The sequence below is a fragment of the Setaria viridis genome, chromosome 4 (assembly GCF_005286985.2).
Source record: "Setaria viridis chromosome 4, Setaria_viridis_v4.0, whole genome shotgun sequence".
Classification (NCBI taxonomy): domain Eukaryota; kingdom Viridiplantae; phylum Streptophyta; class Magnoliopsida; order Poales; family Poaceae; genus Setaria; species Setaria viridis.
In genome coordinates, this window is record NC_048266.2 from 2,785,109 (window position 1) to 2,926,661 (window position 141,553).

The 141,553-nt window shown below is 49.3% G+C and overlaps 9 protein-coding genes, 1 non-coding gene and 1 pseudogene across 11 annotated transcripts; 4 read left to right on the plus strand and 7 right to left on the minus strand.

Annotated features, from left to right (window-relative positions):
- Window positions 1–8,686: 8,686 nt before the first annotated feature.
- On the plus strand, window positions 8,687–10,161 carry LOC117851308 (aspartic proteinase nepenthesin-2). Its single transcript, XM_034733102.2, has one exon. It carries the CDS (start codon window positions 8,744–8,746, stop codon window positions 10,091–10,093), a length of 1,350 nt encoding a protein of 449 aa, XP_034588993.1. The 5' UTR covers window positions 8,687–8,743; the 3' UTR covers window positions 10,094–10,161.
- Window positions 10,162–27,370: 17,209 nt separating this feature from the next.
- Window positions 27,371–65,295, minus strand: LOC140222483 (uncharacterized; annotated as a pseudogene).
- Window positions 65,296–67,900: 2,605 nt separating this feature from the next.
- Window positions 67,901–71,406, plus strand: LOC117851850 (uncharacterized). Its single transcript, XM_034733752.2, has 4 exons — window positions 67,901–68,374; window positions 69,073–70,522; window positions 70,874–70,957; window positions 71,069–71,406. Exons 1-4 carry the CDS (start codon window positions 67,970–67,972, stop codon window positions 71,116–71,118), a joined length of 1,989 nt encoding a protein of 662 aa, XP_034589643.1. The 5' UTR covers window positions 67,901–67,969; the 3' UTR covers window positions 71,119–71,406.
- A 1,376-nt stretch (window positions 71,407–72,782) lies between these two features.
- Window positions 72,783–77,431, minus strand: LOC117851881 (uncharacterized). The gene is made up of 3 exons (XM_034733790.2): window positions 76,277–77,431; window positions 75,449–75,823; window positions 72,783–75,322 (listed from the first exon to the last, which is right to left on the minus strand). Exons 1-3 carry the CDS (start codon window positions 77,021–77,023, stop codon window positions 74,060–74,062), a joined length of 2,385 nt encoding a protein of 794 aa, XP_034589681.1. The 5' UTR covers window positions 77,024–77,431; the 3' UTR covers window positions 72,783–74,059.
- Window positions 77,432–85,423: 7,992 nt separating this feature from the next.
- On the minus strand, window positions 85,424–85,562 carry LOC117854375 (small nucleolar RNA Z247). The gene has a single exon (XR_004640299.1). It is a non-coding gene; the product is annotated as a small nucleolar RNA Z247 (small nucleolar RNA).
- A 6,109-nt stretch (window positions 85,563–91,671) lies between these two features.
- LOC117852151 (nucleolar GTP-binding protein 1) lies at window positions 91,672–95,115 on the minus strand. The gene is made up of 3 exons (XM_034734125.2): window positions 94,964–95,115; window positions 92,096–94,151; window positions 91,672–92,011 (listed from the first exon to the last, which is right to left on the minus strand). Exon 2 carries the CDS (start codon window positions 94,119–94,121, stop codon window positions 92,118–92,120), a length of 2,004 nt encoding a protein of 667 aa, XP_034590016.1. The 5' UTR covers window positions 94,122–94,151; window positions 94,964–95,115; the 3' UTR covers window positions 91,672–92,011; window positions 92,096–92,117.
- A 125-nt stretch (window positions 95,116–95,240) lies between these two features.
- LOC117852153 (uncharacterized) lies at window positions 95,241–98,130 on the plus strand. Of its 2 annotated transcripts, none has more exons than XM_034734128.2 (8): window positions 95,241–95,401; window positions 95,502–95,598; window positions 95,857–95,945; window positions 96,297–96,361; window positions 96,608–96,714; window positions 97,002–97,051; window positions 97,139–97,221; window positions 97,761–98,130. In XM_034734128.2, exons 2-8 carry the CDS (start codon window positions 95,532–95,534, stop codon window positions 97,873–97,875), a joined length of 576 nt encoding a protein of 191 aa, XP_034590019.1. In that variant the 5' UTR covers window positions 95,241–95,401; window positions 95,502–95,531; the 3' UTR covers window positions 97,876–98,130. The 2 variants fall into 2 exon arrangements, with proteins under 2 accessions (XP_034590019.1, XP_034590020.1); XM_034734129.1 differs by having other exon boundaries at window positions 95,242–95,401; window positions 96,297–96,355.
- An 11,632-nt stretch (window positions 98,131–109,762) lies between these two features.
- Window positions 109,763–110,759, minus strand: LOC117851967 (uncharacterized). The gene has a single exon (XM_034733888.2). It carries the CDS (start codon window positions 110,620–110,622, stop codon window positions 109,978–109,980), a length of 645 nt encoding a protein of 214 aa, XP_034589779.1. The 5' UTR covers window positions 110,623–110,759; the 3' UTR covers window positions 109,763–109,977.
- Window positions 110,760–111,867: 1,108 nt separating this feature from the next.
- On the minus strand, window positions 111,868–113,341 carry LOC117851422 (peroxiredoxin Q, chloroplastic). The gene is made up of 3 exons (XM_034733241.2): window positions 113,000–113,341; window positions 112,742–112,879; window positions 111,868–112,420 (listed from the first exon to the last, which is right to left on the minus strand). The coding sequence occupies exons 1-3, from the start codon at window positions 113,210–113,212 to the stop codon at window positions 112,112–112,114; spliced, it is 660 nt and encodes a 219-aa protein (XP_034589132.1). The 5' UTR covers window positions 113,213–113,341; the 3' UTR covers window positions 111,868–112,111.
- A 4,178-nt stretch (window positions 113,342–117,519) lies between these two features.
- LOC117851390 (uncharacterized) lies at window positions 117,520–120,072 on the minus strand. Its single transcript, XM_034733198.2, has 6 exons — window positions 119,709–120,072; window positions 119,475–119,568; window positions 119,287–119,357; window positions 119,112–119,174; window positions 118,697–118,993; window positions 117,520–117,940 (listed from the first exon to the last, which is right to left on the minus strand). The coding sequence occupies exons 1-6, from the start codon at window positions 119,841–119,843 to the stop codon at window positions 117,770–117,772; spliced, it is 831 nt and encodes a 276-aa protein (XP_034589089.1). The 5' UTR covers window positions 119,844–120,072; the 3' UTR covers window positions 117,520–117,769.
- A 1,375-nt stretch (window positions 120,073–121,447) lies between these two features.
- LOC117854210 (auxin-responsive protein SAUR21) lies at window positions 121,448–123,518 on the plus strand. The gene is made up of 2 exons (XM_034736513.2): window positions 121,448–123,051; window positions 123,185–123,518. The coding sequence occupies exons 1-2, from the start codon at window positions 122,799–122,801 to the stop codon at window positions 123,310–123,312; spliced, it is 381 nt and encodes a 126-aa protein (XP_034592404.1). The 5' UTR covers window positions 121,448–122,798; the 3' UTR covers window positions 123,313–123,518.
- The last annotated feature ends 18,035 nt before the right edge of the window (window positions 123,519–141,553 follow it).

Genomic DNA, 141,553 nt, shown 5'->3' on the forward strand with positions numbered 1-141,553 from the left:
TTGGAGGGAGACTTTGTAAAGTTATAAGTTCTTGATGCAGCCTAATGAACCAGCTGCCACCAGGTTAAAAAACTATCTTGGACTGAGGGTGGAGATACGAGGCTGGAGGGTTGATCTAGCGCGAAGGTGAAGTCTCAAGGTTGGAAGGATGGAGGCGTGAGAAATGTGACCATGTGGAGGAATTCAATTTGTACATGTTACCTCCAATGACCTTTATGTACGGCATATCCTAGGAATGTAGTGGTTGAGGAAGGACATTTCAGAATATAAAGCAGCTCATGGGTCACTATAAAAAGGGAGCCCTACCCTGTTATAAAGAGAGACCCATCATTTTTCTATTTTTCAAGTGTTATTCTCTTTTATTCACAAAACTGTTCAGTATCAAATTCCTTTGTGACCAACAATATTTCCCCTCCTCATGCCAGCACCGCTTGTCTTGTCGACGGCCGTCCGGCTGCCGGTCAAGATTGGCGTTACTCCATATGATCAGCGACTTCTTGAAGAAGCACATCTTCGACATCATCAAGAACGTCCTGTCAGCTCCAGGAGGCCAAAAGCAGGGCGACAACAAGCTGGACACAAAAGTGGCCGACACCACTGGCCTCTACATCTTTAACCTCTCCGTCGGCACGTCGGTCCTGCAGAACATTACCAGCATCCTGGTCATCACCAATGAGCTCGTGTGAGCGTAGTGCGCGTGTAGCGCTGACGCCTGCTTGCCACCTCCGGGGACCACATTCGACCCAAGTACGTCGGACACATTCACCGGAGTTTCCTGCACCAGCCAGATGTGCTAGAGCATGATCAAGAAGCAATGTGGCCCTGACCCCACGGCGAACTGCACGTACGTTATGCAATACAAAGACTACACCAACACAACCGGCTACCTCAGCAACGACACATTCATGTTTGGTCAGACTTAGGTCCCCAACGTGGTGTTTGGCTGTAGCGAGGCAAGCTACGATGATTTCTTTGGTGCCTCCAGCGTCCTGGGCTTCAGCAGGGGGAACCTATCCATGGTGTCCTAACTCTATCTCTCCTGGTTCTCCTACCTCTTGGTTTCGGACGGATCCAAGAGTGACAACCTCTTGCAGTTCAACGATGATGCCATTCCGTAGACGGAGAATAGCCACTCAACTCCCCTTCTCATCAACGACGCATACCCTGACATTTACTTTGTCAAGCTCACAGGCATAATGATCGATGGCCGGCGGCCCAACGCCATCCCTGCTGGAACCTTCGATATCACAATTCAAATAAAAGTTTTAATTTTTTTGAAATTTCTCTCAATTTAATATTTCACATTTTTTGAATATTACAGCCTAGGATACTGTCTGGAGAGTGTCCTGAAGACCTCTTTAGTACTGCTTGGGGGCAACAACCGGTACTAAAGGGTGAGCATTAGTACCGGTTGCTACCTCAAACCGGTACTAATGCTCCACGCACCCTTTAGTACGGGTTGGTGGCATAAACCGGCACTAAAGGGGGTACCATCTAATATTAGTTGCTGCCACAACCCGGTACTAGTGCGGCGCCATGCAGAATAGGAGGGAAATGGATTATGGAGGGGGAAAAGAAGAAGGGAGAAAGGCAAATCATCAGCTTATTATCACATGGTAGATTAGTCTTTGAAACATGTTTAGGGCAGAGTACATTACCTTTATCATGTTTTGCACATCAACAAATGTGACCTTTGGAAAATAGCCCTCCAACTTTGCTTTGGTCAAACTAGTGCACTACTACAAGACGGTATAGCACGCTTCCTTTTTCCCCATGAAAATGAAGTTTTTAATGATCCGATAGCAACTAGCAAACCAAATGATTGCAAAGATGTTTGCATATGATAATGATACTTATGAGCACTCTAATGATGAAGATATAGAGGAACATTTGGCCCGTCAACGTATTTCAAATTAATACGTCAAATCGCACTCAAGACCTCTCACCAACTCCTCCACCACTTTCCAAAGGCAAATCAACTTATTATCACATGGTAGTGTCTTTGAAACATGTTTAGGGCACAACACATTACGTTTATCATCTTTTGCACAACAACAAATGTGACCTTTGGAAGATAGCCCTCCTCTAAAATTGTGATGCATTGTAATGATATGACATGTATGTCTCACTTGTATCATAGCTGTTAAAGTACCACGTCAAATCACACTCAAGATCTCCGACCAACTCCTCCACCACTTTCCAAGGCAAATCAGCCAAACTCCATGTTATATTCCACCTCTTGGTTGCATCCTTATATAGATGTCCATGTATACTCCTTTGTTTGTCTACTCAGCTTATCACATGGTCGTAGTGTCTTTGAAACATGTTTAGGGAAAGTCCATAGTGGAGGGAAGTAAATGTCAAAGGAAGTTTGTAAGGATAAGACACCACAAATTTTGTAAGGATATTCTAAAGCATCTGCTTCTAAACCATCCGCCCTTCACGGTGCTGGTCGAGATGAGCTCCGATTCTACGAGCACCTTGGAAAGTGAAATTAAGTGGAACCTGGACTCACTTGCTATTCTAGGTACAATTGCTGTCCTGGTAGCTCATGGAACAGATCATTTGAAGTCCTCATGGCAGTACTACTTGGGAAATTGGTTATCCATTTTGATTACGTAAGCCCAATAAAAGTTGATTACCAAAAATGTCCACAATGATGCTTTCTAGCTACAACTACCAACATCAGGGTTTGCCATGGATTTTTGCTAACTTCAAAGCTAGAAGGAATGTTATTCTTGCTGGTACAAGTACAATATATTGATAAGACGTGTATCAGTCATCTTTCCTTGGCCGAACTGCTAGTGGTTCAATGATGTCTTCTTATAGATCACTTTATAGATCTTATGTATTTGGCTGTGATGACAGTTATGGAGCCCTCCCAGCCCCTTCGAGCCGATGCCAAGCCCAATCTGAACTGCATATGGAACGTGAAAACTCTTTCTGCAATGAGCCAAGCTATCAATCCATTCCTATGAGGCAACATCTCAATTCTGTGGCTACTAATGAGGCATTTGTCGTAGAGTAGACCAATGGTGCAGCGGGGTTAATTAAGCTTCTTTGAATGTGAATAAGTCAGAATTCTTGTTCTTTCCCTTTTTCTTCGCTCTATTCTTTTATGTACATGGGACTCGGTTGATCCGCGAGACCTCTCACCAACTCCTCCACCACTTTCCAAGATAATATACCATCGGATTCCTTGTAGGAGTTTGTATGTTGGACCAACGGGAAGTTGACGAATGAGTGGGACAAAAATATGACTCGATCATGTCATTGTGGCCAAAGGTCCTAGTAGCTCATGGAACAGATCATTTGAAGTACACAGGATAGGGAGGCAATAGTCAGCACAAGGAGAAGCATGACCAGAATCTTGAAAGAGGTATAACCTTCAAAGCTAGGAATGTTATTCATACTGGTTCAATGGTGTCTTCTTATAGATCAGTTCATAAATCTTATGTATTTGTCCGTGATGACAGGTATGGAGCCCTCCCAGCCCCTTTGAGCTGATGCCATGCCCTTTCGGAATTGCACCTTGGAAAGTGGAATTAAATGGAGCCTAGTCTGACTTGATGTTCTAGGTACAATTAAGTAATGTCAGCCCAGTCTCCACTTAATCCCACTTTCCAATGTGCATGCACTGCAACCCTAGTTCATGTACATGTATGTAGTACAACGAGTCAAACACCTTACCGGGGGATCAAGCTCCACGAGGAGGAGAGCTACTTTCAGTTTTAGGGTATTAATCAAGAGCATGATTAAGTCATGGTACAATAAATTAATGTACAATTAAATAAGAACATGATTAAGTCATGGTAAACTTGTTAATAACACTAGAGGCACATTTATTCTAAATTTTTGCATGGTGAAAAAATCAATTTTTTTGAATTTTAAAGTTAATATAAGTATTATGAGCATCATAACCTATTACTAATTTAAAATTAATAACTTTACCATGTTAAATATTTGACCGCATCTGATATTTTTATAGTGTATCTCTAATAAACATGAAGCTACAAAATTGTTTTAATAATTTTTATGACTGTTATTGAACGTACTATGCAATAAATTAATATAATAGCAATTGTAAAAGAAAGAAAAAATAAAAAGATGGGCAGGAAATTGAAACAGGGGGACTAGAGGGAGCATTTCTCTCGCGCGGCGAGACCCTCTAGTACCGGTTTTAGTTTAAAACTAGTACTAGAGGGGCATTTTCATTTCCCGCGCGAGGAGACCCTCTAGTACCAGTTGTAAACTACAACTGGTACTAGAGGGTGGGTGGAGGATTAAGAAGCGCTCGTTGCTTGGCTCTAGTAAACACTTAGCCATTTCTAACCTCTGTTTCGTCTTGCTCCCGCGCGTCGGCCCCATCCGCCAAGGACCATCGCCTCTGCCCCCGTCAAGGACCGCCGCCACCGCCCCTGTCTGCCGCCTCCATCGCCGCCCCTCGACGTCGCGCCCCTGCTAACGCCATCCCGGCTAGCCTCGGCGCCGCCCCGCCCTGGCCAACCCTGCCCTGCCTCAGCTCCGACAGCATTGCCACCCTGACGCCACCGCCCCACCCCTGGTGCGCCCCAACCTCCCCGTTCGTGCCCCGGGACCGATGTCGCCGACCCCAACACCGCTCCGGCCGTGCCGGCCCCGACGCCTCCCCAACGACGCCGTTGCCGCCTCGCCGACCAGCCGCACCCCCGACACCGCCTGGCCCCGCGCCCCCAATGCAGGCCGCCCCGCCCCATACCTGCAGACTCGCGGCGACCGCGGGTCGCGCTGACGTAAGCCCGTGGCTGCCGTGACGTCATCATGCTATTTATTTTTTAATTTATGCATTAGTAGAGAATAGCTAGAAATTATAGAAAATTGTTGGAGTAGCTACAAATTATAGAAAATTGAAATACTTAGAAATCATGCCATTTATTTTTTTAGAATTAATTTTTGCCTTGAATTGAAATACTTAGGAAATAGCTAGAAAATTATAGAAAATCTGTACTTGTTGAACTTGCATACTGTGTTCATCTCGGCGAGCCTGTTCGCCGCCGAGCGGCAACAGACGTCAAGGAGGAGCTCTGATTCTACGAGGGAGAGCGGCAACGGTCATGGAAGACGGTGTCCCCTTCCTCGTAGAATTAGAGCTCTTCCATGGCGAAGTACGGTGCCGCCCGGTGGAGAAATGCTCGCCAAGATGATCATGGTCTACAAGTTCAACTAGTACGGATGGTTATTTATTTAAACATGTTTTTGAGCTAGTATTTGATGGATATTTGATAACTTCAAACCTAGGAATGTCATCTACAAATGTTACTACCCTCGAGGTGGCACGTCCTGCAGGAGTTCACTTCCCTACTCCCAGTATTGTCATGCCAGAAGGCGATCGAAGCAATGGAACAGTTCCGAACATAGTAATGTTATTTCCTTCTTCTAATTGGTTTTGTACTAAATATGAATAATCCCTAATTCTACTTACATACAATGCAGTTTATCAACAGTATTAGATGGCTTAAACGAGTTGTTGCTGAGCTAGGTGGTACCACTCCTAGAGTGCAAGCCGATGTAGTTGGTCCACTTAAAAGACTACACATCTCTTTTCAAATACCCATTCGAGGAGCACCACCAGGGCAGCCCAAGCCCATGGTTGCAATTGACGCACGGGGTCAAGCATCACCAATAAAGACAACTTTTGAAAGGACCACTGTGGACGCATGCCTACAACAGCTAAAGGATCATGGGTACTTTGCGCTAGACTACTCGTATTTTAAAATAAAGGCGCTTGAGGAGGGAAGCAGTAGTGTGATTATGACTGCTGAGAGGCTATGTCATCTGAATCGACATGACATGGTATGGATCTAATCATCCTTTTATCTTTAATTACGTTACATCTGTTAAATTTCATAATAATGTTATTCTCTTCTTTTAGGATACCTATAATCAAACCTGGGCGGCAATAAGCTTTGTAGCAATTCTGGAGCAAGCCGTGGAAATGTTGGGATATAGTTACAGCGTTGGATACCCGACACGCACTAGAGATTTCTTGCTCCAGACTAAGGTCTCTTTCTACAAGGAAACTCAAGCGAACACACCATTATTTGAGATTTATGGTTATCCAAATTATTATCATTCTGAAGCGCTAGAGAGTGTACTAGTCCATGCTCTAACTTATATTGATGACGTTCTAGACTTTAAGATTGGAGATATGAATTATGCTTCATATCTTTATAAGCTATCCAGACTAAGCCCGTAGTATGCATGGATGTAACATTTGTCTTATGTATTTCAACTTCTCTCTAAGACAAGTAGTGTTGTATCAAGTTAAATACTTACTTTTCTTATGTATTTGAATTATTATCAGAAGTGGTTCTCTCTAAGATCTCAAATGTAATATTATAGATATATAGAACTTTACATATATTAGCATATTAGAACTAGTATATATAAAGGAAACAAATACGAAATACGAATATAGAATAAAAAAATAGAAAATAAGAAAAGAAATGAAAAATAATTAGTACCGGTTGGGGATACCAACCGGTACTAATGAGGCAACCCCCGCGCAGGGCGTGGCAGGCCCTTTAGTACCGGTTGGTATCCCTATAGTACCGGTTGTTTCAACCGGTACTAAAGGACCCCCTCTAGTACCGGATTGCCAGTACCGGTTGCACAACCGGTACTAGAGGGGGTTACTAACCGGTACTAGAGGTACTAGAGGTGATTTCTCCAGTAGTGTAGCCATTTATTTTGAGAAGTTGTGCATCAAAATACACCTTAGTTCTTGTTTGGCCCGGTGTTCTTGATTCCACTTTTAAACAGGATGAGCAAAGATCTGAATGTCGGGGTGTGTTGAAGGCCATTATACACCATTCTGACTGCCAACCATTGCAAATAATGATGGAACTTAATGTAGTTAGGATATAAATATTTATTTAAACACGAGTTCCACGAGTTTTGGTGGTTTGGTATGTTTTGCAGGATTATGCTCGGAAAATGCAAGAAACAATATTAGATGGAGTATATGCAAGGATGGACCATTTGTAACATTGTCAAATTCTCAATTGGACATCACCATGTTAAAGTGCTCGTCAAGATGATCAAAATGGATACTTTGATCACCCAATTTGGAGTCCTAGTGATTTATGTTTCTGCTGCCTGGTTCTTTGTTGACTATCATTTTTCCAGCCATTAGGCTCCAGAACCAGTGGTGTTAGGCTTCACGGCGGTTCCTTTTAAACTGGCAGTGATAGCCCTGTATGTAGTGGTGGTTTAAGTGAGGGTTGCCTATGCAAAGAATTAGTCGAGAGCAGACCTCGCTTTTAAACCTTAGGCCAGTTTTACGAAGGTTTCATAGGAGTTTTATGAGTATTATATTCTATACCATATCTACAATTTTGATGACTTTCCAGGTCATTACGTGGAGAGAGGAGAGGGAGTTTCATCAGATCAGAAAGGAGTTTCATCCCCATAACATCCATAAAGCTTATTGGTTACCAAGTTCTGAGCCTAATGCTGTAATAAAATTACTCCCTCCGTCCAGAAATGATAGGCGTATTTGAACTAGGAAAAAGTCTTTTAAAGTAAATTTTGACTCTTAATTTCTCTTATAATATAATGTCAATTGCTAAAAACTCAATATCATCTCAAAATAAATTTAAGTACAAATATATGCAAAATTTATATACTAAATATGCTTATAATTTAACTAATTGTTAGTCAAAGTTTGACTTTTGATTGATCAAAATACGCCTATCATTTCTAGATGGAGGGAGTATGCACTAAGACTAGTATTAGGAATGCCCATCTGGTAGATACTATCAAGTCTGTGGAAATCCAACACAGATACCTCGTGGGAGGCGACAAGTAAACGTAAATGGGCGGAGAGAAGATACTCCCATGTCATAGGTTGAAAATGCGACTCAAATTTTCTAGGCCTTGTTTTCCTGTATCCTGTACACCGAGTGTAACCAACTCATATCCAACCATCGAAGTATCTTTCGTGAACTTTGTACTCTTGCCACCCTCTTGCTTCGTGTATGTCTCTTGACTGACTCCATTGTTACTGGCTTTCTTGTCCCACAAAGCATCTCCATCTGTAAGTTGCTTGTATGGAGACGTTCTTCTAATCTTCTCACACGGTAGCAGTGTCTACTCCTATGCTTACAACCACAAAAATGACGAAAAATATCATGATCTTCTTACGCCCGGCCTGTTGTGATGGGCGTTGGCTAGCAAACAAATACTGAGATGTCCAGAGTAAACGGCCGGTCTACGGACATGAATTTGTTTGGCTCCAGGGGGACTAGAGTTTAGCTATATCACATCGGATATTTAGACACTAATTAGAAGTATTAAACATAGTATAATTACAAAACTAATTACATAGATGGAGTCTAATTCGTGAGACGAATCTATTAAACCTAATTAGTTCATGATTTGACAATGTGGTGCTACAGTAACCATTTGCTAATGATGGATTAATTAAGCTTAATAGATTCGTCTCGCGAATTAGCTTAGGGTTTCTGTATTTAGTTTTATGATTAGCTCATGTTTAGTCTTTCTAATTAGCATCCGAACATCCGATGTGACAGGGCTAAACTTTAGTCCTGATATCCAAATACCGTAAAGTGGAAATCATGTCGTGTACATGATGCTTCCAGGAAGAGCACGAACAGGTTATAAAAGCGTAGCATATGCTGCGATGGATGCACCACACCACTGCAATAGCTGGAAGCCAGTAGGTTGTGCAAGCTGCAACACGATGGGTCGGTTCCTCCCACTTGTACTGGTAGCTGTAGTTATTTTCCCCCTCCTCATGCCAGCGCCGCTTGTCTTGTCGGCGGCCGTCCGGCCGCCGGTCAAGATAAATTCAGCACAGGCGAAGAAGATCAGCGACTACTTCAAGAAGCAAGCCTTCGACTTCTTGAAGGATCACGCCTTGGACGTCATCCCGAACGTCCTGTCAACTCCGGAAGGCCAGAAGCAGGGCACAAAAGCGGCCGACACCGCCGGCCTCTACGTCTTTAACCTCTCCGTCGGCACGTCGATCCTGCAGAACATTACCGGCATCCTGGACATCACCACTGAGCTCGTGTGGGCGCAGTGCGCGTGTAGCGCTGACGCCTGCTTGCCACCTCCGGGGACCACATTCGACCCAAGTACGTCGGACACCTTCGCCGGGGTTCCCTGCATCAGCCAGAGGTGCCAGAGCGTGATCAAGCAGCAATGTGACCCTGACCCCGCGGCGAACTGCACGTACCTTATGCAATACGACGACTACACCAACACGACCGGCTACCTCGGCAACGACACGTTCACGTTTGGTCAGACTCAGTTCCCCGACGTGGTGTTCGGCTGCAGCAAGGCGAGCTACGGTGATTTCTTTGGCGCCTCCGGCGTCCTGGGCTTCAGCAGGGGGAGCCTATCCCTGGTGTCCCAGCTCCAACTCTCCTGGTTCTCCTACCTCTTGGTTTCGGACGGACCCAGCCCCTTGCAGTTCGGCTATGACGCCGTTCCGCAGACGGAGAACAGCCACTCAACTCCCCTTCTCAACAACGACGCAAACCCTGGCCTTTACTATGTCAAGCTCACCGGCATAATGATCGACGGCCGGCAGCTCAACGGCATCCCAGCTGGAACCTTCGACATCCAGTCGAACGGTTCCGGCGGGGTGTTCCTGAGCACGACCGTCCCGGTCACGTACCTCGACGAGGCCGCGTACAACGTTGTCAGGAAGGCATTCGTCAGCCGGATCACGGCGGAAGCTGTGGACGGCTCGGCGCTTGGTCTTGACCTGTGCTACACGTTGCAACCCAAAGACGAAATGGTGGTTCCCAAGCTGACACTGGTGTTCGACGGCACGAACGCGGCGATGGAGCTCAAGAAGTACAACTACTTCTTCGCGGACAACAACACCAACCTGGAGTGCCTGACCATTCTGCCGTCCCGGGGCGGGTCGCTACTGGGCAGCTTGCTGCAGACGGACACGAATATGGCGTATGACATCGAAGGCAGCCGGCTCATATTCGAGACGGCATCTGCGCCGACGCCAGATTTGAAGGTGTCTCTGATGGTAGTAGTCCAATTTCTAGCATTGGCGCTGCTGTTTTAGGCCCGTGCTAGATCTGGAGATATAAGTTGCTGCATATATGCATCAAAGATTAATTGTCTGTTTACTTATGCCGGAAAGTTGCCCATGTTGGCATGCATGCATTTACATATTCTCTAGATTTCTTCCGCAAACCTATTGGCACCGGTTTTTCACCACAGTCAACCGAAGAACATAAGATTCTGACAGCATATTAGAACCAGCCTGTTGATGAATCTGCATTGACCAAAGCCCACCACAGGCAACCGGGTTCTAGAAGCCGATAGGAGACCGGGAGGGTCCAATTCGAAGCGAAACTGACTCCACCAAACATAGGCTATGCAATCAATCATCATTCAAACATCATAAATAAAGCACTAGCAACTAAGCATGCATAGGATCTATATGATTGGAAGTCACTTGACACCTTATCCGTAGTCGTTGGGATCCTCCTCGGTGTAGTCAGGGCCTTTGTACCTGAAAGCTCATGTTAACGGTCGGCCGATGGCAAAGATGCTGGTTGATGGTGGTGCTGCTATGAATATAATGCCATATTCTACCTAACGCAATCTTTGGAAGACTCCAGAGGATTTGATCAAGACCAACATGATCCTGAAAGACTTCGAGGGGAAGAGGTCAAAAGCTAAAGGGATCCTGAATGTCGAATTGACGATCGGTAGCAAAACATTGATTTCTACCTTTTTCGTCATCGATGGCAAAGGTTCATACAATATCAGTGCTATGCCTGGCTACAGCTCTATGGCAAACTCAATGTCCTTGTCTGGTGGCATTCATGGCAAGTCATCCAAAAATACATCTGCATTCTCGCACACTACTGGAATATCCTCTATCCGGGACTCAATTGTTGGAAAGGCACAAGAATTTACGCACTCTCGAGGAGGTAGGTGTAGGGTTAAGGGTCCTTGTGTGGGGGAATTTATGTGGATAGCCCGTGCTGCAATGTCTAGGGTGACCTTGTGCCGAGTCATCCAATCCATTCCCAAGATTATGTCTATCCCTTCCAAATCCAAGATAATCAGATCAGTTTTGAAAACCTTATTACCCATCCTGAGTGGTACAAAGCGATTAATCTGGTTGGACCCAACTTTACCACCAGGTGTTGAGATCATATACGATCCCTTAGTGTGACAGAAGTTCAACCCACATCTACTACCGACTTTATTCCCGATGAAACTATGAGATGCTCCCTAGTCAAATAAAATAAGGACGGGTTGATTGTGGATAGAAAATGTACCCATCAACACTGGTGCGGCCTCTGGGAGATCTGCAAGGTTGGTGAAGTTCAATCTTCCTTGCCTGACTTGCACTTTCGGCCTCTTGCCCTTATTATTCCCATTCGAACTCTGCCCCTGACCTTAATTCCTGCTCTATGGATAGTCCATTGCAAAATGGGCCGGACTCCCACAAGTGAAACAACAGTTCATGTTGTTCGGGCGAAGCAGGGGTGGAGCATTAGGCCTTGGGCCCTGCTGCGGAAATCCCGGAAAGCGAGGCGCTCCCTGCTGCTGCGGTGGCCGGATTACCCACCGTCCCTGCTGCGGAGTCCTCTGGGGAACTCACGGTGGAACCAGCCTGAACTTCTGCGCGAGGGCACTGGGAGATGGTATCGGTGCTTTCATCTTCTTGTTGGCCTTGAGGGTCATGATGCAGTCCTCATTGAAGGTGTTCACCTTCACAGAGTTCGGTCTCTCCCTAAGCTTGAGACTCAAGCCTCTGCGAAAATGATCCTGCTTCTTCTCATATGTGTCAGCATGATAACCGGCATACTGGCATAGGTCGTTGAAGGCCTGGGCATACTACAACACATTGTGAGTGCCCTGGGTGAGCGCGAGGAACTCGTTTAGCTTTCACTCCAGCAGACCGTCAGGGATGTGATGCGCCCTGAAGGCGATCTTGAACTCCGCCCACATTACCACGTGGTCGGCAGGTAGCATGGCATGGTAGTGGTCCCACCATAGCCGTGCAGATCCACGCAGCCGCTGGGCTATGAAGTTCGCCTTGTTCTCATCGGGGCGAGGTGAGGTGAGGAGTGTGAACTTGGACTCGATCGGGCAAATCTAGGAGTCAGCATCTAGCGGCTCCTCTGTCTTATGAAATAGAGGGGGCTGGGTGCCAAAGAAGTCCTCTTAGCTTGCCACACGAGGTTGGTGAGCATTTTTCCCACCGTGTGGCTATTGCTGCTACTACTGGCCTTGGACGATGTGCCGCAGCAGCTCCGTCTGAGCAGCGAGGATGGCCTCCATTGTAGGCGGGGGAGGTGGTGGTGGTGGTGTCTGCCACTGTTCGCCGCTACCAGAAGAGAAACCAGTGGGGTTTTGGCATGTACCGTGCACCATCTGCAAGAGTGAACTTCTTCCATTAGTCACACAATCTTAAAGCTTGCTCATAAGCAGATGAAACAAGATAAATCATGTGTGGAATGTAAAAGTTCATCGTGCAGTCAACTATTTTAGGCAGGAAATAGCCACCTAAAAGAGAATTTATTCCTCCTGATTCAAATGTTCACAATTCTTCATCTTTGGTCAGCGAGTAGAAGGTTTTGTATACTACGACTTTGATATTCGACTTGGAGACCAAAACGAATGTTAACAATGTCAAACAGCTTCACTTAACCGGGTCTACCGTGGCTGTTTTTCAGCAAGCTGAACCATGGAGTTTTGCTCATAACTCGAGTTAGATAAGCCAAAAAGGACTGAAATTTTACAAGCAGTTAGAGTAAGAAACTTTGCACGACTTTGGTATTCAAGTTACAACTCAGAAGTGAACAGAAAAGGGGGTAAAAACTCGAATACTAACAGCTGCTGGAAATTGCCAAGTTCATGGGAATTACAACATTGGTAATGTTTGTAAACACACCCATACCCAAGTCAATTTTGTAGCACATGCTACACAAAATAATACTCAACTCTAGGCTAGCCTATTACAACACCAACCAAAATTAGGCTACGCCAAGGAGTATGAAAAACCAACTCTAAACACATCTAGAAATCATCAAGGTCATTTACGGAGGTGATACTAATCATGGGAGAGTGGGCTGCCCACAAAGGTGGTTGTGGGGCTGCACTCTCAAAGTCCATACTGGAGAAACCCATCTCCTCGGGGTGCTCCTCCTCCATAGCCTCGGGAGGTGCCTGCATGGCTGCCTGGTCCAAGTGATGCATCTCAAGGTGCTCGTTGGTGTCGGCCAACTCCATGTCAAGGTCGTCAATCTGCTCGGCCAACAACTCCATATCGGCCTCCTGGTCCTCCAACTCCTGCTGCAACTCACTGCACTGGGTCTCCAACTCTGTGACCCAAACGCCCTTGCTGATTAACTCCACTGACAGAGCGGTCATCTCTCTGGTGGTCTCAGTGAGTGCTATCTGGATGGTCTGGGCCAGGTCTATCAACCTAGCCGTAGCCCTGCCTCGAAGCTCATTCAGCCGGTACAAAGCGTCCATGCACCTGGCTGAAGTAAAGATGGTCTAATGTGGACAAAGGAAACCCAATAGCTCCATGTTCTCCATACGATCTATCCACATAGCATCACCCCTATCTCATGCCGGAAATAACCCAATAGGGTCCAAAGCTATCTCCGATCCGTAGGGTGCTGTCGGCAAAACAAAGTCAGACCCTCCAAAGTTGTTGTCTCCCATGTGTCATCCAAGTGGTACCCAACTGTCACCACCTCAAGGTGTGGCCAGTCAGGGTGCTCGGGGTGGGGGCGCACACTCATGTGCACACTGCAGCGTGGCACTCCGTATTCCTTGTACTCTCTGCCCGTGTAGCGAGGTGGGGAAGTGTACCCGAATGCGCGTAGAGTGTCCCACAAGATGGAAGGGAAACCCTCCCAGTGGAGGCACTCAGAGTGCACACTCCCATCCATGTTCACAACAACATAGATCGGATCAGCCATCTGGAGAACAAAAGGAAAGCGATAAAGTGTGAGAACTAGATAATCACTTAGCAAAACCAAACAGATTTCTGGAAGGTTAGAGAAATATCCATAACTCAAAAAGTAACCATCTAAAAACTCTAAAACTTTACCAGAAGATTCTTTAGATAGTTGGTTACAAGTTTGGTATTCAAGGTTCTCGCTGAAACAGATCCTAAGAAGGTGATAAACTCAGATTCTCACAGTGTGGTGCATTCTGGAATTTCAGGAACAGTGCAACACTAAACAGATCATAACTCCCAAACCACTTACCCAACATTTTCTAAATTTTACTAGACGATCGTCTACTAAGTTCTTAACAACTTTTATTTTAAGATGCTAGACATAAACGAAACTTAAGGGGGTCGAAAAATTAAAATCCTAACAGGTGTGCAATTTGGATTTTTCAGCAAGCAGTAGGTTACCAAGTTAAGCATATCTCAAGATCCACTTGGTCAAGTTTTATGAAATTTTACCAGCATGTTACTTAGGAAGTTTTACAGAACTTTCTTATAGGAGGCTTTTGGAGCAAACCAAAGTTACTAGCTCGAAAGGTTTTAACAAGACAAGCATCGCTGAAACTTAGGCAGCAAGATAATCCTTAGTAAACCGTGAGAGATTTTGTGAGAACAAGATACACATGCAAGGTTGATTTACACTTTTTATGTTGCAAGTTTTAATATGATGCATGCATGACCTACTCGTCCTCGCAAATCAAATAATTGCCAAAATTTTGGACTTACGTGGTTAGTGCCGGTGGCAAGGCAACATTTACGGCTCTCTCTATAATAACTAGTCGATTTTTCTATCCGTCGTTAACTTATGTAATCGCGGTTAGCGTACCTGTAGAAAATTTCACCCGGAACCTTTCATGCCAGCACTCACAAAAGCATCCACATTCATTACCGTCCACTATAGGAACAACACCCACACGATTTTTGTTGTACGGGCAACGCTCATACGCTGGGAAGCGTATTCACTTTTTATGTGCCGCCATCATATTTGCACATGATGCCGGGGGCATATTATGGAATCACCATACCCCTAAATCAACCTTGTTGTGCAAGAAAGTAAGTTTTCCAACCGGTTATATATGTGCTGGGAGTCAGTATAAGATAACCAATAGTTAATTAGCCACCTAAAAACAATCCCAAAAATTCCCCTAGGGCTTTTTGTACTAAGTTCATCCTTAACGAACTTACAAATTTTTCAAATAAGTTTCTTGTAAGTTTTATTCGAAAAAGGTGTTTAGAGCTTGTTGCTTTCTCTAGGTATGCTTTTCCAGCTCTGATGCCAGCTGTGGCAGAACCACCCAAATTAACCTGGCTAAAGTGTACTCAACTTCGCCTCACATGCGAACTGACACTTTAGTCAAGCCAATCTAGTAGTCTGTTGGGTTATACCTGATAAACCACTTGTCTCTGATCAAAACAAAGCATACTCACATGAAGGTGAGTCCAGAGATTACAACAATCCAATAGATTAAAACATAGGTCCCACATTAATTATTACACCACAATAGTTCAAAAGTGCATAAAGTAAATTGTTCAGAGTTTAAGTAGCGGAAATAAAATGGTAAGTAAATGTCGGAGCAGCGATGTCATGGTGAAGCCTGCCATGTCATCAGTTACCACGATCCTCGCCGACCAAGGATAGGTCCCACTCGACCGTCCGACCCGGAGGGAGCTGGGTTGGCCAAGTCAAACTAGCAGCACATTCATTGACGTCTACCACATTACCTAAAAACAAAGCTACAAGTAAGGCTGAGTATACTAATACTCAGCAAGGCTTAACCATCGGGTGGTAACTACTCCACCAACTTCTAGACATGCAAGGTTTTTTGGCTGAGGGGTTTGTTTTTGCCAAAAGCGACTAAAATAGGTCCTTACTTTCAAGTTTTAGCATCAGGTTCTAGTTAATTAACTATTCTAAGCAAGCATGTTGTTCAAACATTTTATTCCAAGCATCATTAAGATAATCATTCTCTATTCCACTTGTTACTCAGTGCAGCGCAGAGATCAAGCAGTCTCAAACTGTGAGAGGCAGACGATTCAAATCGAGTTTTTAAACCTTGCAAGGTGAACCTAACCCCATGACATTACGTACCACGACGGGTCCACACATGTCAGCTGTCCCCATCAATCCCCAGGCATGTGGTAGGGCCCACTTCCTTTGGATATAATGCCCCACAGTTCTAGAACGTTGTCGTACCATGACTGCACTTGTACCCACATGTTGTACTAGAGGAACCAAGTTCCAGAGACAGCGGAGAGGTACGCCCACATCCCGGTTCAATCAGGTACTAGGCTTCCCTATCCCATACTAGGTATGAGATTAGTACTTTCAAACACTTGACCACGAACACCGACACATTTCGGCCTTAGCATTTTCATCACTAGATAGACGGGGCAAAACCACCGAGTCAGAACCAATCTCGGCCCCGCCCGTCATCCTTATGGTTGTAGGATAAGTAAGCAAGCAACTCCTATAACTTGTGAGTGACAGGAAATCACTCGACTTTTATCGAGTCCCTATTTAGCATTGCAACTACTTGGCCTATCATGCTAGTGTTCAAACATAGGTACCTGAGATCATGCAACTAAGTTTTCAATCAACTCCTATGAACTTAAATGCACAAACATAAGTAACAAAGATATTGTATGAACTTTAAATTAGGGTTATGCTCCGAGGCTTGCCTTCCTATTCTATGTTAGTGGGGAGCTTGTTGGAAGCTTGACTGGGCTCTTGCTCAGCCTCGATGTGGTGTAGCTTTGCAGGTGTCTCCTTGGTCGTCTGGAGCAGTTCGTAAGTTCCGTCTACGAGATTCGCTTCTACACGAGATGCATATGCAATAATTCAAGTTTCATGATTTTATATGCAGGATGCAATTCAGATATTCATGCAGAAGGATAAAGCTTACAACGAACACATGCACCTAGACAAGATTTAAACTTAAATTCTTCATGAGGTAAAGTGATTTCATGTTTTACACCCTGGGTTTGACTTGATGGTGATTATGTACACATATATTATTATTTCGTTTACTTAAACTCTAAAAAGGAAGGTGGGTTCATCACACGCGAAGTAAAGTACTTTCGTGATCCTAAACCTCAGGCTAGATTGATGGTGGTGGTGTACATATATAAAGTTTATTTCTCTTAAACTTCTAAAAAGGAAGCTGAGGTTACTCTAAGGTTGATCAAAGTTCATTTGGAAAGTTATCCAGTTTCTGAATTTCTTAACAACCTAGATGTACATTTCCCATTCTACCCTTTTTATTCAACATTTATTTTTATTCCAATTATCTAGCCATAACTTCAAAAATTTATTCCGGTTGCATCTGTTAAGATATGGATATGAAATTTTACAGAGCCTACTTGATATTATCAATGAGCTACTTTAAAATTTTGGGACTCATTTGACTTCTACAAAAATAATTAAACTTAAAAACAACACCCTATGGCAGACTTCACATAACTATTTTTAACTCAAGTTCCATTGATAGTTTGCCTCTAAGATTTTCACAGTGGGTTCTCTAGATTCAACAGAGGTCACTGTAATGTTTCCATGATTTAATAAGAAGGACATCTATTTTCCATATTTTACTTGTATTAAACATTGTGCACAAGTTTAAGAAAGATCAATCATGTCTCCAACAGAAACTAATATTTTTCCTAGGGAATCATTTGTAACAGCGACTCAACAAAAGTGGTTTTGCATTTTTACCTATTTTCTTATATTTCTAAAGCAAATAACAAGATGTAGCCTTGCATTTCAATATTTGATCCAAACCAGCATGCTCATCATCTACACTAGTGTCACAAAATTCATATCTAGAACAAGCATGACACAAGCATTCTAACAAAGGTAGATTTCCATGTTTACCATTTTTGTGTGATTTATAGGGCATTTAAAGGCTTAAACACAAAATAAATCCTAGAGAAAAACCTACAACAGTAACATGACCAAAACTATTTTTCAATGAAAGTAATCAACATCCAGAGTCTAACAAAGTTGGATTTGTATTTTTAGCATTTTTCTACCATTTACTATGGATTTCCAAAGTTCAGCCTATTTTAATCCAAAATGAAACAGAAAAGCTTAAAACGTATTACAGAGGGCTCCCTAGAACTTTTAAACATTCGCAGATAGGTCCTACCTTTTTACACGCTGGCCCTTAGAAAGAAAGAGTGCCTTGCAATCTGGTTCTCAGGACCTGGCTGGCGACTAGCCGGCAAAATTCCGGCGAACTCCGACGACCAGGGCGTCAGGAAAGGGCACAGGCGCGGCGAGCAGCTCACCATGAGGGGATGCGCCGAAGGAATCGCCGGCAGAGAGCGACCGGAGGCGACGGTCCATGGTGAGGGGGAAAGCGGCAGTGGTGAGGCTCTGCTCCGGCGCTGGTGGTGGCGCTGGTGGCCGACAGGTGGCTCGGGGAGCTTGAATGGGGTGTGTGTGACGCACCTGAGGGCTCAACAGGCGGCGGTGAGCAACGAAGGGCAGGGCTCCATGAAGAGGTGTGGTGGCGGGGCTTTGGTGCTCTGTATGTCGTGCGTGCGCCGGCGAGCTCAGGGTGTAAAGGCTTTTATAGTCAGGCGAGGGTGTGGAGGAGAAGATAAGGATGCCTCGGTGCTCGATGACGATTGGGGGAGAGCTTTAGGGTGGCGGTGACTGGCACAGAGCTAGCGAGCATGGCAGTTGGCAACGACGGCACGGACGCGCGTGGGCGAGCTCCGACGATTGGCGGGGCAGGATTAGGGCGGGATTCCCTCCCTTTGTCTCGCACGCGGAGTGGCCAGGCAAGGGAGCCCGAGTTGTCGCCTCACCAGCGGCATTGGCCAAGCAGCGTTGGCAGATGGCATGGCTCGACATGGTGGCGGTGCGCACGGTGGGTGGCAGGGGCGCGCGTGGGCATGTTGTGGTGGTTGGCCGAGAGAGATGCGCGGCCAGGGGATAAGATGGCACCGGCACAGGGTTGGGCAGTGTGGGGAGCCATCTGGTCTTGTTGCTGACGAACATTGCCAACGACACTGCACTGGTCAGGTTGTGCCACGTGGCACGGCGCGACGGGGACGCGCGGTGACTACGCGCTGGCTCGAGCGTTGGAACGCGATGGCGTGCGAAGCTGGGAGTTTTGAACCGCGTTTTGGTGAGATCTTGAAACCAAACTTGAAAATTTTCAAAACTAAAAGTTGTTGTCCTATGTCCACACTACAACTCCTACAAAGGTCTTCTATTCAAAACTCTGCTAGATTGGGAGATAAAAGGTTGAAAACTTTGGAGGAAAGCTAGTTCAAGGAGTTAGCTAGAAATTGAATTAAGTTTGAAATTTACTGAATTTCAACCCAACATTTGAACATGTTCAACTTCAAACCAGTGAAAGTTCAAATAAGAAAAATTGTTTGTTTTGAAAAGTTCTACAACTTTCATATTGGCAAAAAGTTAAGTTATTATATGAAAATTTGAATTTACCAACTGCCCCCAATTAGTGCTTTTTAAGGCATTTTTAGCCATTTAAAGGGTTTGCAAGGTCAATTCAAATTTGGCTTTTGAATTTTTGGGATGCTTTCTACATTTCCAACCTAGTTTGATTGTTTTTCACACTTAGCTTCTTGTTTGACCTAGTTTGACTTTAATTTCCCTCTTTTTGTGATATTTCATGTTTTTGGGTGCATTTTGAATTTCACAATTGGCAAATTTAGAATCTAGTGTGATTTGTATTCTTAATTACTCTAATTAACCCTTTGAAAAGCATACTAAAACTAGGGATGTTACACCTACACTACTTCACTAAGCATGAGGTCACGGTCGTCACCTTGTACCCACTGGACGAAATCGTCCGTAACAGCGATGCTGCGGGTCGGATCTTCAAGTGGGCATTCGAGCTCATGGGGCACAACATTAAGTACACCCCCCCAAACCGCGATCAAGTCTTAGGCCCTAGCCGACTTCGTTGCCGAGTGGACGGAGGTCCAGACCCTGACCCCTGAGGTTACCCACGAGTACTGGACGATGTACTTCGATGGGTCGGCCATAGGAACTGGCGCGGGGGCTGGAGTACGAAGCCCTCATCAAAAGGCTACGCATCATCGTCGAGCTCAGCGCAACACGACTCTATGTCCGAGGCGACTTGGGATTGGTGGTCGACCAAGTCATGAAGGAGTCCTCCTGCAAAAGTCTGCTCATGGCAGCATACTACCAAGAGGTGCGCAAGCTTGAGGATAAATTCAGAGGGATTGAGCTGCATCACGTCCCGCGAAAGGACAACGACGCTGCCGACACCCTAGTGAAGATGGTGGCCAAACAGGAGCCGGTCCCAAATGGAGTCTTCATGAACGACCTCCATGAGCCATCGGCCCGCGTCTGAGAGGTTCCGTCCCAAGCACAGGCTGGCCCCAGCCAGCTACTCGGGGGCTCTGACGCTTCATCACGGCCCAGCCCTGACCAAGGGCTCGGGGGCTCCGATCTCGTCATGGCGGTAATGGCGCTCGACACGACTGACTGGAGGGCACCACTACTCACCTACATCCTCGACGAAGTCCTTCCACCAAAGAAGACTGAGGCATGATGAATTGCCCGACGCACCAAGACGTTCGTTGCCATCGGCGACGAACTCTATAAGCGAAGTCCATCAGGAGTGCTCATGAAGTGCATCCTGACCGACCAGGGGAATCAGCTTCTCCTCAAGGTCCACGCCGAAATCTGCAGACACCACGCAGCCCCACATTCGCTGGTCGGGAAGGCCTTCCGTTAAGGCTTCTATTAGCCCACGGTGTTACGCGACGCAGAGGAAGTGGTCCGTAGGTGCGAGGGGTGTTAGTTTTACGCTTGGCAGATCCATCTGCGAGCACAGGAACTCCAGAGCATCCCCATCACCTGGCCGTTTGTGCTCTGGGGTCTCGACATGGTCGGACCCCTCAAAAAGGCCCCAGGCGGACACACCCACCTGCTCGTGGCGGTAGACAAGCTTACAAAGTGGATCAAGGTGAAGCCCATCACCAACATCCACTCGGAGGCGGTCGAGTTCTTCCTCGACATCATCTACCGTTTTGGCATCCCTAAGTGTACCGGCAAGAAGTTCCTAGATTTCTATGACGGGTACGACATCAGGGTCGACTAGGTCTTGGTTAGACACCCACGGACCAACGGTCAGGTCGAGCGGGCCAACAGCATGGTCCTCCAGGGACTCAAGCCGCGCATTTTCAACTAGCTTAGGAAATACGCCAGATGAAGGGGTCGCAGAGCTTCCAGCGGTCCTCTAGAGCCTGAGGACGACCCCGAACCAGTCAACGGGGTCCACCCCCTTCTTTCTGGTATACGGCTTCGAAGCAGTACTGCTGTCCGACCTCGACTACGGTGCCCTGAGGGTAAAAGCGTTCGGCCCTAACCAAGCTGCAGAGGCTCAGCAGGATACGATCAACTTACTCGAGGAGGCACGTGAAACGGCGCTCATTCGCTCCGCCCGCTATCAGCAAACCCTTCACAAGTACCACGAAAGGTAGGATTTGGGGGAGAACCCTCAAGGTTGGAGACCTCGTACTTGGAAGGACCCAGATGACCAAGGACAAGCACAAGCTTTCTCCGCCATGGGAAGGACCGTACACGGTGGTCGAGGTGATCCGGCCGGGAGCCTACCAACTGAAGGACGAAGACGGCAACATCCTCACCAACACTTGGAATATTGAGCAGTTACGTCGCTTCTTTCCCTAACTCATTTCCTTTCCAGTCATTTTTCTTTCCCACATTTGCTCTAACAGCACTCCAGCCCGAGCATACTAAGCCCGGGTCACTCAGGGGCTCCACGGGGGTGGACCACCCCCTCTTTACTTTTTGCATCATCATGCATCTCGCTCGAACGAAAGGGCGCGCCCGAACAAAAGGGCATCCCGTCCTCTAACTCACCCCGAAAGCAACTAACACTCTAACTTACGAACTGATCGGACCCTGCAACGACTATGGTTATGAGCAGCTGAACCTCGAGGCCACGCCCGAGTTCTTAAGGTTGCAGCCTACGTCAACAGGCAGGTCTGAGAAGAAAGGAGCGAAAAGGCAGAAGTTACCTAAGGCTGAAAACAAGAATGGGTGGGACCAGCTTCCCATTTTTCAATGTTATCACAAACAAACAAATTTTTGTTCACTTAGGGGTTCACAATCCCCCGCAAAAATTTTTTGCACATGAAAGAAAACTAACTACCCCTATCTCTACTGCTCCCTCTCAGTTGGGTCAGCTAGCACCGCAGCCGGCAAGGCCGAGGGCTCCCCAATCGCAGGTCGATCAACGCTCAAGTCTGTCGTAGTCTGCACCATTGCACTAAGATCAGCACCGTCCTCCTGACTCACTTGGCGAGACTCGACGACCCACTTCGCAGTGACGTGCACAATGATTGCTGGCGCATGTGGACCAAGCCCTGACCCAGTGCTCAGATCTCCTCGAAGCTCATCCCATCGGCATACCCCCTGCAGACCATCTTGAAGTCCAGGTCAGGGTAATGCATCACCACTGACATTAGCACCCCTGACGCTGCATGGAAGACACCATCCGAGATGAGCGTTCGGACCATGTCCAGCACCGCCGCAAGCTGGATCGCGGGCGTGCTGGTGCTCGATCCCGACCCCAGTACTTCGGTGACCACCACCCGTGCCACATCCTTGAGTGCGTTAAGTTCACCAGTAAGGGTGGACTGCTCCACTAGGGACTTGGTCAACGCTTCCCTGCTCCGATTGGCCATCTCCTGGGATGCCCTCAGCCCCCTCTTCAGATCTCCACGAGAAACCAAGTCAGCGGGAGCTAGAAATGAGTACAACCTTGACTCAAACTCCTAGGATGGCGGGACTTACTATCTATCGTAGCGAGGTCCACGGCATGGCCATCCTCCGATCGTTGCAGCTCTTGATGCAGAAGGGTATTACTATCACCCAGCTCCTGGCTAGCGTCCACAAGGATGGTTCGCTCCCCTTCCAATTGAGTCACCCTTCCCTGCAGACGAGTAGCCTCCTGCTCGGCATGCGCACGAGCCTCCTGCTCCACCCACACGGCCTCCTGCGCCATGGCAAGCGCCTGCTCAGTAGAAGTCACCCGCTCGGCCAACTGGCGTTCAACTTCCCATGCCGCGACAAGCGCTTGCTCGGCAGTGGCAGCCCACTCGGCCTCCAAGCACTCCGCTTCCCTGCGCTCCCTAGCCGTCACCACTGTTGGAGGTATGCCCTAGAGGCAATCATAGAGATGATGATATTCCATTTGTATCCATGATTTGTATATTGTGTTCATTGAATATCCATTAAAGGCTACTTGAATTGATTTGCAATTATGTGAATTGTATGTGAAACTCTTTACTTGTATGGTTATTCTAAAGTTGTCCCTAGTTGGAGTTCATGTGAGGACACACATGAATATTAGACTAGCACATGTATTAGTTGATGACTATGTTTCACAAGTCATAGACATGGAGATGTTGAACTAATAATGTGGACACATGTGGAGACATGTGCTAGGACTGACCCAACACGAGAAGTAGTTCTCTCTTTAAACAACATATACGTTTTGTCCTTAGACCTGAGATTGTCGCATGTATTCTAGATGTGGATCGTCCTACTTAGGGGCTATCAAACGCTACGCTGTAACAGGGTAGCTATAAAGGTAGCTTTCGGGTTTGTCAAGAAGCATGCTATGAGACATGGTCAATCAAGATGGGATTTGCCCCTCTCTGATTGAGAGTGATATCTCTGGGCCCCTCGAGTGATCGGATCCGAAAATGCATGGCCATGCTACGTACGGTTAAGAGTTAACCTACAAAGGGATTCCGAATCACAGGATCGAGAAAGAGCGGTCGGCTTGAAGCTAGACCAAATATCGTGAGGCGAAGGGAATAGCATGTATATTATGTTGTGATGGTTCGTCTGATATGATCTTCGTGTGCGTATAGGAGTTGGCACGTCTTGCTAGAGGCCGCTACCGACTATTGGACCGAGTAGGAGTACTCGGGCCATGTCTATACGTATCCGAACCCATAGGGTCACACACTTAAGGGGCTGGAAGCCCAATTCGAATCTGATCCGAGTTGGATTAGGTTTAGAAGTACTAATGGGCCTCGGACCCAGAGGCCCGTCAGGAACCTCTATAAATAGAGGGGTGGGGGCGCCCTAGGGTTTACACCTTTTGGCGAAACACACCTGCCGCGCCTCCCACGCCCTCGCCTGTTGCAACTCGTGGATCTAGTAGTCCAGCTTGCGACGCTTCCTCCCTGCACATGTGGATACCTTGGAGGTGTTGCGCCTACAGCACTTGGACGAGCCATCGACGAGCCGCCGACGAGCCACGACGAGCCGACGACGAGCCGCGGCACCGGAGGCGATCTTGCTGCACGTGGACGATCTGCTGAGGAGCTGCTGGACGTGACGTGATCAACTACGTACGACTACGTTGATCGACTATGTACGACTACGTGATCGTCTTCACTGCATCGACGCATATCTACATCTTCCGCACCAGTAGTGCGTCGAGTGGTAATCCCATGATCCTTATACGGCAGTTCTTCCTGGTTATACGCGGTAGAAATTTTGATTTGCGCTAGTGTAGCCTACCTCGTATCCCAACAGTGGTATCAGAGCCGTAGCTGCTTAGTTTTGGATTCGGGATGTGTGCATATGGAGATATGCGAGTTTTCGTTTGATCTATGTCCTGGTTTCGTACCCTTGCTGCAATGGTAGTGTAACGACATACTCCTACCGGTCGGTTTCCGCCATCGGAGTTAAGTGATACACGTAATTCCAGTTGCAGTGAGCAAAGATCAATGTGATTGGTCGAATCGAAATCCAGGTTCATACGCCAGGCGCATGAGATGTGAAATAGTAGATGGGATCTACTACCGGGGTCGGAATTTTGCCGTGTGCATGTGCTTCGGTAAAACAGCCGTAACTTTTCGGTACGATCTCGGATCGAGGCGAATTGTATATGAAAATTGATCTACAGAAAAAGTTACACGTGATTACGACTGACTTTGTCGGTTCGGCGAAATTAGATTTCCCAAATTCGGCTTGGAAGATGGAGTTTCGGGCATCCGAAGTTTGGATCGTTAGGGCGCCTAACTCTGTTTTGCATCTCATGTGCCTCTAGGCGGGACTCTGTTGTGATCAGCTCCCTCTTGGCAGCGGTCGCACGCTCCTCTGCAGCGGCCGCACGCTCCTCGGCAGCGGTCACACATTTTCGAGCCCCAGCCACCTCCGTCGCCCAGTCTTGGGACTCACGATGGGCGGGCTCTAGCTCGCAAGCAAGACCTTCAGCCTGACACAGCCCCGTCGCATCCCGTCCTTGACGACCATGCTCCTCCCGGAGGAACCAGGTTTTGTCAGCCGCTATCATTTCCAGCTCCTGCAGGATCAATGCAGATGCATCAGGTGATCGGACGAACATCAAAAACCAAGACTCAAACCAGGATCGTCGAGACCTACCTCTCCGACGCGGGGCAGATCGATAGACATAGCCCGGTTGACGAACTCGGCTTCAACCAGAACCTCCCTCATCTTCACCATGACAGAGGTGAGGCTGGAACGCACCAACGTCCCACCATTTCTGAGCAAGGCCCAAAGCTCCTTCTCCCGGCCAGCGTGGAGCATGAACTGAGCCTTCCTCGGCATGTCCGGATGAGGCCACACCAGGTCGTCGGCCACCTCTGACCCGCCTGAGGGTCCGGCCACTGCGGCGCTAGACGCAGGACCATCGCCGCTCCTGAGATAGCGGCACACCTTGTTCAGCCACCCTGGTCTTGTCCTCTCCGGAAGGAGCGAGATCCATCACTGGGACATCGCGACCCACCAGTAGCGGCTCTTCCTCTCTCCTAGTCGCCTCCAGCACACCGCCCCTAGGCGGGCTCAAGAGAGCACTCACTAAAGCATGGGCCTGGGCTAGCTCGGGGGACATGCGAGTCTCCGTTGCCTCGCCAGTGGTCTGGTCCTGGGCTCCTCGACTCCTCTCCAAATCTGACCAAGTGGGCGAGCTGAGGGTGTGCACTCCTCCACCGGGCAAAATCGGGAGCACAGGTTCCTCCCTCACCACGTCCGCGGCCGGCGCTAACGAAAGGGCCACGGTTACCTCTGCCGAATGGTCCGTAGCCACTTCAAGGGTCGCCATCGTCGGTGCAGCCGCCGCCGTACCTACGGCCGGCGGGGGAGGAACGGGTCCCAACATATGGGGATGGACCAACTCCAGCCTACTCCCTCCATTGCTCGTCGCGACTGGCTGTATAATGGCTGTCCACTCCGTGTACACGAGAGGCGGCGTGATGACCAATGAAGTTGACGGTGCACTGCGGAAAGACAATACATGGGATTAGGCTACCCCCACCAAGAAAACTTGTCCACACAGGCGAGGAAAGTTATGATTACTTACAGAATCGAGTGAACCCAAAAGATCTTTGAATCGGAACCGCTCGGGGGCTGCCACACGTGCCCCTCCGGGGTGACTAAGGTCGGAGACACCTAGGCCAAATCACGGACGGCCTGATGACAGCTGCGACCGCTAGTCCATGGCGGATTGCCCGAAGTGGCAGGCGAAGCGTCCCTCTGCCAAGAACCAGGCGTGTTTGCCAATTCCTGGACCATGGGAGCGCGACCACACTCTTCCGGCCGACCATCGCGCACCCTCACACCTGATGCTGGGGGCCGCGGCACTGGCGATGCCTCCGAATAGCGTGATGGTGAACGCGCCCGCTTTGACTCCCGCGCATGAGCAAAGTCCCTATTGGTGGAACGCTTCCTCAACTTGGGGGCCCTGGAAGGCTCCCCTGCACCATGCGCTCCTCTGAGAGACGCGGTGGCGGGCCCGCGGCACTCAGAAGAAATCTCAACGACGCCCCACTCGACTCGTCCCCTAAGGAGTCTGAGTCCGACAGGTCGGGGGACATGAGGTCCGCCTCCATGTCCAACGGGTTCTTGCTAACACGAACGTGCCGACTGGTTTCTTGCAACCTCCACTAATGCCTCTCTACCTTCGCGGCCTTCTTTTTCTTTCACTCGTTTGCCGCCCTCTTCTCGGCGGCCTACTTGGCCACGCCTTCTGACCCCTGCGGGAGGCTCAGTTGAGACCTATAGTGCTTGAGCCCCTGCAAGGCAAATGGCTCGAGGTTGAACGGAAGATTTGGATGAATGAGGAATAAGAACGCGAGGGAGAAACTTACCAAGTTGGGGCACTTCCCGGCATGGAAAGGCTCGGGTGTTCCCTCAAGGGTCATGCCGCTCTCCGAATGCAGAAGTTGGCCAAGAAGCTCCCAAACGTCGCTCTCCAGCAACTCCATCAATGACGCGCAATCAGGGTCTGCCGGACCGGAGTACTTCCACGTTGACCACGACCTTCGCCTTAGCGGGGTGATCCGCTAGCAGAGGAAGGTGTGGAAGATCCGCAGCCCGTTAAGGCTCTCGTCGATGCGGCCCCGCAGTGCCAGCTCAAGCACCTCCATGTGATTCTCATGCCTCCTGGTGGGCCCCCACAACCAGCTCTTCTCCTTTGCCGGCCTCCTCCCGGTGAACGACGGGAACGGCTCATCGATTGGATTCCAGATGTAGAACCAGTCACCGTGCCATTCCTGATTGGAGTACGTTAGGGGTGTACAACGGGTAGGTCACCTTGGGGTTCCTCTGCAACGAAAACCCTCTGACCGGGGCAGGTGGCCCCGACCTCCCCTTTTCCTCGGATCTGGGCTGCCCGGAGAAGAACTTTGCAAAGAAGTCCACATGCAGCTCCATCCCGAGGAAAGCCTCGTAGAGGGTGACGAAGCTGGTGATGTGCAGCACCCCGATGGGATTGAGGTGCTGCAACTCCAACTGCCAGCGGTTGAGGAGCCCGTGCAAGAACCAGTGCGCGGGATACCCAAGACCCCGCTCATGGAAGGCGAGGAAGGAGACAACTTCATCACGCCGAGGCTCCGGGAAGACGGTCTCGGGCTCCGGCGCCCTCCAACCGGCAACCGATTTTGGCGGCAGCAGTCCTCTTCACGCAAAGTCCTGCAACAAATCTTCACTCACGGTGGACTCCCTCCAAAGCGACATCGTGGACACGGGAGGCGGCGAACGGATCTGTAAGTTTTTTCCCTTTCCTCTACTCCTTTCTCTCCTAGAGCTAACTGCAGCGAGCGAGGAAGTTTTTGACGAAAGGTCCCTTCGCCTTTCAAGGCAGGGGAGCGGGGGGTCCCACCGATGGAGCCTCCACCGATCCAACGTCAACTGGTGCTCAAGCCGATCGGATGGAGTGGGGGACCCTACGCCAGAGCCTCCCCCGAACCAAGGCCGGCAGGCCACATGGATCGGTCAGGACGGATCGGGCACCCGGCGGGAGACCGGTTAAAATATGTGGAAACCTAACATGCAGATCACACGTCCCCATCACGAACGACAAACACGGATTCCACTCGGGTGTACCTCCCAAAGGTACCCCGAGCTGGTCGATCGAACCGCTGAGGTAAGCAACGATAGCTTGACCCCTACGATCGTGAAAATCACAAGAGGAGCGATGCTCGAAACGTCCGACCAAGGTAACATTACCAACCTCCCATCTACTTTCTTTGTGAACGAGCACTCATTCACCAATCCGCATCATGCATGCATGCATTCATTCAAGCATCATACATTCATTTCATACTTGCAACCGTTGCATCTCAATTGCATTGCGTCGCGTCACAAAGCAATAGCGGCTCATTCAATATGAGCTGCGACCGACCGAGGTTCGAAGGCCGGCCCACGGAGGGCTCGAGGCTGCCTTGCATCAAATAGAGCTAGGGGAGAAAACGCAAATGGAGCCCCAACGGCCTTCACCCGACCTGCTCAAAAGTAGTCAGGGACCATCTCGACCTTCTCGTTCGATCCCGACCTCGAGCTATTCCCATAGAATCCCCATCAAGGGGAGGCCAGCGGGCCACCTGAGTTGGTCTCCGAAACGACTTGGGCATCTGTCGGGATGCGGGCTGAGGAGGAACGGAATGCCCCATGCCGGCTATGCTGACCCCGTTATGAACGACGGACCCAGATTTCGTTTGAACAGGCCCATTAGCGAGCTCACCGAGCGCGTCACTCGAGCCATCAAGGCAAGCGGCGTTAGCTCAACCCCTCCGGTCACAGAGACCGAGGATAGGATGACGCATGAAACTTGACCAATGCCGACTGAGTCCAACAGGGTTCGGCGACTCAGGCCGCCAGATCCCATCCAAGGGATACAACCGACGACACAAGTCACGGTCAAAACGAACACGGGCAAGCATCCTAACTCAAACTTACATCCTCCCGACTGAGGGGGACACTTAGGTTCGTGGCCCCTGAAAAGGATGCCTAAGCGTTCAACCTCTGATCGACTCTCCAGTCGGCCGCAGGCTCGGGGGCTACACCCACCGGGTGCGCTCGCGCGCACCCGGCGGAAACCAGACTAATTGTCGATCCCCTCTTCAGGAGGCAAGCACGAGCATCCGTTCGACTCACCCATGGTCAAAGAAACACCCAAACATTCAGCCTCCGACCGACTCCTCAGTTGGCCGCAGGCTCGCGGGCTAGACCTAGTGGGTCCGCTCGCACGAACCCAGCTTAATACAGACTAAGGGCGAGTCCTCAGGAACTGGACATCCTACACGAATTTGGCGCGCCCCTGCATGCCAATCGTCGCCTAGGAAGTAGGGCGTCAATTCTCATCTAAGGCGCCTCTGTGACCTCTGCCAAACGTCCCGTCAAGAACTGGGCACCAGTACTTGCTCGGGGGCTAGAACGCTAGAACCAACTTGACTACCCTACGCAACGTGGCAAAAAAAAGGGAAAAATGTCACAAGTCCAAACAACAACCCGCCCCGAGGGCGCGATGCGCACACAAATCTCATACCAAAGACAAGTTTTTCATTAAGATGAAAACATAAGCCAGAGGCTTTACAATATCACACAAAGCATGCAAACACAAGAGCCCAAAGGCTTCACAATATCACGCAAAGAGTGCAAACACAAGAGCCCAAAGGCTTTACAATATCACGCAAAGCGCGTAAGCACAACCTAGGGACTACCCTACAACTCGGGACCAAAAGAAACAAAACGAGCGTGCACGATCAAAGAAGGCTGCGCTCAAAGCCTCGCTCGCTAACCCGTCCTCGTCACTTCTTCTCCCATCTCCCCCTTCCGAGCGGGAGACGCCAAGGGCCAAGGAAGATAAAAGAACTCAGTGAGCACAAGAGTGCCACCACCAAAGTTCTCTCCTCCCTTTGTTGCAGCCTGGTATAGGAGAAAAAGGCATGGAGGGAGTACGAGAACTGCACCCTAAACACCTAGGTAAATTGGCTTGGAGCCGCACGCGGCTACCGATGCCTACTTATCTTCACCTCCACCGTGGCCGTACACGTGGCAGATCAGGATGATGATCTTCGGTGGACGGCGACCCAGGGTCCGAGCGCGGCATGGAGGACAAGGAGGCCATGCCTCCCCTTCCTCCCAAGGTGGCGTGTAATCACCTTTCTATCCTTCTAATCGAACTTGAAATTGCAGTCAAAAGAAAACTATTGTGAAAATAAAAGAAATACCTCTTTCAGAATACCCTCAAGGAAGAAGGTTTTGTCTTATCCCAATGGTTCAGGACATCTCTCTTTCAAGGAGGCATTCTTGCTTCCGCTTCGTCGACCCCCACTTTCGTGTAACTAACAAATCAATAGGGGTTCTATTCTTGCTGCTCGCCCTAGCCAGATGTGGCTTACTTCACCTTCTCATCGAGCCCTCGAATGCACGACGGAGCCACGTTATGAGAGTTCTTCCCGGAGTATGGCTCCAAGACGTGCCGTGAGGGACTACGGTAGGAAGGTCGAACACCTATTATGAGAGTTCTTCTAGCAATCATGAGGAGTGGCCAAAGCCGCCTAGGGCAAAGAGCAGAAGTCTCAAACCTACCGGATCTACAACTTGAGCCATGGGATCTACAACTCGAGCCATGGGGGCGCTGGACATGGAAGCCCCCCTATTTATAGCCGGGCGAATGGCCATGATCCGAGAGCAGTTACGATCCGCGTCCACGGACGCACGATGATGGCGCTGACATCGAGGTGACGTTTCAGCGGCCCATGTTAAAGGCACCGCGCCTTGAAATGACGGTTCAATTACCGCACATCAAAAATCGAGGGGAAAGTACCAGGCCATGAGGTGTCGGTACAACTTCACGCGGGTTTCATCCTTATCGTCTTGGATACGGGGCCAGACCCCTCAATGCGGCCCGACCGCTTCCCAAACAAGACAAAAATGAATGACACCCCTGTGTATGTTTCTCCGCAACGGGACTTTCTGATCGACAGTCCCTTTACGACTTCAACAAATCCCCAAAGGGGCTCGGGGGCTCTTGACGGGTCCATAGACCCGAGGTCCCCAACCAGACTGCTTTCCCACATGTTCAGCCCAACAAAGGGCACAGCAACAACTAGTACTTGGGCCAGCCCAGCTGCGCACAGCCAGGCCAAGACCACGATCCGATCACTAACAAGCTCCTCTGACCAGAAGACCTGGACAGCGCCCCGACCAGAAAGGGCCTGCTAGAGGTGGGACCATGGTTCGACCCCAACTAGAGTACTCCCGACCAAGTGCTCCTGACTAGAGTACTCCCGATTAGGTACTCCTGGATGAGCGCTCCTGACCTGGTTCCCCGACTAGGGATCCGCCATACCCCTGCATCGAACTCCCGACTAGGGACGCCCACCCGGTGTGGGCCTAGGGAGCAGGTGGGGCGGATAACGAGGCAACTCCCGGGTCAGCCAGTCGTTCGCAGAGCCATACCGCGCCACGCCCTGCGCACGTTGCACAGTGGCGTTGTAAACCTACCCGTTACGACGTAATGGCCTGACGAGGAGAACAGGCACCGAGGACGGAGGCCATACTGTATCCACCAGTGTGGGATTCGACAAGACTAGGCAACGCCCGTACACTCACTCTGTTATCTTCTCCCGACTTGTAAGGCCGCCCCCTTGAACTATAAAAGGGGGCGGAGCCCCCTCCGCTTCAAGATCTACATGACCTTATGCTCTCGCACCTCACGTTATTCCGCATACACACACACCTTTAGGTTACTCATACTCCCAACACTTAGCGCATGCTTGGGTTCCTGCCATTCTCCTCCACCGTGATGAGAATAGGGCTAGGACTCAGGCACCCCGTCTCTTCCTCCTCTCGTTTGTACCCCCACTACAAACTTTGAGCACCTGGGCTCAGAAATAAAGTCGTCGACCGACCCCCGACTAGACATAGGGCGCATTGCCCGAACTAGTATAGATCCTATTTCATTGCGTGCTAGGCCATATCTGATTAATGCATGACAAACCTACAAATAATCACTTATCGGCCAGATTTTGCACCGACACTTACTTTATTCAAACTAAAAAAAATTTGGTTTTTTTATTTTATTTTCACCGTGAGACTTACTCAAGCAAGGCTGAATTAAAATTGCATCAACATAAACAAAAGAGGATATACTTATATGTACCTCCTTTGTATGTTGTGCAACATGAATCCAATGCCTTGGCTTACCTTCCCATTTGAATCAAGCTCAACGACTTACCCATTTGGATTTGAAAATTTTTGCAGGGGTTAGTCCACATATACAACAAAGATTTATGAAAGCATTAACTCTAAGGTTCATCAACCAAACTCAACACCATGTCTAGTTTGATTGAATAAGACTTTTTAACCTAACCACCATGCTTAATTTAAAAGGCCTATGAATGTACGTCTCGAGGCATATATTCAACGCAGAGCATATGATTATAGAAAAAGGAAGCATGAAAGTATGTTCAAGCTATTACTCAAAGGGTGATAAACATGTGTATATGATAGTGAACCTCGGGCAACCTGCCTTAAGGGCTTTGTTTAAAGTCAAAAGCAGGACATACCTGAAGGTACTTACCATGACGTTTTGGGTGACGAAGATTTCTAAATCGCCGCCGTGGTAACTCCTCCTTTCTTATTTTATTTTCTCTTTTTTTAGTGGGGGAAAACTGCAAGAACCAACACCATCTCCAAACCAAGATAAGAGTTGGCATGAGAGGAACTTTACTCAGGATACTCACATACAACCCCCACACTTGGAGTATAGGTTGCTAAGCAACACAACTCGAGTGTAGTTGGTTTCGCTCCCATGTTCTTAGGTGTCACCTGTCTGTCATTCTTTTTAAATTAAATGAAACTAAATTCAACAAAAGAAATAATTCTAGGCATCATGTAAGTAAGTTTCCATACCATTTTCTAATAATTTCAATGATTTCTACCAATTCATTATTTATTTTCTAATTTCTAGTCGCTGACATCATCATGGGGCTTGCTGACATCAACGATCGAGGTGGGGGGTTGGAGGCCTACGTACGCAGACGAAGGACCGAGGGTACGGCGGCGGAGGCCGGAGCACGCACTACTGGTGACGGCTAGTGGTGGCGGAGGCCGGAGCATGGAGTCCGTGACGAGGACAGAGGCGGTCAGGCTGGGGACGGCCGGTGCACGGCGAACGGACATTGAAGAGGAGCGTGGAGTGCGGCCTAGGAGCGTCGGGTGCGGCTGGATGTTGAGGAAGTCGAGGAGGAGCCGGGGCGGCGGCCGGCGGCAAAGGAGGGCAATTGGCTGGGGTGGCGGACAGCATGGACGTCGAGAATGAGCGCTCCGTGCAGCGGGACAGAGTGCGCCATGATGCTGTGGAGCGTCGGGCATGGCCGGACGTCGAGGAGGAGCTAGGGCGGCGGGCAACGGTGGACGATGACAGTGGGGGTGGCGGAGTGGCGGCGGGATCAGGAGAGGAACAAGTGCGCGGCTAAGTGTTGGAGAAGAAGAGGGGTGGGGTTTTTAGGTTAGGCCAGATTAGTACCGGACATAGGCCTTGCCCGATACAAAATGGCTTTTAGTACCATGCAACACTGCTATCTGGTACTAAAATGTTTCATTTAGTACCGGGCAAGGCCACTGCCCAGTACTAATTTGACCAAAAAAAGGTGAGACGCGAAACTAGGGGAATTTAATACCGGGCAAGGCCTCCGCCCAGTACTAATCTTCCCCAGCATTTCCGTTCTCGCCAGCACTCTATTTTCTTTTCTTATTTCTAAAATTATTGTTATATTAGTTTTATGCTTAATAAATGGAGTAAACTTAGGAAAATAATTGAAAAACATTTCATACCTTACTGTTGATTATCTCTACACCATACAACAATTTATTTATATAGTAAAATTAGATGTTTTTAATTACCAATAGGATATGAAATATTTCCATACTGCTGGTAATCCATAAAAAGGAAAAAACCACTATTTTGAACATGCAAAAATATTAAGAAATATTAGTATAATAAATTTGACAATTAAGCCATCAGTATACAATGTACTTGTATAATTGCCTCTAATTTAATGTTTCTAGACTTTTGATGAGCCAAAATAGTATCGTTAATCAGAGAAATACCACATAATTGTTCGAATTGTACAGAATACATTACATAGTTCATCACATGACCACATAATACCACATAATATTAAAGTTCTAAAGCTACTCATTATTATTCAATGGAACATTGATAATCTTCTTCTTGACGAACGTCCCTTGGTCATGATCGCGACGTAAGTACGGAGCATCTTCTTTGGATAATAAGATGCTTGGGTCAATCTGAACTGAGAATGGAGGAAGGTCATCAAACTGATCAAAATCTTCTAACTTTTTTGAAATGTCCTTAACTCCAACGATTTTTCTTTTCCCTAGTAGAACTATACGGTGTTTTGGCTCATCTTCTGACTTTTTACCGACCTTTGTCTTGGGTTTGCTTGACATGTCCTTCACATAGAAAACCTGACTCATATCCTTGGCTAGGATGAATGGTTCGTCTCTATATCCAATCTTCTTGAGATCCACTATTGTCATCCCAAAACAGTCTTTTGTTACGCCTCCTCCAGCAACCATTGGCAGCGAAATAAAGGGACCTTCAAAGGTCCATAATCAAGCTCCCAAATCTCCTCTATGACACCATAGTAATTGTACTTATTCATATTATTATCTATTGCAACTATACAGACACCACTATTTACTTTGGTACTCTTTTGATCTTGGGCTCTTGTATAAAATGTATACCCATTTATCTCGTACCCTTTGTATTGCAATATCGAGATAGATGGTCCCCTAGCCAACCATTGAAGTTGTTCATCAATCATCTCGTTACCCATGACGTGTCATCGGATCCATGTTACAAAAGCATCTATGTGATGCCATGTAATCCAAGCCTTAGACTTCCCCGGATTTTTGGACCGTACAATGTCCTTGTGCTCCTCTATATATGGAGCCACCAAGGATGAATTTTGTAGCACTGTGAAGTTTGCTTTGTGGATTTCATTCTCATGTATGTTCATATTATCTTTCTTTCTGAGTGTGCCCTTTCCCTTCACGTGGCCCTCATGTCGTGACACGGGGACCCCTACCGAACTAAGTCCATCAATAAAGTCAACACAAAACTCAATGACCTCCTCTGTTCCATATCCCTTGGTGATGCTTCCTTCTGGGCGGGCACAATTGCGAACTGTTGGGGGGAAATATTAACGATCTCCCCTAGCCCACGGAATCAACAAAACATGAAGGCCCAGGCCCAATTAAGGTGGCAAGATTGTTGTCAGCCCAATATGGGGGGGAGAGGTCACGTTCCGCCCTGCCCGACCCGGAGTCCTGGGGTCGGACGTTCCCGACTCCTTGAAGACTAATCTCCACCTCGCCCGACCCAGGGGACCGAGGTCGGGAGCGCCCGACCCCCGCCGCAAAACTCCGCCTCGCCCGACCCTGGGTGCGGGGGTCGGACTCGTTCGGGTCCACAAGACAAATATCTGCCTCAGGCGCAGATTGGAGGATCAGGGTGCTGATCCCGTGGGTCCCCCTATCGACCTCACAATAAATGCGCCGCGACCCTGGCATGCAGAAAAGGGGTGGCGCCCCCAACATAACCTATAACGAATACCTATGCGCGATCATGCGACGCGAGCTGCAGTGGCCGCGGCTCCCTCTGATTTGCCACAGGGTACTCATGGCCCGCGCCGAACGGCACAGGAGGGCGTTCCGCTCGTTCTCGCGCCCCGCGCTCCCAATGATAGGGATGCGACGTCCGCGTCTCATGGGTGATCAGCAGGGTAACAGAATCGGCCATCCTCCCCGGTGGGCATGGATGCCGAGGCTGAACATCATCATCGTGCTCGGCAGCAACGGCGACCGGGGAGATCATCGACAGGATCTGGAAGGAACCGCCCTCCCTCGACGGACGCGCTGACAGGGGCCGGAGGCCGGAGCGAGAGGCGGCGGCCCTGGGTCCCTCTCCTTATGTTATATTTTACTTAGCTTGTTTCTTTGACTTCGCCTCAGGCCTGGCTCAACTGTAACCCCGTGCTCCCCCTTGCGCTATAAAAGGAGGACCGGGGGTCCTGAGACAGGGGACTCTCTCAAGCGAACAGAGCACACTCACACCCACTTAGAGCCTCAGTGCATATCCAAAAGACCTGGGATCAGCTCCCTCTCTCGCACTCCTGTAACCCCTACTACAGAACCCCGCGTGGGCAACACGAGCAGCTCCCGATACTAGACGTAGGGCATTCCTTTGCCTGAACCAGTCTAATCCCGTGTCTCCCACACCACCATCCGAAGCCTTACGCGCATAAAAGAAATTTACTAGTCTAAGTCTTGATCTGCAAATCTTGACAACGATAGTTGGCATGCCAGGTAGGGGACCTTTGCGCGTACATCTCCAGCTTCAGATGGCCAGCCACGACACCAGCTTCGCTCCGGGCTCCCTGATCCGCTTCGGGAGTCTGAACTTCCTCGCCACCGGGGAAGGGATTGAGCTGATCCCTCCCCTCGTCTCGCCCACTCGCCCCACCATCCCCGGCTCCGCCGCCGGGACAGCGGCAAGCGACCAGGCGCGCGATGGAGGGCCTTTCCTAGGGGGTCGGCTCTTCAGGCTGCGCAATGCCGCGGTGACCTATGGTCGCCTCCTGACGCGGTCCATGACTATGTCACCCGCGAGAAACGAGCTCGCAGGCGTGGCGAGGACAATCTCCGACGCCGGCTCCGACAACGGGAGCCACCACCCCTCGCGTGAGTGCTTCATGGCCGACGTGCACTCCGAGGGGTCCAACGACGACGGCGCCGAAGGGAAGGCAGAGGACTCCCCCACCACGCGTCGCGGCTACGACTGGGGCCCTTGGCAAGGCCCCGGTGCGACCTCGGCAGCCGGAGGCGCGCGTGGCGTCCCGCCAGGAAGTCGAGCGCCCCCGCAATGAAGGCGGATCACGACAACGGGCGCGCGACGTCCAGCAGCGCATCTGCGTGGACGAAGAACGCCCTCAGCTCTTCGCTCGCACCAGTCAGAACATCGCTGCCGCGGCAGCCCTACTCCGGCGACTCCCCAAGCCAGCGACGCCCGAGGAGCGACAGGCGTGCCAAGAGGTGCACGACCTGCTCGAGTGCGCCGCCGTCCAGCAGGCGGAAAGCTCCGTGTCTCGGCGAAGTGGGCAAAACGCCAGCAGGGCAGCACCCGATGCGCCCCCGGAGAGGCGGGGGGAGTCTGTCCACCAACCTCCTCCTAGGGCAAACCAGGCCGTGTCTGCTCGACGGACACCACCGCCCGCAGGAGGCGGGGCTCGATCCGTTCACCGACGTGTCGGCCCTGTTCGCGACGCCCGCGACACCTTGGACGCACAGAGGTGCTCCCGCGCGGACAGGGAGGATGGGGTAGATCGCGGCTACCACGTCCACCGCGGCGGGCGCTATGACAGCGAAGAAGACCGTAGCTCAAGCCCTGACCCGGCGGGGCCCCGGGCCTTCTCCGCGCGCATCCTAAATGCGCCGTTTCCACCGCGCTTCAGGCAACCAACGAATGTGGCCAAATACTCGGGGGAGACGAACCCCGGGGTATGGCTCAGCGACTACCGGCTTGCATGTCAGGCCGGTGGGGCGGACGATGACTTGTTCATCATCCGCAACCTTCCACTCTTTCTGGCCGACTCGGCGCGAGCCTAGCTAGAACATATCCCTTCGGGTCGGATCCGCTGCTGGAACGACCTGAAGGAGATATTCATAGGAAACTTCCAGGGCACGTACACGCGCCCCGGGAACTCCTAGGATCTTCGGAGCTGCCGCCAGGGATCAGACGAGTCCCTCCGGGACTACATCCGACGCTTCTCCAGGAAGCGCACTGAGCTCTCCAACGTTGCGGACGCTGACGTCATAGGGGCCTTCCTGGCAGGAACCTCCTGCCGGCCCCTCATCCACGAGCTAGGGCGCCGAGGCCCGCGAACCACGAAGGAGCTCCTCAACATTGCCACCAGCTACGCCTCGGGCGAAGAGGCCGTTGGAGCAATCTTCGACCGCTCCAAGGGCAAGGCAAAGCGGGACGAGGATGCTGACGAGGGCACCTCCAACCGCCTGCAGAAGAAGAAAGGCAAGCAGTGGCGCGAGGCTCCCCTCGTGGCTGCTGTTGAGCGCAAGCGAGGACTGCCGCCCCCAGAGGGCACTCCCAGCTTCTTCGACAAGCTGCTCGAGGGACCGTGCCCGAACCACGAGTTCCCCACAAAACACGCCTACAAGGACTGCAACCTCATGAAGAGGTACTTCGTACGCAACCCGGTGAAAGGCGACCGGAAACGGAGGCCCGACGAGGAGAAGAAGGGCGACGAGGAGAAGGAAGACGGCTTCCCCAAGGTGGACGGCTGCTTCATGATCTTCGGCGGCCCGGCAGCATACGACTCCAAGCGCCATTAGAAGCTAGAGCGCCGCGAAGTCTACGCGGCCGAGCCTGCGACACCGGTCTTCCTCGACTGGTCGGGGTCCTCCATCACCTTCGACCGGTCCGACCACCCGGGACGCGTCCGGCATCCGGGACGCTACCCTCTTGTCGTCGACCCCATCGTCGGCACGACGCGCCTCACCAACGTGCTCATGGATAAAGGCAGCGGCCTCAACATCCTCTACGCCGAGACCCTCGACGCCATGGGGATTGATCGCTCTCGCCTCCGCCCCAGCAAGGCGCCGTTCCTCGGCATCGTACTAGGGAAACAGGCAATGCCTCTCGGGCAAATCGACTTGCCCGTCACTTTCGGGACCCCTTCCAACTACAGGACGGAGGTCCTTACCTTCGAGGTGGTAGGATTCCGTGGAACCTACCACGCCACCTTGGGACGGCCGTGCTACGCCAAGTTCATGGCCATCCCCAACTACACCTACCTCAAGCTCAAGCTGCCGGGGCCCAACGAGGTCATCACCATCAGCACGTCCTTCCAAAAGGCGTACAAGTGCAACGTAGAATGCTGCGAATACGCTGCAGCCATTACCTCCACAGGAGATTTGGCGGTCCAGCTCGCGGAGGGCGCCGAAGACCAGCCCGACTCCAAGCAGTCGGCCACCTCCTTCGAGGCAACCGAAGGCGTCAAGGAGGTCCTCCTCGACCCCAGCAGCTCCGACAGCCGGACCGTGCGGATTGGCGCCACCCTATCTCCCAAATAGGAAAGCGCGCTCGTCGACTTCCTCCACACGAACAGCGATGTTTTCGCGTGGAAGCCCTCGGACATGCCCAGCATCCCGAGAGAAGTCGCCGAGCACTCCTTGAACATCAAGGTCGGCTCCAAGCCGGTAAAGCAAGGTCTGCGCCGCTTCGACGAGGAGAGGCGCAAGGCCATCGGCGAGGAGCTCCAGAAGCTTTTGGCGGCCGGATTCATCAAGGAAGTGCACCACCCTAAGTGGCTAGCTAATCCTGTTCTTGTACGAAAAAAGAATGGGAAATGGAGGATGTGTGTCAATTATACCGGTCTCAACAAGGCGTGCCCAAAGGATCCGTTTCCTTTGCCACGCATAGATCAGATAGTCGACTCAACCGCCGGGTGCGAAACCCTCAGCTTCCTTGATGTGTATTCTGGCTACCATCAGATCACGATGAAAGAGTCTGACCAGCTCGCTACCTCTTTCATCACCCCCTTCGGCCCCTACTGCTACGTTAAGATGCCATTTGGCCTCAAAAACGCGGGGGCTACGTTCCAGCGATGCATGCTGAAGTGTTTCGGGGACCTCGTCGGGCGGACCGTAGAGGCTTACGTCGACGACATCGTAGTCAAATCCAAAAAGGGCGACCAGCTCGTTCCCGACCTCAAACTAGCCTTCGAAAGGCTGAGGGACAAGCGTATTAAGCTCAATCCCGAAAAATGCATTTTCGGCGTGCCGAGGGGCATGCTGCTAGGTTTCATCGTCTCCGTGCGCGGCATCGAAGCCAATCCGGAGAATATAGCAGCCATCAGCGACATGGGGCCAATCCGAAATATAAAAGGAGTCCAGCGCGTCACGGGATGCTTGGCGGCTCTGAGCCGCTTCATCTCGCGCCTTGGCGAACGGGGGCTCCCTCTCTATCGACTCCTAAAGAAGACTGACCGCTTCGAGTGGACCGTCGAGGCCCAGGAGGCGCTTGACCAACTCAAGGACCTCCTGACGAAGGCGCCAATCCTAGTCCCGCCGACCGACGGCGAGCCCCTCCTGCTCTACATCGCAGCGACCACCCAGGTGGTTAGCGCGACCCTAGTGGTGGAGCGAGAAGAGGAGGGACACGCCCTCAAGGTGCAACGCCTGGTGTATTTCATCAGCGAAGTCTTGTCCGAGTCCAAGGCGCGCTACCCGCAGATCCAGAAGCTCATCTACGCCGTCCTCATCACGAAGAGGAAGCTGCGCCACTACTTCACCTCCCACCCGATAACGGTTGTTTCGTCGTTCCCACTCGGCGAAGTGATCCGGAACCAGGATGCCACGGGACGGATCGCGAAGTGGGCGCTCGAGCTCATGGACCAGGGCATCACCTACGCCCCCTGCACCGCCATCAAGTCCCAGGTACTCGCCAATTTTGTAGCAGAGTGGACGGAGATCCAAACACCATCGGCGCCGGAGAAGCAGGAGTACTGGACAATGTACTTCGACGGATCGTTGATGAGGGCCCGTGCCGGAGCGGGCCTCGTCTTCGTCTCTCCTCTAGGCGTGCGCATCAGGTACATGATCCGCCTCCACTTTCCTATGTCCAATAATGTCGCCGAGTACGAGGCCCTCCTCAATGGGCTTCGCATCGCCATCGAGCTGGGCATCCGTCGGCTAGACATCCGGGGTGACTCTCAGTTAGTCGTCGAACAAGTCATGAAGGAGTGGAGCTGCCACGACCCCAAGATGGCAGCCTACTGCAACGAACTTCGCAAGCTTGAAGATAAATTCGACGGGCTGGAGCTCAACCACGTCGCAAGGCACTTCAACGAGGTAGCTGATGAGCTGGTGTTGACGCCAGATTTTGACACGTGTAAAATCGGCGTTAGGAGAAGAAAAGATCGGAAGATGAGGCGAGATACGAGGGCGACGATTGGAAATCAGCCGATTGCTGCTACAGTCAAGGATCGGCCATTTGATGCTTCAGTCGAGGATCGGCCGATTGGTCCTTGGAGTTCCGCCTCGCCCGACCCCTGAGGCTTGGGGTCGGACACGCCCGACCCCTCCAAAGGAGGATCTCCGCCTTGCCCGACCCCTGAGGCTTGGGGTCGGACGCGTCCGACGCCTCCAAAGGAGGATCTCCACCTCGCCCGACCCCTGAGGCTTAGGGTCGGACGCGCCCGACCCCTCCAAAGGAGGATCTCCGCCTCGTCCGACCCTGGTGACCAGGGTCAGGTTGGGTTTGAGCCCTTGACGTGTGAGTCCTGATCGGTTACCTCTTTGCTAAAGAGGTGATTGGGCCGATGTGGGCTAAAAAAGGATTATGAAGATGAAAGAGGAGGTCAGCCTATGAAGCGCATAAAGATAGTACGAATCGTACTTGTAAATATTCATTTTCTGTTTAGATTTGAGGATAGAGTTCTAGTCAGATAAGAAGTTTTTCTGTTTAAAGTTAGAGATAGAGTTCTAGTTGGATTAGAAGTCGTTTGTACTGGGCTATAAATAGCCACCCTTATGGGTCTGTAAAGAACAATCAACTCAACACAACATACTACTTTTTCTTCGTACTTACTTTCAAGCAGGCGACTTCGCCAAATACTTTTCTTCTTTTCACGAGTTCGTACGGGTTGGCGGGGCTGCATCAACTTGACCTCCGGCTGATCTTGTAAGTTCCGTTTATCGAGTAATTTCTAAGCTTTAACTTCAGGTGCATCGCTGTCGTTTCGTTTAGATTTATTCACCAGTTATCGATATTCACTAGAATTCTAGGTTTTACCTGTTGTTCTAGTTTTATCACCAGTTATCCAGCTCGGAATTAGAACTTTCGGCTTTCTTATATTTTGTTACTTAATTTATCGCTTTCCGTATAGCTGATTCAGATCTATTCCAAGTGTTGCACTGTAGCGTTATTTAGATTACTCTAGCAGTTTTCTTTACAAACGTTGCTTGGTAATCGGTTGCATTATAGCCAATTTCCTTGTTACTGCAAATCGGCCGATTCGCTGATGAGCTTTCTCAAGATCGGAACCTTAGCCGATCGCAACCCCTAGGAATTGACATATTTATGTCCTTGCCAATCAACAGGTCAGATTGGCTGGCACGCCACGCGAACCGCACCAGAGCAATCACCCGAACAGGAGTTAAGCAGATTCTCCCGGGTCGTGTGTCTGACGCTGGGAATTCGATCAGTTGGTTTCTAGCGCCAACACACTTTTGGCACGCCCGGTGGGACCAATACAACCGCCACCATGTCGAAAGCTACTGAAGTCTCCGAAGATAACGTCATCGAAGTGACAGAAGCAGATCTCAGGGACGACCAGAAGGAAGAACTAGAGAGGCAGACAGCATACTACCGGAAGGCATGCCTGCAATCCTTCAGTCGCACCAGGAGCGGGGAGACTATCAAAAAGTCTCCGTTTCCAACTCCCCGCCAGATCACAATCACCGAGGACTCGGACAAGATGTCCGAGATGGTTCAGTACTCCGTTTATCAAGCTTTCATCGATCAATCCCCGGTGCTTGCGAATATGGTGTATAATGCCGTCATCAGCTCCTTAGCTAGCGGAGTATCTCAAGGGTACAAGGGACCGGCATATGCTCCGCCGATTTCACCAAACAAGAGTTATCCGAATTCGGCTTCTCAGCCAATTCAATTTCCAGTTGGGGGTTCAGGCGCTTCCTCATCATCGATCCCTATGGGGTTTACTGGCACACAACACCTCCAGCCACATCCCGTTCAGTTGTCCTCTGCGCAGTTTCCTCCGGTTAATCCAGCGCCTTGGGGGGCACCATCAGCTACGGCCGTTCAGGATCAATCGGCCAATCAGGGAAGTCCCCAATTCCAGGCGTCTTTCTAGACAGCCACTCGACCAACTATGCCGCCGTACCAACCTGTCGCACCAGAGATGAGCAAAGCAGCAGAGCTCGTACTGTATGATGAAATGAGTGGCTCATTCAAACAGCCGACCCTGAATACGCAGCCGGCTATAACACATCAAATGCCACATACTTTCACTCAGCATCAAGTCATCTCGCCGCCGATATGCCAGCACGTACCAGTCCCTCAGCCAACAGTTTACCAGCAACAGCCGGATTGGTCGGCACGTATAGCAGAGGTGATTCTGGAACAATTCGGCTTGAAGCCGAAGGTGCAGACTTACGCCTACAGGACACCGTACCCGTCTACGTACGACTTACTGCCGTTTCCCCATCGGTATAAAGTTCCTGACTTCACCAAGTTTTCGGCGATGGACGACACCTCAACCGTAGAACACGTGAACAGATTCATCATCCAATGCGGAGAGGCAGCGGCGCAAGATGCTCTACGGGTGCGGCTCTTCTCGTCGTCTTTGTCTGGGTCGGCCTTCCAGTGGTTCACAACCTTACCGCCCAACTCGATTATTACATGGGCCGATCTGGAGAGGCAGTTTCATAAATACTTCTACGCCGGGTACATGAGATGAAGCTATCCGATTTGACCAGCCTCAGGCAGAGAAGCAACGAGCCGATATCCTCATATGTGCAGAGGTTTCGGGAAATCAGGAACAAATGCTATTCTCTGGCTCTAACTGATGCACAGCTGGCTGATATAGCCTTTCAAGGTCTCCTGCCTCACATCAAGGAAAAATACGCCTCACAGGAGTTTGAGAGCTTGAGCCAAATCGTCCACCGATTGTCTGGTCAAGAGGTACGTTCTTTTGATCCACGAAGGAATTTCCAGAAGAAGGTGGCATACTTGGAAGAGGTTGAAGCCGAAGAAGATGCAGAAGTCGGTCTTGCAGAATAGGTTAAAGGGGAAAAGCCGATATCATGTCCGTTCGGCAAAAAGGAGCCAGAAACGTTCGGCTTTGATACTTCAAAGGCCGATAAAATCTTCGACCTCCTTCTCCAGGAAGGACAGATCAAGCTCTCGCCATACCATACCATTCCTTCTGCCGAACAGCTGAAGAAGATGAAATATTGCAAGTGGCACAACGCTACATCCCATGACACTAATGAGTGCAAAATCTTCCGGCAGCAGATACAGACAGCCATTGAACAGGGCAGACTTAAATTTGAAGTGCCAACAAAACCTGCCAAGCCGATGAAGATCGATCAGCACCCCTTCCCCACCAACATGGTTGACATGGGGAAGAACTCGCTCCAAACCAAGGTACTGACATCCGAATCGGCTAAAAAGAGCGGTGCCGTAGACCCTAGAAATCAAGCGGCGCCTGAAGACATCAAGGGGAAGCGGCGGATGGAAGACGACGATGGCGGATCAGGAGAACCACGCATTACTTCCCAATTTCTGCTCAACAAATATCAGCGGCAACATGAACGCTCAAGATCTCGGGAAGAAGCAATGCGGCGACATGAAGATCACTGGAGATGCCCGTTCTTTACCCATTGTTGGGAAAGCAACCTCAGGTTACCTTCGGCCGATAACTGCCCAGAGTGCAACGGCTCGTATCGTAACAATCGGCCGTTCAACAGGTCTCGCTCTAGAGACGGGAGACCAGAGCCGATCAGCAGGAACTGGCACGACCTAGACAACCGGCGCACTCCCGTGCATGATTGGCTGGGGGGCAGAAGTGACCGGTATGACCGGTCGGAAGGTAGGCGCTATGATGGGCCGGGGAGCAGATTTGATCGATATAACCGGCCAGAAAATAGGGCCAGCGTCCACAGTCGGCTCGAAGAGATGGCCGATACTCGAGGGTCAGATGAGAACCCTTTAGGACGCGAACCAGAATGGGAACGCGCCAGGCCACGAACCAAACCAGTGAACCCCAGGTGGTGTCCCGATGGATTGACCAAATCTCAAAAACGAAGAATCCAGCGTCTCCGCCAGTGGGAACAACAGGAGGAAGAACAACAGTACACGACGGACAAGAGGGAAGGCAGGCCTCAGGTATGGCACCCCAAAAGAAACGATAAAGGAGGCGACGAATCGGCAGCCGACATCGGCATGGTTTTCATACTGCCGATGGAATTTATGACTCCTGCCGACCGACAGAACATATCGGCAATAGAAGAATGGATGGCGCAATTGGCTTTGGAGCCAATGACAGCCACATTCGAGAAGCCCGAAGACAACAAACGGCAACACCTGAAAGCGTTGTTTCTTAAAGGGCATGTCAACGGCCGACCCCTCACCAGATTACTGGTAGACGGAGGGGCCGCAGTCAACATCATGTCGTACGCCGTGCTCCGGAAGTTGGGGAAGAGCAATGCTAACCTGACCAAGACAAATATGATGCTCAAGGACTTCGAGGGCAACATATCTCCCGCTCGCGGCGCTCTCAGCGTCGACCTCACCATCGGCAGTAAGACCCTCCCTACTACTTTCTTTATTATTAATGGCAAGGGGTCCTACAACATGCTTCTCGGTTGAGACTGGATACATGCAAATTGCTGTGTTCCATCTACAATGCATCAATGTCTCGTATAATGGGTCGGCAACAACATCAAGGTGGTCAGCGCCGATTCCGCATACAGCATCGCGGCAGCCGACACGCAGCAGTGGAGCTGCGAAACCGTCAAGTGCATATCCGGGAGAATATGGGATACTAACTTCTTGAAGGTGTCCGACTTTGGCCTACAGCCGATCCGAGCAGTCGGCTCCGAAGACTCCGATTAAATGGATCAGTTCGCCCGAGAAGATGGGAAGCTAGGACACGGGTTCACGTCGGCCGACTCGTTAGAGATGATAGACGTAGGCGATGGCACCAAACCAAGGCCGACATATATTAGTGCAAATTTAGATCCAAAATTCAAATGTAAACTGACAAGTTTGTTAAGAGAATTTAAGGATTGCTTTGCTTGGGAGTATCATGAGATGCCCGGATTAGACCGATCTATTGTTGAACATTGGCTACCCATAAAACCAGGGTATCGGCCGTATCAACAGCCTGCACGGCGGTGCAATCCTAAAATCCTACCAGATAAAAAAGCCAAAATAACGCAGCTAATCGAAGCAAAATTTATTTGGCAGTGCCGTTATGCCGAATGGATCTCCAACATTGTACCAGTATACAAGAAGAACAGAAAGCTACGCGTATGCGTCGATTTCAGGAACCTTAATCAGGCCACACCAATGGACGGATACCCCATGCCGACGGCCGATGTGTTGATAGATGCCGCCGCGGGACACAAGGTTATTAGTTTCATGGATGGAAACGCTGGGTACAATCAGATACTTATGGCCGAAGAAGACATACCCAAAACGGCCTTCAGATGCCCAGGTCACCTTGGTCTATTCGAGTGGGTGGTAATGACTTTCGGCTTAAAAAACGTCGGCGCTACGTATCAGAGAGCCATGAACTACATATTTCACAAACTCATCGGCATACTGGTAGAAATCTACATTGACGACGTCGTAGTTAAATCAAAAGGACACGAGGAGCATCTGGCCGATTTACGAAAAGTGTTGGAATGCACTAAGAAACATGGGCTGAAGATGAACCCGAATAAGTGTGCCTTCGGCGTATCCACCGGACAATTCTTAGGATTCATGGTGCACGAGCGAGGAATAGAAATCAATCAGAAGACTATAGCGGCCATCAACAAAGTCATGGCCCCACGAAATAAAACCGAGCTGCAATCTCTAATCAACAAGGTGAATTTCATCAGAAGATTCATATCTAATCTATTTGGGCGAATCCAAGCTTTCACACCACTATTAAAGTTGAAGCCCGACCAGGAGTTCATATGGGGAGAAGAGCAACGCAAGGCACTGGAAGATATCAAGCAGTACTTGGTCTCACCACTGGTATTGGTCCCTCCTCAAACTGGTAAGCCGTTTAAACTATATCTATCAGCCGATGAAAAAGCTATTGGGTCGGCTCTGGTCCAGGAGTTTGAAGGAAAGGAACGAGTAATTTATTATGTCAGCAGAAGACTTCTGGACGCTGAAACAAGGTATCCTCCAGTAGAGCGGTTGTGCCTATGCCTTTACTTCTCATGCACCAAACTCAGGCACTATTTGCTGTCGACGGAATGTGTGGTCGTATGCAAAGACGACGTGGTAAAATACATGCTGTCACTGCCGATTTTGAAAGGACGAATCGGCAAATGGATCTTAGCTTTGTCAGAGTTTGACCTTCGGTATGAATCGACGAAGGCCGTCAAGGGTCAGGTCATGGCCGATTTCATCGCCCAACACTGCGGACCAGAGGCTACCTTCGTAGAACCGGTACCTTGGACTTTATACTTTGATGGATCGTCATGTGGGGTCGGATCAGGAATCAGTATCGTCCTCATATCGCCTCGGAGGGCAAGCTATGATTTTTCTCTGCCGATAGAAGCGACCGCCACTAACAATCAAGCAGAGTACCGAGCTGTATTGAAGGGATTACAATTACTAAGAGAAGTCAAGGCCGATTCTGTTGAAGTTTTTGGAGATTCCATGCTTATTGTGGATCAATTAACAGGGAAGTCCGAATGCAAGGATGATGTGTTGAGGATTTATTACGAAGATTGCCTGCAACTTCTAAAAGAATTCAAATCGGCAGTTATTGAACACATCCCAAGGAATCACAACGAGGATGCCAACAAGCTCGCCCAACACAAATCTGGGTATCGGCCGATTCAAGGCGCTATGGCTCTAGAGCTCGCGGCCGATGACTGGCGAAAAGAAATTGCCGATTACCTGAAAGATCCATCCAAGAAAGTGGATCGGCGGGTGCGTTTCCATGCTACCAACGTATTACTGGAGGATGACTTGTTCTATCGAACAATCGATGGCGTCCTACTCAAGTGTCTGGGAATGGAGGAGGCTAAGACTCTGATGGGAGAAATCCTTGAAGGAGTGTGTGGAGCTCATCAGTCGGCACATAAGATGAAATGGATGATCAGGAATAATGGGTATTACTGGCCAACGATCCTCGAAGATTGCTTTAGATATTATAAGGGATGCCAGGATTGTCAGAAGTTCGGGAATGTCCAACGTGCGCCCGCATCGGCCATGAATCCCATTATCAAACCATGGTCGTTCAGAGGATGGGGAATAGACCTCATCGGCCAAATCTATCCTCCATCAAGCAAGGGGCACAAGTTCATTCTGGTGTCCACTGATTATTTCACCAAATGGGTGGAGGCGATCCCGTTAAGGGCCGTAACATCGGCTGCCATGGTTGACTTCATAAGGGATCATATCGTCTACCGCTTCAGCATCCCCCAGACTATCACAACCGATCAAGGGACAATGTTCACATCAGGAGAATTCGAGGAGTTCACGACCGATATGGGAATCAAATTGTTAAACTCCTCTCCATATTATGCCCAAGCTAACGGCCAGGCTAAATCCTCCAACAAAGGAATAATAAAGTTAATCAAGAGGAAGATAGAGGAGCAGCCGAAAAAGTGGCATCTATGTTTGACTGAAGCCCTATGGGCATACAGGATGGCTTGCCATGGGTCCACCAAGTCGTCCCCTTATCAGTTGGTGTACGGTCACGATGCAGTACTACCATGGGAAGTGAGGGCGGGGTCGAGACGCACTTCGCTCCAGGACCAGTTGACGGCCGACGACTACTCGTCACTCATGAAAAGAGAGCTTGATGACTTGGCTGACCAACGATTGAGAGCTTTGATAAGCATCGAGGAAAACAAAAAGAAAGTGGCCAGGTGGTATGATAAGAAGGTCAAAGTCAAACAATTCTCTCCAGGGGACCTAGTTTGGAAGTTAGTGTTGCCGATTGGGTCGAAAGATCCTAAATTCGGAAAGTGGTCCCCTACGTGGGAAGGGCCGTATAAAATCGGCAGATGTGCTCCAGGAAACGCTTATATTTTGGAAACAATCGAAGGAGAAGAGTTTACTAGGGCTCTGAACGGAAGGTACTTGAAAAGGTACTATCCTAGTATATGGGTCGAAGCATAAAGGGTCGACCACGTTTAACAGCACACAACCGATACAAAAAGGTTCGTCTAGAGAAAACATGTAATCGTCCAAATCGGCCGATGTATTCATTCGGTACGGACGGTGGGTTACATGGCCGACAAGGTACAAGTCGCCCTTAGAACGAAAAATAATTAACCACACTCTTTCTTACGCTCTCTCTCAGCCCGACCTAGTTCTATTAGAAGACGGATATACTCTTCTTCTATCTCTTTCTTCGCAGCCTCCGCTTCAACTCGACGGGGGAGAGGGTGGCTCCGGTCCATTGCCGGGCGTGATGTTCCTGCTGCTGCATCTTCAAGAACGACTTGTTGAGGAAGCGGATGACTTCTGTCGGCTTGAGGTCGCCAGCGGGCATTGCCGTCCAGAAAATCCCAGATCCGTCGGATATCAGCAGAGACATGCTCTTGGAGTTCGTCACGATGAGACCTGATTAAATCCTTATCCTCTTGCGACAACGGTTCATCGGAGTGCATGAGTTCGATGGCTCGTTCGAGTTCAGGGCTAAGGCACCGTGGCTGTGGAGAGTAATGATCAAAAAGGTGATTCCCTTCAGAAGATCTAAACTAAGAAAAAGGATGAAGGCAAAACTTTCACCTGGTTAACAGAGGAAGAGGAGGAGGATGAAAAAGACATGACTAAAAGGCGCACCGACGAAAGCAGGTTGGGAAGGTGAAGCCGAGCTAAACTGGTACTCGAACGGGGAGCCTAGGCTGGCATTTATAAGAAAGGGAGGCGTAGATGTTTGGTAAGATGCGTCCCATCAGAAGTGAAAAAGGTAATAAATAAAGGGTGCACCGCAAAGGACGGTCAAAAGGGGCATTAAATGTCTATACAAGAGCTGCCAGTACTTTTACAGGTCACCCAGAAGGGCATCGATAGCTGCGACCGCTCGGCACTGGATTTGATCGGCAGAGTCAAGAACCCGTTGGTCATCCTCTGCCGATCCGGGGACTTCTGACATGGTGCGGTGGATCTTGAGAGCTTCGTGAGCCAGATGTTGCCTCTCCCGTTTCAGATCGGCGATGACGAAAGGGAGTTCTTGAAGCCTCTTCTCTTCGGCATCTATCACTTTGGTCACCTGCTCCATCTCCTTGGCCAGCTCTGCCCTTCGGCGTTTAAGGCAATCTATCGTGCCGACGATCCTCGGGCGAGAGTCCTCCAGAAAGTGAATCCGTTGATGCACTTCTTGAGCTTGGCGTTTGTACGTGTCCTCTTCCCCACGGGTCTTGGTCAACTTGGCACGGTCGGCCATTCGGCGCAGGGCCCTAAAAACCGGAATCCTCATTGACTCGATATATGCGGCCGGCGCCAAGGCTTCTTCTGCTTCTTCTGGTACTCGCCCGCTGACGTCGCCAAAAAGTTGCCGAATCGGCGAGGCATCTTCTACCAATCGGCCGATGTCCTCTTGCAGAAGGGATCGGATGCTTGCGAGTTCGGCGCGGACGTCATCAGGGACAGAGCCCAAGGTGACCTGGCGAGAAGCGACTTCCTCGTCATCGGAGAGTGCGACCACAAAGGAGAAAAGGCTGTTGTCGGGAGTGTCCTGTTCCTGAAAAAATAAAATGCCGAGAAGAAGGACAAGTCAGCCGATGATGAAAGCAAATCGGTCGAGTAAGGAGAAGAAGTCTCTTACCTCCTTAAAACGAATTTCTTCAAGTTGCGGTTGGGAGGCTGTTATCCTCGATTCAAGGGCTGGTTCCATTGATTCGTCATGAATAGAAGACTCCACCGTGATCGGTGTTGTGCTCGGGCCGGTTTCCTGAAAGATGACCGATTGGGTTGCTGCCGATTGTTGCAAGTCCACGGAGGAATTTGTGCAGTCTAAAATAAGATGAGTCAGTATGAGGATGGCAATCGGCAGGATGAGTCAACAAGTTTACCTGCATAGCTTCCACCAGTAATGATGCAGCGGCCGCTCCAGCTTGCGTGATGACTTGAGTATCCACTTCTCCAGCAGCTGGAAGGGGCAATGCGGCCAAAGTTTCTGCCAATGTGATCGTAGGAGGGTTGGCCGATTCTATACGAGTTCGTACTCGGCGACTGGTCTTCTTGGTAACCTTCTTCCGCGCCTGCTTCGATCGGCCGGCGATCACATCCACGGAAGGGGCATCATAGCCGATAAGAGGGAAAATGGTGTAGGGGTGATGATCCTCTATCGGCCGACCACTCCGACTGTGTGTTGGGGGAACACGATTTCCAGACTGGAATAACAGCAAGATGTTAGTATACGTATTTAAATACATTAATAAAGGAATGAAGATCGGTTAAGGGAAAATACCTCGGCGTTCGGATCGATGTTGGCTGGATCCAGGAGGTTGCAGTACATTGATGCGGAGGCGCAGAACAGGTACTGTTTCCATTCGGCCCACCATAACTTGAATTGTTGGACAGCAAAGGGAGCTACTATCCAGTCGTTCAGATCTATGGTGCTAGAGTCTGGTATCCGATCTCACAGCCGACTGTAATCAAGGCCCTTGGTGAGCTCATCTCTGAATTTTGCTCGACCAATGAAGTATGCCTGAATCGGCAGTTGTCCCATGCCGAATTGTCGCGCTGCAACAGAAGGGTTGTAGAATTCATACGTGGGGGCATCTTTTCCTGAGAAGAAGTTGGCCGGTAAGATCCCTGGTTTAATTAACTCATCTGTGAGATCTTCGTCGAATCGGCCGGTGGTTGAGTCGAAACAAGGAGGGAGCTCGAATATTGGGTCATCTCTCCGATAAAGGAACCAGATGGTTACATCTTCATTAAAGCCATTATAAAAACACCGGAAGTATTCGGCCACCTTGGTAGTAGAATACGAACAACCAGAAAAGGTTGATGCCGCTTCGCCGAAAGACATACACCGGCATTGGACAATAAGATTCTCTGCCGATTCGACGCTGGGGAATGTCATGTGTTCCACTTGCTGCTGGGAGATCTCACTCATGTACAAGTTCAGCCATAGGTTAATGAACCACCAGGGTCCACCTGGGTTTCCAATCGGCTCCCCTTTGGATAGCATATGGTACGTTGCTCCCAGTAAGTGCTTTCCAAGAGGAACAGAAGTCCCTATCGATAATGCTTCGGCCAGAGCTTGGGTATTGGTAGATGGACCAGCTGCTCTCCCACAGAAGAAGTGCTTCTCTAGCCACATCATTAGGAAGGCCGTATACCCTCTGTTCTTGACAGACCCGGCCCTTTTGTTGCATCTAATGAAGCCCTTCCACCCGCCGATTCCCCTTGTGTCCAACCGATGTGATGTTGCGGTTATAAGGCGGAAAGGAGTGTCCGGGAAAGTGATGTCCAGGCCAGTCAGCAGGACAACATCGGCCAATGTGGGGGTCATGGGTCCGTGTCCGAACAAGAATGCGTTAAGAGCATCAGACCAAAAGTAAGAAGCTGCCATCACTAACGGTTTGTTCCGTTCCATTTGGGACAAGGATAGGTCGATGCATTGGCCAATTTTGAGCTCGTCCCATTGGAGCCTTTTGGAGGCGGCTATCCGCTGGTACCATTCCCTCCAACCAGGGGTTTCGTTCGGCTAAGACCTAAAGGTACCCGACCATTGATCTAGGTCCATGGTTGATTGTTTGAAGGGGATCCTATGGGTTTCCAAGTTGATCAGGTCGGTAGGATCTGGCTTCCCCATGGGTCCAAGGTAGATAAGGCCGAGGCTTTCTGTGAGGCGAATGGTGATGCGATGCCTAACTGCCTAAAAAGGAAAAGGGGGTGCGAGGGTAAGAAATAGATCTAAGATAAATGCACTACCGATAAGGGAAGATTTCGGTAATAACCTCCGGAATGAAGCTCCTCGTAATCGGCGAAGTCGCCGGTGCAGCTGCAAAGGATGAAGCCGCCAATGGGATCTCAAAAGAGGCTTCAGCTTTCGCCGATGAAGCTCCTTCTTCCGCCAATGGAGTCGCCGCTGTTGCTACTGGAATTTCCGCCAAAGACGCCATTTCTGGAGCTTCGCGCGTTTGTGAGGTGCCCGAAGGTGCCGCCATTGGAAAAGTAGGAAAGAATGCGAAGAGAAGGAGGAGCTGGGGAATTGAAGGATTGAGGAAATTATTGGAGGAAGAAGAAAGCCTGTGTGCTGGAGAAGAAGGACGTGAGCTCGTAAGGAGTACGGGATGTGTTGATATTTAAAGAAGGTTGAGAAGGGGTAAAAATGGAATTTTTACCGCGCCGGTGTTTCGAGTTTTTCGGGAGTAGTGGTTGTCGTGGGCGCCCGTTTCGAAAAGATTGCAATCATCGGGTTGGAGACCGCAAAACGGAAGGATGATTTCGTGGCGTCCGTTTCGGATGTGAAGTTAAAAAGAATTTCGAAGTAAAGACTATGTTTTACTCCGAAACTGGGGGGCATGTGTTGACGCCAGATTTTGACACGTGTAAAATCGGCGTTAGGAGAAGAAAAGATCGGAAGATGCGGCGAGATATGAGGGCGACGATTGGAAATCGGCCGATTGCTGCTACAGTCAAGGATCGGCCATTTGATGCTTCAGTCGAGGATCGGCCGATTGGTCCTTGGAGTTCCGCCTCGCCCGACTCCTGAGGCTTGGGGTCGGACGCGCCCGACCCCTCCAAAGGAGGATCTCCGCCTCGCTCGACCCCTGAGGCTTGGGGTCGGACGCGTCCGACCCCTCCAAAGGAGGATCTCCGCCTCGTCCGACCCCTGAGGCTTGGGGTCGGACGCGCCCAACCCCTCCAAAGGAGGATCTCCGCCTCGTCCGACCCTGGTGACCAGGGTCGGGTTGGGTTTGAGCCCTTGACGTGTGAGTCCTGATCAGTTACCTCTTTGCTAAAGAGGTGATTGGGCCGATGTGGGCTAAAAAAGGATTATGAAGATGAAAGAGGAGGTCAGCCTATGAAGCGCATAAAGATAGTACGAATCGTACTTGTAAATATTCGTTTTCTGTTTAGATTTGAGGATAGAGTTCTAGTCAGATAAGAAGTTTTTCTGTTTAAAGTTAGAGATAGAGTTCTAGTTGGATTAGAAGTCGTTTGTACTGGGCTATAAATAGCCACCCTTATGGGTCTGTAAAGAACAATCAACTCAACACAACATACTACTTTTTCTTCGTACTTACTTTCAAGCAGGCGACTTCACCAAATACTTTTCTTCTTTTCACGAGTTCGTACGGGTTGGCGGGGCTGCATCAACTTGACCTCCTGCTGATCTTGTAAGTTCCGTTCATCGTGTAATTTCTAAGCTTTAACTTCGGGTGCATCGCTGTCGTTTCGTTTAGATTTATTCACCAGTTATCGATATTCACTAGAATTCTAGGTTTTACCTGTTGTTCTAGTTTTATCACCAGTTATCCAGCTCAGAATTAGAACTTTCGGCTTTCTTATATTTTGTTACTTAATTTATCGCTTTCCGTATAGCCGATTCAGATCTATTCCTAGTGTTGCACTGTAGCGTTATTTAGAATACTCTAGCAGTTTTCTTTACATACGTTGCCTGGTAATCGGTTGCATTATAGCCGATTTCCTTGTTACTGCAAATCGGCCGATTTGCTGATGAGCTTTCTCAAGATCGGAACCTTAGCTGATCGCAACCCCTAGGAATTGACATATTTATGTCCTTGCCAATCAACAGGTCAGATTGGCTGGCACGCCACGCGAACTGCACCAGGGCAATCACCCGAACAGGAGTTAAGCAGATTCTCCCGGGTCGTGTGTCTGACGCTGGGAATTCGATCAAGCGGATATCCTCCTTTGGAGGGGTCGGGCGCGTCCGACCCCAAGCCTCAGGGGTCGGGCGAGGCGGAACTCCAAGGACCAATCGGCCGATCCTCGACTGAAGCATCAAATGGCCGATCCTTGACTGTAGCAGCAATCAGCCGATTTCCAATCGTCGCCCTCGTATCTCGCCGCATCTTCCGATCTTTTCTTCTCCTAACGCCGATTTTACACGTGTCAAAATCTGGTGTCAACAGCTGGCAAAAGCAGCGTCCGGCCGAAAGCCCGTACTCGACGGCGTCTTCGTCAGCGACCAGTTCAAGCCCTCAATCCGTTACCAAGAGCCGGAAAGGGTCGGCGATGCACCCCCGGCTCCGGCCTCGGGCCCCGACCCAGGAGAGGTCGGCAGCGCGCCACCTGTCCCGGGCTTGGGCGCTGGCCCCGACAGGGTCGGCACCGCTTCGACTGTCTCAGTCTCAAAAGCCGACCCCTCTGACCACATGGTCATGAAAATCACTGCAGACCCCGCGGCAGGGGCCGACCCCCCGCCCAATTGGAGAGCCCCGTATCTCGACTACCTCGTCCGCGACGCGCTCCCAGCGAACAAAACGGAGGCACGTAGGGTTGCGCGTCGTGCCAAATCCTTCGTCATTATCGACCAAGAGCTCTACAAGAGAAGCCACACCGGCATCCTCCAGCGCTGCATCCCGATTGGGCAGGGAAAGGCACTAATTCAAGACATCCACGCCGGAGCCTGCGGCCATCACGTCGCGCCAAGAACCCTCGTTGGCAACGCCTTCTGGTAAGGTTTCTACTGGCCAACAGCGGTCGCCGACGCCATCCACGTGGTCCGTACCTGCGAGGGGTGCCAGTTCTTCGCGCGCCAAACCCATCTGCCCACGTAGGCACTCCAGACCATCCCCATCATGTGGCCCTTCGCGGTCTAGGGGCTGGATCTCGTCGGGCCCTTCAAGAAAGCGCCCGGGGGCTTCACCCACCTGCTTGTCGCCGTCGACAAGTTCTCCAAGTGGATCGAAGCCCGACCGGTCGCGCAGATCAAGTCCCAGCAGGTGGTACAATTCTTCACCGACATCATCCATCGCTTCGGAATCCCCAACTCCATCATCAAGGAAAATGGCACGCAGTTCACCAGGAAGAAATTTCTCCAGTTCTGCGACGACCACCACATCCAAGTGGACTGGTCGGCCGTGGCGCATCCCCGCATGAACGGGCAGGTCGAACGAGCCAACGGCATGATACTCCAGGGTCTCAAGCCACGGATCTTCGACTGCCTCAAAAAGTTTGCGGGACGGTGGGTCGCGGAGCTTCCCGCAATCCTTTGGGTCTGAGGACAACCCCCAGTCGGGCGACTGGCTTCACCCCGTTCTTCATGGTCTACGGGTCCGAGGCCATCCTGCCCACCGATCTGGAGTACGGATCGCCGAGGGTCAAGGCATACGACGAACAAGGGAACCAGGCATCGCTCGAAGACGCACAAGATCAGCTCGATCAGGCACGCGATGTGGCCCTGCTGCACTCGGCCAAGTACCAGCAGGCTTTGCGACGCTACCACAGACGCAAGGTGCAAGGCCGAGCCTTCAACGTCGGCGACCTGGTGCTCCGTCTCGTCCAGGATAACAGGGGTCGGCACAAGCTAACCCCTCCGTGGGAAGGTCCCTTCATCATCGCGCAGGTACTGCGGCCAGGCACCTACAAGCTGGCGATCCCCGACAGGCAAATCTTCAGCAATGCTTGGAACATAGAACAGCTAAGACGCTTCTACCCTTAGTTTTTGTCTCCAAGTTTTGTACATACATACTTCTATAACCTGTTAGTCCACAGAAAAAGGCAATTTTGAGTCGATCTCGTTCAAGTCTCGTCCCGAGCTCAGGGATATCCGACCCTGGCTCTGCCTCAGGGTCGCACATCCCTCGGGGGCTATCAGGGGCTCCGGCCCAAGTCACTTGACATCTTCTCAAAACGCCATTCTCTTTCTGAGCCAACCCTCTCTCTGGACTTTCGGGCATGAAAAGGAGAGAGCGCATGAACGATGTTCAAGCAAGACTAATCGGACTGCGAAAAACCTACGCCCCAGCAGCTACAGTGACTTCGCTCATCAACGCTTACTGACACGCCCGACAACGCGCTGTAAACTTTCCAAGTCCGAAAAACAAGAAAGAGGATCGGAAACTTTTTTACGACAAGTTATGAAAAAGGCCTCTATGGCCATCACACAAAGCAAGTCTTTCACTAACATATTTACACCTTGGGCGCCAGCCCGATACAGTTAACTCGTTGGGGGATCTTCGGGAGGGACGGCTTCATCCTCCAGGAGATTCGCCAAGGCCTCCGCCGAGTTGAACAATGACGCATCGATCTTGTCCAGCTCAGCCTCGGAGTAGCCGGCGGCGTATCCCCCGCTCATCCCGGCAAAGTTGATGCCAGAGTAGTGGGAGCCGAAGACCCCGAAGGCTCGCCGCACGCCGGTGTGGAGCGCTTCCACGGCGATTTCGCAGGCCCGGCGGTACGTCCCGAGGACACGAGCCATCAACGAGCTCATCCCCTCCCCCTGGACCACGTCGAGGCCGTCGCAGACGACGCGGACCGCATCCCGCAGGTTGCCATGCTCAGTGCGCTCCGCGTCAAGCACCTTCCTCAGTCGAGCGATTTCATCTGCAAGGACCACCCAGAAGGGCCCACCAAAATCAGAAACCACCGCAACACCACAGAGATAAAGAAACGAATGGAAATCTTACCCTCGGACCAGGCCTTCAGCTCACGCTCCCGGTCGACCCCCTGGGCAACAGCGGTCTGGAGCCCCTGCACTTGCGATTGGAGCTGGCCAACCTCCGCGCCAAGCTCGGCCGCCATCTTCTCAACCTTGCCCTTCCGGGCCACCTCGAAGTCCCGCTCTTGCCAGGCCTTTTGCCGCTCGCGCCGGATACGCTCGACAGTTTTCTGAAGGGCATCGAAATCTCCCCTCAGCTGCGTGAGCTCCTCGGCATCAAGGCGGGCCCTCTTGGCAGCAGCGGCCTGGAGCTCCTCACGGTCGAGGCGAGCCTGATCGACGACGGCTTGGAACTTGGCCACCGCCCGCCGCGCATCCTCCTGCGCCGCTCGCTCGCGCCTCTGCAGATCGTCGATGACCTGCTGGGCGGCGGCAACCTGCATGGTCAGCTCCCTGGTCCGCTGCCTCTCCAAGTTGAAGCGCTCCCAGAGCCCCCGCTCCAGCTGGAGGAAATCGGATTTCCTCCAACTGCATTCTTGGAGAGCCTGCAAAGCAATACGCCATCAGGGGTAAAGCAACGGAAAAGAGACAACCACCAACGGAAAAGGTATCGTACCTGGCTACTAGGGGGGACGACGCTGTCCAGCTCCCCCAATGCCGAGAACAGAGCCGCGCGGGCGTTAGCGAGGCCGCCCTGCATCGCCTGCCACCTGCGCCATTCCGTGGCGTCATCCAAAGTGAAGAGGTGTCTCGACGGGTCATCACGAGATGACCAATGCAGGATGGACCCTCTCCACGCCTTGGGAACGGGAGTGGCCGAGGCAGAGGCGGGAGCCAACCCCGACGCCGCCGTCAAAACGGGCTCCACCATCCCGAAAGTCGCCGGGCTCACCGACAGTCCCGGCGCCCGCGTACGTGCCCCCGTCGAGGCCGCCGCGGGCCCACCAGTCGGTGCCACTGCCTCCGACGCAGCCGCCGGAGCGAGCGTCCCCGTGGCCGCCTCGCCCTCCGTCGCGACCACCGAGGCAGGCGTCTCCGCCCCCATTGGGGCCTCTGGAGCAGGCACCTCCGCCACCTCCGCTAGGACTCCCCGGGTGGAAGTCCCAGCCTCCCTCGCGGCCGCCGTCCTCGCCGTGGCCGCGGGGGCAGGCTCTCCTTCTTCCGTCGCTGCCGCCGTCCCCGTCGTGACTGCTGGGACATCCGTCCCCATCTCCACCACCGCCGTTCCCTCCGCCTCGTCAGCGTCGAGGTCAATCACCTCCCCGGCCTGAGGGCCTCGGGGAACGACGCTCTGCACCACGGGGTCGGCCAAGGAAGCGGAAGGTGGAGTGGGGTTCGCGCCCTCTCCCACGTCCGGCGGCGGCACCACTCCACCGGTCGCCACCACGGGGGCCACTTCCACGGTGGGACCCGCGACCTCACCAGGAACCCCGCCGCTCGCGGCGGGCGGGCCACGGTCCGCTCCGCAGGGGCGGACAACACCCGCAACACCTTCTTGGGCGCCAGCTGCAAAACGAGGCCTCGAGGGGCAGCGCTGCGAAACAATCAACCAACGTCAGCGGAAACAAACGCAATATATGGGAAGGAGCGAGGTTCGCGAGGAAATCCAACTCACGTTCCTCTAGCGCAAGGACGGCGTGCGCGCTTCACCTCCGAACCGGACGCCAACCCCGGGGCATCCGGCAACGGCCGCTTGCCACCGCTCCTCTGCTCCTGGGCCACAGGCGCGGGGGCGGGGGCGGGCTCCGTATACCCCTAGGGAGCGTTCCGTGCCGACTCCTGGGGGGCGCTCTGCGCCAACCCCTGGGGCATGGCCCCAAAGCTTTGCGGGACCAAGCCCCGGGCGGACGGTCCGCCCGCTTCATCCCTCGCGGCCATCTGGGAGCGCGTCTCCCGAATAACGAGCGCGCCCGACCGGGGGGATAGGACAAGCTCCTCCTTCTCATCGTCATCCTCCTCCTCTTCCTCCTCATCGTCATCATCGTCATCATCGTCATTGTCCGACACAACCTGTCCTCATCGCCGCCGCTGGAACTCCGTGGCAGCCTTCTTCTTCTTCGTCGTCTCCTTGTCCTTGCGGCGCTTTTGCTTCTCAGCAAGGAGGAGGTTCTGCAGCCGCCGCTCGGCATCCTCCGGCACCGGCGGGCGCGAGTCCACGACCCGGGTCATGCTGCCCTGCAAACACAAAAAGGCCCCGCGTTAGAGCAGCGAACCAAGGAACACGAAAAAAGAAGGTCGGCACACAAAATCCTTACCAGGTCAATGAAGTTCTCGTCCGGGCGCATCGGAGGGTGCCCGGGCACCGGGTAGTCGGCGTCCCTGTCCTCCAGCGCCTCCCGGATCCGCTGCCGGATCTCGGAGGCGGTGAGCGCACCCGTCGCAAGGACGGTGCCCTCAATCGGCGTACCCGGAGTCATGTCGGTGAGCGAGCGGACCCGGAGCATCAGCAGCGCCACCCGCCAGGCGTGGTATGCCCCGATGACCCCAGCTCTGGTTAACCCCCTCCCCTTCAAGTGCTCGATGGCCTGCAGCAGGCCATGGATCCGCTTTTTCTCCTTATCGACCGGGCCGTACGCCCACACCTCCGGTGCTGCCTCGATAGTGCGGCCGGTGAACTTCGGCAGAGGGGAGTTCGAGTAGTTCTTCACATAGAACCACTGCTGGTGCCACCCCTTGTGAGGTGCCGCGGTCTTCATCGCCATGTACTCCTTGGAGCGGGTATGGTGGAGGTGGATTCTGGTGCACCCTATCAGCACCAGGGGCGACCGCTGCTGGCTCCCCTTCTTCTTCGCCTTCTGGTACAGGCTGACCACAAAGAAATACTTCCACAGCGAGAAGTTGGGCTCGATGCCCAGGAACCCCTCGCACAGTGCGACGAACACCGCGATGTGCTGGACCCCGTTGGGGTTGAGGTGCTGCAGCTCAAGCCCGTAATAATGCAGGAGCCCATGGAAGAAGAGGCTCAGCGGAGTCGCGAACCCCCTCTCGTGGAAGTGGGCGAAGGAGATGATGTAGCCGGCGGGCGGCGCCGGCTCTTGCTCCGACCCCGGAAGCTCCCACTCGCCCGCCTCCGTCCTCTCGCAGAGGAGGCCCTTCCTCACTAGGCCTTCGGCGTGCAAGGGGTTGAAGTGGGAAATCGCCCAGGACCCCATCACCGGAGGAGAAGGAACTCAACGGGGGATGGGGAGAAAGGGCGTGGCGCTGAGCGGAGGAAGATGAAGCGGGCGCAGATAAGCCGAGGGTGTGCGAGGAGACGAAAAGGCTTGAAAGCAGATGGTGGGCGGAACCAGCGAGGTGAAGTCCTCGTTTTATAGGGAAGGCGCGAGGGAAGCAGAACTGACACCCCTATCGCAATAAATGCGGCGCCAGGTACGCCCCTGTCACACCCGCTCTCTTTTCGGAAACCGTACGCACGATCTGCAGCAGAAACATCTCCTCCTCCCTCGATTCGCGGGTCGGCGCCCTCCACAACTTCGTCTCCCGGAAGACACGCACACGACGTCTCCCACGTTCGGCCCAAGACGCAACATCTGCTACGATTCAGCCCAAGGCCCATCACAAGGTAAAAAGGGATACAGGGCTGGAAACACCCCTACGGCCCATTACGATCCAGAGGTTCGAAGGCTGGCCCGCCGCGGGTTTGACAGCCGCCTCAGAATCACCCCGAGCGAGGGGTGAGAAGGGACAGGTCCGCTAGCGACCACACCCGGGTGCGCGACAGCCCCGAGCATCTCAATCTCACATTCGAGTCCGGACCAGCATCAAAGTTCATGGTTTTTCCCTGAAGAAAGGCAACAAGCCCCCGGATCCGACCGAACGGACTCGGGAACTATATGAACTAGCCGGCTGGAGCCTGGGGTACGCCACCAGCTTGGCCTAAGCCGGACCCCCCCCCCCGAACGGGGACGGGATCCCACTCGAATCAACCTATTAGTAGCTCAAAGAGCACCACAGTTCGTCCGACGAGGATAGCGTGGCACGGCTCACCCCCTCCATCCCAGCGAACGGACGCTTGAGGGGGAACGAACAAAAGTCGACCCAACCTCCGACCGGTCCCCCGCAACGCGCGGAGGCTCGGGGGCTGGCCTCGCAACCTAAGGCCACGCGGGTGGTCTCGACTTAAGGCTCGCAGACAGAAGGGGATGACAAGAAGTTCCCCCGCGCCGAGTAGCGCACAGGATGAGTCGCCCAATTAATCCCCTCGGTCAAACCATCCGAACAACTCCCCCTGTCCCGGGTCAACCGCGAGGATCCCATACTGGCGATCACAGCAGCCTCTGGAGGAGCATTCCCGCTCCCCCACAGGCTCGGGGGCTACTGTTGGGGGGAAATATTAACGATCTCCCCTAACCCACGGAATCAACAAAACATGAAGGCCCAGGCCCACCTAAGGTGGCAAGATTGTCGTCGGCCCAATATGGGGGGAGAGGCCGCGTTCCGCCCCGCCCGACCCGGAGTCTCGGGGTCGGACGTTCCCGACTCCTTGAAGACTAATCTCCGCCTCGCCCGACCCAGGGGACCGAGGTCGGGAGCGCCCGACCCCCGCCGCAAAACTCCACCTCGCCCGACCCTGGGTGCGGGGGTCGGACTCGTTCGGGTCCACAAGACAAATATCCGCCTCGGGCGCAGATTGAAGGATCAGGGTGCTGATCCCGTGGGTCCCCCTATCGACCTCACCATAAATGCGCCGCGGCCCTGGCATGCAGAAAAGGGGTGGCGCCCCCAACGTAACCTGTCACAAATACCTATGCGCGACCATGCGGCGCGAGCTGCAGTGGCCACGGCTCCCTCTGATTTGCCACAGGGTACTCATGGCCCGCGCCGAACGGCACAGGAGGGTGTTCCGCTCGTTCTCGCACCCCGCGCTCCCAATGACAGGGATGCGACGTCCGCGTCTCACGGGTGATCAGCAGGGTAACAGAATCGGCCATCCTCCCCGGTGGGCACGAATGCTGACGCTGAACATCATCATCGTGCTCGGCAGCAATGGCGACCGGGGAGATCATCGACAGGATCTGGAAGGAACCGCCCTCCCTCGACGGACGCGCTGACAGAGGCCGGAGGCCGGAGCGAGAGGCGGCGGCCCTGGGTCCATCTCCTTATGTTATATTTTACTTAGCTTGTTTCTTTGACTTCGCCTCAGGCCTGGCTCAACTGTAACCCCGTGCTCCCCCTTGCGCTATAAAAGGAGGACCGGGGGTCCTGAGACAGGGGACTCTCTCAAGCGAACAGAGCACACTCACACCCACTTAGAGCCTCAGTGCATATCCAAGAGACCTGGGATTAGCTCCCTCTCTCGCACTCCTGTAACCCCTACTACAGAAACCCGCGTGGGCAACACGAGCAGCTCCCGATACTGGACATAGGGCGTTCCTTTGCCCGAACCAGTCTAATCCCGTGTCTCCCACGCCACCATCCGAAGCCTTACGCGCATAAAAGAAATTTACTAGTCTAAGTCTTGATCCGCAAATCTTGACAACGACACGAACGTACTTTTTTAGGACCGACATGAACCTCTCGAAAGACCACATATTGTGCAGGTATACTGGACCCAGAATGGTTATCTCTTTAACAAGATGAACCAAGAGATGAGTCATAATATTAAAGAAGGAAGGTGAAAATACCATCTCAAAGCTGACAAGATATTGGACCACATCATTCTCTAGCGTTATTAGATTGTTTGGATCGATTGCCTTCTGCGAAATTTCATTGAGGAACGCACATAGCTTTACGATTACCAATCTCACATTCTCTGATAGAAAACACCTCAATGCAACCAGAAGTAGCTGTGTCATCAGGACGTGGCAATCATGTGACTCTAGATTTATGAATTTCTTCTCTTTCACATTTATTATTCCCTGTATATTAGAGGAGTACGCGGACGCGAACGGGACCTTCATACTATTCAAGTAAACAAACATGCTTTCTTTCTCCTCTTTAGTGAGAGTGTAGCTAGCAGAACATAAGTAGTGTTGTCAGTTCTATCTCTTTTCCAGATGTAGGTCCTCTCGTTGTTCCATAAGTTTTAGGTCCTTCCTTACTTCCAATGTATCCTTTGGCGCCTCATAAACATCGAGGAAGCCTAGCAAGTTCACGCAAAGATTCTTCATCAAGTGCATCATGTCAATTGCGTTGCAGACCTCTAGAACTTCCCAATAAGGTAGCTCCTAGAATGTAGACTTATTCTTCCACATGGTTGCACGTCCGTGTTGTCGTTCAGAATAGGTTGGCTACCAGAAGCCTTACCAAAGACTACATTCACATCCGTTATCATAGAAAATGCATGCTTTCTGTTATGATGCAAAGGCTTAGCACGAGTGTCGAGATCCCGTTTAAAATGCTTTCCTTTCTTTCTTAAAGGATGATTCGCAGGAAGAAATCAACAATGGCCCATATACACCACCTTCCAATAGTGTTTCAAATACATGCTATCGGTTTCATCTAGATAGTGGGTGCATGCCAGATATCCCTTGTTCATCTGTCCCGTTAGGTTACTAAGTGCAGGCCAATCATTGATGGTTACAAAAAGCAATGCTCTGAGAATGAAAGTCTCCTGTTTGTCCTCATCCCACACAAGTACACCTTCTTCCTTCCAGAGCAGGAAAACTTCATCAAACAACGGTCTTAAGTACACGTCAATGTCGTTGTCAGGTTGTTTTGGGCCTTGGATAAGGACTAGCATCATGATGAACTTCCGCTTCATGCACAACCAAAAACAAAGGTTGAAGATACATAGGGTCACAGGTCATGTACTATGAGCACTACCAAACTCACTAAATAGATTCATTCCATTAGTGCTTAAACCAAACCTTATGTTCCTTGCGTCCTTCTCAAAGTCTGGAAATTCCCTGTCAATGTTTCTCCATTAGGAACCATTTACGGGGTGTCTCGGCTTCTCATCTTGCTTTCATTCTTCTTTGTGCCATCATATCAACTTAGCGTGCACCTTGTTTCTAAACAAGTGCTTCAAAACGTGGTATTACAGGGAAATACAACATCATCTTTGCTGGAACTCTCTTCTTGACAGGCTGCCTCTCAACATCACCAGGGTCATCTCGCCTGATCTTATACTGCAATACCTCGCAAACAGAACAAGCATCCAATTTCTCATATTTCTCGCCGCGATAAAGGTTACAATCATTAGGACATGCATGTATCTTCTGTACATCCAATCCTAGAGGGCAAACAACATTTTTTGCTTCATATGTGGTTGAGGGCAGTTTGTTACCCTTGAGAAGCATGTTCTTTAGGATTCTCAATATCTCCCCAAATCCCTTATCGGTCACACCATTTGTTGCCTTCCACTGCATCAATTCCAGTGTGTTACCCAACTTTTTGTAGCCCTGTTTGCAATCGGGGTACAATTTTTTGTGATCCTCCAACATCTTCTCAAACTTCTTTGTCTCCTTCGCATTTTCGGAGTCTTTCTTTGCATCTAGCAACACCTGACCTAGTTCGTCAGCTGGTTCATCTTCTGCAAAATCTTCTTCAGCCTTGCCCATTTCAAAATCTGCAAAGGCACCGCCTTCAACCCAGTCAGCTGGAATGTTGTTATCCTTATCATTTTCTTCACCGTCTTCCATTACAACTTCTCTTTCACCGTGCTTGGTCCAAAGAATATAGTTATCCATGAAACCCAATGAAATATGTGGCCGTGTAGAGTTTTTCTATTAGAGTAATCCTTGTTATTTTTGCACATTTTGCATGGACAGCACATGAAACCCTTCGGCGACTTGTTGGCCTCAACCGCTTCGAGAAAAGTATTTAGGCCATTAATGAACAGCATGGAGCACCAATCGCCGTACATCCATTCCCGATCCATCTGCAAAAAAAAAATTAATTTACTTCTCCATTTGTAAAGCAACAAATGTTAAAAAAACTTTCTAAAAAATATTGTTGACCTTTTATATATGGACCACTTTCGATGAGCAAATTAAATCCCTACAAATTTTGTGGGGAATTTCGGCAGCAACTCCCTTTGTCCCGAATCGTCGTTAGCTTGAGCTCAACTATGTTATTTATGTAAAGCAACAAAATTAGTTGATTATTTTTGTTTCAATATTGTACTTATGTTATTTATGTAAAGCAACAAATGTAATTAACACAACACATATTTGTCAAGATCCAATATGAATTTCACAATATCGACAGACTTTCATAAGTAAAAATTCTACATTCTACATGCATGTATAAATTGAAAAACTCTCCATTCATCCTCACTCTAAAAAAGCAAAAATTTCTCCAGCTACAAAGTATAAAACATAGAATACTAATTATGAGAGGAGGGAGGATGAAGTTCCTAACCTTTAGAACAGTTGGAAGTGTGAAATCCCTCCAGATCGTGGGAAAAATGGGTAGCACCTCCCCTAGGTTGCCATGGGAGTGAAGAAGCCCGAGCTCTCAGTCAAATGGTTGAGCTCGAGCTTGGGGAGGAAGAAGGAGCTTATTTTATAGTTTGTACATTAGTACCGGTTGGTGGCTCTAACCGGTACTAAATTGTGACATTTAGTATCGGCTGAAGCTAACAGCCGGTACACACGTGCATGAATACCATTTAGTACCGGTTGAACCTACCAGCCGATACTAAATGGCTTCCAGGGTATCTAGCCGTTGGCCACCCGATCCCCATGCAGCCATTTAGTGCTGGCTGAGGCTCCAAACCACAACATGGGCTCCGGTGGCACTGTGCGTACGTTAGTACCGGACGAAAAGGTGTCTGGTACTAACACGTTGGACGAATGCTCAATTTTCCAGTAGTGTGTATTACTCCCTCTGTCACTTAATATTTGATGTCAGTTAGCTCAAAATTGAGCTAACCAACGTTAAATATTAGAGAACGGAGGTAGTACAATTCTATGTTTCACCATGTATGATCTTTGAGTCTCGATCATGATCTTTTTAGAAAACAAAATTTTTTCGTATCTAGTTTTTTAGACATTGAGGGTAGTATGATGAAGCATATATATATATACTACTCTTGTGGCAAGTTAACTCCCCCTTCTAAGATAGTGTCCTTAATCATCATGACTTATTCCATTACACAACTCTTTCATAACCTAACCAAACTTTTAGGTCTAAAAATGTTGAATGGAAAATGCCAATTTGCTATTGATGTGCATATTGGCGCATTAACAAACATAAAAAAGTATATTTTTAAACAAATTATAGAAGAATGACTCATAGTAGCAGCAATCTTTTATTCTACTAGAGATCAATTGAACACCACATAAAACTACAAATATGGCCATCACCAATACACCACCGGTTGACCATCACCTCAGCTTGCCACTAAGAGCATCTCTAAACTCTCCGTATCTCCATTTAGAGAGTCATCTCAGTGACATTCACTCTCTATATCTCTTACATCTCTAACAGAATCTCTAAATCTTAATTCTCTATATCAACCCTTTGGAGAGTCAGGGAGTTTCTCCAATATTGGAGAGTGAGGCCAACGATTTTGGAGAGCGAAAATTTTAAAAACCCATTTATGGAGAAGCTGTTGGAAGGGGATTTTTCCTCAGATTCCGTGAAGATGGAGATGGAGAGCTAAATAGAGATACTCTAAACCCGGCTTCGGTGAACCCTCTTGAACCCTAACCCCTTCTTCTCCTAATCTCGCCGCCACTATCATCTGAATACCATAGCCTAAAGGGGCACATTACAAATTAGGAAATACATAGAACACATATAACCTATGGTTAATTGATCGGCGACTACTGTCCCTGGTGATTCACTGGTACAAGTGTACAACACCTTCCCTGTTGGCCTGTTGGATCCCAAGCAGTGGAAGGTGTTTAAACTAACTTCCTTCTTGTGTGGAAGATGGATAGAAAATCCGTGCAAGTTCCCACTCTAAATCTACAGCTTCGATCAAGTTGGGCCTCTGAAAAATTGACCCAAAAAAAAGCTACCATAGTTTGGTGGCTGGAGACCTAGTTAATGCCGACCATTTCCAAAGAAGCCCATATGTAGCCGACGAGCAAACGGCCCACTAATATAAGCGGCTGACCCACACCACACCAGTCCACCAACACTAGCGAGCCAGACACGCCACGCGGTGACCCAACGCGCTCGCTTCCGCCCGGCCCCGGCCGGCTCGAGGCCTCGAGCAGGCGCCGCGCCGCGCCGTGCGGCCACGACCGCGTCCAACTTCCATGTAGAAAACTAACTCCAAATGCCCCCGTCACGTCGCGCGTATAGCCCCACGCGCTGCCTCGCGTCACCCGCCTCGTCGACGCCAAGGCAACGACGACGACCATGTCGTCGCGGGCGGCAGCAACCGCCGCCGCTCCGCGCGGAGCCGAGGGCGCGGCGGGGATGACGGACCACCTGTGGGCGAAGGCGGCCGAGCTGGAGCGGGATTTCGCCGGGTACAAGCGCCGGCTCGCCGAGAGGAGGGCGCAGACCGCCGCCGAGGTCGCCGGTGGCCGCGCCGAGGACGCCGAGGAGGAGCGCCGCGGCGGGGACGATGCGGCGGCCGGGAGGGGCCGGAGGTACGAGGAGTACGTGAGGAGGAGGGATGAGCGGCTGCGCCAGGAGTGGCGCGCGCGCATGGAGCGCAAGGAGGCCGAGATGCAGGCGCTCTGGGCGCGCCTCGACCGCGCCGGCTCGCGCGGCCGGCGCGGCGGCGAGCTCGCGGCCGCCAGTAGCAACGCTGGAGAGGTAACCCCTCGCATGCTCCCTCGAACCCCGACGCTTTCGCTTCCTTGCTTACAGTTGCAGCTGACATTGATCAATTATTTTCCCTCATAAAGGTACCATTTTCTTTGCATTTCTTGTGCCGATTTTTTTGCCCGAATGATCGATTTTCTCTTTCGCTTTTCCATGTTCTGGTGCAAAAAGGTTAGAAATCTTACGCTCTAGACAAATTTTTTCTCGACATTATTTGTTTTCTAAACCTTTTGGACGATGCAATTAACAACTGTCACGTTTCCTGCTGCTTCTTAATCCTTGCGCTGTAGGCATCCTTTTGTGCCTTTCTTGTGATCCGTTCTATATTTAGTTGAGCTATCGTATTACACAAGGCTTTTAGGTGAGAGGCATAACATGTTACACGCCATATACTTCTTTTTAGTTGATCTATGGCTATCCACTGAAAACTTAGCGAACGTTAATTTGCACTAGTTGCTTAGTTAGTCTTATTATATTACTATTTTAATATTAAAATTTGTGATTGTTAAGGAAAACTTTTGCTAAATTTTACTTGAATTTTGTCCAAATATTTCCAACAGATCGTATTTACGAGTGACCTCCGATTTTTTAACTGGTGAAATAAACCTCGTATTACATACAGATGTCGCACGAGTTCTTGAAAAATATTATATACTATTAATTGAAGAGTTGTGTATTCACTTGTTCAGGATCATGGTAATCTGCGGCAAAAGCCCGGGAACCTTGAGGTGAAAGTGAGACCAACCGCCCCTGTCACGCCAAGGTGCAGCGTGCCATCGTCACCTGCAACGAAGCTCTCGCGTCCGCGGACCAGCGTGCCATCGTCACCGGCGGCGGCGGCCAGCCCGAGGCTGTCCACCCCTGACCCCAGGCGGCGTCCGTCGCACCTGCACCGGGAGCAGCCGCAGGCGGCGGAGCCACCCGCCACGCCAAGGAAGGAGAACAGGTTGCCGCCGTCCACCGCGACGGCGGCATCGCCCGCGACGCCGAGGCCGAGGACGATGCTGTCACGGAGCAGGAGCTTGTTCAAGGACCGCGGGTCCTCGGCCGCCACCGCCAGGGAGAGCCTCAGGCCGCCGCAGCTCCAGCCCCCTCGGTTGAGCTATGACAGTGCCAGCAACGCCAGAGAACCGGCGCCGTTGCCACCGCACGCCGACGCCATTGCCGTGACGCGGAGCAATTCCTGTTCTAATTCCAATGGACAAGCTGTTCTCGCCGATCTCAAGAAGGCTTCTGCCGTTGCTCCCGAGCCGTTTCGTCTTGGGAGATCAGGCAATGGCAGCGTCGAGACAGTGTCGCCGCCTCAGGTGATTCCGAGGGACGAACCTGACAGCAGCGAGGCTGCTCCGGCTCGTGATGGAAATGCTGACAACGAAAGCAACCACGAACACGTCGATCAACCGTCAAACAAGGTCGGGAGTGTAGAGATCACTGGCGACTCTGACACCGAGCCGAGCTACGTGTACATCAAGAAGGACACTGGTGAGCAAACTCCGAGGCCCTGTCAGGCATCAGCTGGTCTGGGGACATGTCCAGGGGCCGAAGAACCACGGTCTGACAGCAAGGACAGCGACGACAATGCCGACGACACCATGGAATCAACTGGCAGCAACGACGTCGCCGGAGAAACCCCGGTGACTGACGCAGAAGACGCCTCCCGGAGGGAGAGCTCGGAATCTCTGTACTCAAACGTTCAGTCTTCGTTCTCCCCAAGATCAGAGCTAGACACATCGGCCGCCGATTCCCCGCTCCCCAGCGCCACCGAGCAATCGCCGGAGTCCTACGCTTCACCGCGGCCAAGGATGAAACCTGAAGTGGAGGGTGCCGAGAAGAGCATGCCGATCCCGACCACCCCGAGGAGCAGCGTTACGGTTTCCATCACCGTGCAGTCACCGATGGACGCGGTGACCGGGCTCAAGCGGTTCCTGAGCTTCGGCAAGAAGAACGGCAAGGGGAATGAGGCTCCTACCGCCGCTGTTGTTGAGCGCACTCCGCGTTCCATGGCCCCTTCCACTCCGCCTGGTGATGGCTGCATGAGTGGAGAGTGGTCGGCAGGTGATTCCGTCAAGGGGCGATTGGACTCCTCCGATGTTGCTTCGGCAGATGATCTGGACAACAGTTATCTCATCTCTCCACACGGTAATTATGATTCTTCTGGATTCTCACCTAGTCATAGAAGCATTCTGCAGATCAGATTCAGATGCTGTTTGTCTGAACAAGTGAACATCTTTTGGATAGTAACTGAATAATTTCCATGGTTAAACAAAAGAGAGTAACTGAATAATTTCAGTTAATAGGCATGCTCATCACCAATTCACCATTGCACATAGCACCAGGCTATCTGTTTTTCAATACCATTCGGTGATCTATGGTTATAAGAAACAAGAATGCTGTGTATCTGTTCGAAATTAGAAACATAGGAGATTGTGATGCTCCCGTTTGTCATTTTTTTAATTACCAACAAGCTTATTGATGTGATGATGTGTGCAGTTCGGTCTTTGCAAAGCTATGTGCCATCTTATCCTGCAAATCCTGGGCTGAAGGAACCGGCTCTGCACGCCCAATCACCAAGAGGTTTAGCACGAATTTGGCTTGCATCCATTTTCTTATGCTGGTGAAAGAGTATACACCTTGGTTCATTTCACCGGCCCTCTAATTATGTACTCTTTATTTTTGTTATTGCAGCACATCGATCGTTTTTCTCATTTTCATCGTTCAAGTCCAGAGCAATTTGATTCAGATTCGAGGATTTGCTGCTGTGCAATTCACATTACAAAACTTCTTGGATCACCTGATAGGGAAATCAGTGATGTTCAGAATTTATTGGTTCACACATAGCGTTGGGGACAACACAACAATTGGCGCTATATATGAAGCCTGAATACTGAGCCATGTCTAAGTTTACTTGCATGATACTACTTCTAGTGAAACAAGCTAAGTATAACAAGAACATGACCATCTGTACTAGAAAATACTCATATTAAAAGTATGGAAACCGTATGCATAGTTTTTTTTTCTTTTAACGTAAGTTTATAATATCACAAATGTGTGGTGCTTTCCATGTATGTATATTTGAATAGAAATAGGTGATCCAAGATGCACCTGTATCATCTCAAAAAAAAAAAAAAAGTTGACCAAAGATGCACCTTGAAGACTATGTCATTCTCCAAAGCATTATGCAATAGCAACCCAAGGATTTACCATTTTGGATGGAGAAAACATTATACGGAAATTGTTGAACTTGACAAGATGTACAACTTAGTAGTTCACTGACTTTTCGTTTGAAGCCACCATAATACCAAAATGAACATTATATCAATAATTTTGGCATCAAGATGGCTTCAAGCAAAAATATTGCAAACTACAAAGTTGTAGATCTCATCAAGCTCTACAATTTTCATATGTGTGTTTTCTTTATCTGAATTTGGATGAAAAAGATTATGATTTTATAAGACGCACGACATATTGTCAATTCAATTTGCAGCAAGGTACATTCCGCCGATTGAAGGGGCTATAGCGGTCTTGAATGGTTACATGGATTTGCAATTTCTTGTGAAGGCAAAAGAAAACACTAAAATAAAAAATACTATTGCAGGCGCAATCCAAGCCAACGATATTATAAAAAGAGGATTCCTTTGATGCATATTTGAACAATTAGTTTCGGGTTGGGTTACAAATTGGGCCAACCTAAATTAGTTAGGGAAAAATCCTATTTAGCTTCCTGAAATATGGGCCGAGTCCATGTTTTCACCCGCGACTTGAAAATCGTCTGTTTCGACCCCTCGTGCTAACAAAACCGGCCACGTGATCTCCCCAACCTGATTTCATCCGAGTTGGCCACACGTCATCGCCACAGCGCCAATCTGACGTGCAACTGGACATCTAGGAGTGCCACGCGCGTCGCCGCCGCGATGGCTATCAGGCCAGCTCCGCGACACCCGCTCCAGCTCGCGGGCGCCATAGTCGGCGACGCCGGATGGGACCTGGGGGCCGCCGGCCGCGGCAGCGGACGCGCTCGCCTCCGACATCTCCGCGGCCATGGTCTCCGAGGCGCTGGCGCTCCAACCGGCGGGCACGCCCATCCAGCCCGCCCTCAGTCCTCGCACTCGCGGAGGCCGGAGGCCCAACTCAGCGCCTTCCTGCCCATCTCCCGCCTCCTCGTCTGGAACCGCACCAGGTCCAAGTCCGCTTTCTTGGGGCTCGCCGTTGCCGCCTCTGCTCCTGCCGTAACCGGGGGCTGCACGACCCAAGCAAGAAAGACGTTTTAGCAGCTAGCTAGATCCGCCGCCAAGCAGCCGAGCTACGCACGAAATTGAGCAGATGCCGCTCTGCATCCGGTGCAAGTCTATCAAATCAAGGCAAAATTGATTTGTTTTCTTATGGATCATGGCAGCAACGAGCATTCATTCATAGGAATATCGATTTGTTATTTTTGAGCTTCTTGCATTTTCTTTCGTGGATCGATGTGTCACTTCTAATCGCAACGGACGAGCGACAGGAGGATAGGGAGAGAGGGAGGTTGGAGTTTGGAAGCGAGAGGGGGTTGGGGAGGGACGGAGCTCGGGGAGGAAGAGATGTCCGGGCAGATAAATGAATGTCCCGTTTGTTGAATTCACTTTTGAACAAGTCTGTTGCTGCTTGGCTGCTGGTGATCATTGGAGAATGTCTCTGGGGCACAGATGTGCTCAAATGGAAGTGACAGGGCCAGGAACCACTTCGCAGGACCATTGCAGCTTGCATCCTCTGCTATAATGCATGTTTCAGTAAAACTTCGGTAGCAGTGGTCTTCAACCTTAAACCATTGGTCGGCGAATAGGTGGAATCTTGCTGCACAAGAGGAAGCATGTCCCCTAGGCCTGCACTCTGCAGGGAAGGCAGCCTACACATACACGCAGAGTATCAACAATGGTGCCTGTCGAGAGAGAGAGGCACACACGAGAGGATGATGTGACCGCTGCACTGGATAGATTTCCCTTGTGGCTTCAGTTATCAACCGTAATAGTCTTTCCTGCTGGATTTCCTGAAGCTACACCTGTCGAGTGTGGTTTTTGTACCTCTGTGAATGCACCGCACCCTGTAATTTGTTTACAACTTCCGTTCGGGTCTTTCTGACTGATTTCCTTTGTGATTTCAGCTACAACTGTAAAACTCTTTCCTGTCGGTGTTCCTGAAGCACACCTATGGAGAATCTTTGTACTCTGTAAATACACCCTGTGTTTACTACTTTGGATCAATGGAATGGATTCAGGTCTTTCTGCCTGATTGAAAACTACCAGTTCCATTTCAATTTCTGCAGCTTATATGTCCTGTTTCCCTCGTCTACTGCATGCATTGTTTCATTACACTGTTTACTTTGTCTGCCTTTGTGTAATGGGCATTTCCATTGTTTCATGAGAAGATGAAATTCATCAAATTTGTTGTCAACTGGCAAGTATTATATCAATGACCTTATATGACCGCATCAGTAAGTAAACCAAAATGCAATTCCACACCAAGCTGTTTCCAACAAAAGAATCACTGCTATATTCCATTCCAGTTAGTGCTGACAGCAGTTACATACCAACTTGCAACAGCAGTTTCTAACACCATGATCATGTAGAGACATCCTGAAAGAATTTACAACCAATTGTTTCACAAGGGCTTGCACCAATCAATTCAGAAGGGCGGGCACTTCCATCAATCTCCCGAGGATGTCCCTGCAGAAGCTGAACGAGAGTCCACGTAACTCACCACCCTACCGTAGGTCTCTCCGAAGCTGCGTACCATCTCAGATGTGCCGCTGACAAGGGCCGCCACGTCCAACTCTCCTGGGATAGGCTCGCAGCGATCGACGCCAAAACGCCTCAAGGTCTCAGCAGGCTGCTGATGTAGCTTGGCAGCTGCAGTCTGTGACTTGAACACAGCCAGCGCTACTCCCTGCTCGTTGTGCAAACGCAGCAAGTCGACCTCACCAAATGCATTCACCAGCTCTGAGCGCAGGTCTGGCTTAATGGTACCAGCATCTATCCCCATCAGAAGCACCACTGTGTCTGCGAAATCCTTGCGCAGAAGAACATCAGGTTTGGACACGGCAGCAAGCCTGATCAACCCTTCAGCAATCCCCTTGGTATCACCAGAGCTGCAGTGTGAGATGCTTAGCCTCGTCAACCTCTTCGCTAACTTGATTGCTTCTTTAGGCACTCCAGGGTAAGGCTTCTGCTCTGGTGGTGCTGGAGCCGGCACTGTCGGCTGGAAACACGCCTCGTCCAGATCCTCGAACCTGAGACGCCACCCGCAGAGTTTACCCCATGCTCTTGGCTTGTGCAGCCGCGCCAGATGAACATCGCTCTGACTCCCAAACACGGCGAACACTTTACGCTCGGCTCGGTGAATATAGAGAGCTTCCAATTTGCAACCAGTAAGGTAGTAGACGAGCTCCCGGGCGTCCCATTTATTAGCATCAATCCCTCTCAGCGACACTACCCGCCCCAAGTACTCTGGCTTGGTGAATAGCTCCGGAAGCATACCTCGCTCGGGCACCTGATCGGACACTCTGGTGACAACCTTGCCGGCGGGCATCGGGAAGAGGGATGAATCATACAGTCTCAGGGATCCCGCGGGCAAGCGCGACGCGCTGCGGTAAGCCTTGTCCGTGCTCTGTGAATCATCGTACACCAGAATCGCAGCATCCAGCGCCTCGCTCACCACGGCAGCACAGAGCCTCCCGGAGACCTGCAACTTCTCTTCAGCGACGCAGCAAAGGTGGTGCAGTCCTTGAGACAGGTCGACCAGACTCGAGCTCTTGAGGAGTAAGCACCGAAGGTGAAAATCCGTAGAATCACCACTCTGAAGATACTGTGGAGGAATCAGTGACCGCATGGTGGCAGAAGTCTCCTTCCTTCTCTCACGATCCTCTGATCCCTCCAGCACAGCCTGGTGCACATGATTGACAGAGTTTGCCTAAAAAACACATAATTCAAGTACGGGATCAACGCTGGCAGAAAGATCGCAATCAACCATGAAACTGTGACCAAACTGATCAGACAACGAGCGAAATGTCTCATCGTAAAGAGCAGAAACACTCACAAGAATGCATGTCCTGTATAACCTGGGCATAGGTTGCCTGTTCTTGACAACGGTAGCATCTCCGGCCTCGGCAAACACCACCATGCCCACACGCTCGGAGGTCTCGGGGTCCCGAATCATCACGGCCGCCTCCACATCTCTACCGCCAAAGCATCTCGTCGTCAGGTCACGGGGTGTGGTCTCTGAACTTACTCCAATCAGCAGAACTGATCTCTCGAGAAAGTTGAACTGGAGATCATCAGCTACTTCAGGGTTGACCGCGAAAAGAACTCCCATGAGGTTCCGCACATTGCTGAATCGGATGACATCCTGCATCCTCTTCGGCAGGCGGACAGCCTTGATCAGAAATTCTCGATTAATACCAATGGAATCGACCTGTTTATCCCATCAGGAAGACTAAGATTAGAACAACCTCCCAAAACGAGTTAAAGAATATTTGCTAACACAGTACAACATGCGACGCCGAATTGCCGAGAGAAATACTTCCAAGAAAACGAACGGACCGCAAGAAGAGATGGCTAGTTGAAAGAACTCACGGAACGGCCAAGAACTTGAACAACTCCCAAAAAACTAACCAAAGAAGCTTGCTGTCAAGCACGCAAGGCAAGAAAGGGGACCTCGAACCCGAAAAGAAAGGGAAGGACAAGAATTGAAAGAAAGAATTAAGAGGACGGAAATCACCCAGAACTCCAAGAAAGATAGCGAGGGCACTTGGCGTCCAAGAACTGTTGAGAAACGCATGGGTCGCCCAATGCAGCGGAAAACTTTGCAAGAAACCAAATCAAGGGCCCAAGAATTAGAAGAAGGAGAGCGAATCATGGTACTAACTTTGACGATGCTGTCGTAGTTGTCTGAGGTCTGGTTGGTCGCGGCAGAGCAGTTGCCGGCGTCGGGGAAGACGACCAGACCAAGACGCTCGCCGCGGTATCCCTCGTCTGCGACCACCGCGCGGACATCGCCGAAGGCTTCAAAGAATCTCCCCAGTTCCTCGTTCGTCGTCCTATCTCGGAGCCCGTCGACGATCGCGGCCGCCCGCAAGAAACCGTGGCCTAGGACGACGCCCGGGTGCTCGGAGTTGAAGGTTCTTAGAAGAACCTCGAGCTCGCTTGCAGAAACCCTCGCCATTGCGAGAGTGAGCGAGAGAGGAATGGGGTTGGTTCGGTGGATTGGTGGGGGAGAGGTGGAGGGCTCTCTCAGGTTGTTGAATGATTTCGGTCGGAATCGGAGAGGAAGGCGAAGGCGAGGAGCGGAGCAGGGGGATTTATGACAAGTGGGGTCAGCAACGGGGAGGCGGAGGCTGCCAGGTGAGGTCGGTGTGGCCCGGCCGTCAGAATTATTCCTGGGCAGCGCGCGGGCCAATTTTGGATAAAGTGGGCCGCATTCGGCCTTGTTACAAAGATCGGCCCACTTGTCCGGAGCCCGCCGCCGCACCCGGCCGGCGCCGCTGAGGCAGCCGCCGTTGTTGCCCGCCGTGGAGGCAAGGACACGCACAACCCACGGAGGAGCTTGAACCAGCAGGGGAGTGTGACCGGCCGCCGGCGGCGAGCGCGCGGCGGATCTCTGACCTGGCGGCATGGCGGACCCCGGCTCGGCGACAGCCTCCCAGGCGCGCGCGCTCGTCGACGGCCTCAGCCGCGGACTACCTCGCGTCCTCTGGTTGCGGGGCGAGGGAGGGCAGATCCGCAGGGGCGGCGAAGGAAGGAGGCGATGAGGGCGGCTGCCGGCTGGAGCAGGTTGAGTGGCGTGGGGTCCGCATCTGCCGCGGCGACGTCCATCGCCGGAGAGATCCTCCGATTCGATGCGGAGCGGTGGTGGTGGCCATGGCTGCAGCGCTCGCCGGCGTCCTCATTTCCCTACTTGCCGCAGCGTGGCGGAGCCTGCTCGGCGGAAGCAGGCGCGCGGGCGAGCGGAAGCAAAACGGCGGCGGAGGAAACGGAGCGGAGGCAGTGAATGAGGGAAGAGTCCGTGGGTGATTTTTTTTTACGTCGGGCCCACATTTGCTTTTCACGCAAGCTAAAAATCAATTTTCTACAGATAAGTTACAAATTAGTGTACCTGACACGACTGGAGTTAAGAGTGTTCCCTACACAGGGAGCTTAGGTAGGCAAGGCAATTTTACATGCGGATTTTGTACTTGATCGGCGAAAGTACGAATTCTTGCAAGTCGGCGAAGGGTATATATACATGAATTCTCGTCATGGCCTGTGGGTAGGTGTGGGTACACAACCTTATCCGTACCGATACCTATTAGGTACCAACCTTATCCGTACCGATACCTATTGGGTACCTAAAATACAAGTATTATGATCTGGTGAACTCATATATATGTAATATATATATGTAATGTTTATATCTCATTTTCATGTGACAGTGAAATATAAGAATTGATATATGAGTTTGCATGAACTTGAAATATGAGAGTGAAATCTTACTTTATAATACCATTACTTGTTGCACTTGCTCAAGAGGAAATGTGAACACTTAACAGGAAATTGAATGCAATTGCTTTCATCCAAGTATAAAGTAGATCATGAAGTGAAGATAACAAAATAAAAAATAAACTGTTTATTTCTCCTATTTTTACTATTTTATGTTAACTTTGTGTGGGTGGTATAATCTAATTATACATGTTTTTATACATAGGATAATATATATTTTGTGCTACCATGATTAGACCCGATAGGTACCAGAAACCCGTCAGATAGCTGGTGGGTATAGGTATGGGTATGAAATCTTACCCGTTAGACTTCGAGGGTACAAGTAAACCTTAGAGTTTGGTTATTCTTGCATGCAGCCATTTGCTCCACATCTTACTCGACCTATTGCCATCCCTAAGCTTAGGTCAAAATAAAATGCTTAGTTGTTCCTCCTATTGTTCAGCTCTAATTTATATCCAAAGTATATTTCACATTTAAATATAAAATTTAAAGGAAAAATCTCTCTCACACACATTGTACGAGTCACATTTTTTTTTCCAATTCTGAATAGTTATAGTTGCATGCGGAGGTGGGGGGCGAAGGGAGGTCGTCGGTGATGACGAGGCCCTGCGCGAGGGTGCGGATGGATTTGAAGAGCCAGGGGAGCTCGAGGTCCCCGTAGGGGCTCGGACTGGGGTCGACGGGGTGGGGTTAGGCCCCGACGGCCACTTGAAGCAGACGAGCGGGGGCGGCCTCGGGAACAGAGCAAAGTGGGGTGGGGAACGGGGTGGCCACCAGCAAGGGGTCTGGAGGACGGGGCGGCGCCGGTGCAGGTTGGTGATGAAGAAGCTAGAGAAAATACTTGCATTTTAATGACACCACCAATCTAAGTCAGTGGCGCCTGAGCATCTGACTGCATGGCATTCCATGGCAGCTTGATAACCGTTTGTAGCGGTGAAGGGCAAGCAGCATGTGGGTGCAAATGTTGTGCATGAGCATGACACTAGGCTCCAGGTGGACCGGTTTCAAGGCTTGAAGAAGCAGCTGAAGTTTAGAGTTAGCAACTAATACCATCCCAGCGAGGCGATTTTGGAGGTGAACGTTCCAACTTTCAACAACTAAAAAGTGCGAGCAACCAAATTAAAACCACACTTGTGACGAAGTTTAGCAAGAAATTGTTCCTTTGACATATGGGAATGTGGTGAAGAAATAATTGTGGCAAGCCAAAACAGTAAAAGTGAATTAAACAATAACCTAAGTAATTGTGGCCCACGTAACCTTTGGAACGGATCCTCCATACCACTATCCCAGCCTAGTGCCACTTGGTCGGTTTCCACCAACACCGACAATGCTGACACCTATGGCACCATATTTCTCATTAGAAACATTGTCGTTAGAGCAAGTATAATAACGTGAATAAGCCGGCTGGGAGAAGTCCACATCGGCAGAAAAACAGACCACGTCGAAGAGAGACTACGGAGCCGGCGCTTCCCATCTCGCCCGACTTGAGCGCAAGGTACGAGAAAAAATTAACTCTCCCAGCCTTCTCCCAGCCCGCATACGAGCGAGATGCCGCCGCTTCCGTCTCCTGTCCTTGTGAACATTAAATCACTGCAATCTGTACGTAATCTATGCTGTAGCTGGCCAAGCAGCTAGCTTGTTGTATTAGTTGGTTGTATAACTGGCTGCGAATGACATGGTATGGGCTTGCAGCCGACTGCTGGCTAAATTATTGCTCTTGCTCTTATGCTCCCCTCTCCTCTCCTCTAGGTTTCTATGATCTAAGATGGAGATATTTTTGAATGTCGTGCTATTCTCCGACCAACCAGAATAGAAACCTCCCACGCACCACACAAACCCATGCTGCTGTTATTAGCAATAACTAGCAGTGGCGGATGGAGGGGGCGGGCAGGGGTCAGACCCCCTATGTCTTGCAGCTTTTCACCGAAAAAAAATTAAATTCAACTAAATTTTAAAAACAATTACCACTATTGGCCCCAACAATGAAAAAAGGCTACGCCCCTCTAAGTAAGTTTGGTGCTGGAGACGACCCTCTCCCAAACGTTATTATGGTAATTTGATCATGCCAGCGGTGAACAACTGGGTGTGATGGCGGTGATGCTGTCTCCAACGAGCCATGGTTGTTGTGTCGTGTTGGTCGGATCCATTACGAGTCATCAATATCATTTTTTTCTACTTCTTCTTAGGCCAATCTTAGTGCAGTATTATGGATGGTTTCATGGGCATTAAATGTTACGTCACATCAGCAGTTTTGCTGACTTGGCAACCTAATTATAAGAAGAGAGGATATGGGAGTTTCATCCCATGAAACCCACCTGGCACAGTTACCAAGTGCCATGAAACCTGATGAAACTTGCAATGAGTATGTTATAATTTCATCACATGACACATTTGATCATAACTTCATGTAAAAATTAAATGATGCGAGTTGTCTATGAAACTGTGTAATGGGACGGTTTCATTTCATTGAAAAAATGACATGGTAATAGTGTGATGAAACCATGCCCTACACTAGCCTTAATGGCACTAATAAAGCCTGGTAGAACCATGCACCAATTAACTCATTTTAGGGAAAACGAGGCAAAATTTAATTTGCAGATTTTTCTATATTGTAAAATGTAAAAAGAATCGAACCGATTCATCTTCTGGTGAAAAAAAAAAGATAAAACAGGAGAACCACATCACCCAACCCAAGTAGCCAAATAGAACTAGAAGGGCCTGAACCAAATTGCGGTATCTGGTATTCCGGGTCTTCTCTTGTCTTTTGGAGGAGGATCGGTTTGCCTGACTCGTATCGACGCTCCTATCTGAACGTCGCGTCCATCGGCGGAGGTGATGTCGCCATACATCCACAAGCTGCCGTCGGCTCCTCGCGTAGGGCCATGGACCAACGACTCGCAGGACGGATCGAATTGCTCGGTGCCAGTCCCACAGGCGGCCTCGGCCGAGGGGCAGTCCAGGAACTCGATCCACGGCTTCGGCTCCGGTTCTGGCGGCGGCGGCGTGCATGACTCCAGGATCGGCGAATCTGGCATTATTATCTGGTTGCGATTGAAGCCATGCAAAGGTTAGCATGCACTACCGATGGAGGGGTCGATGAAGTACTGCTAGACAGAAGATCTTACCTTGACATCCGTAGGGCCGATGAAGGGGATCTCGACGCCCAAGTCGAGAGGCGGCACGGCGTGGCAGGACCTCCGCGCCGGCCCCCGCAGCGCGCTCTCGGCGCCGGCCGCGGTCCGGAAGACGACCACCGCCGCGACGAAGTACCCGCACAGCGCGACCGCCTCGATAACGGCGACGCCGCCGCCGGACGGCGCGAGCGCGGCGCACACCTCGTCGACGCGCACGCGCGACGGCGCGCAGTCAAACAGAACGCACCGGCGGTGGAGGTCGGGCTCTCCGCCGCCGCTGGGGAGCTTGCTCGTGACGGCGGCAAGGACGTTCCGCGCCACTGTCGCGTTGGCGGCCTCCTCGCCGAGCACGCGCCGCATGTGTACCAGAAGCGCGCTCATGTCTGCCGATCCGATCTATTGAGCTTCTCTCATCCTCCTCATGTGCTCCTTGTAAAAGATCATAACACGGTTGCCTAGCTGGACTCGCCGTGGTTATGCGTTTATATAGGGAAAAGTCCCAGATATAGGTTCAAATGGTGCAAAGATACATCAAAAATTCTATCTCTAACTACCTATCTATCAGCCGAACCAAACTATAACACCCAATATCTCTAAGATATACAATCTGAGTTACATACGATGATAACTTCTAACAGCCCCTCTCAATCTAAACTCCTTTTCCTCTAGAGATTTAGATTGTTCTTGAATGCTTCCAGCATCCCACTCGGCAAAGCATTGGTGAAACGATCTGCTAGCTGATCTTTAAAAGCAACTAGTCGCACCTGCAGTTGCTTATTTACAACACGCTCTCGAACAAAATGAAAATCAATTTCGATATATTTGGCCCTTGCATGAAAAACTGGATTCGCAGATAAATACGTAGCTCGTAAATTGTCACACCACAAACACGGTGGCTGATCCAAACGTATGCCAAGCTCTTTCAACAAAGATTCCAACCATATTAACTCAGCAGTTGCATTCATTCGCCATAGACTTATATTCAGCTTTTGTGCCTGTTCTTGAAATAGCAGCTCGCTTTCTAGCACTCCAAGAAATCAAATTAGGACCAAAGAAAACCGCAAAGCCTCAAGTTGATCTTCTATCATCAACACTTCCTGCTCAATCAGCATCGGAGAATGCACTAATCAAAGTGGAAGGAGACGCTCAGAAATTCAGTCCAAGATCCAAAGTAGACTTGATATATCAAAGTATTCTTTTCACAGCAGTCGAATGAGTAGTAGTGGGAGCATGTAGGAATTGACACACTTTGTTAATTGAGAAGGCTAAATCAGGCCTGGTAAGCATTTGGTATTACAACGCACCTACAACACTTCTATATCTTGTACTGTCATCTGAACTCAACAAATCTTCTTCATGCTTTGAAAGCTTTTCACTAGTAGACAACGGAGTATACCATGGTTTGCAGTTTACCATACCTACCCATGTTAAAATCTCCTTTGCATAGTTTTCTTGCGTCAGCAATAATTGGCTCTTTTCTCTCTTTACTTCAATACCTAGGAAATAGCTAAGGTCCCTCAAATCTTTCAAGGCAAAATCCTTTTTGAGATCAATTAGCAACGCTGCAACAACTTCACCGGATGAACTTGTGACAACAATATTATCAACGTAGATCAACATATAAATTATGACATCCAATTTTTTGTAAATAAACAATGAGGTGTCTGATTTAGATGCTATAAATCCAAGAGTAATGGGTTTAGAACATAGCTTCGCATACCAAGCTCGTGGAGCTTGTTTCAAACCGTAGATAGCTTTGTTCAACTTGCACACAAGATGTGAAGCTCCTTTACTTTCAAATCCTGGGGGTTGCCTCATATATACCTCTTCTTCTAGAACACCATGAAGAAACGCATTTTGTACATCTAATTGTCTAATACACCATCCTTTTGAAATAGAAATTGAGAGAACAAGCCTGACGGTTGCAATTTTAACCACTGGACTAAAAGTATCCTTATAGTCAATTCCATACTGTTGTCGAAATCTCTTTGCAACAAGCCTTACTTTATATCTGTCTATTGTATCATCTGATTTTCTTTTGATTTTAAATACCCACTTGCAATCAATAATATTTTTACCTTTCTTTTCAGGAACCAAATGCCATGTCTGATTTCTGATGAGAGCATTAAATTCATCTTGCATAGCCTCTTTCCACCTTGGATCACTTAGTGCTTCATGAAAATCTTGTGGTTCCCCAGTAGCTAAAAACAAACCATACTTGACCATGTCTTTGAATTGTTTTGGTTTGGTTATCCCACTTTGGAGCCTTGTCTGCTGTCTTGGAGCTAGATCAGGCGCTGAAGGTGTTGTACTAGAAGAAAACGTAGTATCCGCAGCGGATCCAGGGGTGCAAAAGATCCAGGCGTGTCCGCGTCCATCCCGGTAGCTGGCGGCAACGGCACGGACTCATGCGCCACGGTCCCGCCAGCGCCAGCGAGTGCACCATCCCCCCCCCCAACGAACGTGGAGAGGCGGGAACGGGCGCAGCCGGGAGAGCGCTCGCACGTGGCCGTCCAAGAGAGGTGGGAGCTTGCGCTATCGGGGCAATGAGAGCTGTAGGCCAGCGGTGGAGGCAAATCAGCCCTGGGATCCATGCCGGATTCACCGGGGCAACGCAGCGAATCGTGTTGGGAGACACCGCCAGGATTTTTTGTGCTGGCCGAAGCCCATCCAGGTAATGCATCTGCCTAAAAAGTTTCTTGCACATTGCTACTAGCCAAAGGATCAGTAACATTAGTAATATTGTCAATGCAACTTACATCCCCCTGATTATGAAGATAATCCGGTAAAAGAAGAATTCCTTTTCTAAGAAGGGCGCCTGCATTGGGATGTAAGTGAGCAAAGGGAAAAACTGATTCATCAAAAATGACATCACGTGAGATATAGATCCTGCCGGTTGTAGCATCTAAGCACTTAAATCCTTTGTGCATGGAGCTATAGTCAAGGAAGGTGCATTTAACAGATCGAAAAGCCAATTTGCGAGTACTATGGGGCCTCAAATTCGGCCAACAAGCACACCCAAAAATGCGAAGAGAGCTATAATTGGGTTTTTCATGGAGCAAGCATTCTATAGGAGTTTCAAAATTGAGAACCTTGCTTGGAAGTAAATTTATAAGATAAGTTGTGGTCAAGAAGGCTTGATCCCAAAATTTAAGAGGCATTGAAGCATTTGCAAGTAGAGCAAGGCCAACTTGTACAATGTGGCGGTGCTTTCTTTCAACTAAACCGTTTTGCTAATGAGCATGGCGACATGAGACATGGTGTGTTATGCCAATCTGTTGAAAGAACAAATTTAACTTTTCAAATTCCCCTTCCCAGTCAGTTTGCATAGACACAATTTTTTTGTTGTGCTTTCGCTCAACTAGATTATGAAAATCTTTAAAAACTTGAAAGACATCATATTTCTTTTTCAGAAGATAAATCCAAGTGTATCTACTATAGTCGTCAATGAAGCTCATGTAATAAGAATGACGACCAATAGACATAGGTGCAGGGGCCCAGACATCTAAATGAATAAGATCAAGAGGAGCTTTGGACAAGTTTATTGAACTAGAATATGGAAGCTGATGACTTTTAACCATTTGACATTAATCACAAACCGACTCGGGACTAGCAATGTTATCACAAGGGAGATTATTATAACTAAACTAAGCACACGATGAACAATAGGAAAAGCACGATGACCTAAGCGACTATGCCACTTAGAAGTGGATGGTTTGACAACACCATAGGCTTGCTTGCCGCCAGCCTCTTCTGAAGAGATGGACTCTAAGGGATATAAGCCTCATTTGCATCTACCTTGATGAAGGATTTTCCTCGTTTCCTAATCCTTAATGAAAAAGAATTTGGGATGAAACTCAAGGAAGGCATTATTATCTGATGCTAATTTATGGACTAAAACAGGATTCTTATAAGCACTAGGAACATGAAGAATATTTTTTAGATACAATTTTCTACAAGAGGTATGTAAAGTTGAATGACCAATATTACTAATTTTCATACATGAATCATTGGCTTTATACTTGCTTTAATAGTTAACTTGTCAAGCTCTCCATTAATGTGGTCTGTTGCGCTAGAATTTGCATACCAATTTGTATCATAACCATAGCCAGTAGCTGTAGCGCCGGCCATCTTGGTGTTCTCTTTATCATCATCTTCATATCTGTACCAGCATCTTGGTGCTTCATGACCAGCTTTCTTGCATATCTGGCAAACAGTTTTCTTTGGCTGATTTCCACAACTAGTGTTCCCACGGTTCTGACCACCACGGCCACCATTGTTGCGCCCATGGTTGCGGCCTCCATTGCCACGGCCTCCATTTCCTCATCCTCGGAAGCCTCCACGATATGCTGAATTTGCTAAGGACGTGTACTGACCAACTTCGTTGTAAGCCTCAAGACGCATCTCATAAGACATCAAGTGAGAGTAAAGCTCGGAGAGAGGAGGAGGATCTGCACGGCCAAGCATGGAGGAAACAAAGGGGCTGTACTCAAAATCAAGACCGTTAAGTATATGAGATGACATCTCATCGTCATCAATGATTATTCCTACCACGGCCAACTCATCCTTGATGGCCACCATCTCATTGAAGTAGATTGATGAAGTCATGCTACCCTTCTTGAGAGTAGATAGCCACATGCGTAGATTCATCACGCGTGCTCTTGATTGAGCTGCAAACATTGTCTGCAGCGCACTCCATGCTCCTGCCGAAGCTGTCTCTGCTGCCACTTGCACCAGAACTTCAATGGTGATGGAATTGAGTAGGTAACTCAGCAATGGCTAATCCTTGGCCACCCATAGATCATACTCAAGGTTTGCGACTATTTCTTTCTTTTCATCGGCCTTCACCAATTCCATGGTCCGCCTCCTTGATGGACCCATCTAAGGGCCCCAAAAGCTATGCACCACACACAGCAGGAAGAAATTGGGCCTTCCACAAGACATAGCCCTTTTGTGTAAGCTTTTCAGCAACAGGAGCTCCAAGTTGCGCCGAGGATGGGGTGGATGACGACGACGCCATGAATAATTTCAGTGGTGTAAATGTACTATGGAAGAAGTGCTCTAATTACTATGTAAAAGATCAGAACATGGTTGCCTAGATTGGCTCGTCGTGGTTACATGTTTATATAGGGGAAAAGTCCTAACAGATTACAATGCAGGATGTTATAGATATAGGTTCAGCTGGTGTAAAGATACATCAAGAATTCTATCTCTAACTACCTATCTATCAGCCGAACCAAACTATAACACCCAATATCTCTAAGATGTACAATCCAAGTTACATACGATGATAACTTATAACACTCCTTTGGTCGCTCGCTACCCCTCGTCAACATCGCGTATTGTCACCCTCTACTAAGCTCCTCTCCTCCTCATCTACCCGCGGTATGTCGGTTGCACTTTTAAGAGGGTCATGGTGGCCGTGGCTTTCCGACAACGAGCCATTGGTCTCGACGTTGATATGTGGGGGCTGGGCTGGGTGTCTGGGCCTTCTGCATCATTGCAACAAAAGGGTGTTGCATATTTAGAAGCATTAAGAGCAACTCCAAGAGTCTTCCAAAAATATCTCCCCAAAACTATCTATTGGGGGCTCTACTAAAAATATTTTCTCTCAAAATCATGTCATCCCATAGCAGGTCCCTAATACTAAACTCCCTAATACTTCAAAACTGACCACGTCAGCATGTGGACCCCTCTCGTTCTCCTTTCTTCTTCCTCTGCCATAAACAAACGAGCGAGCAGTGCTCCACCCACCGACCAAATCCGCCACCCCTACTCTACCAATTCCAAATCGCCGATGATAGGGACATCACCGTGAGCATCACAGACAAGGCGCATCTACGGAGCACATGTAAGCAGCTTTCCCTCGTTAACCCCAGAGCACACATAAAGAAATCTGAAGCTTAAGCCCTGCGCGAGCAACAACAATCAGCATCCATGGCTTCTTCCACCCTCCTCCTGCACACAAAGCTTGCAGCTTTCATCTTCTCCCTGTCCCTTCTTCTCTGCTCCGCACTTGGTAACCATGGCAGTATCGGTATGGTCATATTGTAGCATGTATGACCTGCAGGTTCTGATGGTTTTTGTTTCAACTATCCTGGTAGGAGCGAGGTTGGTGTGCGAGCAGCTGGTAGTGGAGCTCTGCGCGTTCGCCGTGTCGTCGATGTCACGGCGGTGCGTGCTAGAGAACACGCATTGTTGGTATTTTATACCCAGCAACCTATCAAGAGGGTACCCAAGATAGTAGATTTGTTGGTGGGGTATCGTCGGACCTGGAACTCGAAGGTAGAAGCGAGGACAGACACAGATTTATACAAGTTTGGGCCACCATAGTAGCGTAATACCCTACGACCTATTTGGGGTGTTGTATATTGCGCCCTGCGCTTGGGTGTTGCTTGGTGTTGAACCTCTTGGTGGTTCTGATCCACCGATCTAGGAACCCCTGCCCTCCTTTATATACTCCAGGGGGGTAGGATAACTAGTCGATTACAAGGAGGAGTCCTAGTAAGATTACATGGTATGAGTTCTAATAGGATTATAGTGGAATTCTAGTAAAAATCCGCATTCTTCTTTCCTTGTGGGTACTGGGGATTTATCCCCGACAAGCCCCCGAGCGCTTCATAGTCGAATGCAGCAGTCTTCGAGTACTTTTAAGATCCTCGCCGAGTAGTTTTAGTAGTCTTCGAGTACTTTATAGGTGCATGGATGATATGTTTGGTTTCCTATTTTTCCTAGCCCTATTTTTTCATGTCATTTATGTTATCAATGTCAGTAGTCATTTATTTGCTTTCCTTCTTTCCCGATTCTACCCGATGTTTGACGGAAGAGCATTGGATGACACTACCTGCACGGAGGAACCCAAAGCGATCTCACATGCCACAGAGGAGCTCGGGACGGCCGCGATTACGTGTCACCGATGCAGTTATCGCATTCTACAAATTCATCACATGTCGCCTCAAGGTTAGAACAGCGCATGCACCTATGACCTATATATTCTTATTTGGCCCACAAGGCCCAACTTTGTGAGAGAAGAAAAGAATCAAGCGAGGACAAGTTTAATGATATCATTCACGTGCATGCAGTTTAAGGTTTAAAAAGAGTCTTAACCCATAAATAAAGCATCTAAATTAAATTCCGGTTACACCATGAATCTTCTTACACCAAGATCTTCAAAATAAGACCACACTCAGACTATGTTTGGATGAAATTTATTTATGGATATTTTTACGAAGATGAAAAATATTTTTATGATATGTATATCTGGAACAAATTATATGAAGTTCCAGAACAAAACAACTATAAACATCGAACAAATTATATGAATACATAGAACATAACAAAAATGTATAGATCTGGAACAATTTGTATAGACTTATGGAATAAAAATTTGTATGTCTGGAACAAATTATATGAACTCAGTCCAAAACCAATTATCTGGAACAAATTATACAAATTTAAGGAACAAATTATATATACTGGGCATAAATTGGATAAACTAATAGAACAAATATTTATACACGCAAACTAAATTATACAAACTGACAGAACATGAACAAATATATTATGGACAAGAGATAAGTAAAAGGAGTAAAAAAGATAAGAAAATAAATAGTATTCAGAGTTTGTATAATATATTTGATGCGTATGATTATTTTGTTCCACGGGTTTGTATAATTTGTTCTATGTGTATATGTCTTACAGAAAATATGCAACCTTGATTAAAAAAGTGTGAATAAAAAAGTTCGTCCAAATATAGTCAAGTGGATCTTGTTTTGAAGCTTTTATTGTCACAAATCCAATGGTGTAATCAAAATTTAATTTTGATGCTCGCTGTAAGATTTATAGTTTTTTGAAGTCCTAAACGGTTCTGCATGTGGGATGACATCAACAATTTTATCTCTCTTACATGCATGCACCAGCGTTGTAGAAGACGCTATATGGGCCGAAAATCTCCCGCCCCCCCCCCCCCCCTAGAAGGTGACAGGATGCGAAACTGCAGCAAAATGTGACATATAGGGTGTGTTTGGTTGGGCTTTTCAACCTGCTTTTACTTTTGCAAAAGTAAAAAGCCAACCAAAGGGCCTAAAAGTCATAGGTGCTTTAGGCCAAAAGCTGTTTTTGCTCTAGTACAAAACACAAAAGCACCTTCCCCTTGCTTTCAGCTGCTTTGGGGTAAAAAAATTACCCACCTGCCACTGATTATGAAGATAACGGTTCGTTCTTTTTTTCACCGGGCGAATCGATCTGTTTGGCGTTTGCTTTTCGGCCGCTAGCTTCTATGGCCACCGTCCGCCCGTGCGATGGGCCGCCACCGTCCGCAAGCAAGAGGTGGTGTCGTCCACCCACAAGAGGCAACGCCGTCCGCCCGCAAGAGGCCACGCCGTCCACCCGCGTGAAGGCCGCCCCCGCCCACCCGCGTGACGCCGCGCCGTCCAGCATGAGGCGCCCTTGTCAACCCCGAGGAGCCGCCATCCACCACTGCAAGGGGGCCTCATTCACCCGCCACAGCCCCTTTCTCCCTGTCCTGCGAGCGGAGGTGACGCCTGGAGGCCCGCCGCCGGGCGCAGGCTCCGCCATGTGCTGCCACCAGACACCGCTCGCCGCCTCGTTTCTTTCCTGCTACCGCTGCAGGAAAAGAAAAAGAACTCTTCTCCGGGCGCGGGCTCCGCCGTGGGTGGACTGGCTAGCGGGAGGAAGAAGAAGGGGCTGGACCCGCTCATCAGTGAGAGAGGGAGAGAGTTGAGTGGGGTGGACACTGGATGACATGTAGGGTTCACTTGATAGTTTATTCAAAAGCCACAACTGCTCTAACCAAACGGTTTTCTACTTTTTCCACAGCTGCGCACCCACAGGTCACAGCAGCTTCTCCAAAAACTACGACCCAACCAAACACACGCATAGTATTGCCGGCTCAGGACGCCATCCCACGGCATAGTAGGGCCTTATTGGAGTCTTTTTTTTTTGTCTCGTCCTTCAAATTTGCAATAGGGCTTGCTCTCAATAATTTTATTCTCGTTGCAGACTGGTATCGTCGATATGCTGGGCTGAGGCGCTGAGCTTAAACCTTAGCTAGGAAAATATAAAAGATCTAGAAGTCCTTATTAAAAATTTCAGAAGTACTAGTAATAAACTTCCTCTAAAGCTAGAAAACTAGTCGTGCATAAACTTGGCAATTAGAGGATGTACAAACACAATAATGAGAAAAGTTTCCTTTCCAATTTCAAAAAAGAACCATGAATTAAGTTAAAATACCCTAATGAGTAGTTTAGTTTATTTTCTAAATCCTGGTTTTAAAGCCACCGCTCTGTTTTTTAGGTGTTCAGTAAATTTTTTGGGCTAAAATAGGAAGGGTTGCATGCCAGTGTCATGGGCCCATGGCATAGGAAGGGAAACCACAAAAGTTCACCACTAGTCCTGTTGCAAAAAAAAGAGTAAAAAAAACCTGGAGGACCACTAGTCCTCCGGCCCGTCGCTTTTCTGGCGGCGGAGGATTGGTTCGCCTGAGCCCCCGTATCGAGTCTCCTTGCTCCATTCGCATCCCGCGCTTATCATCATCGGCGATCATGTCTCGAAATGGTTTGGTGCCTCGCGGGTCGCGGCGGAAGAGCAGATCCATCGGCCTCGGCAGGGACCGAGGGCTCCCGGAACTCGATCCACGCCGCCTCCTCCGGCGGTGGCTGCGGCGTGCATGCTGCCGGCGTGCCGCACTCCGGGCTCCCCGTCGCCGGGATCCGTGAATCCGACATGATCTGTTCGAGATTGAAGTCACGGAAATGTCAGCACTACCGAAGATGTCGGCATCAAGAAAGGCACGGATTTTAGTTCACGGGAATCATGGGCACAATCATTTCCCGTCAACAAGAAACGAACACAGAATCTGCTTCACGGTAACAGTGTTTGGCGAGAGACCATCATCACCTTGACATCCGTGGGGCGGATGACGGGCATCTCGGCGCCGAGCTCGAGAGGCGTCACCGCGTGGCAGGACCCCCGCGCGGGGCCACGCAGCGCGCTCTCGGCGCCGGGCGCAGTCCTGAAGACGACCACCGCGGCGGCCAAGTACTCGCTGAGCGCCACCGCCTCGATGGCGCCGCCGGACGGCGGCGCGAGCGCGGCGCGCACGTCGTCGACGCGCGCGCGGCTGGGCGCAGTCGAACAGGACGCACCGGCGGTGGAGGCCGCCGCCGCCGCCGGAGAGGTGGCTCCATCACCCGTAAAGAGCGTCACGTGTTTGCTTACAGAATAGACGAGCTCCATCTCAATTTCACTGATGGATCCGCTCAACAGAAATTTTGCAAACCTAAATGGAGACTCTTCAACCTCTATAGGAATTCCGTAACAATTTTCCTCCATCTCGATTTTTCCATACGTACAAGTCCACAACCCATAAATTTTCATAATTTCCAACCATTGGGTGGCGCAGTTAACCACCCACGATATGGTCACTCTCCACCAAGCTTTCAAGTTGTTCAACATCGGGGATATTGGGTGCAATCTAATTCACCAACTTTTTACAGGGTTAACAGCCTATAGCATTCTAGTTCCGGATGGGCGCTGACTCAAACCAAAGCTAACAACAGGGCAACAAGCTAGCAGCAGTTGCAAGGCTATGCATATCTCTATGTTAAATGCAGTAGAAAGGATGCTGGGATGCATGTGAACATGTCTTCGTCATTGCAACATTCAAAAACTCACCATTGCGTTTGAAACGACAATTAAACCAGACAGGAATCCCACGGTAACCGTTTGGAAGAAACCGACTTAGTACCACTCAACAAAATTAAACGCCACACAGCTAATAGTAACAGTAACCAAAACAATTCACTAGCAGTCTAGTACAAGTATAAGCTAGCAAAACTGTCTCAAGAGGACCACGAGACAGCATGCATAAATAGCAGTAGTTCTTCGGTGCCAGTTAGACACTGAAGTCGAAGCTCCCTTTGTCCAATTGCCCGCACCAGAATTCCACCAGTCTTGTATTTCCTGCAGCACTGGACACGGAGCAAACTCGATATCAGCACACATCAGTAGCAAAAAATAAAAAAGACAAATATTTGGTTGCAAGAATGACCCACCTGATCCAGCGATGTGCTGCGCTTATCGCCTGCTTGTCTTCCCAAGGGTGCGTTTCCCAGAGAACAGATGCTTTGGCTTCAAAGTGGGAATGACACGGTCAGCCTCACCACGGCGAGCCTCCTTGTTCCTATTCCTCGTGGCGTCCTTGGCTTTCTTGATCGCCTTCTTCTTCTGCTCAGAGTCCTTGAATCCTTCACCTGGAATCACCTCCTCAGGAGCCCGGGACTTCGACCTGGATCTTGACCTCAGTCGCAGTTTCTTGTTGGATTGCTGTCCGTCGACCTCCATATCATCACCATCAGCAGCAGCTCTGCTCAGTGACCTCTCACGCTTGCGCCCTCTTGACTTGCTGCGAGCTATGGCTGCACTAGGATCCACACCCATGGATGAAAGCTGCCTTCCCATCCTTTTAGTTGTGAATTTCCTGTCTTTGTCAAACTTCCTAGGAACAATGGGACGGCTTTCTGCAGTTCTCTTCTTCATTCTATGCTCTTGGATGAGCAGTGCCTTCTTCTTCCTGATCTGAGACAAAATCTCCTTCTGTTCCTCAGTTAATTCATGGCCATCAATCTCAAAAGCATCTTGCGCAGCTTGCTCTTCCAGACGAAGCCCCTCCTCTCGTTCCAACTCTTCACACCTTTCGAGGATATCAGGATCCAGAAAATCAGCAACATTATGCCCATCCAGTATCTCAGGGAGAATATCCTCCTTCCATTCATCGTTGGCCAATATATAATGTTTCTTGAGGCTGGTAGAATAGACACCAGCTCCACCATTCTCCTGCTCAAAGTCCTTCTCAAGCTTCTTCTTTTCCTTCGCAGCAGCATTCGCCCTAGCTTCAAGGACAGCCGGAGGGATGCAAATAGGCCTCTCCTTGTTGTCACGAGGCTTTGGAACAGCAACATGGAACCTATTCAGGCAGTCAACCATCTTCTTTGATTTCATCTTCACATCCACCCTCTGTTCAAGAAGCCTCTCACATGCAGCATTTTTAACAGCCATTACACCATCATCTGTTAATGTGCTCATGGTCAACAGAACACCCTCTTCATTTGGATCACCAGCTTGGGTTATAGTCTTCATAGCCTCTGCCTTCATATCCATAACTAGCTTCATGTCATCCTCAGAAAGCCCTTCAAGCGGCTGCAAGTCAGTCTTGTTGCACACAATGACCAGAGGCTTATTCATGAACAGAGACTTTATACTGTGGAAGAGTGCAGCTTGCTGAGCAATACTGTACCCACAAGATCCAGAAATGTCCAGAAAGAACAACACCGCAGCCCTCAAGTGTGCCAGAGCAGTGATGCTGCACATTTCTATAATGTTCCTATCCTCAAAAGGACGATCAAGGATACCTGGTGTGTCAATCACTTGGTAGCGCAGATACTTGTAATCAGTATGACCAACAAACAGGGATTTTGTTGTAAAGGCATAAGGCTGGACGTCCACATCTGCCCTAGTAACCTTATTCATGAAAGAACTCTTTCCCACATTTGGATAGCCACAAATCAGCACAGTACGGGTGTTTGGGTCTATGGACGGAAGCCTAGCCATGTGCTGCCTGATCTGCTCCAAGTATGCCAAACTAGGACTGATCCTCTTCACAACAGTACACATGCGACCCAGTGCAGCCACCTTCAAACACTTGCACCTGTACAGGGAGTCTCCATACTTGAGCAGCCTCAAGTAGTCCTTGGATATCTTTGCGATGATGTTCCTAGCTGTGTTGATCTGACCCAAGGCAAGTTTGTAGTGATCCTTGTTGTAGAGCACATGGAGGAGATCACCATAGAAAGGGTGGATATCATCCAGTCGAGGGAACTCATCGATGATGGTGGACAGCTTTTCATAGAAGTTCTGCTGGGAATACCTAACCTTGCGCATATAAAACTGGCGGATGCGGGAGATTGCATAACCCTTGTGGACAACTGTCGGTGTCTGCCTCTGAGTGCGGGACAGGATTATGTCAATGAAATCCTTCCCAGGAGGTACGACAGTGATCTTCTTGAAATTGTACTGCACCATCTTGTTGATACAAAGCTCAGCTACCTATTCCTGTAAAACAAGAACGCATGTTAAACTGTGAATGCTTTAAAGTATAATAACAAGAATAAGAAAAATCTAATGTGACATAACAGAAAAACCAAACTAGCAACCATTAGTTAGTTTGAAATGATAATCACAAAGCATCAATATGCATCTTCACAAGACAGTACAGATTAAGTCAACAGCACAAATTTGACAATAAAGCCAATCAGTATTAAATAAACTAGAAGAAGTGAACTGCAGCTTTACAACACTCCAAGGCAAAAGATTGATGTAATCATATAAACCAGTTCAGCACCTTGCTACGACGCACAGCATCAATACAATCAGAAAGCAAAAACATATGATACTAAGCACCAGCATAACTTTTGCCAGGGCATCTCAACCTAACATATTCGATGCATTCGGGAAAACCATCAGCAGGCAAGCTTGAATTTTTCGTCTGAAGCTAATATTAAGAAAAGCAGGATGACAGTAAGAAATCATAGGCATCACTTGCACTGCTAAGGACAGTTGCAGTGGTCGTGTTCGAAACACCAAAGCACCCCGATCTGAACCCTAAATTTCGCTGGCAACATATCTAAGCAGCAGTTACTTGGTCACTAAACATCCATCGACCAAACAACTCCCGGACAAAACAAAGAATACCTATCTAGCCGATCGCTACGGATCAAAGGGAACAATACAGACTACAGAACAATCACAGAACAGGAAGACGCCAGATTCCTCAACAAAAATCCAGGCAGCTCCGACAGACAAACCATGTATAATCACAGGCACAAGCGGAGAGGGAAGGTATACGGGCGCAGTGCGCTACTCACCTTGCGAGGCGGCAGGAGGAGGAGGCCCTGATTTGGCGGCGGGAGAGGTCGCGCCCTCTCCGGTAGCGGCAGGTGCTGATGGAGGCGGCGCAGGCGTCCCCCTCTGGCGGCGGACGGGGAGAAGAGAGGGTTAGGGCGGGTTTCTCCGAGGCTCTTATAGCTAGAGCGGTGATGGGCTGGGCTTTCGTTGTCCCATTTAGATATTTCCGTTAGTGGGCCGTACGGCCCACTTGTTGCGGCGGCGGTGGTGGGTCATGGCCTCATGGGTGTGCGTCTCTTCCATTCTCCAGACTCCTCCACGGCACGGCGGCGCACGGCCTCACCCGACTCGTCGTCTTGCCCTCCTCCTTCCCGCCGTCGTGGAGAAGAGCTCCCCGCGGCTGGCGCCCGCCGCTTCCGGACCGTTCGGCCCCTCAGCTTCGCCCTGAGTTCGCCTCGGTCTGTGACGACGCCCAATCCCAACTGAGCCCTTGCTGTTTTTGCTCGCCCGGCGCGAGGTGGTTGTTGCGCTGATTCGTTGTCTCGTGAGCTGTTCTAGGGTTCGGAGGGAGCAGGGCCGGCTGTCGCGATGTTCTCCAGGATCTCCCGGCTCGGGGCGCGGCTCCTGCGCGAGGCTAGGGCCGAGACGAGAGCTGGTTGGTGTCGTCACTTCTCCTCTTGCTCCTTTCCCCCCTCTATTACTGGCATACTGGTTATTGCTCGTCAATGGGGGTGAAAAATGCTAAATTTTGCCCAGTTCTATGGATTGGGAGAATGTTAATCTTGTAGTTGAGACTCATGTTTCTTGCGTTTTGGCTTTGGAATACGCCTGAGTTTTGTATTGCTACTGTAGTAAAAATACTTGACTCAGTGCCGCCTCATTTGTTGTTGATTGTACCTTTTTTGTACGGCAGGAAACTTGCTTAGCAGTCGAGGCAGTTTATATCAAGGTCATGTCAGCCAGCATTCAACCCCTTTGGTTACTCCTACAGTGAAATCAATGGTAAGAACTAGAGATTGGTTGCTAGTGAAGAACCAAATTTTGATGAACATGTTCCCCGTTGTTACCCTCTGTTTCTGCTATTACTGAAGATATAGCTAGTTATTCATTTATGTAATCTATCGACACTGTTTTAGCCTGTATATACTGTTTTATTGAATTGGATTTTTATCCTATTTACCTATCTGTGCATTCAGCATTCTGAAATGGGCTTTTTTTTGCAATATGATTGATATTCCTTTTACTCTGTTTATTAGCCCTTCTTAGAGAACTGCGAACAACTAGCTTTTTTACCTGCGGAAGTGATGACTTGTCTCAGTTTATTTACTCATTGCTTGTTTATATTTTTTTCAGAGTAATGTCCTCTTTTCAACTGCAACAAGTGGTGATCAGGATGAAAGCAATCAGGAAAAGCAAGTGTATTTGTCTCTCTATTTTCATCCTTTTATGTATCATGAAATTAGAGCACGTAGTCATGTTTGCATCTTGGAATCAGGTAGTGGCTTAGTGCCTTAGTCCACATCCTTCTGTAACATGAAATTCTTTTGAGCTACTCCCTCCACATCTTCATGTTTGTGTGTGTGCGTGCACAATATTCAGCTTTCAGCAATTATTTTGGGTAGGAGGCAATCCTCTGATGAGCAATTTTTCTCTAAACTTCACAGAATCTCTGTGACATTTGTCAACAAGGATGGCTCAGAAAAGACAATCCGTGTGCCAGTTGGAATGTCCATGTTAGAAGCTGCTCATGAAAATGACATAGAGCTTGAAGGTACAAGTTCATATTTGGAAATTTGCAATTTTCCCACCAATGTGATTCCAGTTAGTGCCTGTAGTAACTTGATGCTTGCTGATAAGAACACGGACTTCTCTATATTACTCATAAAAGAACTAGTTATGCTCAATCGACTGGTTCCCCATCAATATTTAGTTCATTGTCTGCTCCATGATTTTACCATTTTTCATTTTTGCAGCAAGCATTTCAATCAGTCTTTTTTTATGTTCTATCAATAGATTTTTAGCCATAGTTCATAACCTTGATGTTTTTTGCTACTGTAGGTGCATGTGAAGGCTCACTGGCTTGTTCTACTTGTCATGTAATAGTTATGGTATGCTCTATATATACTTATGCAAATTTAGTGCTCTTTGTAGATATTGAAGTACCACTGCTGACTAGAATTTCCAATCTTATCCAGGATGTAAATCATTATAACAAGTTAGAAGACCCAACAGATGAAGAAAATGATATGCTTGACCTTGCATTTGGGCTCACAGAAACGTAAGTGAAGATCCCCTGATGGATTTTTTTTTTCTCTTGCTATCGCTGTATTGTGCAAACAAGAATTAAATATTTTACTACCACCTATGAGTTGTGCCCTGGGAGGCATTGTCAGAATCTCTACTGTATTTGACAACCTTGGTCGTCGAATTGTGATTTGAAAAAATGGCATAATTGGGGGTGTCTCCAGGTAGAGGGGGGAGAATTGATATGGGATTCAATCGATTCCATTATAATCTTCAAAGTTTTGTGTAGCTTTATGAAATAGCTTCTGGGGCAGTGGCAACTAGGCCTGATACTTTTGGTACAAAATAGCTGATTGGGCTGTTCCCATATTCAATATTTTTTAAAGGCAACCATACAATTAATTTATAAATGTGCAAATATCATACTTTCTGTTTTATACTTGTAGAACAAAATGTTGTTTCAGGTTTAATACATGAATCATAAAAATGAATCACAAAAACCAGTATGACTGAAGATGGATTGTGCTAGTTTCGTTGTTCTAATCTGACTTCCACTTCCGGAACTGTCTTCAGATCACGTCTTGGCTGCCAAGTGATCGCAAGGCCTGAGCTTGATGGCATGCGGCTGGCACTACCTGCAGCCACGAGGAACTTTGCGGTAGACGGCTATGTACCGAAACCACACTGAAGAGACTGCCGTCACCTACGGGGACACGGATTCTTACAGCAGAGTCAATTTTGTAGCCTACAATCTGTAACTTAACTGTAGCTTCGCTATTTGTAGTCCGGGTGGCATCGGACTTTGTTGTTGAGCCAGGATTTGTTCCTTGACAAGCTCCTGGGTTACTTGCAGAGACCCAGTGTTGTCTGGTCGAATAAACATCTCTGTTCTGTATGAGTATACTCAGAAACGTTTGCATCATATTTCCTTCCCAAATCCCAATATTTGGCCCTCTGCGGCATCTGCTGCTGTTCAAGCTTATCGAGGAGATGCTTTTTATTTGCATTTCACGCTAAACGCATGCCGCTATCACGATTCCATTATCAAGGTGAGCACTGAGCAATAGCTCCGGATGAATGTACTGTTTGGTACGCGACCTTTTATTCGTACAAGGTGATGTTCAGCTGTTCGTGATGGCAAGCGGTGCTCGGCCTTCCGTCGTCGCCGTCCGGCCAGAGGAGGACGGCTGAGGCGGCGTGCGCTGGGAGTCGCAGACGGGGCAGTTGGCGTTGCATTCTTCCCTTACGCGTAGCACACCCGTTTTGGGTACTTGGGATGCATTCCGTAGATCTATATGTATAGCAGAGTCACGTATCTACGTTGAAAGATATGAGCAGCTTGACCTGAACTGTATAGCCGTAATCAATTTGAGAGAGGCACATCGTTTGGGGCAGTATGAGCTGTTTGAATCAGCTAGGGCTCATAGTTATTAGCTGGCTAATGGACGGCCAGAGCTGAGCACCGGTTTGCTCCGGAACTGTGCAGCTTAATCCGGCCCCAGGTGAGGAACAGCAGGACGGTGGCCGAAGCATTGGAGGATAAGCGTTGGATCAGGGATATCACTGGCCAGCTTACCGTCACGGCCCTCTCCCAGTTTCTTGAGCTATGGCAGTTGGTCGACGGAATCCAACTCCAGCAGGGGATCGAGGATGTGGTGATCTGGCGATGGACATCGTCAACGACATACTCTGCCAGGTCGGCTTACCGTTCTTCGAGGGATCGACGAGGTTTGAAGGGGCTAAACCAATCTGGAAGGCCTGGCCCCGCTCAAGGTCAAGTTCTTCATGTGGCTTGCTGCCCGCCAACGCCTCTGGACGGCCGATCGTCGCAGCAGACGAGGCCTCCAGGATCCAACAGCCTGCGTACTCAGAGCTGGAATCGGCGGACCATCTTCTCTGTGCCTGCTCCTTCACCAAGCAAGTCTGGCACGCCACTCTCCGTGCTAGGCTACCGCTATCTCATACCAGGTGACACGCACTTGTTGGACTGGTGGTTGGAGCTGCGCAGAGGCTTAAACAACTCTCAGAGGAGGAGAGGCATGGATTCAGCGGTCATGTTGCTCTCCTGGAAGCTCTGGAAAGAACGAAACAATAGGGTCTTCCAAGGTCACGCTCTCTCGACAAACCAGCTGATTGCGGAGATCATCGAAGAGGGACAAGCGTGGATTCAGGCAGGGGCGAAGCATCTCGCTGGAATAGGATGGCCGGCGGCCCAACAGTTGATCTCTAGGGGAGGATAGTGGTAACACCCCTGGTGTTAATAATAGTTATTAACATTTAAATTAAATAAATAAATGTATCTCATAACTTTTGTTAGCATGTGAGCATATATATGTAGCTATGAATTATATTTTAAAATATGGTTAGGGGGTTTATTCTTTTTTATAGCTAAATATTAATTAAAAGTATAAATATGAAAAGCATGAAATTTATGCTCAAATATGGTCTTAAAATGTCACATGAATCCGGTCCAAACCTCGTCAATCCTCTACTTTCAACCTCATCCTGAATTTAGCCAAGTCACTGATTACGTGGCTGAAGCCTTCTGTTTTAGGGGCTAGTAACTTCTATTTTTTTACTAAACACATGGCCACAACCTAGACCAAAATGGGTTTCCTGAACTTTACATGCACATGGTTCTTGTCCGAGTTAGACCACGCATAGACTTCCAAAAATCGTGCCAAAGATGGCTGCATGCAACAACATTGCATGTGTTGCTGCTCTGAATTTTTTTTCAGAAAGCACATCGCTTTTCCTCCAAATTTTGGAGCGCTCTATCTTCCAAACCACGAACGAACTCACCTATGAACCTTAATAGATGTTGTAGCCCTACATTTCAGTCACAAAATTTGTTAAAGCTGGCCGTCGTGTTGCTACACGAAATCCTGAGGAAAATCGATCCAAAGTCGCTGCTTCTGCCGGCCCTAGTTGCTCTGCTCTGCTCACTCGACGTCGTCGCCGGCCACCCAGGATGCGTGACGCGCGTCGGTCACCAGCTGCTGGCGAGCATCGCTGCGCCCACGCGCCGGCCTACGCGTACAGCACTCCACGACCCCCTCGCAGTCAACCTCGTCGGTGCGCTCCGTCAAACCCCTGCGCCGCCGCTGTCCCGTCCTCCACCTGCTCCGCCGCGCGCCATACCGCCGACGTCCGCGCCAGCGCCGCCCGCCCCGTGCTCGCCCACTGCTCGCGTCGTCCTCGGCCGTCCTCGACCACTGCTCGTCAGAGCACGGCCAGCAGCCCCTTTTCCGCGGCCCATGCCGAGACCCCGCGCGCCGGTCACGGCGCCGGCACGCACCGGCCGCGCGAGCGCTTCGGCCTTATCCTCCCAAGCTGCCGCCGCAAGCCTTTCTCCCTCCCTCTGTTCTTTCTTGCAACAGCAAGCAAGCAGCTCTGATTCTTCAAATCGCCACCACAGGCAGCCTTGATCTCCCTGCTCTTCCTCGAATCAAACAAACAGGGCACCAGCTGCTCCAATCGGTCTCCCCTTCCTCTCTAATCTCTACCTCTCACACGTCAAGCACCAGCAGCACAAATCCATGGAGGCCAAGCCATCTCGGGCCCTCTGCTCCTCCCTTGCTCGAGCAGAGCAAGCAGACCAGCGCCCTCTCAGAAGCTCCATCCCCTTCTCTGATTTCCTCCACCAAGCAACAGCAGCTGCTCCCCTCTTCAATGCTGCACAAGCTAGTAGCTGGAGCTCTTCGTTGTTTTGTCCAGCGAACAAGCCGGCAGCAGCAGCACACGCACACCCCAGCGCCGCACGGCCGGTGAGCCCAGCTTTGCCTCTGCCCGAGGAAGATGCCAACCGGGACTGCATCCACGACACCAAGTGACCTGCTACCCCTCCGTCAAGCTGCAGCTGCCATGACGCCGACGACCTGCTTGCCATGACATTGCCTTTCTCGCCTACAACCCGTTCGATGGCGCACCCTCCGTCAAGCTGCAGCTGCCATGACGCCGACGACCTGCTTGCCATGGCATTGCCTTTCTCGCCTACAACCCGTTCGATGAAATGCGCCAGCCGGCGCCACTGTTATTTCTACACCAAGCTGCACGTGCCTGAGGTCGCCTTCATTCACTTGGTGCTTGGTGAGCATCTTCCCCATTTTCCCCCTGGGGCCAAACTGACCGACTAGTCCAGCTCTTTTCTGTGAAGGAGATGAGCAGTACATGCTAGAGCTTTTAGTTTGTACATGCATGTTTAAGCTCTTGCAAGATTGATAGGAACGTAATGTACGTCCTTAATTCATGAAGCATGAACATGTAGCTGTACAATAATTTGCTCTTTGATCTGAAAATACGGCGAAGCATGCTAGAGCTGATTTCATGCCTTGAACTGGATGTTGTGCTTATGTTTATTTAATTCGTATTAACATAACTATACAACTGAGAACGATGAAACCATTTCTGTTAGCGTACCTGTGTGGTATGCTACCAGGGAAAAATATACGAAATAATGAAACTGATGTTTGGCATGCCTGAACTAAATATCAAGTTTGGTATGTTCTCATGTGTCGTTTTTGCCCTGATTAAATTATAACTCTAAATGGTATGAAACCAAATCCTAATATTGTATTTATACATGTTCTGTCAATTAAAAACATTGCCAACCATGTTATCTCAGGAATTTCTTGGTAATCAATTTGTGTTCATTTTCAACATATAGATTATTGTAGTTGCTCCTTTCTTTTTCTGGACAGGCCTGCACTAAAACACTTATGCCTTAAGTTGTAGATATGCTGTTGTTGGGTTCCCGACTTCTTGCACTAGATATCCTTCCAAGTTTCATGCATTTCTGATCATTCTAGTTACCAGTTCATGTATACTCTTTGTGATGCATTTTTTTTTACTATATAGATAACGAACCACACAAAGTCAGTAATACTGTTTGAGATGGAAATTTTAGAAATGTCGACACAATTCTGTTAGACAACTGCTCATGGTACCTTACACTGGAGTCTGTTCTGCATTATCACATTTAAATAATAAAACAATTGCATACATGTAAATTCCGTAGCTGAGGACGGGGTGTACTTTGAAAGGACCAACAAGAGCAGCCCGAAGACCTAGCCCAAGGTCGGAAGGGCCCGAGCCTAGTTGACACTAACCCTCCCGCTTGGAAGGCAAGCTCCGGAGCATAACCTTTATTTTAAAGACTATACATGTTCTTATTTATGTATTTATGCAATTATGTTTCTAGGAGTTGGATGAAACCATAGATGCGTGATCCATAAGTTCCCATGGTTATTACTAGTATGTGTAGGTCGTTAGCTCTACCATGCTTAATTAAGTTCGGTAGAAGTCGGGTGATTACCTGTCACTCGCAAGATATATGATTTTTGGATACTTATATTGGCTCTATGGATAAATGGTTTGAATGGTAAAGTGAGAGACTGGGCGGAGAGGCTATTGGTTAAGAATATGACATATGGATTGAAAGATGTACCTCCGCCTATGTCAATTAAGGCCCGTTCGTTGTTGGCCCTGCTGACCAAGTTTGAATAGTACTAATCACATGCTGAGAGTAGGAGGTAGTCGAAACCGGTAAACCTAGTACTTGATTTGCTCCGGAGTTTGAACTCCTACCTGCCCTCTAGGGCAAGACGAGTGGTCGCGAAGAATCGGGTGTGTTTTTTTTTTGTCTCTTGTAGGGCTCGGCTGATTAGTGCTGGCGGGGCAGTTCAGACTTTCGATGGTGGAGATGGGAACGGTTGCCACGTGCAGCTTGACGGGGCATGCATGTGTTGTGTGGTTAGATTTTTCTTGCAAGGATTAAATCGAATCGATTCGCCGTATCTCTCGGAGAAGAGAACCTCGGTCGTAGCGTAGTAAATAAGTGGAATATGGTGATGATAATTATTGTTACTTGTATAATTAATTACTTTTCCACATTGAAGTGCTGTAGTCCTGCAAACTTAGAAAATAGATGCTCTCACATTTAAATTTCTAAAATTTTGAAAGTAAGAATCCACTCGTGGTCGTTTTTGGCAAAACAAACCCTAGAGCCAAAAGCCTTGCATGCTAGGAGTCGGGTAAATCTTGCTAAGTATTAGTATACTCAAGGTTGTTGTTGTGACTCATTTTCAGAAGGTGTCGCTTCTCTCTGATGTCATATTGGTGGGCTTGATCTGATATCCTTCGCTCGTCATCGCTGCCTCTTTAGAATTAGTTAATCGATTTTTGTGTTTTAAACTGTATTTCCTTTGTACCTCTTAAATGTCTTTATTATTCATGTATTTGAAATCTTTTGTAAATTTTTATACCACCCTTGTGTTGTATCATTTATTTTTGATTTAAAATCTATCATGTTTGTACTATCTGCGCTCACCCTCGCGTGAGACTATTAGTGTTTATTTCAGTCTGTATATTGGTGAATGTAGGCTGTCAAATAAAACAGTTAAGTTAATGAGCTAGATGTGTTCAAATGATGGCCATTACACTTAATTAGAGTTTTAATTTGGTGGTTATGTCACAATAATTGCCTAGCATAGGTCCCCCCTCACCGGTTGTTAAATTTCTTGGGTTTTGCTAAGGTACTCCCAAGTGAATGTGGTCCTATGAAGTAATATATTAATATTTATTATATAATTTTTAAATCCAAAAATAGGAAAAATTATATCTAACTTCCATGCAATTAGATCTAACATTTTTCCACTCTAACGTGATTACGGCCGGCCATTCAAATAACGTGTCATTGACGTTTGTTTTTTTTCCTCTAACGTGACAGTTTCTTTTTTCCTTCTAATGACGACTTTATTCCTTCTAATGATTTTAAAGAAGTTGTGACGTGCACATATGATCCTATTATAGATCTAAAAATGTGTATGTGTTTTTTTCCTCCCATGAGCTAACGTGGCGTCTTTTTCCGTAACGTGAGGTTACATAACATGATTATTTTTCTTCCTAATGTAGTCACACAGGTAATGTGAGGCTTTTTCCCCTTTGACATGGATGACATGTTACACATTAGATTTTATTTTTTTAAGGAAGTGACTGGTGCACTACACGTAACATATTTTAATGACATATGATAGGTATATTTTATTTAAAGAAGTAACATGTCTAATTTTTTCACGGAAGCGGTGACACGATAAGTGTGGAATCTTTGGATCAATTACCCGATAAAAAACATTCATTAGCATTGGGCTCGGTCACGTTGGTACATATTTAGTGGACCTCCAGCAAAAAGGGCGATATAAGCATATCAATTATTAATTTACAAAAAAAATCGTAGTTTGTTGCTTCGTAAGATCGATCCACGCTAATCTAATCTGCCGTGATTAGCTTTTCCGTTTTTCACGTGACTTTCCCTTGGGTTAATCATTATTTATCATCTTTTGCCTTTATTATTATTTTATTCTTTTCAAAATTTAATGGCTCAGATTTATTTGAACTCTTACCTCCTATGAGGTAATCGGAGTACCTTAGCAAAACCCAAATTTCTTGTATAATCACAACTTGTGAGCGAACCCGTGTGCGTGTGCCCAGTAGACCCGCCTTATAAAACTTTCATTAATCTTCTTAATACATTGAGACGCAGCTCTCCTGCGTATTTTCGAGAGCTGATTGTTAGTTGGCTAACCGATAGCTTGCTAAAATTAACCATGTGTTATTTTGATTGATACATGGACTAATAGTTAGCTGGAATCCTAGCAAAATTTTGTTTTGTAATCGGTGGGAGGGAGACAGCCGGACAGGGGCAGGTGGAACCGTGGAAGGGCAAAAGTGATTTTTTTTTGCTAATCATTAGCTCATTTTAACTCAAATTAGCTGGGTTTGGCCAGCTAATGAGCTAATAGTCAGGTTGTGCTAATAGAATAAAAATGTTCAGTATGCGAGAATGGAGTTGAAGCAATGGTTGCTAAGATGCATGGAAGGGGGAAGTTGTATTTTTTTTTGTTTTTCATTATATTTTTTTTATGATTGTAGTTCATGTGGTGTTGGTGATCCTGCTCGTTCTTCTGGCTTCTCCTTTCTTCATCAGATGTCCATCGCGGTGTATGCCTCTGTGGCCGCCATGAGTCATCAGCCGTGCTCCATGTCCACAACTTAGCTCCTCCACCACAAGCCATCATAAGCAAACTTGTCCCTCGCCGGAGGGTCCGAGCAGAGAAAGAGAAGCGGTCACCGAAAAATCCATGGAGGGGAGTGCCACGAACAGGCACGAGAATTGGATAGAATTGGGAAGATCTAGCAGAGAATTTGTGGTTGGAGGATAAGCGCACGGGAGGAACCGTGGGGAAGACAGGTTGTTCTTGTTCAGAGTTCTTCAGACCAGAGTTCAGGTATTCAACTCGTTACAGCCGTCGGGGTGATTTATACACCATCACCCGGAGATCACCTGGGCCAAGCCCAACTCACGACGGGTGTCTGCGTTGTATGCGGTGTAGGCGCAAGTAGAAGCGGCGACGGGCCTTTGCAATGGCGATGGAATGACGACGGGCGTTCACGGGTCCGGTTCTATCTATTGGTGTGGAAGGATAAGGTAGGGGGCAAAATCGTTTAGTCACATGAGCTAGAGAAAGAAAAGAAAACAGAAATTAGGAAATTGAAGAAAAGGGTGGTGACACAGCTAAACAGGAACAATTTGCGTGTGAATCCTAGAAGGCACGTGTTAAATATTAAGACCCAAATACTAAAATCTTTCGGAAAAAATCGTCCAATATTGAACATTGACAACCTCTTTCTAATTTTAGTTTCCATTCTATTTTTTATTAAAATATAAAATATATAGTAGATGAATGCCTCCAATCTATTTTATTACAGAATTGTCACATATATTCCTTGAAAATAATTTTATATAATATAAATGTCATATATAGCTTAAAAATGTAAATTTCGTAGGATCGCGAATTCACGATGCTATGATCCGATCCTACAAGCAGATACTGCTCGGCGAAAAACGATCCTACATAGTACCCCGATACTGATAACCTTGCGAGAGACTTGTACAGGGGAGCTCGTTTTCAACACGTCACAAGGAGTCACGAAAACTGGCAACTGTTGTAAGTAGAAGTAGCAGCATTGCGTTCCATTGCTCTATGACTACAAGTCTTTTCCGTGCTGGTGGCACCTGGCCTCACGGGCCAGCACCCCGGCCGGATCGGACAAAGAGGTGAGCCAAGACAAGGGGAATGAACAGTGTAGCCGATGCCGGTGCCGGTGCACGCCATCCACACAAAGTGTGTTCGGCTGACCGGCTGCCGCTGCGGCTGTAGCAGCCGCTACAAAAGTTGCAGCCAGCCAGCCAACAGCTATTGTAGTCCAAACGGAGTAATGCCTAAATTTGAGCAACTGGGAAGCAGCACCATCAGAGCGGCTTGTGCAGCCACAGCTGCAGCTGCAGTGAGGAAAAATCAGAAGCGACGAGACATCGATCAGTTTGCACCACGACGCGCACTGCCACAAAACAGCCCCCCTCACACACACAAAATTCCCTAGTGGTTACCTTTAGACTAAGAACAAATTACAAATTAGACATATTATTTAGGGTTTGATCTATAAATTAACATAGCTATGTATACTGTAATTGTTCAGATACGGTATTCATCTGTCCGCCGCGAGCATCAAAGCAAGGAGGAGCATGGAAGCAGCCGCTGCTGGAAGCTTCATCTTGCCGGCGGCCTCTTGCTCTTGTTTCTCTCGCGCGCGCGCACTGATGAGTAGTACTAGTTATGGCTCTTCTCTCTTCTGAGTCCAAAGCAGGGCGCGCGGCTATTTGTAGTTGAGCTCTTGACAGCAACCAATGCAGCTGTTGTGTGCCCTTGAGCTCGATCCAAGACAAATTTTACTCAGACGAAGTGACACCCGCTACATGAACAGTTCGTTCGGTAACTGGGCGATCCCGGATCCTATACGTACTAGGATAGTGCACGTGTCTTGTCTCTGTGAGCGACGCCGCAGTAGGCTCTAGCTCCAACCTCTGCACTCCCTCTCCGATCGAACGTGATAATACTACAGGTTAATCAAAGTGTACGTGATAGTTAAGCTATCAATTAAATGCGATCGAACATCATTGCATTATTGCCGTGGAGTATCATGATGAAAGATTTTTTAAAAAAGGTACGCGAGTACAAGAAAATTATAGGTTTGGTACATCATTAATAAGTACAACCAGTTTAACACTACTACTATTTGCCAGGAAGCTAGTATTTAACATCAATTAACAAAGCGACGAGACATTCCATGTCAGATCAACTTGCACCACGGCGCGCACCGCCACAAAACCTCATGACAACTGGAGGCTTGAGCAGCTAGCCTGCCCATTGGGGACAGAGCCCTAAGGAGGCTGGTAGGGGCCATGCGTCCCCCCGCGCGCACACACCCACCACAACACATATACAAAAATAATTCGCTATTGGTTACCTTTAGATTAGGAACAAATTAGACGTATTATTTAGTGTTTGATCTATGAATTAACATAGCTATGTATACTGTGATTGTCCAGGTATCCATCTGCCTGTCGCCAAAATACGCAAGCATCAAAGCAAGGAGGAGCATGGAGGCAGCCGCTGCTGGAAGCTTCATCTTGCCGGCAGCTCCTTGCTCTTGTTTCTCTCTCGCGCGCGCGCACACTGATGAGTAGTATTAGTTATGGCTCTTCTCTCTTCTGAGTCCAAAGCAGGGCACGCGGCTATTTGTAGTTGAACTCTTGATAGCAACCAACATAACTGTTGTGTGCCCTTGAGCTCGATCCAAGGCAAGTTTTACTCAGACAGAGTGGCGCCGACCACATGGACAGTTCGTTCGGTAACTGGGCGATCCCGGATCCTATACGTACTAGAATAGTGCACGTGTTTTGTCTCTGTGAGCGACGCCATAGCAGGCTCCAATTTCTACACTCCCTCTCCGATCGAACATGATGATACTACAGGTCAGTCAAAGTGTATGTGATAGTTAAGCTATCAATGCGATCGAACATCATTGCATTATTGCCATGGAGTATCGTGACGAAAGATTTTTTAAAAAAAGTACGTATAGATATGTATGCGAGTACATGAAAATTATAGATTTGGTACAACTACAATGCTAGAAATAAAACAATAATAATTCTGGTATATCACTAATAAGTACAACCAATCTAACACTACTACTATTTGCTAGTAAGCTAGTATTTAACCTCAATTAACAGAGCGACGAGACATCCCATGCTTGCACCACGGCACGCACAGCCACAAAACCTCGTGGCAGGGGGAGGCTTGAGCGGCTAGCCTGCCCAGGGACAGAGCCCTAAGGAGGCTGGTAGGCGCCATTGCCCCCCTCCCAAAAAAAAAATTCCCTATTAGTTATTTTTAGACTAAGAATAAATTAAACCTATATATTTAATGTTTGATCTATGATTTAACATAGTTATCTCCTCGCTCGCTTCGTCCCGTGGCCAGTATTTGCAACCACCGGGTACGGCGAGGTGAGGAGAGATGGGCTCCGACGTCACCACCGTCCAGAATTCCTGAGAGACGGCGACGTCGTCGAAGCGCCCGCGAGGCGGCGGCGGCGACCGTCCTGCCCCACTACGGGGCACGTATGGCCGTATGAGAGTCGAGAGCCACAAGCTCGAGTGCTAGAACGTGCACGTACGGCCCGGCGGCGGCTGCCCGACACCGACCCACGCCGCCCGGGCCATGCATTGCATCCTTTTTTATTTCCTGGCCATGCCAGTTTTTTGTATACGGAAGCTCATTTGACACAGCCGCAGGTAGCGGCAAGCCGGCAAATGGTCGTCGCATCGGCGTCGGCTAGTGTGACGCATACACACCGTACGCGTAGCTCAGTCCGGCGCACGGTCATGGGCAGAGGCTTCCGAGTTCCGACGACGTGCTCGCGACTTTCACGTTGCCGCAGGAGCAATCCCGTCAGCCAGCTAAATTCAATGTGTGGCACCGATCGACCAACCGAAGACGTCCTTGCTAGCGTCAGATCGTCTCCGGCGAGCACGTCTTAGCCCCCTGCACCGCACCGCCATGGCGCCGGAGAGGCGGAGACCAAACCCAAACCTAGGAGCGAGGAGGCTTCAGCGGCGGCGGCATGCGTGCCAGTGCCAATGTGGCAGCGTCACGCCCGCCCACATGCTCCGGCAGATCGGCACCAAAAAATTACCAGCAGCGCCGTGCGTGCGCGGTTGGTAATTTTGGCATTGTTGCGGCAAACGAACGGCGATCCGTCACGTTCGATTCCATGTTCTCAGGTCTGAAGCGGCTCAACGAACTACTGCCGCCACCTGTCGGTGACACGTCCCAGCTCGCAGCCCCACAGGTGTGCCGAGCTCAGAGATCGCCGGACAATCGTCAGCGAGCCCCACCTCGTGCAAGCTGCCACGGCGCCGGCCGCCTGGAGTAGTTTAATATCGATCGGTGAGCGAGAGGAAAGGGAGGGGACCTTCTGGAAGCCTGCAAAGGTAGGTGAGGACGTGAGGTGAGGTGAGGTGCAGCACGTTGAGGCGCGTGAAAGCGAGCCCTCCTGCTGCCGCCTGTCACGCTCGGTGGCATCGCCATTTCATCCCATAGGAACGTACGTCATGCTGACAGTGCTCCGCCCCCATCACCGTCACCGGCTCTTGATGATCAAGACGAGCAGGAAACATGGGCATAATTCAATGCGATGCCACTTGATTTTAAGCTGCCGGACGATTGAGTTGAATGCGATCGGGAGCTCATCATGCGCTTCAGGCGAATGCGGGATCGTATTTACATGTTGGTGGTACAGGTTTAGCTAGAGCGGTTAACAGCTGCGGAATCTTGTTTGTTTTCTTCCCCGACCAAAAATGCCAAATTTATTGCTACTTTTGATGGCTTCAGAAGCCCGGGGCGGCGGCGGCCACTCGGTTCCTCCACCGCGGGCTCGACGTCGGCGTCAACCCGCCCCCCGCGACCTGGTCCCACAGCTGCACCACGCTGCCGCCGAGCGCCGTCGGGCTACGGTACGGCCCCAGCCCCATCTCCACCTTCGCCGCCGACGGGCTGAGACTGAGAGGCAGCGACCGAACCACCTCGTCCCATCCGAAAGGGCCCGTCGTCGTCTTCGATCGAGTCCGATACGCGCCTGCGTCGTCGTGCTCCTCCGCTTCATCCTCCCGGTCGTCGTCACCGCGGGCGTATTCGTCGCCCGCGTCGTCGCAGCACCCGACGCGGCACGGGTCGCGGTAGTACGCCGTGTACCGCTCCTTGGGCGACGGCGCCGCGGCCGGCTCCGACGCGCAGGACGGCGCAGTCGGTGCCTCATCCGCGGGTGCCGGATCCAGCTCCAGAGGCTTCGTGGCGGCGGTGGCGACAGCGGTGGGCGCGGAGGAGGCACGGAGGCGCCAGAGCCCCGCGGCCGCGGCAGCGGCGAGGACCGCGGCGAGGCAGGTCCACGCGGCGGCGCCGGTGGCAGCGGAGGCCTCCGGGAGGGAGTAGAGGCGGAACGCGACGGCCTCGAACGGGTGCTCGAGGAGGTCCATCGATCTCGCTCGCCGGCGAAGGTGTGGTGCGCGCTTCTCGGCTTGGCGGACTCGCGGTTGCTCTGCTAGTCTGCTTTCTCTGCTTGGGTTTGCTTTGCTAGTAGTCGGAGTAGGAGGAGGAGGGAGTGAAAGAAGGGGGTATTTAATGGCTGAGAGGAGTGGGAGCACTGGGACGGGGCGCTGATTGAATCTGGGCCGTTGGATGCTGAGATGGCGAGGGGATCAGAAGGGAAGATGCTGGGCATCGGAGGCGCAAGCTGGGGGGAGATGCTGAGATGGATACCGGATTCTGCATTTTTGCTTCACATTTTTTGGTTCTCTTTAATTCGGTCTTTAGTTAGCTTTATGATCTCCCAAGAGAAATATGCTAGGTGCACCTACAAGACATGTACTAGATTCTTTTCAGCAGGTGAGCACCACTGCCCTTATTCCCTTGTTTGGAGGAAAAAGAAGTTTGGCCATGAGAAGCGTTGACAATGTAAATTTGGAAGAACAAAATTGCTGAATTTGGAAAGTTTTGACCCGATTTTTTTTTATGCGCAAATGTCCAACTCCCAATCAAACTCCAACAGAAATATGAAACGCCCAACCAAAATTTCGAAATGCCGCTAGAAATGTGGAAGAGAGCTTTCACGGTATCATGTTTCGATTGCCCGGCTGCCGTGCGATGATGATGACGCCCACTAGAACTGCTTGCAAATCGACCTCACCTCACACTCCAATTAGCAGCAGGCACTGCACGGTGAACTGTGTCCGAGTCCTTGCTGCTGGTGTCCCTAACGATTTTGGTAGCAACCACTAGGTCGGTGCGTCCGGTCCGGCCGGATGCTGATGGCTTTCGGCAACTCGGCGTGTCCGCTTGTGGCGAGCCGGAGATGCTAACGAGGTGGTGAGGCTGCCGGCGGCGGCCACCGGCAAAGTGACGGGGCGACCGGAACACGCGCGCGCACGGTTGGTAGCAGGCTTTACTGCGACGGATGGATGCGTGCACGATTCCAACTGCTTTTGGTTGATGATGATGCGTTGTGCTTGGTTGATTTTCCAATGGGCGTTCAATGTAAAAGCAGCAGCCGTAGGGCCGGGGGTGAATTTCAGATGTGCCTTGTAACTGCGTCCCAATCGTTATGTGGCGTGTCCGTCAGGGTTTCAGACTCTGGTGCCGAGAACAGAAATCTCCTGGTTCCGTCGAGAGAGAGGTCTGCTTCAGAAGTGCAGTTTCTACTGAAAAAGGTGAAATTGCACATGTGATGCATGCACATACAGAATATTTGAATTCACTGAGATGAACTACTACAACGAACGTCTGAGACTGCACAGAGCAAACACGAACAGACTGGCCGGTCAAACTGGCCGAGCCTGATAGACTGAAGAAGCCAGCTCTTCATATAGATATGGTCTCGCTACGTTTACAACAATGATGGATGCAGAGAGAGCAATGCCCAAGAACCGTGCCGCCGCCGCCGGCCGGCCGGCCGCGAAGCTAAGACTTTCAGAGGCTCTGCAGGATCTTGAGGGTCTCGCCAATGTGCTTCTCGGGCTGGAACTGGTTGTTGTAGATGTACTGGACGACGCCGTTCTTGTCGAGCACGTAGGTCTGCCGCCCGGGCAGCGTCCCGAAGAGGTCCCCCGGTACGCCCCACTCCTTGCGCACGCGGTTCCCCTCGTCGGCCAGCAGCGTGAACGGCAGCCGGTACTTCTGCGCGAACGCCTTGTGCGACGCCGGGTCGTCGCCGCTGATGCCGATCACCTCCGCCCCCGCCTTCTTGTACTTCTCGTACGAGTCACGGAACGCGCACGCCTGCACCAAGTTCAGTCAGCTGTCAGGAGTGATGAGAAGCCGGAGTATATAGAGGCAGCAAGCTCGCAGGACAACGGCTAATTGCGAATCTGCAAGCATCAATTTTCAGTTTCCCATTGGGACTGCTGCTGCAAGCTATGAGAAGATCTCTAGTCTTGCAAGAGCTAACTTTCTGAACAAGATCCTATACTGCATAACTCGCCACAGCGGAATGGTTTCAGAGTTTCAGAACAACTTTTTTTTCTGTCTGGAACAAAGAGGTGTGGTTTCAGAGATTCAGTAACATATCGTGCCTCGCATTTGCACAAGAACGAAGCTGACCTGCTTGGTGCATCCGGGCGTCTCGTCGGCGGGGTAGAAGTAGACGACGACCGGCTTGCCCTTGAACTTGTTCAGCGACACGGGCTTGCCGTTCTGGTCCTTGAGGGTGAAGTTGGGCGGCACGCTGCCCTTGGTCACCTGCAAGCGGACCACGCCTTACAAAATTACTACACGAATCCCACCAACCAACACCTACAGTATTCACGGATGCGCTCACGCCATTTTCGGGGGGAGCCGAGCTTTGAAGCTAGTACGTACCTTGCCGCATACGATGGCCGTGGACGACGCCGCGCGGCGCCACCGCGGGGCCGGCGCGGCGGACGTGGCCCCCCGGAGGCCGCGGAACGCGGAGGTGGAGGGCGTGCAGAGGAGCGCCTGCGCGCGGGCCGGCGAGCCGCGCGACGACGATGCCCGCCGGGGCGCCAGCAGCAGGGAGGGATTGCAGCAGGCCGTGGCGGGCGTGAATGCCATGGCGGATGGGGGCGTCAGGTGAGGCCTCTGCTGCCGCTCGCGACGCTACCAATGGCCTCTGTTCTCCAATGTCCGTCCTCCCCCGTGCTGCTCGTGATGGTTGGCTGGTAGGGGATATCAGGATGAGATGGGAGTTGGGGTTTTGTGCCGACGTGGCACCCCTTGCTGCCCTTTGCTGCTGGGGGACAGGTGCGGTGGTGAACTTTCGGAGTCCTCCCGTCCTATGCCATGGCCTGCTACCTTCTTGCAATCCCCCACAAACACTATCGAAACCTTACCTTCCATTCTGGTACTTTTGTCCGATTGACTTTAGACTTGGAACTAAAATTTCTTTAGTCCCAGTCAAAAATGAGTCATCGAAGGCTACCGACGGAAGGGTTTTAGTCCTGATTGTAAAGACCAACGGGACTAAAGCCCCCTAGTCCCGGTTGTAACGGCTAAAAAATCTGGCACCGATGTCCCCTTTTATTCTGGTTGGAAATTCCAACCGGAACAAAAGTCCTCCTTTTAACCCGGTTGATAATTCCAACTGGGATAAATTTTAAATCAACAGTCACGTTAAAAAAAACGTGAAGGGAAAAGTATGAACGCCAAGCAATTTTAAATCAATTTTAAGTGTGAACGGTCACCTAAAAGATCTCAACTGGACTTTTCCTTAAAAAAACAATTCATGAACGTAAAGCAATTTTAAGTCACAGATTCATCATAAGAGGTGGCGGATGATGGACGAGGATCACATTAAAACTCAAGAGGCTATATGGATGTGATGTACAATTTAAGATTTTGTGTGAAAGGCAAAGTAGCAATGCTAATGCAAGCTGTTCTTTTTTGAAAGACCGGACAAGTTCTGCCATATATATTAATAAGAAAGACACAGTTTTTACATGTGTAAGGTACGCACACAAGAAATCACCACACAACCGATTAAGTATGTCTCCTTTAAACTGAGTAGGTTGTATTTAAGGTCTAGGATGTACCAAGCTACCTAAAAAAAATAAAAGCAAGCCTTTAAAATCAAAATTGGCTTTCGGACTGGGAGGTTGGGCCTAATAGGCTTTGCCGGCCCATAGCGGAAGTTATATGAGTAGAAAACAGTGAAAAGGCCGTCTATTGGGCCAAAAATCTGCGGTCCGTCCACCCTGCCCGGAATTCTTATCAGGCTTGCGGAAGCCAGTATGTTACTTGGCTTCCCCTGCTTCAAGATTTGTGCGCGAGGTATTGGGCCGTCTGATCCCTTTCTTCTCCTCCTCTCCTCTTTCTCATCTTGTCACGCCGCCGCCGACTTCCATGCCACTGCCGCTCCCCGCGCGGGCCAAGTGAGTCTAGGGAGTGGGTAGGGTGTGGGCGGGGGTGGCTGGCGGCGAGGTCGCCACCGACCTCCGGTGGTGGTTGAGGCGGCAGCGAAGGCGAGAAGGCGCGGTAGCGCTGGCGGCCGGGCGGGGTCGGATGGCCGGTGACCGGAGGCGGGGGCGAGGATGCCATGGGGTTAGGAAAGGAGGACGAGCGAGCGGCTAGGGTTGGGGGGGACAGCGGAGGTGGGTGGAAGCGGGAATGGAAAACGTCGAGAGGAGGAAAAACATGGTGTTGGTAGGCTCCTGATGAGCCTAAGTACACGTTCAATAGTTTAAACGGCTGCCGTTTGCAAGCACTAGTCATGTCACATAGAGACAGCAATACGAACAACTTATACAATGGGTTATATGTTAGGAATCAACGTGATCAAATATGGCTTGAGAGCATGAGTCCCAGTCGTCCCTTCGCAAGGCGACAGCGTACAATGGTGCTGGAGCGGGCGATATGGGTTGGGAGCACGAGTCCCCGTCGTCCCTTCGCGAGGAGACGGCGTGCCCATCTCTTAGTTGGGTTGAGGAGGTTTTTGTAAAAATGGCATCTCCCAGACGGCAAAAAGACGGGCATTATACGTGCCCTAAGCCAAGCAGTTATCTGGGTTAATAGATAGGAGCCCCACACCCTGCCTGATCGCTCACGGATTTAAGCATTGCGCACTGCAAAGAAAGGCAGGAGAGGTGTGAGCTGAAGCTGAGGGACTTGGGTGGGACAAGTGAGTTAGGGTGCCCACATTTCTATCATGATAAATCTAGTTCGAAAATTAATCATATAGTTGTCTAATTTTCCAACAGTTGTCCGCGCCACTATGGCTGCGCTCGCCACGGGCACCGCCGCGGCAGCTCGCCCCACCGCGGCCCTACCTGCCATGTGCATCACCAACGTGGCTTGCCCGCATCTGCGCGCTTGCGCCACTACACGCGTCCGCTCGCCACAGCCGCTTCGGCCATCCGACCGCCTCGACCTCGCCTGACGTGGCTGCTTCATGCAATCGCACCCCTGGCCACCGCTTCGCATCCGCCGCGGCCGCTTTCCTCACCGAAAATGTGGTGGATCTACCACCGATAATTCCAACTCTTTCTCTCACTATCACTCTATTGACCGGCACAACACAGACTATGCAAGCATTACTCAAATTCAAGCTACCATATAAGCAACAAATGAATTCCGATCGAATTAAAACCTACATTCCTTGTTCGGTAATCCCAATTGTACATATTAAAGAGTAAGAAGGATTTCGAAAAGGGCAAAAGAACACATCACGTCATCACATGAATTAAACGAGCAATTCAAGAAAAAGCAAGTGGCAAGATAGAATTTTTGTCACAGTGCCACAGCTCAGCCCGGGATTGCCTACGGGACTCGATTGAGCGGCAGGAAAGATTGCGGGCGGATCGTCAATTCCTCCGGTTTCATCGTCTTCCGCTCCTTCATCGATTTTGCTGGGTGTGAGGCGCACAACGGCGCAAGGAAGCTCGGGTAGGGGCGGCTCATGGCGGGACCATCCATGGCGCGCGCATCGGACAGGGTTGGATGGGGAAATGACGCCGACGGTTGGGCGTGGGGCACAGGGACAGCTAGATCAGGTGGGACCTTTAGGGCCGGGACTAACGCTGCTAGTGAGAATGGCATGGTGAAGGAGGCGGCGGACCGGCAGTAGCGCGTGGGGAGCGGCGGCACGTTGCGAGCGTGAGGAGAAAAGAACCGGGGGTTACCTTAACACCTCACGAGCGCCGATTTGGGCCTGCACCGTTAGGAAAGACCGATGTTGGCGTTCCACGCTGCAAGCTAGAAAACCTCTTTTGCACCGCGCGGGTCTGGCCTGAGAGGCTGACCAGCTCTGGGCCTGGCCCAACCTCCATCCGGTCTACCAAATGGACCCATTGAAACAATCAATGGCGTAGATAATTAACGAGAAATTTGTATTTTTGATACCCAAACACGTGGTTTCGCATATTTGATAGTTCAAAGGTTGGCTTCGCAAATAAGACACCCACAAACATTAACACATTGATTTACTTAATATTATACCTCTTTAATGATCTTATTTCATCCTTTTCCATTTACTGGTTTGTGAAAGGATTAAACTACCCCTTGCTTTATGTACGTACCTCTCTATCTCTGGTTCGATCAAAGCAATTGCCTCGCTCGAGCATGCCGCCGCCTGCCCAGAACGCGTCGCGATTGCCTCGCTCGGACGCGCCCGCTGCCCGCCTAGAACGATGCGGTACTGGTGCTCCTCATCTCTCTCCAAACCAGCGGGCACTGGTAGGGCCGTGGAGGTCGAGCGCGAGGACAGGCAGGAGGTCGCCAGACGTGGAGGTGCGCTCGAGGGCGTGGATGAGGTGGCATCGCCCCTTCTGTTTTACTGGAGGTAGTAATAAAAAACAGGATCCCAAACAAGAAACATCCTTCGTGGGAATTAAGCTCCCTCGCTGTTCTTTTTTTTAGGGCGAGCGAGCGAGGCAGCACGCAGCCATGAGCGACGGCGGGGTCGAGGTGGAGGTCCGCGTGGTGGGCGGCGTGCGGAGCTGCTTCGTCGCGCTCCCGCTCCACCTCATCCACGCTCTCGAGCACACCTCCGCATCCGGCGACCTCCCGCCCGTCCTCGCACTCGACCTCTGCGGCCCTGCCGGTGGCCGCTGGTTTGGAGAGGGATGAGGAGCACCAGTACCGCAATCGTTCTCAGTGCGGGCGGCGGCACGTCGAGCAAGGCAATCACAACACGTTCTGGGTGGGCTGCGGCGCATCCGAGCGAGGCAATTGATCTCATCAACCAGAGACGGAGAGGTCCGTACATAAAGGGATCATTTAGTCCTTTCACAGTCCAGTAAATAAAAAAAGGAGAAAATAAAATTATTAAAGAGGTATAATGTCAAGTAAATCAATGTGTCAATATTGTGGGTGTCAAATTTGCAAAGCTATTTTTGAAGTGTTAAATATGCGAAGAATATTGTGGGTGTCAAATTTGCAAAGCTATTTTTTGAAGTGTTAAATATACGATGCTACGCTATCGTGTTTGGGGTATCAAAGAATACAAATTTCTCTATAATTAACAGCACTGGCTTGGCTCGGAACAGATTGAACAACGCAGCCACCCAAATTTTCTTTCTCCAGTGCGCCTATCAGAGCTCCTCCAACGACTGCCGCGAGCGGAAAAAAAAAAGGAAAAACGAAGAATCAGTGCTCTATCTGAAGCTGGGGGGCCCTTCATTGCCACCACGCTCTACTACCGCTCTGGCTCTGCGGAAAAGAGCGCGGCACCCCGTCGCCGGAGACGTCGCGGCTCGTGGACAGCCTCTGCTTCCTCCCGCTCCTCCTATCGCCGCCGCCGCTCACCTCGCACGTCCACGGCGCCGGCCTCTGCTTCGTCTCGCTCACCTGCAACGCGTCGAACGCAGGAGCAGTTAGCAGTCAGGCGCAAGATATTACTGGCCTCTGGCGATTGCAACACTAACAATTTTTTTTTTTAAAAAAACAATACATGTTTCACGACTGAAAGTGTCGCTGTGCAGCTCAACAGGCAACAAGATCTGCAGGACAACAAGATCTCAGGAGAGAATGGGAGATGCTGCCCTATCCTGAAGAATCCAAGCCGGTGGGCAGCACACGGGGCTGACAGGACTAGCAAAGCATTGCTGAACCAAGAAATCTCCTCCCCTGTGGTCCACCGTAGAGACGACCTATCCAGAACCTCTCCCCACTTTTTCCGTAGCTGGAAGGTGAGAGCAAGTCCTCACGGCAAGGACACGGCCAAATTCAGGCGACGCCGTGTAGAACGCAGCAGGTTCCTTCCATCCCAGGGAAATTCGAAAAATTCTTTGCTGCAAGGAAAACCATGTACTTTTGTGTGGCCGATGTGGACGGGAGAAAAGGCGCATCTTGGACGACCTCATGCGGTTACTTATGGGGCTTGTATAACTATCAAACTTCTTTTGACTTTAACCAAATTTATAGAATTTATAGAAAGCATATTTAATGGTGAACTTGACAAAACTAAATTTGATATCGCAGATGCTGCTATATTTTTAGAATTTATAAAATTTACACAATTGAGGTATACTGTGGATATCTAAGGGGCAACGGACAAGCAGTAGATTATAACCGTGGACTGGAACGAAGCGCGGACTAGCTTACCATGAAGCAGAACCCGGACAGGCCCAGGTCCAGTTCTAGACCCGGCTGGCCGGGCCTCGGCCGCTTCGCTGCCGAGTGCATCGCCGCCGGCGAAGAACCTCGCTTGTCGACGCCGTTACGTGCCGGTGTTGCTTGCGCACTGTTCCTTCCAGGAGGTGGCCGCAGCGGCGGCGAGGACGTGCTGGGCGGGCTCTGTGACTGGCCCCTGCGGCCCGGGGGAAGCCCGCTGAAGAACCCGGGGTCCAGGTCGTCCTGGAACATGTCCACGAACAGCTGCTGCAGCTCCTCGAAGGTCTCCTGCAGGGCGTACGGAAACACACGGTTCGCTCAGCCCACGGATCTAAACGCGGGATCGACGGTCCGGATCTCCAGCGACGACGGTACGAGAATATTCTGGATGCAGGGTGGTGCTTACCGTTGGCGTGGCCTGGCTCATCATGTCGGCCATCTCTCCGAGGAAGTCGCCCATCCCCGACAGCTGCGGATCATCACACACAAAGCCGGAAACCCGTCAGCAAAAACGAATTGCCTTCCACAAACCAAGCCTCTCATCAAGAAACAAATTGAGCCGGGTGTGGAGTGGTAATTACGTCGGCCTCGTCGTCCTCGCTGTCGTAAACGCCGACGTCGTAGAGGAAGCGCTTGTTGGAGTCGGAGAGCACTTCTCGCGGGTTCGGCACGGAACGCAATTAAGGAATTCAGTTTTGGCTAATCAGCGGTCAACGAACAATGGAGGATCGGGGAGAGGGAGAGATGGGAATTGGTAGCGAGTGATCACCGGAGTATGCGCCCTGGATCTCCTGGAACCGCTCCTTGGCCTCCTCGACGCGCGCCGAGCTGCCGGACGCCGAGCACCGGTCCGGGTGCCATATCTGTGCACACGATCCAACCAGAGGAGTAAGTGAATCCGGTGAAACATCCTCTCGATTTCGAAGCGGATGATCGATCGAGACGGAAGGAGAGGAGCCCAGCCGAACAACATTGCCCTGCAAGGATCAATGGACGGACGTACCATGGCGAGCCTCCGGTAGGCCCCCCTGAGCTCGGCGTCGGTGCACTCCCTGTTGAGCCCGAGCACGGCGTAGAGGTCGGCGCCGGGAGCCGCCGAGGCCTCCTCCTGGAGGTTGCCTCCGCGGCCGGCGGCCATGTCGGTCGGCGCTGGCGAGCGCGCAGAAGGCTGCTGCTGCGTGCTCTGTTCTGGGAGGAGGAGGAGCAGAGTGGCGTGAGGGAGGGAAGGGAACGGGGGCCACCCACGGCCGGAAGCAAAGTAGCAAACAAGCGGGCGCGAGGCGGGGCGAGGCGAGCAAGTTGCTTGGCCGGCCTGCGGTTCCACGCGACGCGCGAAGGCTGCAGAACCGGGGACCCTGACGCCGACGGGGCCTGGCGGGTTTTAAAGGCGAAAAGCGTGTGGTCGCATCGCCTGCTTAGCGGAGATATCCAGGTCATTTGGTTCCGGCTGTGGCTGAGCAGTTTTTGGAAAACGTACGGGAAAATGACTCATTCGGTAGGTGGCTGTGGACGAAATACCCATAATATTCTTTCTTTTTTTCTTCCTATTTATTTTTCCTTCTCAAAATTTTTCTTTATTTTGCTCTTCTTCCCCTTCTCTCTTCCTTATCCTGCTACCGGTCTTCTTTTTCTTACTCCCACGAGTCGCTCGACCTTCGGCTCCTTGCCTCCGCCGCTAGCTAGCCCCTGCCGGCGCGCCCCGCCTCTCGCCATCCCCACCCGCGCGCGTTGTCGCCGTCCTCCTGCCCCCATCGCCCGCGCCGTCGTGGCCCTCCGGGCTCTAGCCCTCGGCGTCCGCGGCATCGCCGCTCTCTGGCCACCTCGCACCAGGGCGGCAACTAGAGCAATGGCATCCTCCGCACCCTGCGCCAAGGGGTGTGGTGGGGATTTTGTCCCCACAAAAGGGGATGAAGCCGTGGGGAGCCAGTTTTTTGGGTTCTCCTCCCTCAACTGGCTCCTCTCAGCGGGAATTGCAGAACTTCTCCGGTGAAGCCATTTCATGTTTCCTTGTTTAGCAGGATTTCACGAGAAGCCGGTGGAGAAGCCGCTCAAGAAGCCCTACTAAAGGGACAGTAACAAAAGCAGGACCAAGCAAAATACCACTAATTAACTTACAGTTTCTGCTGTTTATTATAGATTCCAGCAGCACAAAATTACTTAGGCTCCTTTGGAACAGCGGAAAACTGAAGGAATTTTGAAGGATTTCTTTTGATATTCCTTCATTCCAAAAAAAAAAACTCTTAAGATGCGGCCTGCACGTGCCTAGCTGTGAAATCCGCTAACACCATTATATTCGAACTCTCGAAGCTAATAAAGTCACTTTAACAATTCCTTTAAATAATTAAGTGTCAAAAAAAAGAGAGAGTAACGACTGTTAAGACCAGGATACATTGAACCAGTAGGCGCACGTCGGCAAGGACAGTAGGACACGACACACGCGTGCATGCACAATTGCATTGGCTAACCAGATTCATTAGTGGCGAGATAATTAACAATTTGTCGCGTGACTCGTGTGGACCGGCCCCTTTCTCTGGAAGCATCCTTGTTTGGGCAAGTTGTTTAGGCGATCGGGGCAGCCAGAGGCAGGCAGGCCACGGCCGCAGTACGCGAACCACCCGACCACCTTAACCTTATCCCCCGGGCCCCCCGGAACACCCCCCGCCGCTCGCCGGCCGCCGGGCCCCGCCGCACACGGCGGCATCTGCCGACGATATCCCGATCGACCCCAGCTCCGGTGCACACTACTGTTCTGGAGAAACTTGATCATACATTCTTCTCGCGTTCTAGACAGGTGCCTACGTGCCCGATCCCGTGCTTTTGCTGGGCTAAACTTGCGCGCGGCCGCCGATCGGTGCGGCTGGAAAGATGGATCGAACGAGACCCCGAGATGGACGAGCAGGAACCAGGAAGGAAAGCCGCGACGCGAGCGCGACGCCGTGACCCACGAGCTCTCCCTCCTGGTTGACGAGACGGAAGGGACCCACGCGGACGCGGACGGTGAATGAGGCGCGCGCCGCGCCCGGCCGGTACCCCCGCCCCGCGGGGGCGAGGAGATATTTCCGGGGCCCCGCGCGCCTCTGGAGAGTTCGGTTCCGTGCTCCTTGAGGCGTTGATTTGACTGACGCCGGCCGCCGCGCTTTGCGGCACGAGGCCTCTAGAGAAAGGCATGGTGGCATCTACGACGACGTGGATGTCGTCAGGGCCGGCCGGCCACCAGCGACGCGCGCGCTGACGAGCTCAAAAGCGCAGGGTCTCGAGGGGGACCCGACCCGACGACCCCCGCCGCAACGCGTACGCGAACGCGCGCTCACGGCCACACGGCACCGTCGGGCCAGCCGGGGAAGCGAGCACAAGCTTTCCGTATCCGGCAAAAAAGGGCGGGGCACGGGAATGAGCAAACGAAGCGTCCAGAGGAGCACGCTTCCGTTTCTGGCATACGTAGGATCTCCGTCTGCCTGCCATTTGTGGAGATGCGCAGGAGGAGGACCGGAGTAGTAAATGCCGACTGGTACACGTAGCGACGTGGCGTGGGTCGGGCCACCCGGGGCACAGTGCTGGTGGTGGGCCTTTTGTTTATGCGAGCCGTCCCAGAGGCCAGAACATTCCGCGATCTGCTTTTTTTTTTTCGGTATATAAGCAAAGCAAAGGGGAATCCGGGCGGACAGCTGCTGTACCCAACAAGGTACGAAAAGACGAAAAGTGTTCGAGAGGGATCCTAGCGCTCGATTACTTTAGGGATCATAATGCCATGTAAGATTCGTGCGTCGCGTACCCAAAAATCCGTTCGAATTTTCGCGTGTTGCTCTTACGTGTGAAGTTTTGGCTTCACGGGCGTGCATGTGAATTGGTCAATCATCATGGCCATTGAAATGCACGGGCGAGTCAATTGATAGATGCCGGCGGACGACGAGAACGGTCAGGAAAACGAGTGCGCGCACGTTCACCGTACGTGGTTGGCGCCTCCTTGCAGCACGGGGAGGAAAAAGCCTTCAAACGCGGGCGTCGGACGGCGTCGGACCGGCGGCCGCGCCTGCTGCCGCGGGTGGTGGAGGAGCGCTGCCCTGACGAGGTGGGCGGCGGCGGAGACTCGCCGATGACCCCCGACGCGCCGGCGGGCGTGCCGCGCGGGTGCTGCCCGGTGTACGTGGGCTTGTTGGAGCGTCGGCGGTTCGTGGTGCCGACGGCGTACCTGGGCATGCCGGTGTTCCGGCGGCTGCTGGAGAAGGCGGAGGAGGAGTCCGAGTTCCACTACGGCGGCGGCGGCGTCACCATCCCCTGCGACACCGAGGCGTTCAAGTACATCCTCCTCGTCTTGGAACGCCACCGCCAGGGGCTCGTCGACGACGGTACGGCATCGCCTCGCATGCGGGCCGCGAGTTGGGCCGTGAACTCATGTGGGCCGTTTTGATTTAGGACTACCTTGATTTGGGTGCGGCCCGTGAATTCGGTTTCATCTCTTGTTTTCCTTTTCGCGTGCAGAAGGGAACGCCATGGACGGAGGAGAGCATGGCGGATCGTCGTCGCATGGTCAAGCTCAACCGATGACAAGCTCCGCTGCGGACGGCGGCGTTATCGGTGCAAAGGCCATCATCGTCCATGGGACGTAGGAAGCGGTAGCAAATAAAGAAAGAACTAGCTCAAGCGAGTAACACGAACAGTAGCGTTGTGTTGTGCCGTTGTCATTTTTCACTGTAAGTTTGTGACGGGGCGGCGCATGTGTCCCCGGACGCGGTACGGCGTCCACACCACAGTCGCTCTCGAACGTTCCCCTCGCTCTTGCCCTCTTTTTTATACTGGCAGTAGTACTCGATCACCAGAGCCCATGCTCTGCCAGCCTCGCTGCGCGTCGTGCGCCCACGCTGCCACGCAGCGTCGATCCGCACGAGCGGTTCCATTCTACTCCGCTGCGGGCCGCGGCCTCCAGACTCCAGTACTCTTCATCACGGGCCCACCGGACGCTGGTGCTGCCGCCGTGCGTGGCGGCCGCCGCGCGTCGCCAGCCGGCAGGTGACAAGTGTGCATGCCACGTACTCCGTATTATAGGGAGACGTCAGCGTCAGCGGCCGGGCCCACCCCGCGCCAGGGTGCCGAGCGCCCGAGCGTACGTGGCGTGCCGGCTAACCACCGGCGACGACAGCAACGACTCCCGTCGCGCCGTTCGACAGGCACAGCGCAGGTAGGCCAGCGGCAGCCAGGGCCCAGCGCGGGGCGAGCTCGATCCGCCGGCACCAATCCATATTGCAGCCCAACGGGAGGAAGGTGGGTTGTTGTGGCCCCCTCTCTTTTTGCTTTATTTTATCATCACGTAAAAATATGATAATTTTTTTATAAAGTATCCATTTTCAATTCCATGTGTACTGTTATCTTTCTTATGATAAATTTATAAAATAAGATTCATATTGCATATATTTTGAAATAGTTTTTATATACTGGCAACTTATACTTAAATGTGTTGAGCTACTATATAAATGTACATATATACATAAATTGCTACAAAACTAATTTTGGCCCTCATGTTTTTTTACCTATATGAAGTATCTAAATAATTTTCACATTATCTGTACATAAGTTGCTAGACATCCTGCACATATACAATTGTCACACAAGTTGTCACACGCATAAGTTGATAGTGCTACACACAAGATGTTGATTTAGTATGCATAAATCGACAGTGATCTCTTGATCACTACATAATATATGAATGAAAAATCTCTATAACTTGATGGTTCCACAGCTCGTGCCATACAAGTTAATTGTATAAGTTAGCATGCAATCTCCGCATAAGTTAGTATAAATTGTATACAAGTTGGCAGTACCTCTACACATAAGTTGTCAACACGAATAAAATTACACCAAAATATATGCAAGGGGATCTAGTTTTGTAGGTCTCGTAATAAGGAATACAATGGTGTAAACAGAATTAAAAAACAAACTTTATATGTGAGAGAAATGATATTTTTAAATGGGAGGAGCAACTTGTTGGTTCACGTCAGCATCTTTTTATTTTCTTTCAACTCTGTTTCGTGGTTACTGCTAGTGGGATAATGATGACATGCATGCTTAGAATACAGGATAAGTAATTCCCGTGCAGGTCGTGCGATTGGTTGAACGCGACCTGTCGCGCGTTAGCTTGGTCCATTCGGAAACGAGGCTGTGGCTTGGGGGCACGTATCTTGCCTGATCGGCGATAGAGATCCGTTGATTGCTTGGAGGCGTGACGGAGCTGACGATTCCTTCCTATTTCTTGTGTGGGGTATCTTCGATGCGCCGTGCTCGTGCAGCGAACAATTCGGGGGTCCGAGGAATCCCATTCCACGCCACGTCCGATACATATCCGTCCTTCATCCACTTTATCGGAACCAATCCATCTTTGTTTTTTTTCCGAATCCAATCCATCTTTGTTTTATCCGAAAATGTCAAAGCTTTTGTTGTGTCATACCCTTGGTACTATATCTCCGGACCTAGAGTTTTGCGTATTTGCAATTTGCAAGCACTAGTGTGGATAGCATCATAGCAATCCATCGACACATGGTTTTCGTTGCGTACGGAACCCTCTCTCCCGTCATCTTGAAAAAGATGTATGCGGACATATTTTAAAGCGTTGTAATATCAAGTTTGTTTTACGAGCTGGCCAGTTCAAAAAAGAAAATGATATGATGCTATATACACGTCAAGTAACTTGAAAACGGAGGTTTTATTCTATCAAGGAATGGCGACTACCTGATTCCAATAAGGCAGTCTAGGCCATATTCTTTACCTTCAAGTATCAGAGTTGAGTATTTCGCAACAAAAAAAAAAAAGAGCTGAGCGACCTATTTCTAAATCTACCTCCATTCTCCATCTTGATTCAAATTTAAGGTCTCCCGCCTCGATGTTGTACTATGGGCGGTCTTTTGTTGACGCTTGTTATTGACATACTTTTAGTGCCATTTAATTAGTATTTTCATGCATATTCTTGTACTAACCCATCACTTGGCACCTGAAATAATCATGTTTTGACATGTGCAAGATATTTTGGAGGATATTCAGTTTTGGTAGGAAATTAGGCTAAATATGCATTTTTCGATAGAGCCTCGAACGAGCAGTGGACCATAGGAAGACGAAGATCAGGAGGCACAAAAAGGGTCCAGGCTGATTGGCCTGAGGGCCAATCGACCTAGGGTCTTTTCACCCCCTCTCGTGCTCATTTTTGGCAAGCAATCCTCCAAGATGACTTAAAGGCTAATTTTCTGAAGATATGACAAAGATCACTTCGGGATCAAGGAGGAATCAAAGAAGATCAAGCGGAGATTTGGAAAGTTATTGAAGATCAATCTCATCCCGAAGCTACCGATGTGCTAGGCCCACATGCATACAAAATAAGGTTCCAGAACATTGAAGAAGACTTGACGACCAAGCTGGATGCGAGGGGGAAGGGCCAGGCCGATCGGCCTACCCCTCCAGGCCGATCGGCCTACCCCTTTTCTTCGCCCGTTCACCTTCCAATTTAAACCATGGGTCCTCCAGACTATAAATGTGCCCAAAATTCATCGACATAGAGGATCCATCCACTAGAACTCGACAAAACTAAGGGGACACACTAGAGGGAGCTGACGACCGCTGCAAGTCTTCGAAGTTGTCTAGAAGATGGCTTAGGCCGACCCTAACCACCATAGCCTCCCTACGCGATTGTGCCATGGTGGAGTTCAGGAGCTAGTTGGGATCATCAATGGTATGTACTCGGAGGTGGTGATCTAAATACATCTATTATATGAGCTTTGTTCTTCATGTTATCCAATTTGTTAGCAACTCGATGCCTCCTTTTATGCTCTTCTACCTATCATGAATATGCTTGTTCCTGTGTCTAATTCGTTGTTAGACTTCATAGCATGCTTTATGTAATCACAGTGATTAGATCTAGTATGTTGACCTTTCATGATAGCTAGACACGTTTACCTTGTGATCGTACCCTTAATCTACCTACGGTGATAGAGAGGATCGTGACGGGGGTCTTTCTTGTGTAAGGTGGGGGATTTCGGGAGGTTGACCGGAGGTAGTAGTTTAAAGATTGATTTGGATGAGATGCATGTTGTGCTTGCTCACTAGCTAGAATTGCAACTAGAAGATGATAGGCTTTTGCTATCATATATATATATATATATATATATATATATATATATATATATATATATATATATATATCTGTGTGTGTGTGGATGAGATCAATTTGTGCTCTTATGACTAATCTCTACAACAAGTTTACCTTTATATACAATCGATGCTTCAAGTTAGGACTAATCCATTAGATTAGATGGAAAACCCTAGTCAATTCGCTGTCGATCCATGGATTGGCAAACCTTGGAGGAATACTCTAATGGAAAGAATACGATGATCCGTGCGCTTGTGGTTCACAAACTGACGTGTTAACTGCCGTCAACAAGCTTTTCTGGCGCTGTTGCCGGGGATCGGCAACTCGAATCCTGGGGCAATCCATCTAATTTTTCGGACTAACCCTAATTCCTTTTTATTGCGTATACTCTATTTTCTTGTTTGCGTCCTTGAAAGCAGGTAAATACTAGACACAAGATGATCAAACATAGACTTCATCGAGTCTTAATTCACTCCGATAAGATGATAACTACATCAAGCTCAACTCTTTAGCAGTAGGTGCTAACTTTGTCGGTGGCCCAACATTTGCTATCGATTCCACACTAATGAAGACAATACGATTGATGATAAGCAAGGTATTCCATTGTGTCAATTATCTTTTAGACTAATTTTTCTTAAAGATTTTAGAGCACCTAAGTAGCACTCAGCAGGTCTAGGTTTGACTCTTCGTGGGAGCGAATTAACTGGGTCTGAATAAAAAAAATTACACAAAAAATAGGTAGGGGCTTCCCTGCTAACTTCGGTCAAAAAATGTTTCTTGAGATTTGTTTGTTCAAGTAGTAGGTGTTGGAAGCAACCATGTCAAGCAAAGAGAAAAAATTGGAGGACCTCTCTGCAACATAAGGTGAGGATTTAGAGTTAATCAAGACTGGAAGCAACAAGATTAGAAGCACCATGACACTACCAATTTTCTCCAATGGGATGCTTAAGAGATTCTAATTGTGTGATGCAATCGAGGAAGAAAACTGCTCAGATTATCGACACAAAGCGTAGGAGCCTCCTCTGATCCCAGCACCTTGGCTAAAGCAACAATTATGGAGAAGAAGCATCATTTCCACCATGCTACTCGCTGGTGCAACAATAGTGATGATGTTCAAGCTAAAGGATGTGCGGCATAATACCCCAAAGACCACAACATTAAGATCATCAACATCTCCGGATCAATTCGCGAGAAGCCACTGTTGTCATCAAGATTTTGTGCGACCTCAAAAGTAAATAACATAATATTTTTGGATATTTAGAAGCCCCATGAAGTCTACGTTCCAACGAATCAAGAAGCAAGGCAAATGGAGGTTCCTACAAGTGGTTATGGCCAAATCATTGAACAGTTGCGCGTCTTGAAAATCAGTTTTGGACAGCACACAGTGTTGAAATAAAATGGGCATAACTCTCTCATTTGAACTCCATTTTAGATGAATGACTACTCGTTCGAAAGGTAATTTCATAAACTTATAGAGCTATATTTCGGTATATGTTCTATTCTGAACGCAGGGAAAAATCTATGAAGAAGATGCAGCAGCAAGATGATGATAACAAGACAGAGGAGATGAAGATAAGAACAAGAAGGAGGAGATGAATATGACAACAATGAAGGGGAGCTTGGTCAATGCTTTCATTGAGTGTACATAGTCAAATTCAGAGGCTTAGAATAGAAGAAAAACCTCAGAGCATTGGCACATAAAGACACAAGCAGGCTACATTCAATACATGAAAATGTTAGAAGCGAACCACGAAGGATTGCAAAAGATGACATCAAGTTGCATGGACACTTTGAATTCTCGCACAATGGACCATGGCTTCACATGAACATGAGTATGGTGAGGAGTCTAGATACATGACTATAACTAAAGCGCTTTGCGGGAGGCAACCCATCCTTTTATTTATTTTTCTATATTAAGATGATGGTCTATATTGTGCTCTTTAATCGAACCCATCAAACCCATCAAGTAACATTGTACCATTGCTCTAACAAATTCTGCAACAATATGTTGTATGCTTTAAATAATATTAATGGAGCACTTTGTTATTTGATCTTGGAAAACTTATAGACCCTTTTTGGGTGCTTTTAGGGTTTAGAGTCTTTTTCTTTGTGTCTTTTTAGAGAGGAATATGAAGTATGGCACCACCCTTCGATTCTAAACTTGTGGCTAGTTAATTTAGACTAACTTCTATTTTGTTTTAGACCACCTCCATATCATGTCATTTCATGTTATTTTTATCAAAACCTTTTTCCGCCTAAGCCTACCTATCAGCCCCACAAAAAACTAGAGCCAACAGAGCTAGAATTAACTTGTGTTGATCGGCTTGTTGCACCATTCAAATCAGCCTGAGTTGCTTTTGCCTCTGTTCTAACTTAGCCTTTTACCTAGAGCCATCCTAAAACAATAGGATTTTCTTTTCCACCCAAAAGTAAGCCCTTTTTCCTTTTTATTTTTAAACCACCTTAGTTAGAATTTCTATGCTTGATTTCTCTTTCAAAATTCTTATTTCAAGCTAAAAATATAGGACACCGATGAACCTACCCTTAGCCCTGTTAGTTTGGTTGTTGAAGATTTTTGATGAATGATTTTCTTGTTGACATTGCTTGACTTCTTATGAAGTGGCCAGCCTTGCTTTGTCATTCTAAGCAATTCTTTTTGACTCAACTAATTGCAGAACAACATCGATAGTCTTTTTCAACCTTGTTAATCCCTATGTTTGCTAACCCTTTTGTATATGCATTTGCATTTGTTCCATCATTCATGTGTTAGTTTGGCTTTCTCCTAAAACTTTATGATGAATGGTTTCACATCTATGTTAATGCTTTGATTAGGCATTTCCCTTTGCAATCATATGTAAATGTGGTGTTTAAACTTGGTTGTAGACCATGATCATTCCGTTTTATAAACCTTGCTAGCTATTCATATTGTCTCCATATTGCATTGGTTGGTTCTTAAGCTTTCCAATGCGCTCTATTTTTCTTGTCCTGTAAAGAGTTATTGATCTTGGGATAAGCATGGTGTTTGTCCTTGATTAAAGATTTTTCTTATGGATATGGAGGATTTCAGCAACCTAGTTGTAAGCACGGTGCTTAAAAGCGCTTTCACGAAAGTAAAAGAGAAGAAATTGAAGGATAATAAAGGCGATAAAAGTGAAGAAGCATAAAGATAAGCTCCGGACGATGAGAACAAGGATTTCAATAATCACAAAATGTTTCATCTTCTTCTTCCATGCCTAGCACAATGCTAAGCATGGGGGAGAACTTGGCGGACGAAGAATACAAGGATCACGGTCACCAGAAGATGCTCATTTTTCTTCTTCCATGCTAAGCACAATGCTTAAGCATTGGGGAGGTTGCACTACACTTCATTACAAGCATCGAAAAGATGGTAAATTGTTTCTCAACCTTCTCTTTGTCCATCTCTTTTTAAATACCTGTGTATATAAGTCTTCAACCATAGACTCGTTGCAACCTTTGTATGTCTCCTGATAATAACATGGCTACTAGGAGTACAACCTAATTTTTGTTTTTGCTAAATCATGATCACCATCACCTTGTGCCCACCACGATGTTAATAATTTTGTATAATCGTGCTTATGGAAAAATGATGAAGGTTGCTGCCTTGTTTCACCTACACAATGTTGTATATGACTTGACTAATTGCTCCCTATTTAATGAACTTAAATTGATTAAATACCGGCTCTTTTAATTGTGGAGGTTAAATGACTAAATCCTAGACCCACAAACTCTATATTGCTCTTTGATTTAAGTTTACAGATGACCTAATAACTTGATTTGTTTTTATTTAAAATTAATTCATATGATGTCTACATTTGTGAATCTCTTACAAAGTTCTACCTACCAAAGCCTATATACATACATGATCTTTCATGATGAAACTTTTAGATTGCAAACTTATATTTTTATGAGTTGAATTAAGATTGATTTTTGTGGTATGAGACCTAGAAGCTAGCCATCTCCTTTGTGCAAACCTTTTTCTTGCTAGCCTTTTTGTCCATGCATTATGACTTTCTACACCAGAAATTTCACAAACCTCAATGGGCATCCAAGCTAAACCCAAATTATCATTTTTGTGACTACCTTCTTGACCGCAACCTATTATTAAGTATGAAAAAGTATTTTGATGACGTAGAAGATCAACGATTTTGATACTTACATCAGCAATTTGTCTTTCTTCCTTTTCATGCTCGAGGACGAGCATCGTCTAAGCATGGGGGAGGAGTCATCGCATTGTCTCTAACTACTGCTGAGTAAAGTATTATGTTGCAAGAAATTCTAAGGAACAAAAAGAAAAAGAAAGAAAATGAAAAAATGAGGAAACAGAAAGAAACAAGAATGAAAAAAAATATAAAGAAGAAAAAGAATAAAATGCTCCTCATTTTTTTAGGCTCATTAAAGTTCCTAGTGCTATCAAGATTAAGGATTAATCCATACTCATTTTCCAACCATGTGCAATCTGATTACGAGAACTTCATTTGTGTATCGCAATCACCCTTTGCTCTTGCACATGTCCACTATCTAAATACGTGTGTTTCATCCCTATCCCTCTCCAACATTTATTTTCCATAGCTTTTTGACAAGTCTCAGTAATTTCAATAGATCTCTCTCTTAATTTGACTATATTTTAGATATAATATTTTGTTAGGATTGTTTTTACCTACCAAGCTCCACATAAGCCTTCCACTTTCATATATGAGTAGAATAGGTTGAAAATAATCTAGTATTGGCTTGAGTGACTTGATGAGATGAGTGTTTCCATGAGCTTTTGCACGACCATCTCACTTGTGTTGGATTTGCATCTTTTTGAAAAACTCTTCACGATGGGACAAGGTCAAGTCTAAAGTTTGCTTAATTTCAAGAGCATTGTATTTATTTTGTTGTGGCATGTTCTTTATTACTAGTCTATATTCCATGATGAAAAGTAGTCGGTCACAACTTGAACTTTAAATACTCAACACTTGGGAGAGCAATATGCCTAGTTATGTATAAGTGAGTGCAGGGATGATATCAAGGGCAATCCTGATTTCCTAATTAAGCAAGTATCCTAGACTTATTCGAGGGCAAGTAAGGTTTAAGCATGAATAAAATCCGAGGATCGAGTGAGTTCTTTTAGTGTCTACCTTTGCTTGCTTGTGTTTTACTTTGCCCTTGCAACTTTTGATCATAAGCATTGTCTTGAATTCTAATCTTAGTTATGGAGTTTAGTAATTATTTTATCTTTGCAATACCCATACTTCTAATGATCTAATGCTTTGGTTTTAATTATGCTTCATGAGTAAGGCTTAATTTGAAGGTGATATGAAATTTTTATTGCTTATCTAAAACCTCTGCAAAAACGAGTTTGAACAAGTTCTCTACCAGGTTGAGAGTTTTTACATATCCTATCCAGTGCCTAATAAATAAATTTCGTACCACCATAAGCGGAGTTGATGCTTTGAACTGATTTAGGATCGCTCTCTCTTGGTTAAGATTTAATTCTGAGCATTGATCATGTCCTTGCTATCATCTTTATTTGCTAGCCTCATCAACATTCAGTAATGAGAGTTCTTCACTAGAACAATCATATGCTCTACTGAATTCCTAAACCTGAACAAAAAATTTCTCAATTTTATTACCTATTCCTTGAACACAACCCAATTTTCAAAGATCTGTTCCATTTCTAATCAGGGATTATGCAAAAATATGGAAGATATACGATATGGAAGAATCACCAGAAATAAGAGCTAGAAAATAAGGAAGAGGAGGCCAGGCCGATCAGCCTGGGGTCCGCTTGCCTTGGTTCGCATGCGAAATTTTTTTGGAAAGTCTTTGGAACATTCTAAAACCAATTTTTGTAGGGCGTTGTTCAGAGGAGGTTCGGAGAAGAGATGAAAAAATGAAAGAAGAAAAAAGGGTGGAATACATGAAAAATGGAAGAAGGAAAGGAAAAGAATTAGAAAGAAAAATAAAATAAATAAATGAGGAGTTTTTCGCTGTCATGAAGATCAACAAAAGTGCAAAGAAGGATTACCTTGTTCACGAAACAGATTTTCATTCCAACCATGTGCAATCCGAGGACGAGGACATCGCTTGTGCCTCAGAGTCACTATTTTTTTTCCTTTGCACATGTCCACCATTCTATATCTTCTCATCATTGAAAACTTCATACATTGTGTGGATATTCTCATGATCATTGGCTCGAAAGGTAAGCAACCGTTAGAGGGTTTTCTTATTTCAATAATATAAGTATTTTATCATCCTTGAAAAGCTCATACATTGTGTGATTATTTGAGAGATGAGAGCTTGAAAAATAACTAGGATAGCCACTTTTAAATTGAGCGACATGTAAGCACCTGGAAGAGAATTTTATTTTCAATTCTTGTTGCAAGGAGGTTATTTTATATCGAAAGAAAAATGCTCCAAGGCGAGCCAGAAAGTAAGTGTGATTGATCCATGGAGTTACTTAGTTCTAATAAAAGTTGTGAGGTAATTTATGTCTAGATAAATCTTTGAACACCCGTACTTCGATTATCTTTGCTGCTCCTCTGATCTTTTATTTGAAGGACCAATTATTTGACTCGCTTGCCTAGGTTTGGTTCAAGAACTTTGTTCGATCCTTTGGGGAAGTTTGTAGTCGCCTGACTTGCTTGAGGACGAGTAGGAACTAAGCATGGGGGATTGTTGACGCTCGTTATTAACATACTTTTAGTGCCATTTAACTAGTGTTTTCATGTATATTCTTGTACTAACCCGCCACTTGGCACATGAAATAACCCTATTTTTGCATGTGCAAGATATTTTGGAGGATATTCTGTTTTGGCAGGAAATTGGGCTAAATATGCATTTTTGGGATAAAGCCTCGAACGAGCAGTGCACCAAAGGAAGACAAAGACTAGGAGGCACAAAAAGGGCCCAGGCCGATCAGCCTGGTGCCCCTTAGGCTGATCGGCCTAGGGTCTTTTGACCCCCTCTCGTGCTCGTTTTTGGCAAGCAATCCTTCAAGATGACTTAAGGGCTAAGCTTCTGAAGATATGGTAAGGATCACTTCGGGATCAAGGAGGAATCAAAGAAGATCAAGTGGAGATTTGGAAAGTTATTGAAGATCAATATCATCCCGAAGCTAGCGATGTGCCAGGCCCACATGCATACAAAAATAAGCTGGACGCGAAGGGGTAAAAGGAAGGGCTAGGCCGATCGGCTTGCTCCTTTCCTTCACCCGTTAGCCTTCCAGTTTAAACCATGGGTCCTCCAAACTATAAATATGCTCAAAATTCATCGACACAGAGGATCCATCTACAAAAACTCAACAAAACCAAGGGGACACACCAGAGGGAGCTAACGGCCGCTGCAAGTCTTAGAAGTTGTCTAGGAGATGGCTTAGGCCGACCCTAGCCACCATGGCCTCCCTATGCGATTGTGCCATGGTGGAGTTCAGGAGCTAGTTGGGATCATCAATGGTATGTACTCAGAGGTGGTGATCTAAATACATCTGTTATATGAGCTTTGTTCTTCATGTTATCCGATCTGTTAGCGACTCGATGCCTCCTTTTATGCTTTTCTACCTATCATGAATATGCTTATTCCTGTGTCTAATTCGCGGTTAGACTTCATAGCATGCTTTATGTAATCATGGTGATTAGATCTAGTATGTCGACCCTTTATGATAGCTAGACACGTTTACCTTGTGATCGTGCCCTAAATCTACCTACGCTGATAGAGAGTATCATGACGGGGTCTTTCTTGTGTAAGGTGGGGGATTTCAGGAGGTTGACTGGAGGTAGTAGTTTAAAGATTGCTTTGGATGAGATGCATGTTGTGCTTGCTCATTAGCTAGAATTGCAACTAGAAGATGATAGGCTTTTGCTACCCGTGGTGATGTTATCATATATATATATATATATATATATATATATATATATATATATATATATATTTGCGGATGAGATCAATTTGTGCTCTTATGACTAATCTTTACAACAACTTTACCTTTATATGCAATCGATGCTTCAATTTAGGACTAATCCATTAGATTAGATGAAAAACCCTAGTTGTATCGCTGCCGATCCACAGATTGACAAACCTTGGATGAATGATCCGTGCGCTGGCGGTTCACAAATTGGCATGCTAACTGCCATTAACATCTTTATCACTATGTTAGCCTTCCCCACGGCCCCTCTCTTTTAAGCTTGATGCTAGTGAACAAGGGCGAATCTAACAATGGGGGGAGTGGGGATAATGGGGCCCAAGCCCCCTATCACTGAAGCTGTATGTAGGGAAGAGAGATGGATTAGGGAGAACATGAAGAAAGATGAAGGGAAGAAACAAAAGGAGAAGAAAGACGATGGAAAGAAAGAAGATAAGGATTTTAGCACTTAGAGCATAGACAAATAGAATTGTGACAGAAATATGAATTGACATCGATGCAATGGCGAATGGAGGAGCAAAAAGGCTTCTGTTGATTACAAGAAGGATGCTCTTCGTCTCTTCTCTTCGGGTTCTTATACATATTCATAGCTTGAATTATTCTGTGGTGGAAATACAAATGTTGGGCTAGATGACATGCTTCCTTCTTAGACCAACATTCTGCTATCGTAGCTCGATCCTGCTTGTTCTATTAGGAAGAGGCCAGCTAGAAGAAGAGAAAGGGATACCTTTTACTGTGGGGGCCTTACTCTAAAGGTCCTGATGATTACCTGTATTAGTTTTTGGATCAGTAGGCTAATACAGTTCTCATTACAGATTAGTATCATAAACAATAAAAGGTGCATAAAATAATAGAAAACAATTTTCACCTTAATGTAGTAGGGAGTGGAGCTGTCGCCCATTCCACAGAATGAACCATAGCACCGGGAATCCTAAACCTGTATAAATGAAAGTAAGACTGAGTACGCTTGTGGTTGGTACTCAGCAAATCCTAGCGTTGAAATTATATTAAATGCAGGGGATGATCAAGGAAATGATATGAGGTTTGATTCTATTATTAAACCTATATTATGCAAGGTGAGGTAAGTTTTGGAAGAGGAGGTAAAGGAAGAATCATTTTTATCAAGTTGTTGGTCTTGGAGGGGGAATGTTACCTCCCCTACTAGTTCCCATATTTTAAGGAGCACCAGAGATCATTTGGATCCTTCTGGGCCGGCTTACACCTTATTCCAAAATTTCTCTCTTGGGACCTCGGCCTCGTCTCACCAGCACACCATCTACAACACATGACTACTAATCAACAGGAGCTTTAACTATGTGGGCTCGTGACCGTGAACCTTGGCTATCCAAATAGATTTATAACTCTACTGAGTTTGTACACTTTACCCATACGTCCGATCAGCCTATACCATGGCCTAAGGCGATACTGACCTACAAGATCCATACCCGCCCGTACCTATTTCTAGGCAGCATTCCCTAGGTCCATTTACGGACATACTGGGGTCTAAACAGGGGCGACTATCATCCGCTATGCAGATATCAACTCAGGGAAATGTGCATAGAATAAACAGGGCCTCTGCCCTCAGGGTCTCTGACCCTCTCAATCAACCCGTGCCGACCAGAACTGGGACTTTGCGAAGGTCCTGCTCCAACATATCCGTTGCCCGTTGTGGCCCCTTGGAATGGATTTCTAGGTTCAGCTAGCGGGGTATGAACTAAGGCCTCACATAAACAGGCACTCCCGAAGGCTGTACCTTTTGGCACGTATGGTTGAACATTTCACTAGAAAGACTTTCCCGAGTACCGATCCTTATATGACCGGAGTAAGCATTGGGACAGAATCCTCCAATGAGGCTTTCCCTTACTCCCATGTCCTGTCCTTAATAGCTTCTAAGTCTTTAGTTGGTTCATTTTTTATTTACCCTAAACCCACGCCTTTTGGGGTTTTTATCAAAACATTGTATTTGTATATCTCTAAGGAAATTATATTTCTAAAATGATGCTCGATATCGATCCAGTCGTGATCAGGGTCATTTATGGGATTTTGGTTAGAAATGGCTTCAAGTCAAGGCGAGGAAGAAAATAGAGGTGGATTGTCCTTATCGTCCTATAGAGATATGCATATCAAATTATTATCTTCGTACATTTTATTATCTATGAAAAAATAGGGTAAAAGTATGATCAAGGTGTGGATGCTAGGACTTGGCTTCATCGACGTTTCCTAGGTTGACCAGGATCTTGACTTCTCATCTTCTGGATCTTCGGCTTTTCGTTGATGCTTGGTCACGCTAACGTTCTACTCACCTTCTTGACGGTTGGCCTTTCGGCTTCACATCTTTTGGATCCTTGGTTTCCGACCGGGTCTTGGTCGCGTCCTCGGTTCAGACAAACATATATGCAAACAATCAATTCCTAGCAATCAATATATGACTAATGGAAAACGAATGGATAATGGATATTTTGGGAATTATCGAATTTCTAAAGAATAATCCCTAGATAAAAGATGAATGGTTTATTAATTATGTAGAAATAAGTTTCTAAATAATTAGTGGAGGGAATTGTTGAATTTCTAAGAGAATTAGAAATGGATTTTCTAGGTTTTGGATGGGTGACATAATGGCTAGGTTTGGACGATATTTGGGGTTTTTAGTTGGGCAGCATAACAACTAGGTTTGGGCAAAAATTAAGATTTCAGTTGTGCGGTATAATGGCTAGGTTTCTTGATTTACAGGGTTTCAATTGGGCGGCATATCTGCTAGACTGGGTTGATATATAAGGTTTGGATTGGGCAGCATAACGACTAGGTTTTGGAATAGATTCTAGGAATAATTTGGGTGTTGGGTGGTGAGTGGATTTTAAGGCTAGGAAACTTGTACGAGAAGCTCAGCTTCGACCCTACGGCGGGTGGAGTTGGCCAGGTTTCCTTATCTAGGGTAGGGGTAGAACTTGAGAGCTTGTGCGACAGTTGGTCTGTCCTGATACTAGGGGATAGTACTCATGACTACAAACACAGTTGGGCAAGATCAAGTAGAAGCCAGAGAGCTTACACGATAACTCACTTCGACCACTAGGTGGAGCTCGGGCAAGATCAAGCAGATAGAAAATCGAGGGTGGAGCTTGCTCGACAGACTCATTTCGGCCACTGAGGCGGAGCCTGGGCAAGGTGACCAATGATGGGCATGGGAATTGTCTTAGGTGGCTCTAAGATATTTTTAGGAATTTTCCTAGGGTTTTTGGAATTAAAATGGGCAAGACGCGAATTTCTAGGTACGCTAAAAAGGGATTTTCTATTTATATGGGGATGATAGTTTGGAAAATGGCTTATATGGAATGATCTATGGGAAAGAAAGGCATGGATGGGTCTAGAATAATTCCTAGTTTTTTTGGTGAATTTTGGGAAATTTTTGGAATGAGGGAAGGGCTCTAAGTAAAGATGTGGGTGCACTTACCGGGTGCGCGGAGCGTTTTTGGTGGGGCTGATGCAAAGGGGGTGGTGCGGTGGATCGGGCGCACTGTGGACCGGTCGGTCTGTGGGCCTTCAGTCCAGGTGGACCACGTCCAGCCTGGAGAGAGAGGCAGCGGCCCCGCCTATCAGCCAGGGAGGAGGGAGGAGGCAGACGGCTGGGGAGTGACACCATCACCTCCGTGTGGGGCCCGCCTAGCAGATAAGAGAGGGAGAGGGACGGAGCTGTGCTGGGGGTAGACAGCGCCCCTGGTTTGTTCTACCTCTCGCCCAGGCTACCATGAGAGAAAGAGGGGGTGGCTCTTGAGCTTGGGGGAAGGGTGCTCCGGGCCTTCTTTGGCCAAGAGGAAGACATGGAGAGCATTGGGGGGAAGCGGGCAACTCATTTCGAGGGTTGGGGATGCGAGGCAGGGCCTCGGGATGGGGCTGCTAAGAGAAGATCGGAGCTTGGCCGAAGCTTGGCTTGGCGGGGTGTGACGGGGAGAGGAGACTAGCGCTGCGCGGAGATCCTCGGCTTCGACCCGGGGCCTAGCCCTTCGGTAGGTGGAGGAGACGCGGTGTGTTCCTAGAGTGGTGGTGAGGCTCGGTGTGGAGAGCGGAGGAGGGGACGGAACTCCTTTTATAGGTAGGGAAGGGCGCGGTGAGCTTGCCACATCATCGGGGAAGATATGAGGATAGTCAGCGCTTGCTTAGCGGCAAAGGAGGAGAGAGGGGGTGCACCGGTGGAGGTAAGGATAAGGGCGGGCGGTGGGGTGGGATGGATGAGGTGGTGGGGGAGATAGCTTGGCTGTCGCGGTGTCAAAGGAGGGATGGGGAGAAGAAGGGGGATGCACGGCTGGGTGGCGTGGATATTACCATGACAGCGGTGTTTTACCACGGCGCAAGGCTACGGCGGCGCTGGGGGACAGCGGCGGTGCGGCGCGGTGGTGGGCGCCGGAGTGGTGCCGGTGCTGGTGTCAGCGGGGCGAGGGGGAGTGGTTCTGGTGGTGGCGGCGCGCGGCGGTGCGGCACGGTGGCAGGTGACGGCGGCGGCGCTGACCGCGGATGGGTGGTGCAGGCCAGGCCGCGGGAGTGGGCCGAGGGAGGCAAGCCGGTAGGTGGGCCGAAGAGAGCTGGGTTGTGTAAGTGTGCCGGGCTGTGTGGGCCGAGATGAGACGGGCTGGAGAAGGAAGCTGGAGGTGAGACGAGCCGGGGTGAAAGGGGAATCAAGCCGTTTTAAGGGATTTTCCTTCTATTCAAAAGGAGTTTTGGCTTCAAATTTGAAATACATTTCAAATTTGAGTGAGGTTGGTGATGTGGGCCAGCTTTAGATATGAAATAGGACTTTTGGGATTTAAAAGTGTTTTAGTTGGTTCTATGGCTTGGATGGAATTTATATTTGAATAAAATTCAAATATTAATTTGAGGATTTAGAAGAAGGAATCATTCCTAAGGTTGGCAAAGAGAGGAAGCTAGAGCAATCAAACGCAACACATATGCTAGCATTTTATGCAAGATTTATTTATAAAAAGGTTTTGAATATTCAGGGTAAAGAGAATATGTTTAGTTTAAAGAAAAGATTTAGAAAGTCCGTATTTCTAAATATCCTAAAAAGCGGGATGTTACATTTACCTAGCTCGATTCCACCTGTCTGCTTTCGTGGCATTCACCAATAGTATAATTGGCAAGGGGCTAGGAAAAGAAAGAAAGGGGTACTTTTCACGTAGCTCGATCCCACTTGTTCTGTTTCTTGGCATTCACCAATAGCATTGGTGGAAGGGGGTATCGAAGGCATATGAGCACCCCCCCCCCCCCAAAAAAAGGTCCCTATTATTTGTATTGTATGTCCACCTCTAGCATTGTATTGTATTGCATTTCATCTGCAACAATTCGTCGTTACCTATACCATATGCACAAGACATTGGCCAAAGAATATCCCAACTTATCATTTTTCAAATCTATAGGGCGTGTAAGGAAAACTAGCAAATGTAACATAGCCAAACTTGATGCGGGGAAGCACAATATAGTAGTTTGTAAAAAATTGCAGGAAAATCGATGGTGCACCCACCCCGGCCTTTCTCAAGCTAAAAAGAATCCTCGCGATTACCACCGGGCCGTTTCCTTTCTCGAATGAATGCATGTCGCTTTTTCTAGGATCACGCGCATGGTGAATCCGCGTCGAGGGCACTCGGGATGCCCGATGACGATCGATCACGATCCAATGAACGCTAGCTGCTGCCGCTAGCCCTGCATGCTTAGGGCATGTACAACAGTGAGACAGCTGCTGTCTCTAAGTTCTTAGAATTTACAACATAGACGGCTAAATAGACAGCTCGTACAACCCACAGACAGCTGCTATCTGTTTTGGCTGTCAACAAATCATTAAATGTTTGCATGCCAGCCGGTGTCGACGAGGAGGCGACGCTCCGTACAACGCGCAGCCAGCCGTCTTCTTCGCCTGGGAGCACGAGCGCTTGTCGTCGTCTCCCCACGCGACGGCTTCCCTCTCTCTCTTCAGTTACTGCAGTGAAGCGAGGGGGATTTTGCAAAACTTCTGTCGTGAGACGACAGCTGCCACGACCATTGTACGTGCCCTTAAACGCTCTCGCTTTCACGAGCCGCGGGAAATTGAAGTCACATGAATAATTGAGCAGCGCGCTCCCATTTATCACGATGTGCTCGTGTTCGCTCGCCCTCGTCCGTCCGCGGCCCGTCGTCGGCTCGAGATTTCCAGCCGGATCCACCGCATCTCCCGGGGAATGGACGGCCGCGGTTGCCTCCGCCCGAGGGAGGCCTGAGGTCTCGACGCCGCCGGGCGCCGGGTGCCCTCCTGCCACGGTCTCTGCACGCATGCGCGGCACAAGCCTATCCGCTATCCACGGCCGGCCTCCTCTGGCAGGTCGCATGCAATGCAACTGGTAGCTAGCAACACTACGGTATGGCTCCCATGTCTCGTTGCTGGCGGCAGCAATACGTACTACCCACAAATCACGGCCATCGTGTGATATCCGGGAGGACTTTTTGTGGGTTCATGCACATACTACGTCTTTTCCCCCTCTTCTTCTTTGTTACAATATGTGCTTGCAAAGCTTTGTGTATTTTTCTAGGGAGAGTGGGGTATTAAATGTGAAAGCGACAATTGGGAGAATTCTCAAACTGTTGGATCTTTGATTACCATGCTACTCCCTGTCTCTCTCCGGTTAAAGATACTACTTGTTTTCTTCTTTTATAGGGAGTAGAGAAAATGTGAAAGCGACAATCGGAGGATTTGCGAACTGTTGGATCTTGATCTATGCTACTCTCTCCGGTTAAAGATACTCGTTGTTTTAGCTTTATCTTTAAAATACTTGTTGTC

What these genes read in the sequence shown, in the direction of transcription:
- LOC117851422 (XM_034733241.2), bottom strand. Translation starts at nt 113,212, where the DNA reads ATGGCATTCACGCCCGCCACGGCCTGCTGCAATCCCTCCCTGCTGCTG. An exon ending in CGGCCATCGTATGCGGCAAG is followed by an intron (nt 112,880 to 112,999) that starts GTACGTACTAGC and finishes GTCCGCTTGCAG; the next exon opens with GTGACCAAGGGCAGCGTGCC. An exon ending in CGCCCGGATGCACCAAGCAG is followed by an intron (nt 112,421 to 112,741) that starts GTCAGCTTCGTT and finishes AACTTGGTGCAG; the next exon opens with GCGTGCGCGTTCCGTGACTC.
- LOC117851308 (XM_034733102.2), top strand. Translation starts at nt 8,744, where the DNA reads ATGGGTCGGTTCCTCCCACTTGTACTGGTAGCTGTAGTTATTTTCCCC.
- LOC117851881 (XM_034733790.2), bottom strand. Translation starts at nt 77,023, where the DNA reads ATGCCGCCAGGTCAGAGATCCGCCGCGCGCTCGCCGCCGGCGGCCGGT. An exon ending in ACTACGACAGCATCGTCAAA is followed by an intron (nt 75,824 to 76,276) that starts GTTAGTACCATG and finishes TGGGATAAACAG; the next exon opens with GTCGATTCCATTGGTATTAA. An exon ending in TATACAGGACATGCATTCTT is followed by an intron (nt 75,323 to 75,448) that starts GTGAGTGTTTCT and finishes TGTGTTTTTTAG; the next exon opens with GCAAACTCTGTCAATCATGT.
- LOC117851967 (XM_034733888.2), bottom strand. Translation starts at nt 110,622, where the DNA reads ATGGACCTCCTCGAGCACCCGTTCGAGGCCGTCGCGTTCCGCCTCTAC.
- LOC117852153 (XM_034734128.2), top strand. Translation starts at nt 95,532, where the DNA reads ATGTTCTCCAGGATCTCCCGGCTCGGGGCGCGGCTCCTGCGCGAGGCT. An exon ending in TAGGGCCGAGACGAGAGCTG is followed by an intron (nt 95,599 to 95,856) that starts GTTGGTGTCGTC and finishes TTTGTACGGCAG; the next exon opens with GAAACTTGCTTAGCAGTCGA. An exon ending in GCATTTGGGCTCACAGAAAC is followed by an intron (nt 97,222 to 97,760) that starts GTAAGTGAAGAT and finishes AACTGTCTTCAG; the next exon opens with ATCACGTCTTGGCTGCCAAG.
- LOC117851390 (XM_034733198.2), bottom strand. Translation starts at nt 119,843, where the DNA reads ATGGCCGCCGGCCGCGGAGGCAACCTCCAGGAGGAGGCCTCGGCGGCT. An exon ending in CCTACCGGAGGCTCGCCATG is followed by an intron (nt 119,569 to 119,708) that starts GTACGTCCGTCC and finishes TCGTGTGCACAG; the next exon opens with ATATGGCACCCGGACCGGTG. An exon ending in GATCCAGGGCGCATACTCCG is followed by an intron (nt 119,358 to 119,474) that starts GTGATCACTCGC and finishes ACCCGCGAGAAG; the next exon opens with TGCTCTCCGACTCCAACAAG.
- LOC117852151 (XM_034734125.2), bottom strand. Translation starts at nt 94,121, where the DNA reads ATGGTGCAGTACAATTTCAAGAAGATCACTGTCGTACCTCCTGGGAAG.
- LOC117851850 (XM_034733752.2), top strand. Translation starts at nt 67,970, where the DNA reads ATGTCGTCGCGGGCGGCAGCAACCGCCGCCGCTCCGCGCGGAGCCGAG. An exon ending in TTATCTCATCTCTCCACACG is followed by an intron (nt 70,523 to 70,873) that starts GTAATTATGATT and finishes TGATGTGTGCAG; the next exon opens with TTCGGTCTTTGCAAAGCTAT. An exon ending in GCACGCCCAATCACCAAGAG is followed by an intron (nt 70,958 to 71,068) that starts GTTTAGCACGAA and finishes TTGTTATTGCAG; the next exon opens with CACATCGATCGTTTTTCTCA.
- LOC117854210 (XM_034736513.2), top strand. Translation starts at nt 122,799, where the DNA reads ATGACCCCCGACGCGCCGGCGGGCGTGCCGCGCGGGTGCTGCCCGGTG. An exon ending in CCAGGGGCTCGTCGACGACG is followed by an intron (nt 123,052 to 123,184) that starts GTACGGCATCGC and finishes TTTCGCGTGCAG; the next exon opens with AAGGGAACGCCATGGACGGA.